We start from the raw sequence: 138,254 nt of genomic DNA, 5'->3' as shown, positions 1-138,254 counted from the left end.
TTTTTATTTTCCAACACCAGCAAAAGGAGCCACGCGGAAAGAGTAGAGAACGAACCAGCTTAATGAATGGATGAGAGATGAGAAGACAACATCTGTTCCTCCAAGCAATGGCGTCATATCAAACTTTGGATTTTTCTCAAAACATCTATTTACTGACTTTGTTAAAATGAGTATCATCTGCATCCATTTAGAGGAAAACATGAGAAAATATGAAGATCAGGAGAGTTTTTGATCTATTTAAGAAAATGTCAGAAAATAATAAAAAAGGTAATACTTAGAAAAGTGAAGTAGTGGAATTAATTGCTACCTGACCATAAATAAGTTCTAATTGCCCCTTCAACGATTCATATGGCTCTTCCGTGCAGCTGATGCAAACCAGGTAAATTGGTCCTTTCACGAGAAAAACCACCTGAACCCAAAAAGAAACATTTAGAGTTTGCAAGTCGGTTGATTCAGTAGATCTCTCTCATGCTCCTAATTAGAAATCCTATTACTCCAAAAGGAAGATAAAAGTAATAAAATAGGTTTGTTTGCATTAGATCCTCTTCATTTTTTCACTTCCACAAAACACCAGCATGATTGTAGAAACTGCTATGAAAACCTTGGAGTAACATCTTAACTAGGAGCTATTTGAAATCATCTCCTAAAATTAAGGGGCTATTCTTTTATTTTTCTTAATAATTGAAAAAATAAATTGAATGAGCTTACCCAAATTAAAATAACAGGAGAACAAAAATTGTGCTACTTTATAATCGAGGTCGCAAAGAACAAAGGATTGATTAGAACATGAAGAATAAGAATAATTTTTTAAGGCCATATGATAAAATATAAACAAACCTGGTGTTTTCCTGCCCTAACCAATTTGATACGATCCCCCCTGAAAGGCAAATAATGAATAAATCTATTAAAGTCCTCAATAGAATGAACTTCAGATTAATAGCAGTTCAAAGGATGTTCATGGCAAAAAATGAGAGTTCACAAGTTCATCCATGTACCCATTCTCCAAGAATGAAATTATGGCCTGCAGTGTAGCTGAAAATCCTGCTAGCTTGTGTTCATCTCCATATCTAGAAGTAAATAAGAGAATTTGATCAGGAAAGCAAACATTGAAACAAAAGGTGATAGATTACACTATTGTTGTTTGCATCACTATGAATAAGAATTGTGTACGTCCTGATGTGAACATTTGGAACAAACCTGGAATATATTGGTTTTCCAGAATGACTCAACATAAAAAAATGCTTCTTCCTTTTCCTCCATGATATGGAAGCATCATCCTGCACTTCATTTATTAATCAAACAGGATGTAATATTGCACAAGTCCTCATTTATCATGTACAATGGTAGGTAAAAACAGTAAGCATACATGGTTGAAAATTCCGAAATATGCTTAACCATTGAACGATTCCAATGTCGATGACTGGTGTCTGATAAACAAGATTCAAATAATGCACAATACATGCATGTGTCCCTAAGGCTCCCATTATCTACTTTCTATCTTCTACTTCTCTTATGATAAGTACTTTTGTTTCTTTCCTCTACAAATCATTTGTCTTTGTACCATGATACTACAAATAATCTCTCCTTGATTTAATAAATAATTGGCATATTGGCACAATGCACAAGACTGGCTTTTCAGAAGACTCATATAAGGCTAAAATAATATTGAAACTTCAATTTGAAGATGAAAACATAGGCAAATTGATGTAGGAAGAATAGACAATAGGTAGCATAATAATTCTAGATATTAGAATTAGTTCCTCCATGATAAGGGTGCATAAGAAACATCTACCGGTAGAGGAAAACAGCAGAAAACTGAAATTACAGCAGGATAATGGCTAAACAAGGATAGAATTGAAGTTTAAACAAGATAATTAGGGTTTAGGGTTCATAAGAAACCTCTATAATAAATAAAGAACATCTATAAAATGACCTTTAGCAGCCTATTTATATTAGTAAAACCCTAATAATGTCACATGCTAATCACAAGACAACTAAAACTCTTGCTAATTTAAAGACTCATGAATCAAATAAACAAAAAAAGACAAAACTAATAAGGAAATTATTAAAAAAAACTCCTCCATCATTCTCCTCGGGTTGGAGGAACTCATACTTGAGTTGAACTTGCTCTTGCCTCAATCTTGTGGATGTCCAGCCAAGGTTCCACAACCCCTTTTCTTTCTTCACTTCGAGCGAATAACAATTAGAATTAGTTCCTCTATAATCAAGGTTGCATAAGAAGCATCTAGTGGTAACTCAAAGTTCTTCCATTGATTTCTGGAGTAACGAATTGCAAGGCTTAAACTTGCATCAGCAACATTTGTTGCATCCATATATTCCTTGAACAATTCTACCTTTATGATGATATCAAACTTGTAATAAAAAAGATCAACTAAGCATAAATCACGAGTTTCTTTTGTTGAGCAACTCGTGTTCTCTTTGCACTTAGCATCTAGCTTTTGAATGAGGGTGTCATTGTTGAAATAATCTCTATTACTACCTTTATTGTCATCAGAATTATCATTATTAGGATATATGATTTGATTTGGTTACTAAATTCATTCCTTGTATTCTCTTTTAAATAGAAACTTTATACAAACTATTTTGATTCAAGTCAATATACTGATTTCTAGATAATACTCTATATCTTCAAAACCTTGTTGGATTAGGAGTACTAGCATGTTTATATAATGGTTATGCAATCAATTTCCTAATCACAGTTGATGAATAAAAGTACAGCACTTTGCTTTTGATTGTGACTCAGTCTTCCCTTAGGTGTGACTCCTAAGAACCCTAGGTGTGAAGCTTGCATTTTTCTATCCTCTAAGTGTGCCTAGAAACCCTATTATGGTATATTTGTGACGAATAAAATTTTTCCTCAAATTTCCAGAGCGAAACAAAAATTAAAAAATAAGTCAATGGATCAATAATTCCAGTATGAAGAAAAAAAATTAACCTCGTTAAGGAAGGAAAAATATTTTCTTGGTACTACAAACCTATAATACACATCACTTAACCACTTGCACCACCACCCCACCCCAACATCGCAGGCCACACCATCAACCATAACCACTAGTCATCGTCGTTGTCATTGTCATTGCCATTGCCACTGCCACTATCACCATCTCCATGTACACCGCCAGCATCACCACTACCACAACAACCACTATCGTACAACCACCACCAATACTATTACTACGACAACCACCACAACAAATGCTACCATAATAACTATCATCACTATTTCTATCATGAGCATCATAGCTTTTCCCATCTTACTACCATTAATGAAAATAATATTTTCCTTAATACATCCAAACAATAGAAAATAACTCATTTTTCAGGAAAAAATGTTCTTAATATAGGAAAATATTTTCCACAAAAAAAAAAAAATGAACCCTTTGCATGACTAATAGTTTCTAAAATTTTCAGCAACTTAAGTCCTATGTTCCAATCATCAAACAACCTCAATTGAATTCCTAAAAATACACATGATTAGGTCCATTCAATCCTATAGTTATTAACCATCAAAAGATCACTATTCACAGTCTCTAAAACAGCCCTAAATTTCAGATCCAGAATAGCCCCCTAGGCTGTCCTGCATCACAATGGTGAGTGAAATTCAGTGACCCATGGTTCCTGTTCTATTTCGTCTTCTATTAGAACATATTCCCGCTATTTTAAAACACAAGAGAGCCCTCAAATTTAGGTTACATGGTTTCAAATGGATGTGTTTTAAACAACATTGCTGAACAAACTCAGTCAAGTTTGGCAAACAACTTAAGCAAAAACTACTTTGCACATTTTCTTTTTTTCCTGAATAAAATCTTCTGTTATCTTAAGCAAAGTAAGCAAAAACATATATTTTGAAGGAGATTTTTTTTTACAATATTGACTTGTAAAAAGAAAGGCCGCAAAACTGATTTTTGGTCTACATGTCATCACCAAAATTTAAAAGTATCTATGATGCTTTTTCCCATAACTAGAAATGTAAAAACTAACAAAAAAAGCAAAGAAAAGTTCACCCAGCAGCCAGCACCATTGCCTGAGAAATCTACCTAAAAGTAAAAAATATCCATCCCTAACGGAGACTAAATTTTTTGCATCCACACAGGCCATGCAAAGAGGTCAAGAAACAAAGACCTGTAGTCTTAATTATGAGACTCTGTTAACCACAATGTCAGTGCATACTTATGCATAGAAAACAAAACTTACACATGATATCAAAAACTGGTAATTCCCATAACTAATTTTTCTTTTTTCAACAGATTCACAAATCAAGTTTTAGAAATTCTAGAAGTTGAAGGCGTGGAACTGAAGCAAAGTTCAATCTGTTAAAAATCAGCTATCATGAATTCAAATTCACATTATCATCAGATATTAATGCAAAGAATAAAAAACCAAAACAGTACCTCATTGACATGTCGTTTACCAGGCAACCAGGCAGCTTGTGAATCAAAAACCCCGTCGATACCACCATCATTTGCAACCTCGTGTATCTCATCATCATCACTAGCGCCACTGCTCCCTCTCTCGCCAGCGTATCCACTGCTGCTAGGGCTGGAAGGCCCGTCCACTTCCACCTCAGAGCTCGTCCGCCTCCACGCAACACTGGTGACGTCGCCACCGTCAATTCTGTCATCTTGAACATGGCTCGTTTCTTGGTGATTATTGCTGTTTTCACTCAGCGATTCGTGCTCTCCTTCTTCCTGTGCTATAGCGTCGTCCTTCTGGATGATGGTGCTATCGGATCCTTGTTCGAGTTTTAGGGATTTGAATTGGTTATCAAAAGGAATAGGGCCGGGATCGCCAGCGTAAGAGGAGCTGGAATCGGATGAGGACATATTTAGAATTTCAGTAATTGCGAGTTGGCTTTAGTTAAACTTGGGATGTGACAAGAAAATATATTTGCTTGCCCAAAGAGGAAGAGGAGACTGGAGAGGGATTTTTATTTTTTTTCTTTTTGGGTGTGTGGATTGTTTGGTAGCTGAGCTCCTCTAACAGTCTCTCTGTTTTTTTTTTGGTTTGATTCAATGTCTCTGCAATTCAGTGTCGTTGGTGCGCGAGAGAGGGACACGAGGTTCAGACCGGTAGATGGATTACTTGGATCCAACATTATTTGTCTCGGGTCTTCTCCACCCTGAACGGGTATGATCATTCTCTGATAAAAACCAAAAAAGGGCATTATTGTAATCTTAAAAACTATGAAACCACAGAAAAGCTCTGATAGTAATATCACGGGTTAACGTGGAATGCAAATAATGCTCTGTTTTTTTCAACTCTAAATTTTTATTTATTTATTTTACCCTTGTAGTACTAATTTGATAGCCAATTTAAGTGAGTTTGGTGAAATATGGCAGGAGATCAAAATAAAAAATATAGAGAAAATAATGGATGTTTCGAAAAGTGGCATGAAAAGTTTACTTTGATCATCCAACTTTTTAAATAATAAATTTTTAGTCCCTTCACATTTTTGAAATTTCCATTAATTTTACCTAAAACTTCATTTTTTTTTTTTTAATTTCTGATTTGAGAAATAAGAGAGTGAGTCACTAAATTCAAATGATATAAAAAAAGCCTTGATTAACATTGATTTAGGCCTTGAAACAAGTCAGATTTGGCATTTAAAAGTTTTGTTAGACGAGGTGAGTTCCATTAGAGTGTTCTTTGGCATTTCTATTACTTGAAATTGTAGATTTGAGCTCGAGAAAGTTTTTGGATTCAAATTTATTTTTGGTTTTTAAACTGATTTAAGGTTATTTTGAGATCATAAATGGATTTATCAAGGTTTTTATAATGTATTTAGGTGTTTTGAATAAAAAATAGATTAAAAATCAAAATTTCAGGCATGAAATAACCATGCCATAATCTATTAGTTTTTTTGTTGTTGTTGGAGTGAATGACTATAGTCTTTTTTAGAGGAGTTCAACGGAGTTGATGTTTTTCTAATAACTATGCTAGAAAAAGTAGATAGCCATTTATTTAGTTTTTTTTATGCATTTGATTTTTTGAATGATTGAAGGGTATTTTGGGGTTGAAATGGGTTTATTAAAGTTCTCATGAGATTTTTGAGATGTTTTCAGATTAAAACAAGTCAAAAAATGTTTTTTTTTTTTAGGTTAAGAAAATCATACCATGATTTTTTATGGTCGAAAATTTAGAGCCGAGTTTTGGAAAAAACAATCCCTAATTTTCAACATGTTTTTGTCTAAAATCATCCTAAAATATTTTAGAAACCTCAATAAACTCTTTTCAAACCAAAAAACAAAGCCTATAATGAGTTTACAAATCAAAATCTAACCAGATAAAAAAAAACTTCAGGTCCAGTCTACTTTTTATAACATGCTCAAAAGAGAACATTACTTACATTGAGCTTTTTTCTCTAAGACGAATTCATTAATACAAAAATTAATTTTTTTAATAGTTGAAATGTAACCAATAACTTTCTCTTTTATTTTTTATTTTCTAATGTCTCTCTCCTTCCTCTTAAATTTCATGAACTAAAATGCAAAATAAATAAAGTTTAGGATTGAAACTTGAAACCTTAAAAAATAGGGACCAAAAATGAAATGGTAGAAATATTAGGGACTAGATTGTAATTTTTTGCATTCCATGAAAAAAATTATGTTTTTGCTTTTGTGTTAAATTTGATTCTTATTGTTTGAGTTTTTTAGTGACTGAAAAGTTAGAGTTCAAGTTTTTGGGAACCTAAAAACTCAATTTTTAAGCTCTTAAAATATTTAAAAAAGTCTATAATCAATTTAAAAAACCAACCAAATAAAAAATCTTTATAAGTCGCCATTTGTATTTTATAGCATTCTAAAAGAGAAACATTACCTCCATTAAACACTTCTCTCCAAAACGAATTCATTAACATCAAAATTGATCTTTTTGGTGGTTGAATGTGGTCGATCAACTTTTTTCTCTCCCCTCTCCTATTTTCTAGCTACTCTTTTTTTCCTTTCAAATTCTGAGGACTAATATACGTAAAAATAAATAAATTATAAGATTGAAATGTGAAAGCTATAAAAAAAAGGATCAAAAATAAAAAAGTAAAAACCTTAATGACCAGCTGTTGTTTTCCATGTCCTATAAATAGTAAAAAAATGAATACAGAGAGCTATTTTATTTGTATTAAAATTGATTTACGTTATTTTAATTTTTTTAATCAATAAAAGTTAAATTTTTTAGTAAAATTAAATATTAATTTAATACTAAGATATCTTTTAATATTAAAAATACAATGTATTATATACAAATCAAAATAAATTATAAAAATTAATTTAAAACGATGAAATTGAAAAGTCTTGTTAACATTCTAAGCGAATAATTATCTGAGAACTAAAAAACCAAATTTTAAAAAATTCTAGAACTAAGAAAGAACCTTGTTAAAAAATAATTAAATAATTGAAATGGGTTTATTTTTTATGTTTCTAAAGTGTTTTTTAAAAAAAATAAAAAAATTTTATTTTAAATTAATATTTTTAGATTATTTTGATAAACTACAATAAAAAATAAATAAATATTATTTTAATATATTTCAAAATAAAACATTTAAAAAACAACCAAAACTAAATTTTCAATATAAATATTCAAAGAAAGGGCCAATATAATATTCAAAGAGAGGGGGCAGTTCTTGGTTTCCTCTGGTTTTCTCACCAACCCCAAATATTCCCAAAACGCCCCCATCTCCTGCAATTTCAACTTACGAAATACTGAAAATAAACATCCCGCCGGCCAAAGACAATATATCAAAATGCTCAAATAAAAATTAAACACAAAAAAATGGCCTTAAAAAAAAAACATCTCAATTCTTCATTCCAGTTTCGTGTACAATCTCGAAGAAGTTAGCACATGACAGGAAAAAAAAACTACCACACCGAAGACGACCAAAAAAAATACACTACAATTGACTATTCAAAAATGGAGCAATTCCATCTATCACATACGTATTCTAACGTAAGAAATTCCCCTCTCTCCCTCTCTCTGTAAAAACGAAAAATCGCCGTTGTTATTTTCTCAAAAAGACCTCAAATTTGTTTTTTCCCCTCTCTTCTCAGTCTTGGAAGCCAGTTTTTTCCCAAATTGCATTTCTGACCCTACTAAGATCCCTCCCTTTCAAAGTCCTCCCTATCCCTTCATGAACCGAGAAGGATGCGATCCTTGACCTAGCCATCTGCCTCACCAATAACTCGTGAGGTGGGACCCTCACTCCGCCATCAAAACAATCATCACCGTCCACATCATCATCATCATCAACATCACCACGATCATCAACAACGTCAGATCCCCTTCGGTACTCGTTCTTCAATATCCTCGACCAGTCCGGTATATTCACCGGCAGCGACGACGGTTTTCCGCCTGTTTTTTCCCTGGAATCTGTCGGTCTACAGGCAGCAGCGGCGGGAGTTGACTTCTTGACGAGTCGCGGACTGAGGACTGGCTTGCGGAAGTACTCGGGGGAGATAGAAAGAGTAGTGGTGTGGTGGTAGATGTCGGACTCGTCGAGTTCGAAGGGTGAGTCGTGAGATAGTTGCGCATGGTGGTTGAGGTCAGTTGAAAGGAATCGATACTTTTGTCTGGCAAAATAGCTGTTGCTGGTGGCCATTTCGAAACAATGGAGGAGTTGGGGTTAGAGGATATTGATCTGCTTTTATAAAGCTTGGGTTGAATAATGGACAAGGAGAAGAGAGAGAGATCTTATATAATAAGATATTTTTTATTTTTTAATATTAATATAAATAATAATTGAAATTTTAGTAAAAACTAGTTCCAGACGATATCTCTTTTATTTTCCATGCTTCTCTATATCTTTTTTTTTTCCTTCTAAAATTACAGGATATCCCTACTAGTTTTATATTATTTTCAATAATAAAAAAAATTCTAAAGGGCATAGCGTGATGACAAGGGGTTTAAGATTTGCACAGCAGGTCTCGAGTTCGAGTTAGGACGTGTACTTTTTATAAAAACCTGGAACAGCCGGGATTTTACTCATTCATGTATGCTCACAAAATTTGCTTTCGGAGGTGAAGGTTTCCTCGAATAAAAAAAAAATTCTTAAAAAATATAAATATAGTTTTTTTTGCACTCCAATAAAAAAATTATTTTAATAAATTATATTTATTTTAGTATATTTAATATTAATACTTTTAGTTTTTTTAAAAAAAAAACATTGAAAAAAGTTTAATTGATGAAAAAAATCTTTAAATAATATATTTTAATGTTTTTGATACTCTTGATAGATATATGAAAATACATTTTATTTTATAAAAAAATTATTTGAACTCTTTATTTCAATAAGATTTTTTTTTAATTCTTCTTTTACTCTTTTGTTAATGATGCTCTTAAGAAAACTACCATGTTAAATTATAGGAGAGGTTATTATTTAAAATACTTTTTATTATTTAATAAATAGTAATTAGTTATTTCACAACAACCTCTTTAAAGAATACCAAAATCTTCAATAATTAGACGAATTTAATTGAACATTTCTAATTTTAATTACATAGTTATAAAAATTAACTGGAATGAGTCCTTTATTTTTTTTTTTTTTAATAAACCTCTTTCGATTATATTAAAGTTTTGATAAAAATGGGATGCAAACTATGAGCCCCTTTCATTTGTTCTTCCAAGAGTGGTCTTTAGTATATAATTATAATTATAGTGCATTTATTATGGTTATTTGGAAACATTGTAGTTATAATACCAAATAATAAGATAAAATTTATTATATAATAAGTACAAGTACTCATTGATTCATAATTATTTAAAAAATATTTTTTTTTTCTTGACTTCAATAATTCTTTTCTTCTACACAGAACAAGTATTTTTTTTTCTTGTAGTTGTGGTAATTATCAGAAAAATGGAGTACTAAGTTAAATTATATATATAAAAATAAGATGATTTTTTTATGGTATATTAAATCAATCTATTTAGCAGTTTGTAATCACTTTTATTACGAAGTAAATAGTATTCCTTAGGTAATAAATAGTATTCCTTAGGTAATAAAATTAATGTAAACATGTTAAGCTTTAAATAAACATGATAATATTTTCTTTTTTTACATTCAAAAAATTATATTTTACATATCAAATCAAAAACTAATAATAAATTTTAATTAAAAGATAAAAATATTCAATGTATATTCATAAATCAAGTCTATTTTTTTCTCTCTTTAGTTCAAAACGTAGAGACAAATAGACTATAAAAACAACTATTCTTCAATTCAAAATATAGATAGAAAGCTTGGGATTAAGAGGTTTGTTTCCTCTGTGGTCTCATGTTTAAATTCTAGGTTGCTCATATGATGATTACTGGAGGCTTACATGGTCGTTAATTTCAGGGCCCATGGGATTAGTCGAGATACTCGCAAGCTGACCTTAATAAAAAAAATATATAGACAGAAAGCAACTTTTTTCACTCGTCGAAGGAAACATGTAGAAAGAAAGAAAATATCGAACTTTCATGGCGGGGGAGAGGAAGAAGTGATGGCGGGGGCCCGGGGGGCTGTGCTGTTGTCCTTATCATGGGCAATCACCAAGCCCCACGACAATCCACTACAACTACCACCTGTCGTCACCGCCATGGACTTCACTCAGGCCACAAACTTTTATTCTCGTATAATTACGATTTTGTGTGTTGAAAAAGAACGGTCGACATGCTCAAAAGGGGCTTCAAGAAGACGACATAGACATGGAAGCTTCTGGCATCAAAGTGGATCCTAAGTCCAAAACTTATTCTTGATTAACCAGAACTTTTCCTCATCCCATCGACACTCCTTACGAAGGTGGCACTTTTCAAACTGATGCCACTCTTTTAGGTAACATAATCTGATGACTTAAAACAAACACTCACAGATAAGAAATTTCAGTTTTTGTTTATGTCTTAGCGATGCTTGACAACTGAATTTTAATGGGCTGTATTTTTTTTTTTTTAAATTGAGCTGCACATGAGTGTTTGCTTATTGGATGAAAAAGAAAGATGGGAAAGACAAAGAAACATACTTGAAGACTGAAATTGATATTTTCATTTGAAAATTTATAGCTGGTTTCAAAATTGAATAAAGATAAATTAAAAAGTCTTGTTAAATTAAAAATAATTAGACTTAATTAAAAGCAAATAATTTTTTTTTTTCTTATGCGAATCAACGAGCATTACTAAAATATTTATTAGAGATGTTAATTGGGCTTATGAAAAGCTTTTTGAAAGATAGCTATGATGCTTAAAAAATGTTATCACATGGCTATGATACTAAGAGCGATTTTAAATGAGCATTAACAACATATGATTTTATAAACTCTTCTAGAGAAGTGAGGATAGTGGAACACTACTTCTCCTTGAAAATAAATGAGTAGGCAATGGTATAGAAATACCACAAATTATGATGTATTATCCAACCAAGAGGCTACATTATGACTAAGAAAGTTTGTCACTTTTGAAAAAATTGTTAATTGAGGAGAGATTCTTTTATTGCTTAAAGGTTCAGGCCGTGCAACAAATAAAATCAAGCACAATTGATTACATTGGCAAAACCCGAACGAGTTGATACGATGAAAAGGCTATAAAACATATAGGCAAAACTTGAGTGGGCTGAATATTTAAAATAAGCAACCAAGAGGCCAGATCGGTAGCAAAAAATCTTTCCACCAATCAAAAGATGATTTGCAAGAAATGAAGCCTGTATTTCAAAATCAACTAAAGATGCATGTATAACATTTAAAGGCATTGTTCAAATTTTTACAGGAATTGCACAAGAAAGAATCCTCAGTGAAGTCTAGCAAGACTTCAGCAAACAGGAACCCAACAAGGTTCTAAGCTTGGCAAGGCTCAATTTGATTTTCAAAACCTAACAAGGTTTCAACAAAGAAGGAATCCAACAAAGTTCTAAATCCCTACAAGGCTCAAGATAATCCTAAATCCAGTAAGGTATAGCAAGAAAGAGTTTTCAACAAAAAGGACCCAATAAGGTTTTGATAAAGAAAGAGTCCAGCAAGACTCTAGTAAAAAGGATCCATCAAGGTTTTGAGTCTAACAAGGCTCCCAATAATTAAAAAACCAGGAAGATTTTGACAAAGAAAAAGTCTAGCAATACTATAGCAAAAAGGATACAATAAGGTTCTGAGTCTAACGAAGCTCTCAACGATTAAAAACCCAATAAGGTTTTGACAAAGAAAGAGTCCAGCAAGACTCCAACAAATTAGAACCCAACAAGGTTCTAAGTCTAGCAAGACTCCCAACGATTAAAAACCTAGCAAGGTTTTGATAAATAAAAAGTCCAGCAAAACTCCATCAAATTAAGACTCAACAAGGTTCTGAACCCAACAATGCTCAATTTAATGAAAAACCCAGCAAGGTTTTGACACAGAAAATATCTAGCAAGACTCCATAAAAAAGGACCCAATAAGATTCTGAGCCTAGCAAGGCTCCTAATGATTAAAGACCCAACAAGGTTTTAGCAAAAGAAGAGTCCAGTTAGACTCCAACAAAAAGAACCTAGCAAGTTTCTAAGCCTAGAAAGGTTCCTAACAAAGAAAAAAAATCTGGCATAGATAATTCAAAGAAAAATCAGAAGAAGGTCCACTTCAGAAAAATAATTTTCAATTTCAACTCTGTTATCAAGAAGTCTTAATTTTTAACATTTTTAGATAGTGCATGATCTAACTTTATTTCTTTTCTTCTTAGGGTGTTTTGTAGCCCTCACCTACTAGATAATGTGTTTTTTAGCCATATCTCTTTCATTTTAAATGTGCTTTCTAGCCTTTACCTACTAGAAAATGTGCCTTTTAGCCTTATCTATTTCCTTTTAAGTGTATTTTCGAGCCTTCACATCCTAGATAATGCACTTTCTAACCCTATCTATTTTCTTTTGAGTGCCCTTTGAAGCTATCATTTTTGACACTTTTGGAAGGATTGACCATTTCTTAATTTGATAAATCCATAATTTCTCTTTTTTTTTTTTTTTCTATACAAGCTTATTATCTAAAGTCTTTTAAAAGACCTTGTACCATAAGCATTGTAAATAAAGAGACAACTCTTTCATGGATCATATGAATTAAATTATGATTGTTCCTTGGTGAAGTATGAAAGCTTGACTTGGCCTAAATATCTTGAATAAGTTCATTGAATACCTCTTTAAGCTTTTTAGCCCTTGACCTCATACATTTAGCTAATTCTTTTTAACTTATCTCTAAAAGGATCAAGGATCCTTTTCCAATTTTCAAATGTTGACAAGCATGAATAGATCTTATACATTAAACATAATAAAAGCCACATAACACTTTCATACAAGCATAACATATGAAGGTAATATTTATCCACTAAGGTTTTTTTCCCCTGATTTTTTCTAATCAAAATCTTTCAAACATGTCTATTTACAAGACTTAAAGGAAAAATGATAATACATACATATACATCTATATGCATAAAAAAACATGTTATTTGGCAGCAAGCCCATACGTGCCTCCGCGTAAATAGACTTAGTCTTCCTTTCTTCCCTTCTCTAACTCTCCTTTCTAGTTCTAGCCCAACCAAACCCTATACCTAGGCCACACTCTCATACCAACAAACAACCTTTCATAAACTTTCTTATGCCAACTTGTCCACCAATAACTCTGCACCAACTTTTATAGTCTGCCATTCTTTTAACTAACTCACTCTTAAGCACTAACTTATCGACCAATAGAAAATATGACATGCTAACTAAGTACTTTCTAAGAAAGTAGATACTCCTAATTATATTTCCCTCTCCATCAAGTGAACTTATATGATTTTTAGTATCTATAAATACCATAAGTCATAAATTAAGAAGGAAGGAAAAAACAAGCCCATTAAGCATATTAGATGCCATATTTTTTTTTTTTATTACTCCACATACACACATTTGTTAAGTTAAGCATAAGAGGATTCTCAATCTTGATAAGAGACTTGTTTTGCATGTCAGTCACCACCACATGATTCAGCTAATGAAAGCTCAATCATGTCTGAAATTTTTTGTTACTTTATCACTTACACAAAACATAAAATGGATACAATTAAGGTATAATGATAGGGAGAGGTGTTTGCCATCGATATAAAACCTGACCCGATCTGTCAGGTTCATCCGGGACCTAGGGCTTTGGCCGAGTTTCAAATGTTTATGACTTGGGCTTGCAATTGGCCTGGTGAAACCTAAGTGACCCGGATAAGACCCGACCTCCTTTTTATATATATTTTTAATAAGCTTAAAAAATATATAGTTAATTTGTGAATACTTGGCCTTACATATGTTTTTATAGCATACATTCCCATGAATGTTATATGAAATATACATCCATTCAAATGAAATGTTTTTTTTAATTTTTCTCAGGTTGACCTCGGACCTGACTCCTTGACCGGATCAACCACAAATCGGGTTTAATAACTATGGTATTTACACTTGAGAAAGTTATCATCATCATTATTATTATTGTTATTTAAACTTAAAAAAATATTAGCATGAGCTCAAAAATACAAATACTATTTTACAATGATGTATATCACCTCGGGGTGTTTAACATGCCATCAACATCCATCCATTGTACATGTGTGTATACTTATTATTATTATTATATAAAATGACCTAAACTCTCCTAGCATTTAAATATGATGGCATTTTTTATATTATAAAAATTATACTTTATATACTACTGTTTATAATAAATTACTTACTGAGTTGAATGAATGTAGACTCAATTAAAGAAGAAACTTAAAAAAATTACATAATTATCATTATATTTAATTAATAATTAAAAAACCTTTACAAATTAAATATTATAACTTTGTCATCATAGACTCCCCTCATGCATAAGTTGGCTAATGATTCACATGCTATTGTCTTTATAGTTCATTGATAAAATCTGATTTAACGGGATGATTATGCATCAAATCTTTCTAGATATTGAATTCCTTTTCAGCTGCAAAAGCTGCATATGGGGCCAGAAGATGTCCCGTCTATGAAAACCCTTGCAAGCCTATGTATATTTGCAGATATTTAAAGCGAGCATTGTTCCCTGAAAATTTAAATTGCAGTGCCTACCTCCATGAAGATGTGTCCTGGGCATGCAAGATCTTCCTCAACTGTTGAGCATATCTGGAGGTCATTTTCAAATTCAAGTGCTCTGCTTTTTCCAATTCGGCTATTCTCTTCGGCTTCGATCAATCTTATCGGTGTGTTCTCTGTCAAATCTGCTAGAGAGCTCGTTCATTTATACTGAAGATACTAACATGACAAAATCAGTGTCTGTGGCTTGCCATTGCGCCTCCAGAGGTGGAATCTTTTCTTCGGCTTGCAGCCCATGGCGGCTTGTGTACTCGCGATTTTCTTTGCAAGAGACATGTAATTCCTGCTTCAGAAAACTCGTGTCCCCTTTCCACTCCCATGAGGAAACAATAATTCATTTATTCCTTGAATTCTTTGTGCTATGGAGGCTTTGGAGTAGGATTTTGAACTGGTGGTGGGGGTGCCATTATGTGCTGCAGAACTCTGTTTCTCTTCTTTTTGTTCAATGGCGTACACATGGTAAAATGCAGAGGAAATTTCGGATTTTTAATGTTGAAGGAGCTTTTTGTCGGCGAATAATTACATATTGGATAAAAGTTGAACAAAGTTAATTATATATTAAAAAAATAGGATTGATGTGAATAGTACTGCTCACATAAAGAAAATTTTGAAAAAAGCAATAATGACTTCTTAACAAATCGCAAAAATGTTGGAGATTTTAAATATTAATGATTTAACAAAAGAAATATTTTCTTAGAGAAGATGATTTATGTTGGAGTTGAATCTCGGACCTGAATTTGTAGAGAAGAGAAGAGGAGTTGAGTACAAAGAGCAGATGTGAGAAATAGATTACAAATATAAGAATTTGATTTGATGTGTGTTCCATTTTTTATTCACGAAGAGAGAGGAAAATCTTGAAGATTTGTATATATTCTTGATGGATTCATCTGAAGTAGTTTTCAGGAATTAATTAAAGAAATCATGACTTCCGTCGCTTGTCCTGCTCTCCTGAGTTCTTGTATTAAAAGGCACTCAAAGTAACATGATTTTGAAAGCCACGTCGTCAAGAACAACAACAACTCATGCACAGAACAAGCTTGTGACAGATTACATGTAGACATTGACAAGGGCAAATTACTCCGGGAAAGGATTGGAATAATCACAAATCATTTTGTTCCCTCCTTTCTCCGGTTGATCTTCATCACCGAAAATTCAATACCAAGCAACAACCCCTTCACCTGACCTTATAAATGCATGTTCAAAGCACACTGCAATTTCCACTCAGCTAGAGGCTACAGCTGCTTCACTTTCGACTCAGAATTGGATGCTCAGAGCAAACAAAACAATACAGTATGGTCTCCATAGCTTCTTTCTTTCTCTTCTGCCTCTCCTCCTTAACCATTCTATTCATCGCAAGAGCCCAGGATAGAGCTCCTCACGGCCTTGTTTATGAGAAACCCGTGGCTTTCTCACCGTCAGCGGTTGAGTTCTTCCATCCCAAAACACAAGAACCGAATACCGGGAACCCATGCGCTGCATCGTCTAGCTGTTCGCCGTTTCCCCTAGCAGCGCAGTTAGAAGATACCGATCAAACACAAGGTAAAATATCAACATCCCAGAGAGGAGGAAAGCAGCTGGGGGCTGGTGGTATTGCCGGCGTTGTACTTGGTTTGGCATTTGCAGTGCTTCTCACTATGGGAGTATACTATGTAACGATCACACGCAAAGCCAACATAAATCGAGCCAGTTCTGATCAACCTAAAGCTTGATGTGGCCATCCCCTAATTAAGTCTAAATGACTCTTACCAACTCTCTCTCTCTCTGATTTTGGGCATCGAGTGTATCTATTGTGTCATTAGTGATTTTTGCGTGGTATTTTACAATTATAACTAGTCATCAAGTTGTTAATCATTTCAATCTTTTTAGTGTCTGTGTGTAAAGTTGTTCGTTTCCAACTTCCGATGATATGATATGAGTGCAGTTAGGAAGATAACATCCAATCTTGGGTTAGAGAGATGAAATTCAGAGTCAAGCATGAAGGAAACCATGAAAACACCTTGAAAAAGGGCATGCTGCCATCGCAACCATAAGGATAGCAAATCAAAACAAAAAACAAAAAAAACTCTATGAATCCACAGGAATGGCTGCCTATATCGTTCGACGAAGTCCAATCCGGAGAAAATATATAAATAAATCTTTAAAAGATCTACCTGTTGATCATAACTCCTATAGGTCAAGTAAGGTTTACCCACATGTACACTTAACAATTTCCTTCATTTTTTTTAATTACACGTTAACAGGACAGCACAGAAGAGGTTTGGCGGGAAACCCAGCTGGTGAAACTCCAAACACATCGCGTGCAGTTGAATGCAAGAGTGCAGAGTCCCATTAACAATTAACAAGCCAACTAAAACATATGGAGATGGTTTAACGATCACGTGAAAGTTAACCAAGTTAATATATTTCTTTAATTATTTTATAATAATTTTATGTTGCAGCTTCGTTGGTTGAAGCAATCGGAGATAAGCGATCACGAGTTTAATTTTTACTGGATAGATCATTTGCTTAGAAAAACTCGGATCCAAGTTTTTTTATTTTAAGAGGTTCCATTAGATTTTTTTTACTTTTTTTTTGTTATTTTTTTTCAATTATATTATTTAATATAGAATTTTCATTTAATTTTATCATTTAATAATAAGTTAATGATAAATAAAATTTTATATTTTTTTTATTATATAATAAAATAAAAAATTAGTTTAATCAAATAGAATCCATAACCGAGTTATAGATTTGACAAGTTGGTCAGGATAATTTAACCCCTTTTTTTTTTTTTTTTTTTTTGCATAGTCGATAAAATCATGTAGAGGCAATTTCCATTGAATTTAATTTAAAACCTTCACAAAATAAAGAGTTTGTTCATAAGTTTTCTAATCTAAATTATTTATTAACATAATTTTCTAGAGAAAGTCCTAGGAAGCATATATCAACTCAGCGGATAGCTTAAATTATAGCAACTAAAGTTTATGGGAAAAGAATATGTCAATTCACAGGCCAAAAGGTTATTAGTGTTGGTTTTCTTAAAACACGTATACGCAATATAAAAAAATAAATTTAAAAAAACTTTTTTAGGAATCCCAAGATTTCATTAGGTAAATTTAAAATTGTTTAGAGTTGATATAAAGATTAGTTGAATATCATTTTTTTTTTTTTTGCTTTGAATATTTTCTTCAAAATTAAGTTATCACAAACCACAAGTTTTTTAAATATTTGACCTTTAACAATAATCCACATGAATCATTAATGAGAAATCTTCCAAACCCTTAGAAGAGAGTAGTTGTTATATCATTAATTGCTAGCTTTTTTTCTTTTATATTTTAGGAATTTTTGGATTGTATTCTATTTACAAAAAAATAAGAGGTAGTTGTTATATCATTTTCAGCTTCCATGAAAAGAATAAAAAAAAGTCGAGTTGAAAGATTTCAAGTTAATCCTCTAGATTGAATTTCAAGTTGATTAGTTCACATTATAGTAATTTTTATATAGTTTAATTTGAAATTCAGAATAAAAAAAAAAAAAGTTAAGGTGAAAGATTTCAAGTTGATCTGGTAGATTGAATTTAATAACATTGTTAAAAAAATTTTGTGATCTGAACGCTTTGTTTTTACATTCTAAATTTTTTTATACAACCCATAGCGTAAATCAAATTTAGAGCCTGTTTAGTATTGTGATGACAATTACTTTTCAAAAATGCTTCTTAGAAATGAATTAAAATATATTTTTTATAATTTATTTTTAATATTATTGTATCAAAATAATCTAAAAAAAAATTTATTTGAAACGTTATAACCGTAGTTGTGGGAGACTAAAAGGTTGTTTGGCACTGCGGTCCAAACAGCTTTTTGCAAAAATTCAAATTTTTTTTTTCTAAAATTGAGTTCGGTTTGTACTTTCTGGATCGTTTTGATGTGCTAATATTAAAAATGATTTTTAAAAAATAAAAAAACATTATTGACATGCTTTTCAGTATGAAAAGCTATTTGAAAAGCAACCGCTACCACACTCCCAAACACCCTTTAAAGAAGGCTGGGCCAAGGATTCAAAGCAAAAGAAGGCCCTTAGTGTACAAGTCAATGGGATCGTAGGTGTAGCTTCTGTGTTATGTTTTTGTCGACCCGAACAAGCAGAACAGGGCAGACAACCCATTCTTTCTTTCTGCAAAATCAAAATCTAACAATTTATTACTACAATACAGCAGCGCCATGATCAGCATCCTAGCTCAAGTAATCATCCACTCTTTCTTTCTTCAAAATAAACAAATTATTATGCTCATATAGTAATATATTGTTGTTGTTGGGGATTGGCAGGAGCGTCTGCTGGGCGCCGCATTGGGAGCTGCGTTTGCGGGTTTCATTGTTTATGAGCAACGAAAGCGCATCTATCAATCCATTTCACCCGAACATCCTCAATCCCAGGTTGTTTTTGAAATTATTTTCTTGAAAATGGAAACCCTAGTAGATTCTTTCGTCATTTGCTTGAATTTTATTTTTATCAATAATCTTGTTTATGAGAACAATCAATCTCTGAGAAATTGGATAACCCATTTCCTTATTATTTCCATGCATGGGAGGGAGGGCCAGTGTCTTTAAATTAGTTGCAAAATGAGAGAGTTATCTGGATTAGGACATACAATTTCTTCTCTTCAATTTATTAATGAGATGGGCTTGTTGAATTGTCTGAAATACTTCCACGTCTGGTCTTCCCCAATCGTTCTCTTCAAGAGATAGGTTAGTAGCTTAAACACACAATAAGACCATCTAGAATTGTCTGCAGCAACACAAAGTTGCTTGGTAATACTAATGCCACAAGAGACTTTGTTTGTTTTCGTTTTATCAGTTGGATTACGGGGGGTTTGATACTTACATAAATAACATAATAATCTGTTATGAGTGCATTTTTATTATATGCATATCGTCATCAAAACTTGGATTTCAGTTCTATGATGCACGAGACTTTTGGTTGCTAGAATTGAAATATGGTCCTTATTGATACTTTAGAATTACTACGGTGCATTTTGGACCTTCAAACACACTAACTAAGAACCCAAGATTGAGCTGTGCCAAGGAAGGCGTTTCAATGCTTAAACAGAAATTATTAAGACCTACAGATCTTGTGTATCATCACACTTTTCAAATATAACCTGATTGGAATTTTAGCTTGGTTCGTCTAGAAGGGAAGGTTGCTCATTACTGGAGTGTTTTTTGTTGCTTCTCAGGTTTTTGAGATGTTCAATCAACTCATGGAACCAATCAGATGTCTCTCTAAAATTTCTTGCCCATATGACAAACTCAACATTTTCACTCATATCTCATTGTTGCCTTATATTAAGTAGACTAACTCATGGACAAATAAGCTTTTGTCCAAGGCCCAAAAATGTCAATTTTTCTGTCACCTGCTTCTGTGAACTAAAAGTGGGAAGAAATTTAATTAGATTTTAGAAATTGTGTTCCTTGGAACCATCATGGCAATTTCAGGGCCGAGCTGTCTATATGAACCCAAAGCTCTATCTGCAAGCTTAAATTTGTCAAAAGTTGACATCGTGTCCCTGAGTAAATTTCCTTTCTATCATAGTTTGGAAAAAATATTGGCAAAATAATATAGAGAGAAAAGTTTCGGCAAATAACACAATTTGGTAAATATCACGGTTGAGAATAACAATATTAGTTGCTGTTGGAAAAGAAATGGTTAAAATAGGTTGACATTAATTCCAAGTAAGAGAGAGAAAATAAAAAAGAAAGAATGGACTCCTGAGGCATTGAAGCTTTGATGACGACACCCCTGTTACCTGTGGAAAAATGTCGACAAACAAATTCAACGATACTAAAAAGGTCATCAATAGTGATTGAAGTGGGCTTCTCATGCTATTCAAAGGCAAGGGAGCCACCCATCGTCTTTGGACAATGCTTTTTCCAACCTTGACTTTTTAACCTGTATTATTTTGCTAATATTTTTTTTTTGTAACGGTAATAATTTTTTAAAAAAATCTCTGCCCCCCACCAACATGTTGAAGGAGATAATTATCTAGATGTGTGAGATGTTTTGCTGATGTAATTGAGCTCCTTGTCAAGTGAGATACAAGGATACTGGGGTCTCAAATGGCATTAGAGTCTAGTATTTCTGTTACATTTGGTGTTTAAAATGATTTACAGACCTCCTTCATCATCAATAGACAACAATTGTACCTATGCCATTGATTGAAGATGTTTTCTTCGACTCTTGTCTTTAGTCATATGGCACACTTGTCTCTTAACAGAGTTTTTCACTGAACTGTGATTGAAATTTTATCTACGAGAAGAGATCTGTGCTTTCATATGCTGGAACCTGCCATGCATACTTCTGTGTTTTCATAACTGGTGTGGGTCTTCCTTCCCATATGATAATGGAAACTTTTGACCATTATATATATTAGCTATCATAAAAGCTCAATTCAACTGTATTTCCTTTGAAAAGTCAAAACTTTGTGTTCATAAATTTCTAATAGTCCTAACTTTGATTTTCTGACAGTTGAGAGAGCCCATATTTGGAAAGCAATTTCGTTCAGAGTTCGAACTTGCTTGGAACAAAGCTGTGGACCAGACATTTGGACCTCTGGTTGCTTCTCTTAATTCACGTAGGCATTAAGACTTTGGATTAGTTTCATTGCTATTGATTTAACATTTATATCAAGTTTTGAGCCATGTACATGCAATAGTTCTACATCATTTTATGGGACGTGTTCTGAGGCTGACTATGATTGAAACTCAAATAATATATTACCTCACTTGTAATATTTTGGAATTTTAAACAACTTGTATGGCATGGCTTATTTTCTTGTAATATTTTGGAATTTTAAACAAGCTGCATGACATGGCTTATTTTCTCCTTATCCTCGATGCTATCTGAACCTTCTGATTTGCTCTAGGATCTCAACATAAGACTGTTATTATCCTTTTTGATATTAAGTGCATCCATTGCTTTAGTCTGTATAATTTTTAGTGGGCCGTTTGCTTAGACCTAGTCTGACAGAGAGTTTTTATATTGAAGTCCACAAGGTATTGTTTTTGGGACATACCGGACCGGTAAAAACCCTTCCCAATCGCGCCCTGTTCCACCTTCAAAACCTGGATGTCCCTTGATATGAGTGTCTGCATGGAGAATCTAGTGCTTCTCCATAAGATCTGGTTCATAGGAAATACTCTCTTCCCTTCGATCTGGTTTCATGGTAGTTAACATTTCTATTTTTCATCAATGGTATCATATTTTTGTCTGTTTTTCTCTTCATTATTATTGAAAGAGTTATGGATTGTTTCTTTAACCCTATCCATAGCTTCATAGATGTATCTTTTTCTCATTGTCTGCAAGCTGAAGAATTCTCACAAGATGACCCATCAAGGATATAAACCACATGATTCCAAAAGGACAGCATCAAAATGATTTCAGTTGCTCTTTTCCCTTTAGCTTCCTTTGCCCACTTTTCTGATGTATACATGTTTCTAAGATTATGCTTTTGCTTGTATACTTGTTGCAAAGTAAGAAAACTTGTTGCAAATCGAGTTACTCCATGCTTCGCCAACTCTCTTTTCTTTGTAAATTCCTTAATCATATTCAATGCACCATGGTGGTTATAAAGAAAGCCAATAATAATAATGGCTCTTTCTAAAGTTTTCTTGACTTGAGGAATGTTTCTAATGTCTTCCAACATAAGATCCACACATAGAGTTCAATACAAATGCTTTCTCTTTGGCTCTAACAACTTACTTATTTGTAATAACAAAAATCCAAACATAAAATTTTAGAAATATAACCTATTTAATCAAATAATTTAAATAAAAATCTAAATTACAGCATGCAAATTAATAAATTAATTAATAACTACATACCAGCTAACACATAATTGCTTTCAATATCGGTGATTACTTAGAAAACATTGCTCTCTTCTGGTTGCTCTATAAATGTATGAAACTCAAACGTTTTCTCACCACATTTTGCAAAAAAAAATCCATCAATAGACTTAATAAACATAGAATCTAAATAGCAGTTAACCATAAAATTAACTATGCTTTTATTCCTTCTATTTGTCCATCCATTTGACATAATGGAACAATCATATTTTACCTTTTCTTCTATATGTCCTTTCAACAAATTATTTGTGACCATATGATGCAACCTTTTGTGTCTTCTTTTCTTCCTTCCATGTAAGCTTTCAATTCCTCCATTTCATAAGGGAATTTTTTACATGCTGCAACATTTTATATATATATATCCCAATTTGATGTTGCTTTGCTCGAAAAAAAACTCCACCTTTTGTTGTTTTCTCACAAAACTTGCATTTGACACTATTTGAATCATTAGGGTTTTTTAAATAGTTGTACTTTCATACAAGGACTTGGAACATCAAAACTATACAAATAAAAATATTGCTCAAACACATCTGAAGGACATAGAGAAGATTCTTGTACATTACAATGCACATGAGCATACAAAATTTTGGGTGAAAACATATAATTTCTCTTTATAATTCCTCTTATGTAATTTAAATAGTAGGTGCTTAAAAAATTCTATGTCATTTATGCCGACCAAGTTTTGAAGCTAAATTAATAACAAATAAAATATTAAAGGGTGAAATAAAAAAAATCAATTTTAAAAAAAAAAGAAAAAACCTAACTTAATCAGCGCATACTAAATTCACGACCAACTTGTGAGGGTGAGATAACTATATTTTTTTAAATACTTTTTTAATTTTTTTTTATTTGAAAAGTTATTAAATTTATTTTTTCTAGAGAAAAAAATATTTTCTATTAATATTATCAAATATACAATAAAGCTACGTATGATGAACTAAACTAAGAGTCAGTTTTAAAATTACATTCTATTTTCATATATTTTATTAAATGCTTTTTTAAGTTTTTTTTGGTTTGAAAAGATATAAAATTTATTTTTTTCAAAGAAAAAATAATTTCTATCATATTATAAATATGCAATAAAGCTACACATGATAAAATAAGAGTCCTTTTAAAATTACATTCCAAATAGAATTTCATTAAATTATGCTATCTAAGAATCTACAAATCTTAATTATTCTAGGTGCAAGTCAAGGAGTATTGAGTATTGATCTTGACTTGGAATCAATTAGCATCTAAGTCAGTCTTAGTTTTATTTTTATTTTTTATTTTTTTTTAGAAACAAATTCATTGAAATCCTTCCAGAATTATTATTTTTAATGTAACGGTTATTTTTTGTTTTCAAGTTTTTTCCCGTCTTTTCTATACTTCTTCTCTTCCAAAGTAATTTTAATATTTGAGGAGCAGTTTCGTTTTCAAAAGTGACAAACAGTCTATTGAAGAGGATGTCAATTTATATAGATATAAAAACTTGATGTAATTAGAACTCAAGGATTTATTCCAATATATTTATAGCAACAAATTGATTGATTTATCCATCATTACTTGGAAAACACCATTAACATAGCTATGATTCCTGATTGACACGGACAAGACACTATCTAGATTCATGTCTAAATTGTTTGTCTGCACACCTGCTTGAAACATCCTCTTAGTTTTCCTGATTTGTCATGCTAACTACAAGCTGCCAGTACTCTCTCTCGAATTGATGCTCTGTACCTTTAGCAGAAGGATAACTAGTTTCTTTGCTTGTGTGATTGATACTATACACTGCACCTAACTTGATTCTCTCTCCACCAATATTAAAACCAACCCTCTCTGTCCTCCTCAAATCACAACATCAAACATTTTTGCTTGTAGCAATCCAATTAAGATTTGGAACATTTTCGCATTCTTCCCAAGGAGTGTAGGATGGGGCAACAATCTTTAAGCTTATTATTCTCTCTTATCCTTTTCTTTCTCCATTGTACAAAAACGTTAGGTCAGTCACCGGCGGCAGCCCCGGTAATGCCACCACCTACGACCCCAGTGAAGGCACCGCCTACGGCCCCTTCACAGGCACCATCTGCACAGGTAGCAACATCACCTGGCCCCGTTGACGTCATTAAAATCCTGCAAAAGGCTGGCCACTTCACTGTCTTCGTCCGCCTAATGCAAGCTACAACAGAAGACACTGAGTTAAACAAGGAGCTGAACAAGACAAACAATGGAATAACAATCTTTGCACCAAGTGACAACGCATTTTCGAGCCTCAAAGCAGGTTTTCTAAACGCTCTAAGCGATGAAGACAAGACTGAGTTGGTGAAGTTTCATGTACTACCTGCACTTGTATCATCTTCCCAATTCCAGACAGTCAGTAACCCTGTAAGGACACAGGCGGGAACAGGTCCCAGGGTAACACTGAATGTTACCACCACAGGGAATTTCGTGAACATAACTACAGGGCTGACAAATGCAAGCATATCCGGCACCGTATACACTGATAGCCAGCTTGCTATTTATCAAATTGATAAGGTGCTATTTCCTTTGGACATTTTTACTCCTAAGCCTCCTGCTCCTGCTCCTGCACCCGAACTGGGAAAGCCAAGGAAGGCAGCTCCCGGTGTAGAAAGTCCTACCGCTCCTAAGGATACTTCTGGTGCTCTAACACCACTTGTTCTGCATAATAATGCCTTGCTCCTTGCAGTCAGCTGTATGGTTGCTGCAATCTTTTCATGAGATATATACCCCCGAGTGGGGTAGCATGGGTGATGGGTCCCTTTTCTTGTTTTTATTACTATACTATGATTTTATGGAGTTTGCAATGGTGCTGGTGATAAAGATCCATGGTGATCAGTACTGCTTTTGAATAATTGACAATTTCCTGTCAGTAACATTAATTTGTACCATTCAAGTTTGCGATTAATGAACTAAGAATGGATTTAATTTTGCTCATATTCTCCCTTGATTTTAATTACTTTCAGGTTTTATATGAGTAAGTATATATTTTGAGAATTTCGTGTTACTCCATCGGAAAGAACTTTTATGTGTCAACCTGCTTGATCAATATTATTATATATTCTAGCTTCTACTTTTCATTCGGAATCTAATCTTACTACGGATGTATATGTAGAGTGGTGATTGCAAACAATATTAAGCTAAAAAAAACGAAATTCATGTGCTGTTGTGTTCTTCAAAGTCAAATAACATCAAGCAAAGATATAGATCCGTAGCAATGGCTAAGGTTATAATGCCATAAAATTTTAGCAGCTAAGGATACAACATAAATTGGATACTTAGTTCCTAAAAAAGGGTAACTAAGGACTTGGTATAAAGGACACTTATTCACCATGGAATTGGTGACTAAATAATGGGTTATAATTTGATTCTGATTGATGTCTTAATCAATAAAATCTATGGTGCTTAGGGAATAACTAGTGGTATTCTATTAATTATTTTTAGAACCCACTTTAAAGAAAGAAATAAACATGAAGAGAAAATAGAAAATAAAACTCATGAGTCAATGACTCACCAAAAGTTATAAGAATATCTTCACCTAAGATTTCTCTCTCTTAGTTGTATCGATTTTTTTCTTTAAAGTGAACACAAGAAGTAACTAATAGGATACCACTAGTTATTCCCTAAATATTATAAAATTTCTCGTTCTAATCAAGAGTAACAAATGAGCAAATATTTGGTATAAACATAAATTATATAAAAGTATTTGAGTAATTAAGAGATGGTTCATCACATTAGGTGAATTAAACAAATATTTCATCTGTTCTAAAAAAAATATTGTGAAATCCTTAACCAATATTATAATTATTTAAATAATCAATAATTATAATATTGAGAACTAACATGATCTAACAAAGCAAACATGATCTATGTTATAATGTCTGAATCGAAAAATTTATTGAAGTTTCATGTCAAACCACTTATGAATTTCTAATATTTTGGATTAGCATAGGTAGTCAGATATTATACTTAATCTTCAAATATAAATCAATCAATTATTAAATTGATAATAAATTAAATTGTTTAATTTATTTAATATTATTTTATTTAGGATTATGATTTATATTTGGATCAACTTATTAGGAAATATAATGGGTCACACACATAAGAATCATTAATTAAAAATTAAAATAGGATGATTAATCAAATGTAACTTGATTGTAAATAAGTTTTAGAAATTGAAGAACTATAATGTAATTGATATAAGGAATTACAATTCTAAACATAGAAAAATCAAGTAGGGACGTGATTAACTAATTTTTTAAAATCATCTCGAAATAATATATATAATATTATTCAAGAGGCAAATTGATACATTACTATTTATAGAGTTTTTAGGTTTTTCTATAAATAGAATGCTATGTATCTTATTTTCTATTAGAAGGTAAATATAATATAAAAATACCTAAAAAAAAAAACTTGTAATTCAAAGTATAAATTTTTTTTTTCTGAAAAAGGTTTAGGAGGTTTCTTACTAAAAACTCGTGAAGATTACCATTGGAAGCTAAACACTTGGACGACTTATAATTTGCGACACTTTAGCTTTGATTTAATTATTTAAAGCTGAAAAAAAACATTTAATCTTTAAGTAATCTTTATATAAATCCTAAACCCTAGTTACAAAATCCTTAAAACTCAAAAAAAAAAAAAATTATCATTTATGCTTTGCAACAGCTAATAAGCTATGTGAGACTATGAGCGAAGAAGTTAAGATCAGTTTCTTGTTGATGCGGACAGACCTCAGATCCACAATTAGGCAGCGCCTTTTGGTTTCCCACTAGAAATATCATCATGGTTTTGCTGCCTTCGCAAGCAAACCAGTTGCTTACAGAGATTAGGTAATGTATAACAATTGATCTTCATGATTCATATCTTTTCATGTTAGTATTCGTCACCTCTCTCAAAGTAATTAGATAATGTATAACTAGCAAAGGTTTTAGCAGCTGGATACCTCCCACCTTTTCTTGACAGAGATTAGCTACTGGCTTTAAACTAAATCGCATACACCACCTTTTCTATATATATATATATATATATATCTTCTTCTTGTACAGCACAGGCCACACCGCTGTCTAAAAATGCAACAATTTATTTTATTACTGTCACTCCTCTTCCTCCATGATTGCAGCAAAACGTTTTGCCAATCATCAGCCCAGTCACCGATAGTGACTCCGATGAAGGCACCAGTGTCACCGCCACCCCCAGCTGTCCCAACAGACACCATCAACATCCTCTTAAAAGCTGGCCGCTTCTTATCCTTTGTCCGCCTGATGAAAGCTACCCATGTGGATACCCAGCTGTTCTCGCAGCTTAACAGCTCGACCGATGGCATAACCATCTTCGCACCAAATGATAATGCATTTTCAAGCCAAGTTGCTGGAGCTGTAGGCTCCTTAAACGATAGAGAAAAGCTCGAGTTTGTGCAATTTCACATACTACCGAGATTTCTTTCAACTTCCGATTTCCAGACTCTAAGTAACCCTGTAAAAACACTGGCAGGATCAGATAGCAAGTTCCCACTCACGATAAGCACCGGTGATAATTCAGTGAAAATAAGTTCAGGGCTAACCAAAACAAGCATATCAAATACTATATACACGGACAAACAGGTTGCTATTTATGAGGTCGACAGAGTGCTGGTTCCTAAGGATCTTTTTCCACCGGCGCCGGCTCCTCCAGCTCCGGCACCAGCAAAGCCTGTTGCAGAGTCTCCTGTTGCTCCCAAGGATGCTTCTGACGGGGTAATTGTTGTTTCGCATCATAATCTTGTACTCTTTGGGGTTGGCACATATATAGCTGCTCTGGTGTTTACCTTGTGACGCATCAATCAATGGTATGTGAGAGTGAGACATTGCTGATCGGTCGAGCTTTCCAATAATTGTCATTTTTGTGATTCGAGTTTGTCATTAAAAATTTAAGATTGAATTCCCGAATCTTCACTCTTTCACACAGACACACAAACTCCATTCCTACTACTGCTATATCTTGACAATTGATCTGTAACATGTTTAAGACATAAACAGAAAGTGGAAAAACTGAAATCATTTGCCAATGCGCGCGCTTATAAAAAACTGAAATGTGTTTGGTTGCAAAATACGATCATAAGTTATTAAGTTTTTTATTAATAACTAGTTTGGTCTTTTTTGTGGCCAGAATATGGTCAATCAAAAATTTTCTCTTCACCATTTTTCGATGACATTTTCTCTCTTTTATTGGAATTCAAGGACTAAAAAGTGATAAATATAAAGTTTAAGGATCAAAACAAACAAATTTAAAATTTCAAGGACCAGGTTGCAAGGAAGCAAAAACATCAAGATCTCAAGTTAATTCTTTTTTACGTCGTTACAGTGACATAAATAATGGGTCTATATCAGAAGCAAGCATGAAACCTGTTTTAATCAGTTTATGGTATGCTATTAAGAAAATTTAAAAGTGAAGAATTGTTATTGGAGAATATGATGTGATAAAAATAAAGTACACACATATATCATCCATTTGCCTTCTTTTATTACTATTATTATTATTATTCAAAAAAGGTTTATATATATATATATATAAACACTAGCGGTTATATTTGTAGTTTGTTGGCGGGTCGTGCTCCCGTCACCCGGAATATGGTAAAACGATCTCAGAAAGATTCCTGGTTTGTCTGGTTTTTGCTGGCACACAAAATCCAATTTCTTAATCTGTTATCACCAGCAAGCAATTGATGAATTTCCTAAATATTCACATCTGCTCCAAAAAAACCTCAATAGAAATTCTGGATTTCTTTGTTTTTTTTTAGAAAAGGTGTATTCCTTTCCTTAAAAAAAAATTAAATGTTATTCAGTATTTTTTTTTTTAGTTGTTCATGTGTTATAGACGCGTGCTTAGCAGAACATATATGAATATGAATTCGTTAAAAACAAATAAATATTGGTCGTCTGGTTCTATAATTAATCTGTACTTCTTCTATCCGCTACTGCTGTTGTTTTCACTCGGAAAAAAGAAGAAGATTTCTCGAATCCTTAGACACAGACAGAGAGAGTGAAGTCCTTCTGAACTCCCTACCACCGCAGGTTCATTCTTCTTCTTCATCTCCAGATCCTTCTCAATCAAACCTTAATTTCTGTTTTTATTTTTTGGAGGTAATTGTCAGCTTAGTGATTTAATATCATTCAATTTCTCTTGCTTTTAAGATCACTACTCGCTATGGAAATATTCTTGACTTCTTTATTATTAAGATCTTGGTTATTGGAAGTTTTTTTGGTTATTATTCTTTCCTTTCTTTTGTCTTCTTGAGTCAGTGTTTTAAGTGATTAAAAAAAAGAAAGCAAAAAGAAACATGTGTTATATGAGCTGTTTTGTTTTGGTGTTCCTACGAAAACAAATAAATTATGGAGTCTTGTTTTGTTTTGGTTGGGTGATTGCCAGGTACCTGGTAGAAATGGCGACTGGGGCTGTACCATCATCATTTTCAGGGTTGAAGATGAGGGAATCAAGCTTAGGGTTTGGAAAAAGCGTGGATTTCGTGAGAATTTGTGATATAAAGATGATCAAATCCGGTAGAAAAAGAATTTCAATGATTCAAAACTCTAATACAGGTCCTGAGATTGTTGAGCTTCAACCTGCTTCAGAAGGGATCCCTCTATTAGGTACCACAACAAACCATACCCCATGATCAGAAGTGATGAGTTGAGGCATATATGCTTGTTTTTAATGTCATTGTTAATCAAATATGACCGGTGCTAAAGATACATGTGCACAGAAAACACAAAGAACAGATTTATTTGTATTTTATTGACAGTAAGGAAAAGTCCATGTTGGTTCTCCTGTTTTGTTAGCAACTTTAATCAAGTATAGATGCAAAAGCTAAACTTATTTGGGAAAAATTTAATGGTTTTCTTCACTTTCGAGAACAAAGCAAGTTACATATCTGATGCATATTGTTTCTTTGAATGCAGTCCCAATAAAAAAGTATTATGAATCTATAAACAAGACTGTCAGAAGGAAAACACGCACTGTAATGGCGGGAAATGTGCCTCTTGGTAGCGAGCATCCTGTAAGGGTTCAAACTATGACCACAACTGACACCAAGGATGTTGCTGCGACAGTTGAACAGGTTCTTTTGACTTTTCTTGCATTTCAGCTCTTTCTAATTGAACCATTGGTGTTTGATTGCTCTTCTAGCGTAGCAAGAGATGAGACCAACCATGTTAACTCTTCCTATTTCAACATCTGCTTAAAGGACTGACTTTGGATTCTATCCTTGACTGGATTTAAAAAGAAAAAAGAAAATATCTCTTGTAAACTCATGGTTTGATATACGAATAACTGGAGTCTCTTGTAAACCCATGGTTCTGTAAACAAAAAGGAGTAGGAGGAGGAGAAATCTCTTGTAAAATCATGGCTTAATATACAAATAACTGGAGTCTCTTGTGAACCCATGGTTTAGTAAACAAATAACTGTGATCATTTGTATAGAGACCCATCTTGATGATGATATGTTGACTGGATCTGGTATTGATCAGGTCTGGTTTCACTACTAGTCTGTTAAAAACAGTTTCTAATTGATTTCTCATCACAGTTCATTTTGATGAAAGTCCTCAGTCTTGTTGGTTGAGCCTGTCTGTCAGAACTACTTTCTTTTTTCTCGGCAGTTACATTAACTGTTGTTTATTTGGGTAGCAGACAAGGGAGCAGATATAGTTCGGATAACAGTTCAAGGGAAGAGAGAAGCCGATGCCTGTTTTGAAATCAAAAACTCTCTTGTGCAGAAAAAGTAGGCTTTTTTTTCTTTTCGAATAAATAAAAGTAGGTCTGATTGATTATAAGAAACCTTCGATCCATAAAAGTAGGTCTCTAACTGTTGTATTTATGCAGTTACAATATTCCTCTGGTTGCGGATATTCATTTCGCTCCATCTGTTGCATTGCGAGAAGCTGAATGCTTTGACAAGATTCATGTCAACCCAGGAAATTTTGGTAAGCCACAAGGGCCTTGTTCCATTCTTCTTTAGGTAATGAACGCTACTGATAGGCTAGAGTACACAGAAGATGACTATGAGAAAGAACTTGAGCATATTGAGAAGGTCAGAACACTCCTCTATCAAAATGGTCACCCATAAAAAGTTCTCAATAAGAAGCATGAATATGCAGAACACTCTTCTGCGTTAAGTGAATCATAAACATTAAGCTGTAAAGACGGGAATCGTCAGTTTTAAGTATTGAATATAAGCATGTACATAATTACCTTTATTTACATATATTGACCTGAGGTTTTGATTTCTATTTTTTACTATGCCAGGTTTTTACTCCATTGGTTGAGAAATGTAAGGAGTATGGAAGGGCAATGCGTATTGGAACAAACCATGGGAGTCTTTCAGATCGAATAATGAGCTAATATGGAGATTCTCCTAGGGGAATGGTGAAAAATTATTTTCTCCCATAATGTTAAGCAATTTTCTTCTTTCTGCTGTACTTCTAGACGCAGTAGCATCATATCAAATGGCTTTTATCAAACAGGTTGAATCTGCATTTGAGTTTGCTAGGATATGTCGGAAGTTGGACTTCCATAATTTTGTCTTTTCGATGAAAGCAAGCAACCTAGTTGTCATGGTCCAGGCATACCGTCTACTTGTAGCGGAAATGTATGTTCAAGGTTGGGATTATCCATTACACTTGGGCGTCACTGAAGCTGGAGAAGGTGAAGATGGGCGGATGAAATCTGCAATTGGCATTGGGACTCTTCTTCAGGTAACCTTAGAGCACAAATTGCAAGCTCTAAAAAAATGGAGGATACTTGAGAATCCTGATGATACGTTTTTCTGATGAATCCTACAGTTTTGAACTTTCACTTTCATATTGTTTAAAACACATCAGTCTGTAGCTTATTTTTAGAAGGAAATTTATGTGGTGAAATGTGCATTCCATTTGTGTGATCTTGCTCTTCCATCAAAATTGATTTCTTCATAGTTAAATATCATCACTGGGACAGCATTATATGTAGTGTGGTCACTGTAGAAGTCAGGAACTCTGTTGGACATGCAGGATGGTTTGGGTGATACAATTAGGGTTTCACTTACAGAACCACCAGAAGAGGAGTTCCAGCGCTGATCTGGTCAATTGCCAGTGCAAAAAGAGGTTGTCCTTCAACTTCTATGGATATTTGAGCATTTGTTAGCTCATTTCTTTGATCATGATTTTGCAAATTGAGAGTTGATTGTTCACGTAATTACAGGGTGAGGAGGTGGATTATAGAGGTGTCCTGCACCGTGATGGCTCCGTGCTCATGTCAGTCTCTTTAGATCAGTTGAAGGTAACCACTTAGTATTACTCTTACCTTATATTTCCTGTCACTATTGCCCCCTAATTTTACTTTTCTAACTTGGAAGGAAGCATAAGATGGATTTTATTGAAAATTTTCTCCTTCCAGGCACCCGAACTTCTCTATAAGTCACTTGCAGCAAAGATTGTTGTTGGGATGCCTTTTAAGGTCTCTTCTGACCTAATTCTGTTGCATTGAAAGAGTAATGGCTTGAAGATGATTTCTGAATCCATCACTGTTTTTATTGACTCAATATTTTTGAGAGAGCTCCCACCAGTGGATGATAGTGATGCTGTAAGAACCCTTACTGTCTCTTGCTTCATTTGATTGGGAAAAGCAACCCCCCCAACTAAATAAATATCAACGTTGATTTGTTATGCCTCGTTTTAGAATTAGACAAATTTTACTAAAGAATCAGAATAACTAGATGTTTATACTCTGTATCATGACTAGCGGCTAGCTCTCAAAAGGTTGATAGAAGTTAGTATGGGAGTAATAGCTCCTTTATCAGAGCAGCTAACGAAGCCATTACCCAATGCCATGGTTCTTGTCAACCTTAAGGAGTTGTCTACTGGTGCATACAAGCTTTTGCCAGAAGGTACCACTTTTCAAAAATTGTCATGTTTTGTTGGGTTCTTATGCTCAATGTCTTCATTTCTTCTATTTTCTGTGCTGAATTTTAGAGAACTTTGAGTCATTCAATTTTGACCTCTCAGGTACACGCTTGGTTGTGTCTTTACGTGGTGATGAGCCCTCTGAAGAATTTGAAATTCTCAAACATGTAGATGCCAAAATGATTCTTCATGTTCTACCCCTTTCAGAGGATAAGATTGGCAGGGTGCATGCAGCAAGGAGGTATTTCTGCTACTCACTTGAATTTTTATAATATGATCATTAATTGAAAAGGTAATACCAAACCATCAGTACATCCACATGTAGATAATGTATGCCTGAGAAAAGTCTTTCTTTTTCAAACAATTTTGTTGTTGATTGTTTCAAGCTTCAACTACTATGGCCTGTTAGGCATTTTTGTCAGGAGTGTTAACTATACTGCTGAGTAGACCCATACTACTGCCTATGGTGTACCTAGTGACTCAACATGATAAAAATGAGTCGTCTATTAATTGTTCATTTGTTTTTTGTGTTATTTCCTATCTGCAACAGGGTTTTTCGCTGTCTTGTGAACACTCCCTTAGTCTTGACTGTTCGAACTTTATCTTGGCTGCAGATTATTTGAGTATCTTGCAGGCAAGGCTTTGAGTGTCCCTGTGATTCACCATATTCAGTTTCCAAAAGGGGTTCGCAGGTGATCATGAAACTTGTAATATTCACTGAATGCGATGCATGTATCAGTTGTTTTAGCTTATACTATTTTCTCCTCTTTGCAGGGATGACCTGGTCATTGGTGCTGGTACAGATATGTGAGCTCTTTTAGTAGATGGTCTAGGAGATGGTGTCCTTATTGAAGCCCCAGACCAGGATTTTGATTTTCTTAGGAATACATCTTTCGACTTACTACAAGGTTGCAGAATGAGAAATACAAAGACGGTATGAAGTTTGCTTTCAAAATGAAAAAAAAAACCTCGAGTTGACGCACTTAGAGATTAAGGTCTTCATTAATTACTAGAAATGCTGAAATCTCATCAGGAATATGTCTCCTGCCCTTCATGCGGAAGAACTTTGTTTGATGTTCAAGAGATAAGTGCAGAAATACGAGAAAAGACATCACACTTGCCTGGTGTCTCGGTGATCCCCTTATACTTTTGCATTATCATTCGATTTAATGTTATTTAGCCTTGTCATTTTCCAGTAAAAAATGTAAATTTGTCTTCATACATTTCCTTTCATAGATCACAATCATGGGTTGCATTGTGAATGGCCCTGGGGAGATGGCTGATGCAGATTTCGGGTACGTTGGTGGTGATCCTGGAAAGATTGGCCTTGATGTTGGAAAGGTAATGAATATTGTTCGTACTAATAATGCTCTTTAGTTTATGTTTCAGTGACTGTTTAGGCTCTCCAATTAATCCTTAGCCGATTTATATTGGGATATGAGGATGAATTTAGAGTAGACATGCTCACAGAGAGATTTAGGAAGTATGTCCATGTTTATTGTTTATCATCTTCAACGAGTGATTGATGGCTGGGTGAAATTGATGGTAAGTTGGAATCTGTTGTGTCAGACGGTGGTGAAGCGTGGAATTGAAATGGAGCATGCCACTGACGCCTTGATCCAGCTGATTAAAGATAATGTCCGCTTCACTTGAGAGTCTAGCTCAGTGGTCTACTGCAAGGCTTGCCTTGCGACTGTCCCGAGCTTGATCTTCTTTGTGTATCAGCCTGTCATCCTCGTGGTGCCTTACTTGTTTACTGGACTTGCAGGATGTTCAGTAAATCTGGGGATTAGTCGTAGTGTACGTAAGCTGGTCCAGACATCACGGATTAAAAAAAAAAAAAAAAATGATAATGGCCGCTGGGTAGATCCTCCTGCTGAAGGGTAAACTGATAGATAGTTCCAGTTCCACAATCTTCAGAATAAACAAAGGCAGAAATCCATGATACAACACAACAGTCAATCTCTAATCTGTGCTGCATTCTCTCTCAACAATTACATGATTCCTCAGTACAGTAAGCACATCAGTTATAGAATTTCTGTTTCCTTTTTTTTTTTCAATTGCACTAATAACTTAAATTTTTAAATTTTTAGATAAAATTTAATGATATAATTTATATAATTCTTTAATTTATTTTTAAATTTGAAATTGGTATGGATTTATATTATTTTATATTTATTTTTTATTAAATAAAATACAAAGTTTTAATTCATGATTTTTAAACTAAAGTTCTTTTAACTTGAAATTGCATGAAATAACTTATATTATTTTATATTTAATTTTTATTAAATAATATTTCAATGATTTAAATTTTATAAATTAATAAAATATAATTAATAAAATTCTCATTTTTAATTACGGTAAACAAAAAAGTGTAAATCTAGACTGTATATTGAGATAATGAAATGGAGATGAGATCATGCTTAATTTTTTATGCTAAAATTATGACTACACAAGGAACGTGTAGGGAAAATAAATCTTTTTAACTTTTCATTTTGACACAGATTTTCCATTCAAATTAATAAGAAAAGGGAAGTGAATGAAATAAATAAATAAATATACATATATATATATATGTGTGTGTGTGTGTGGGATTTTGATCATTGTATATTTTAAAAAAATATATTAAATTCTTTTTTTTGCATTAATATATTAAAAAAAATTCTTTTTTCCCCTTCAGTTTAATTTTTCTTCTGCGCTTTTTAATTATCATTATCTCCCAGACTAAAATCAAGCAATCTATCCAAACCAATATATAGTAGGAGTATAGAGCAAAAACATTAATCTCCAAAATAATTTGTGGAACATTACATTTTTCACTGCTAATTTTTAATTTGATTTTTTTTTTTTTGGAAAAGAAAACATAGAACTATATCGCATAAACATAAACGTACAATTTGTTTTCGGTCACCTAAATAATGATTAAAATGGAATCGTCGTCGTATGCAGAAATCTTGAGTGAAAAATAAATAAAATTCAAAGAAGCTCTCTTCTAGCAGCATAACCATAAGCAGACCTTCGAATATTATCCTGTCTCTTCTTATAAACCAATCCTCCAAATCCAACCAAACAAGCTGCCCCTATAACTGCTGCTGCTATCCCCGCCTTCTCCCCTCCACTCATTCCCTCAGACTCTTCTTCTTCATCGTCTTGATTCCCACTTCCTGCTTTCACATTTATATCGCTCGCCACCGAAGGATCCGGATCTGGAACATTCTCAGCCGGTGCGGGCACAGGAACCGTCAGATCTGAAGGAGGTGGTGTTGGTGGGGATGCCAATGCCGTCGGTGAGGGAGATCCGGTTTCTGGTGAGAGAGAGGGGGGTGGAAGAAGAGGAGGAGAAGATAGTAATGGTGAATCGGATTGTTGAGGAGATGGAGATGGTGATTGTTCAGGAGGTGTATCCGTGGAGGATGAGGATCGTAATAACAAGAAGAAGGCTAAAAGAGCGTAAACAATTGGTGTTCTAATGGTGGTGGTAGTGGCCATAATTGAATCCAAACGGCGAGACTCAGAGAGAGAGAGAGAGAGAGTTACTTTTGGTACGTGTGTGTGTGTGTGAAGTGTAGCACTAAATGTGGATCTATCTGATAGGGTTAGGAGGTTTAAGGTGACGGTTTTTTGAGACAAGAGAGAGAGAGAGAGAGAGGTCCTCAACCTCAAGCCTCAAGGAAGTAGAGTCTAGTTCGTGTGTATGCAAACTGTACAGAGCTCAAATCCTATGTACCTCCCTCTACTTTTTAATTGTTTTTAATCTCGTCCTTGTACTGTAATTTCTTTCAAGTTCTTCCTTTTATCGGATAGTCCAGGTATTTTTCCTTTATTACTCACCCAGGCAAAAAAATTTGGTAAATTAGCATTGCGGAAAGAAGTATTACGAAACAGTAAAATTTAGTCAAAGACACGGACGCGTTTGCGTCATTTGCGGAGAAACTCGTTTGCGTCTTTGACTTAGGCACCGTTTGTTAGTGAGGTTGTACTTGTGTTTTGCCCAAATTTAAATATTTTTTTTATTATTAAAATTGAGTTTGGTTTGTACTTTTTAGATCGTTTTGATGTGCTGATATCAAAAATGATTTTTAAAAAATAAAAAAACATCATTGACATGTATTTTGGCACGAAAAGCTATTTGAAAAGCAACCGCTACCACACTACCAAACACGCTCTTAAACACACGAATGACATTCGAGATTCACGTCTTTAATTAAAACCTTAAATATGCTCTGAGCTAATATAACCTTAAATTAACTGTAATTTAATTTCAAATACAAACTCTAAACTGTCTTAACTTCAAATGCAAAACTTCAACTATTATAACTCTGAATTAACCTTAAATACAAATCTCAAACTTCTAATCCCTAACTATAAACACTAACTCTAATTTCAAACCTATTCTAAGCTTGTAATCGTCCCAAACTTTTAAATCCATACCCCAAACTCATAATTTGTGACCATAGACCCTCGAAACCAAGCTCAAAAATCAATAATATCTAATCTTATATTTATAAATTCTTAAACTCAAAACTTCAAAGTCACATAATTCCCAACAATAACTGTAAATTCTTAATTCCAGAATCTAAACATATAATCCCTAACCTCAAATCCTAAATACAAACTTGTAATCCCTAAATACTACTAATATTAAATTCAAACCCCAAAAACACAGAATGAAAATGGGCAGGATATTGTTAGGTTTAAAAAAATCATAAAAAGAAACATTAAAATTTATTTACATTGATGTAATATTTTAATGGTGATTTCATTCATTTATTATAATGTTAGTTAATTGATCTTTGTAATAACACAACATAACAATGTGACATATTCGTTCATTTGTAAATGTTGTCGTATTAATTAACCTATAAAGTTTTGTTTTTGCAATTATAAACAACTTGTTATCGATGATCGCATCTTCACATGTAAATTTATGATTTTATTTTTTACCTACTTGTCGAAAATAAATTTGAATGTTCATAATATAGAAGACAATGTTAAAAATCTCACCTTGACAAGTCCAAAAAAATTATAAAAGAATAATAAAACACAAATGCATAACTAAGAGCTCATTTGGTATTGTGTCAACAATTACTTTTCAAAGTATTTTTTATTTAGAAATGAATCAAAATAATTTTATTTTAAAAAAAATATATATTTTTAACATCAATGCATCAAAATGATATGAAAACGTAAAAAAAAAAACAATTTGAAACAAAGAAAAATAACACAAACATAATTCTACTGTACATATATCCTAGTCTATCTATATCTACAATGATGAGCCAATGGGTCGGCTTTATCAATAGCTTGACTTCCTAGTGTTTAAGCCGTCTCATACACCAACACAACATCGTCGCACCAAGCATCTGAAATGTAGTGTAACATGAGTCAAACTAATAAGGTGCAGAATAATAAGCAAGTGTGTTATCTTCAATCTCACGAAGACCACTGACAATTTCTTGACCATCTCGTAACAAATTGATAACCAGATTTTTAGCAAATATAGTTATTAATCCATAAATAAAACACATTTAGCATCACATATTAATTACAAAATGTATGAAGTACTTACAACATTTTGCATCCATGGTGCATATGACTCATACTCTATGTTCTCGCATAAAGAAACTTGCACCAAGTTTGGTGTAATGATATGTTGCATTATACACCTATAGCACTCCATATATTCATTATCTGAAATAATAGATTGCACCTTTATAATGATCTCATCTCTTCGTGCATCCCATTGTACTATGTAATGGAGATTATGGTTCATCCAATTATAATTATCATGTTTATTCCATCAACTAATAGCATGCGATGTGTCACTTGTATCCATACCAATAACATTATATAATTCGGGCAAGCAACTCAACATGCTAAAAAAAAGATGAGTGAGATTATTGTTCATATATCGACGTTCATAACATCAATTGCATGGAAACCATACTCAATTGCATCAATTAAAACCTAATTAGCTTAATTATCTCAATTCCAATAATTTATCATAAAACTTAATGCAAAACCTAATTGCTATTATTTCAATATTCATAACATTGCATTCATGAAAACATACCTAATTGCATAAATTAAAATCTAAATTATTTCAATTCAAACAAAATATCCAATCATTCCAATTTATCCCAAAACTCAATACAAACCCTAATTTCTTTATTTGACAAACCTTAATTTATCTAATTTGAACCTAATTGATTCCAAAAATGACATCAATTGCATAAAAACATACCTAATTGTTTGAATCAAACTCTAAATTATCTCAATTAAAACAAAATACTCAATTATCAAACACCACAAACATAATATTAAATCAAAATTAAGAATTTCATAATTTAACAATGACACCTATAAAATTATGAGAAATGTAGTGATTTTACCTTAATTTATCGATGACTTATGGTGGTTCGATCAATGATTATGGCAAGGAGACTGAATGAGGATATTAGACTGACAGATTTTATTGAATAAACACTATAAAGATGTGAGGAGACGAGGGAAAGAAGATTTCGGTGTTTTGGTAGATGATAGGTTGTTGTTTTTGATGATTTAGGGCGCGAGAGGCTGGATGTTTTAGGTTTTAATGGGTGATGAGTGCAACCATAAGAAAAAGAAGAAGAAAAAACTAGGTTTTTATAATAATTGCACATGCGATTCTAAATGTTGATTTTGTTATATAACAATGATTCAAAATCATGTCATTGAAGAAAGACTGATTAAAAATCACGTCTTTGTTCAAATTGTACTACTTTTCAAATATTTTTTCAACATGTATTATTTTGCTAAATTTTTAGTTAAACAATGTTGCCGTGCAAAAAAAAAAAAAACCATAGTTCATCCATTACAAATATGGCACTTCCATTACATCGTTTTTTTTGTTTTTTTTATTTGAGAAGTGTGACATGTCATATACACAAAATAACATTTTTAAAAAAATTCCCTCTCTTTTGTTTTAATTTTCGTAGAACTAGTTAAATAGTTCATACACTAAAAATTTATAAATGAAGCATACATAAGATTTTCACTTTTAAATTTTAATATTTATTTGCGTGTCTATGTTTTGGAGATGGATTTGTTATTTTCGAACTTATGATGATTTTTTTGTTTATTTATCTTTATTCTAAAGAGATCAAATTAAAAAAAAAAAAAAACTAAAAACCATCAGTCATTTATATTACACCAATACACATGTTATTATGTATTGAAATAATGAAATAATCATTATACCCTTCTTAAACAAAATCAGTTAATTAACTATTAGGGATAATACAATCTTTTTCATATGATCCATGTCATTATCATATTGATTGAGAACAAATTAGTCTTTTAACATTTTAGATGCACAATAAAATGATTTAAATACCCTTAAACAAAGTTTTTTAAAATAAGGTCCCAGGGGTTTTTAGTCTGTCAATATTTTGATAACATGGTAGAATGACTACATTGCTTTAAAGGCATAACTCCAAAATTGACGTCCAGTGGATTTTTTATATTTTCATCATGGTTATTTAGTCACAATCAATGTAAATAAAAGGGCAATTTAGTCTTTTAAAAAATATAAATATAATTAAGAAACTAAAAGTACTAGGAGGCATGCAACACATGCACTAGTAAATGAGAGGCGCTTGTTCTTTGAATGAAACATGCAGTGTCTTTTCTGGGTCAAACACCATCTTTCATGACAGTGTTGAAAGCGTCACGACATCCTTTTCTCAGTGGTCAAGAGTGTGTACATGACAACACAACGATTGAGCTTTGGTGGACTTTTTATCTTTTTCTCTCCACTTTATCTCTCCTTGTATGGGGCTTCGTGCTAACTCTTTTAAGAATTAGATGTGTCCTTTCTATTTGTATTTGTATTATTTAGTTTAAAACATGCAACACATGTTGGATTGTAATAAATTGCATGAATTAATCTTGGATTGTCCCTCGCATGTGTCTTTGGTTTTCCCTTTCAGATTTGCTGATGCATGGAAGAGAAGGCTTTTGTTTTCAACTCATCCTTTCAAAAAATAATATGAAAAGTTGTGGACTGTTTTAGATGTTGATGATTATGGTGGGTTGCGACTTAATACCAAGATAGTTTTTGGTATTATAGTAGTAATTATTTTTTAAAATATTTTTTATTTAAAAATATATTAAAATAATATTTAATAAAAATAGTTTTTGATATTATAATAACAACTTAATACAAAGATAGTTTTTGGTATTTTGACATTATTATCGCATCCGGCCCGGTTTGGCAAGTAAATTTAAAACTCGGGTGATGTGGAGTGTCTATTTTATTGAGAACCAAGGTTTATGATTTCAGAAAAAACCAGTCGATTAAGAGCGTGTTTGGCAGTATGGTAGCGGTTGATTTTCAAATAATTTTTCGTGCCGAAATGCATGTCAATGATGTATTTTTTATTTTTAAAAAATTATTTTTAATATCAACACATCAAAACGATCCAAAAAGTACAAATTGCACTCAATTTTAGTAAAAAAAAAAATTTCAAAATTGATGGGAACGCGATGCAAACCACGTTCCCAAACGTGCTCTAACTTAGTTGAGGGTCCTCCTATATTCTAGATGATTATTTTGTTTTTGTTTGATTGTATTAGTTAAGGATTTATCATGCGATTTGATAAAAAAAAACCTCAGCTGGGGTAAAAACAGAAGCCTTTGTATTTTGAATTCTTCCTTTCCGATACTCAATAATGTATGAGCAGGAAATATTGGGACCAACCTCCATGCTGAATTATGAACCTTTTTGAGAACTGATATTTATAGGGAATTCTAGTATATTTAGTATTATCTACAGTAAGCATACTATGCTGTGGGTATAATTTGAAGTTAATTTTTAATGTAAGAAAATAATGCACTCGCGTTGTGAATATATTTTCCAATATAATGAAAAATTTCAATTGACAATTGAAAAGTTGATATCTATCCTTAATAAAATAAATTGAAAAATAAACTAATTAATAAATTATAAAAAATTATTAGCGTTAATTTAAAAATAAAATATAAAGTTGGGGAAAAATATACATGCATATGCATATATTTTATCTCGTGTTGTTGAGTGCTTTTTGATTATTTTTTTTTCATTTAATTACATGACAATAACAATGGATTTCTATAATTAAGAAAAACAATGATTTCAATTCATAGAAAAAAATGTGATTTTCAGGCTAAATTCTCCTCTTTTTTGTTAATATCTTATTTTTTTAAAAAAAATATTTTCCAGATATGTTTTTTATTGAATAAAAACTGAAAGCAAATAAAAAAATTATTCAAAAAATAAATAATCTTAATTAAGAAGAAAAATGTATCTTTTTAACTAAAATCCTGTTCCTTTATTCACCTGTTTTTATTGAAAAAAAAACATATATATTTTTATTAGAAGTATTGTTATTTTAAAAAAAATATTATTATTATCATAAAAATAAATTTTAATAAAAAAAATCATGATTTGATAAATTTAATATGAATGCATAAAAAATATATAAAAAAAAAATTTGAGAAAAAATATAAAAAACTTGCAATAAAAAATCAATAAAATGAATATTTTAATCTCGTTGAATATTCATGGGTAAAGTTTGTAGAAAGTTTTATATATTAGGTTTATATATAATTATTCAAAAAGAAATTAGTAATATTACCATAACAAGCATTAATATTATTTGAAATAAAAAAAGAATAATTGGATAATTATTTAAATATTATTATCATAAATTTATTTAAAGAGAATCTTATTATAAAAAAAAAATATAAAGGCCATTATGTGTAATGACCCTTAATTTATATTTTCATTTTAGACAAGCATCGATTTAAAAAACATAGCATTAGCATGTAAAGATAACCATATTTATTTATTGAGGGAAAAGACTGCAATTGCTAAATTTATTTATTTTCAATAAGATTTTTGTAGTATTTCTTCTATTCAAAACACTGCCAAAATAATTTTTGTTCAAATATAAAATCCTATAAAAAAACAGTGTGTGTATTCCTTTCAAATCATTCAAGGTGGCCTCATGCTCATCTTTTATCAAAATACATTCTTAAATCCCAATATTTTCATAATACACATCCCTCATAATTCAGACAATACAATACACGAGAAAATGAAGATGTGATGATCCAAGGCAAGGTTGTTAAAATCACGATTCAACTCGTAAAATCGTATGTTTTTACGAGTTAATATAGGTTTTACGTGCTAAATCGTACATAAAAATCGAAAATGAGTAAAATCGAGTCAAAATCAGGTAAAATCGTTAAAATCGGGTGAAATCGCATAAAATCGCGATTTCACCACCGATTTTGCCCGCAGGAAATTTTAATTCAATGTTTCTGCCACGTGTCGCCCTCTATTGGCGGCTAACATATCGAAGGCTATCTTCACGAAATCAGACGTTCTCAAAATCAAAATTGAAAATTTTTCATTTTCTTCTCAGAGTCTCTAGTTTTTCTCATCCATCGACTTCTTTTCATCCCTGTTCTTGAAATTTAGTGTTGCTGTAGTTGATTTTTAATTTGAATGTAATTCCTTTTTTGATTGGAGTTTGATTTTTTCTGAAATTCCATTTTATGGGGAAAAAAAGGGGGGGAAATCAACTGTAAAAATAATTTGAAAATAATTGAATTAAAGATTCAACTGAAAAGTTTAGCAATAAGAGAAATTGACCTATGCAATTAAAATGGAAATAAGCAAGCATCAGTATTGATAGAACATGTGTCAACGATGAAATTAATTAAAACTAAATACAGATGATGAATCACTTGTGGTTCCTTGATTATGGTTGAGTTGAATGAGCTGTGCATAAAGAAACTGAAATTTGGGTAAGAAGGAAAAATGCCATTGAACTATTTCATAATGATTGCTGCTTGCTTTGCCTATTGATTGCATTAATGTAGCGCAACTGTTTTCGGAGTTTCCACTGATCTATGCAGTTGTCATAGTCCAGAAACAGTGTGCCAACAATTCTCTTGCTAATTTTTTTAATGTAGATCGATTTTACACCGACGATGTGTAAGGCTTTCAAAATCACGATTTTAACACCTTGATCCAAGCTTGTTATACCTTGTTAATTTCTTAGTTAATTATATCCCCATCAAATAGAAATTCGCACGTGTGAGAGAGAGACACCGTAAGGGCGTGCATCATCGCAAGACACGCAGGCAGAGCAAAACGCGAAAAGTAGAGAAACGAAACCCGGACGCGTTCCCGTTAAAAAAACCGGATTTGATAATCGCCGATAGGTCCGGGACCTTTTGTAATTAGAAGGTAGTTGTTGGTGTGTTGTTTTTTCCTTCTTGAAAAAAGCAAAACGCGTTTGAAACCCTAGTTCATCCCCAATCTCTATCTTTTTTTTTCCTGAATTTTATCATCAAAATACGTAAGTGTTTTTTATTTGATTTGATTTTATTTTCTACTCTGTTCGTTTTTGTAATTAAATGATTTTGCATTTAAGATTGATAATTCCGATTATTCAAGTTGTGTGGTAGGATTATTTTTCAATAGATCGATCGCTGTTCCGTGACTGTACAAGCTGGTGTGCTTGCTTTGCTTATCTACTAATCCGCGGTCTAATTTTGGTTTTTTGGACGTTGAAAGATGGATTTAGTTGCTAGTTGCAAGGTAATTTAGCAGCTCTTTAAATTCATTTGCTCTATTGGAGTTGACTTTACTGTGCTGTCGTTGGTTTTGATTTAGTTTCTTCTACCAGTACTAGTGTATATGGTCAATATCAATTAGCAGAAGAGGAATGATATTTGTCCATTAGTCATGGTTGAATTAACTTAATTTTTATTTATTAATTTCCATGTGCCTACCACTAAACATACCATACGGTGGTGCAACTCCTAGATTTGTTGTTAAATGCTGAAATGGCTCTAATTCTTCGCCCGTCTGATCATGGAAATCACATTTGAATTTATCAAGTGGGTGCTTTATTTATATATCACATCCTCGCATCATTGTTACAAAAGCAAAGCAACTTTGAAATGATTTCTACTGAATATTATTGATTGATTTGGGCTGCATCTTCAAATCACCTCACATGTGCTTTCTCATTTTGAATATCAGTGTCGTGGTATGTGCTTTCTTTTGAAGTTGTATGCACCAATTGTTCTCATACTGCTTTTTTTGGTTATGGCACTGAAAACTCTACTCATACATTCACTGTATGAGAGTTTTGAGATAAGTTATCAGGTTGCAGTCCTCACAACTTGAACCTTTGTTTTTGTGGTAGTAAGTTCAAGACTCCATGTGGCCTGTGTATGAAATGATATTTCCTATAGAACTTAGGGAAACCACTTCATTTGCAAGAGGCTTGCTCTATGCTAAAATTCTCTAATATTAATTCCAAAAATTGCTACTCTGTTTCAAAAAGTCTCCAATATTAATTCTATATAATTTTTTTTTGGCCTAAAAAACTTGCTACTCCATCATTGCACCTTGCAATGGTCCTTCCTATCACTGGAGTCATTGAGTAAATTAATAAGAGTTTGCCCCCTATACTATTGAACTCAGAATTGGAGTAATTGGTCTTTCTTTGTGGCTCTGCTCCCTTCTCATGCTGTTTAGGCATCAGAATATCCTGTAATCAAGCAGTTTCTATCTTTTGCCGTGTTGTTACAGCGAAGAGATTATGAAACACTTTTTCTTACTCTCTCTCTCTCTCTCTCTCTCTCTAGGATAAATTGGCATTTTTTCGAATTAAAGAGCTCAAGGATGTCCTGACTCAGTTAGGTCTTTCAAAGCAGGGGAAGAAGCAGGTAAATGGCGCATCTTGTCTCTGGCTTAATTTTCTTGTACAGGATGCATGAAATTGCCATTACGTAATGGTACTGGATAAACATTAAGCTTCTGTTGTATTGACAATCAGTATATTGAATTGGACCATGAAAAAATAGAATAATTGTGCCTATATGCTGTCTTAAGATTTACAAGTCCATCCCTTGCCTTTGGGTGCACGTGATGGTTTTGTGTTCTCATTGCCCGCGAAATAATGATTTCTTCATAAACCCTATATGCTTTTGACTGTATGTGGCATGTACTTCTTATGACTCATGTATATGATTGTGCTGTAATTTTAAATGTGTAGGACCTTGTTGACCGGATATTAGCTATTCTCTCTGACGAACAAGGTAAATTACGCCCACCTTGCAAAATTGTTGTTTGTAATAGAGACAGTTTTTATAATTTTGAACATGTGCTCTCTCTCATGGGTTACTAGAGACATGAAACCCTTTATTGAAGGCCATTTGAGAAATATTTTATCTTTGTATTCTATCATTATTGCTTTTTCCCCTGCTACCAAGTCAATGCTTTTGATTTTAGTGTTTGATGCTCTGTTTTTGTTTTTTGCAATGTTTATTATCTCTATCTGTGTGATATGCATAGAGTTATCTTTTTCATATGCTGCATAATTAATGGGGACTACCAACTAGGAAACTTGTAATACCACCACTTTGGGATTCTTGGATTCGATCTCTGCCAATAACTTCTTCATGCTAAATAAAATGGAATGCTCATAACTCTGGTGTCACATAATCTTAATTCAGCAGGCTTTGATGGATGTTTTGCGAACTCTAGAAATTTATTGATATATGTTAAATGGAAAAAATGTGCAATTAACTCTTAATTTGAATTTTTGGGATTGAGCAATGAGATTTCTCCGATTATTATTCCCCAATTTTAGGTATATGTTTTTATTGATGGTGCGGATCTAATATCCATAGCTATGATTTTCTTTCATTTTCATTAACTTTTTTATGTGAGAGGTGTGATCCCAAATCCCCATCAATGGTCCGTCTCAGATTTCAATTTCATGGGATCTTCTCCCCCTCCCTCCCTCTTTTTTTTTTGTTCTTGATGATTGGGCGTGGATATGAATGGTTCATAATCATGGAGTTTCTAATGGGTTGTTGAGCATCCAGTTTATGATCAACTTGTTCAAACTCTTTCTCGTGCATGGCTTTGACTTTGTGAAAGTTTTGGAATAATAAACTTGAGTTTTTATTTTATCTGTAGTTTCCAAGTTATGGGCAAAGAAGAGTGCCATTGGAAAGGAAGAGGTGGCAAAGCTAGTGGATGACACTTACAGGTTCATCATTGCTTGCAACTCCATGATTAGAGTCTGCAGTTAGATTTTGTCTTCTCTTTTCTGTTTAATGTGTTAAATTTTTTTATAGTATTTGCATGCTTCATGAGGCCCTCTAGCTAACCTTTTTCTTTCTGGACAACCATTAATGCTCTTGGAGGTTTTGCTTTTATGCTGTTTGTTGACTTACACCTTCTGATCTCATCTCCAGGAAAATGCAAGTGTCCGGGGCCACTGATTTAGCATCACGGGGGCAGGTTGCTTCTGATTGCAGTAATTCAAAGTTTAATGGTGAAATGGATGATCCATCTCATTCAGATACAAAAGTTCGCTGTCTATGTGGAAGCTCATTGGAGACAGAGTCAATGATCAAGGTTAAAAGATCCTTCTCTCTAGTAAATTTCCATTCTTTATAAGCTGTAGTGTATGCCCGATGGATGATTTGCTGGAAGTTCTTTTACTTGTTAAGCATCTGAGGCATGGTCTAAGTTTGATTAAAACCAAGGCTCTGCATTTTAAGCATATGGATTGCTGGTTCCATGTTATGAATCGCTTTCTTGCTTAATTGGATGTGCTACTGTGGGATCTAAATTGATGTCCTCCTTTATGTAGCCTAATCTCTATTCTTCATTCTTATACCTATACCATCCCCATGGATTTTTATGCTTGCATTTCTAGTTACTGGAAATTAATAATCGCAGTATAGCAAGCTCCTTTGACAATTTTGTTCCCCAAAATTCTAACATAATTTATTGCTTCTCAAGAATGTTTAATGCTCCGTGTGTGATTTTTCTGTTGAGTTATTACATTATGTTGAGCTCCAAAGCATATTTACACCATTCTTTTCCAATAACCTTTTACAATCAGTGCTGACTGCTGAGGCACAATGGTGCTATTATATATGTTTTCAGTGCATCACATTAATTATCAGCAAATATTTGTTTAAAGGAAGTGCTAAGGGATCATTTGCAGAAACCTTAATAGTTCTCATCTATGCATGTGTAGACAATGGCAGGATTTGCTACTCTTTTGTGCTATTCCTAGTCATTGTTGAAGAAGAAGCATGCATTAATAATGGATACATAAGCTGTTTTCTTTTCCCCTTTTTCTTCACTACTATTGAACTTAATTCTATCCTAAAAGCTTTTCCAATCTGCCTTGCCCCTATTAATTTTTATTTTCTTGTAATTGACAGTGTGAAGATTTTAAATGTCAATTCTGGCAACACATTGGTTGCGTTATAATTCCAGAAAAACCCATGGAGGGCATCCCACAAGTTCCTGATGTGTTCTATTGTGAGATTTGTCGATTAAGCAGGGCTGACCCGTATGTATCATATATGTTCTATCCTCTTTTGCTTACTGTTTTATGTGTGGAATGAAATGGTTCCCCTTCTTCTCCAAGATTACCTTTTTTGACTCCATGCTTCTTTCTTGTTGGCAGTGTAACATCACATTTCAGCTACAATTTAACTTTTGAGATTTACGCATCAAACCATTAAATGCTTTCATGATTTTTCTGAACTTGTTTTACTATCACAATGCTTCTTGTTGGCAATGTAATTCTTTAATTTGGTTTAAAGCAAAGTGTGCTTCCCTACCTTGGTGCATAAAAATGTTAGCCAAGTGCTAGCAGGGAAATGAATTTGTCTAGATAGATGAGTGGTGAGGCCTTTCAAGGTAAGAAAGAATTATGGTGATATTCTAAGCAAGTTGGAGATGCCATCAACCTGGGATAAGAGAACAAGCTACTTTGTATATTGTTTGGTCTTATGAGCTATTAGAGAGAATAAATTGATCATAGTTAAGGGATGGTGAGGGCTAAAGTGGTGTGGGAAAAGTAGGGAAATAGCTTATAGTCAGAAATGAGAGGCTAGAATTAAGAAAGATTGAAGTAGGAAGAAATAAGATTGTGTCAGTGGAGAACCTTGGATGTAGATTTTGACAAAGAAAAGGCTTTGGTAAAACATAGGATATGTTTGCCTTATCATGAAAAGTGTGATAGTTCTATGCAGAACACAAGTATCCTAATGGGTGTGCTATTTGTCTAGTGTAATCGGGATAGTTTTACGGGTGTCCTCTATAAATCTTTTAAAGAATGACAGTTTAATGCCTTGTTGGGCCAAAGAGACAAATTAATGCTGTGTGCATGCGCACCTCGTGTGTGCACTTGTCTCCCCTTCCAGCATGCGGGTTGACATTCAGGAACTGGAGCATAATGAGGTTTCTTGCTGTCATGTATCTTGTTATTGTTTGAAATATATCTTTGTTTTTGTTAATCTTTGATCTTTGTTTGTTTGGTGTCCTGATTAATCCATCCCTTTACAATTCTGCTATTTTGCATTTTTATGTAATGTTTTTGGAGGGTTTTTTTTTTTTTTTTTTAATGTCTGTCTCCATCTACAGCTTCTGGGTTACAGTTGCACATCCTCTATGTCCTGTGAAGCTGGTTACTACAAATGTTCCAGCTGATGGGTAAGTCGATACATGCCATCCTATATCTTACTAATGATTTGACGTGCTAACACTTGTGTTTGGGTTGGAGGTAATTACTACCTGATGTTCACATAATTCCTTGAAAAGATATTCAATAGAATGATTTGAACTGCATTTACTGTTTGTCTTGGTAAATTCAACATGTGGAGATTACGTTCAAATGCTTTTATTTTGTGAGCCTGATTTCATCACTAAACTGTTTGGTTGCTGAATCCCTAGCAATGAATACTATTGAAACACAATTTATGTTCCGTATCATGGTGTTATATATATTTCAGTGCCTGTTTGGGGCAGTGGTGCAACTAGAGTTTCATGAAATTTTGAAATTTTTTTCTTCAAAATAATTGGATCGTTTTGATGTGTTGATGTCAAAAATGAATTTTAAAAAATGAAAATAAAAAAATTACTTTGATACATTTTCAAGCAAAAAACACTTTGAAAAGCAACCTCTACCATTCTTCCAAACAAGTCCTCAATTTTATGTAAATTGCAAGAAAGTCATGGTCTGCCTTGTGGCACCAGCTTGTGAGACAAACAGATGATAGCATTAGTTCTTTCCATGACCCAGGTTGTAGGGAAAGACCAGGTTCATGTTCTTCTAACTTCTAAGAGCTTGAGCACCTCTTCGCATGTGAATGCGACTTACCAGGAACATCTTGTGATCAGGTTACACAGGAAAAAAAGATTTTAGATGACTTGAAGTGGTTTTTACCCCTTCTAATTTTGGGATTGGGAAGGATATAAATATCTGGAGGATATAGTTTTTGCTTCTGTTTAAGTTTGGTGTATTATGCTGGTAATATTAAGTGTTTGGTTGATAAAGTTTGTATCTACAAAAGATTGTTGATGTGGTAAGTTCTGTGCTTATGGTTGTTACCTGGGCCAGACCTTTTTTCATTAGAGCAGTGCTGCTACCTTTTGATGTGATGATACACTACGCGCATGCTACATGCACCATAATAATAGTACTTTACTTGGTGGAGTTAGTTTTACAGTTGGCTGTTCTTTTATCACCCAATCCCAACTTTCTTAAATTAAGGAGGTCAACCTGTTATGAAGACCTCATTCTTGTATGATTGTGCCTTATTTGATATTTTAATATTCAACATTTTCCAGTTCAAGGCCAGTGCAGGGTGTGGAGAAGACATTTCATCTCACTAGGGCAGACAAGGATCTGTTGGCAAAACAAGAATATGATGTTCAGGTCGGTGGCTGCATAAAATTTCATATTTTAGCAAGTTATTGATGTGCTAATGGTCTGTTGGTAATGTTGTTACTATCTAGGCCTGGTGTATGCTTTTGAATGACAAAGTTCCCTTTAGGATGCAATGGCCGCAGGATACAGATCTCCAGGTCAATGGTATGAAGTTGAAATCAGTAGCTGTTTAGAAGCATTTATGCCATCGCCACCCCCCCCCCTCTCTCAAAAAAAGAAAAAAGAAAAAAAACTTCCTTTTTCCCCCAACAAACATTGTCAGAAAAGCCATTTTTACATTTGCTCTTGATGCTACATCTTTATGCTGTTGTGAAATATGTATTATGATGTTTCTTTTGGTCCACAGTTTCTGGCAATGGTGTTTGCATATTAAGTCTTAAAATTATGTATGATGTGCAGGCTTGGCTGTTCGTGCTATTAATAGACCTGGCTCGCAATTGCTAGGTGCCAATGGTCGTGATGATGGTCCAATTGTGAGTCTCTGACTCTACAACACAAATTTTCTTTGTAGTTATAAATACCCTTTATCACATGCAATTTATCTCCTAGATAGATATTGTTCTTTGTGATGGCGCATCCTCTTTTTTCAATCATTTTATTGCTTATTTGCAGACTCAGTTGGATTTGTACTTTGAGACTGCTTTCTGATTTTATAATTATGGGTTCTTTAACTAGGTCACACCATTTGTAAAAGATGGAATCAATAAGATTTCGTTAAGCGGATGTGATGCTCGAATCTTCTGCTTAGGAGTTAGAATTGTAAAGCGTCGAACAGTTCAACAGGTGAATTTAATCAATTTTAATCATATTTTGAATTTGGTATCATTACTTTTTATTTCTTTATTTATGTTTATTGGGAAAATAATTAGGTGGCTCAAGCATTTTGAAATACTGTATTTATAATTGTTAGATAGATGGACTTTTGTAATTTGATATCCTGATAGGCATTTTTTTTTTCCTGAAATGACACAAATAAAGGCTGCCGGCAGCTCTCTCTCTCGAAAAAAAAAAAAAAAAAACTGATTTGAAGCTTGGTAAATTGGTTTGCATCTGAGAGCCTTCAACATCATATACATATTAAATTTCAGATATTTTTTGCTGTATCAGAAAGCTTGATCACAAATAGTCATTTTTTATCTTGTTGGGAATGCATCAAAAAATCACTAAGGTAGTTGTACTGATTAGACATCGTTTGTGTATATGCTATTTTTACTGTCATTCCTTGTGCTGCATATATGTATACATACATGCATTCAGATATAAATGTACCCCACACACATATAATACACTCATATGTATGTGTCTGTACATGTGTATGCGTATTTCAATTTTGGTACTTGTGAGTTTAATACAACTAAATTTTGTGGCTGTGATTCACATATTTTTGCTTTTGTATATAATGAGCTACAATAAAAGCATGTGTCATCTCTTGCTCAACCTGAGGAATCATCTTTCCATGCTTCATATTCTGTTTTTTGTTTTAGATACTCAACTTGATCCCTAAGGACTCAGAAGGTGAGCGTTTTGAAGATGCACTTGCTCGTGTTTGTCGTTGTGTTGGTGGGGGAACTGCAACAGACAATGCTGATAGCGACAGTGACCTGGAAGTTGTTGCAGATTCTTTTGGTGTCAATCTTCGTTGTCCTGTATGTTACATCAACATAATACAAGTTGCGAGTCCATAATTCCATGCATGCATGTTGCACTGCACAATGTTCTATGCAGGGTGAATATCAGATAATCATCATCTTGAATATTGGTCCCTTCTGCTGTAGTTGGGAATTGATGTATCCTAAATTTGATCACCTGATGTCTGTATCTTGATAATAGGGGATGCAGCCACCTTTTGTTGCAATGCTTGGTGGGGTTGGGTGTGTGGAATAGGTCGTTGTCTTTTTTTTTCATGGAGAGTATTTGGTTACTACAAGTAGGCAGGGTATTATTTACCATAAAGGCATTTAGTGGGGTTTGGGAGGGCTGTACAGGAGTGACAAAAACTACAGTGGAAAGGATCATGCAGTTCTTTTCCTTAAGCATGCTGTTTATGATCATTGCTACTGGGATGACAGGAAAATAATGTTCCCAGAGTTTGGTTTTGGAGTCTTGAATATTTCTTGTATGTTCAACAATATTTTTCATGGAAGTAAAATACCTCTAATGTGGAGTTTCGCTGTTATGCTTGTGACATCCATTCCGGAACTTATCTTGTATATGGGTTATGTTCAACCTATTATCGAATGCAATTCACTTTCTCTAGTGATATTATGTTCTTAGGGATGTCCCACTTTTGAAGATGTTCAATGGCACCAAGGACGCACATACTCAATGCTTTCTTTTTAAACAAAGTTTATTGTTTCCTCATTGTTCAAATTGCTTTATTAAATTGTAGCATTCTTCTTCTTCTTTTTTTTTTTTTGTAGCGAGCTTCAAGAAACTAGGATTGAGTTAGTCCTGTCATGAATTCAGTAGCTTAGTCGCTGAAATTGATTTCCATGTGTAGATGAGTGGTTCAAGAATGAAGGTCGCAGGAAGATTCAAACCTTGTGCACACTTGGGCTGTTTTGACCTGGAAGTCTTTGTGGAGCTGAACCAGCGTTCTCGGAAGGCAAGCAAGCAGCTAATCTTTTTTTTCTAAATATATGTACCTTTTTTTTATGGGGTTGGAGGTTCCTGTTATATCTGTTTTATATATCTGAGCTACTATTGCTCTCTTTGCAGTGGCAGTGCCCCATCTGTCTCAAGAACTACTCCCTGGAGAATATAATCATTGACCCATATTTCAATCGCATCACATCTAAGGTATCACTTATCCTTTTCTGTTCTTCCAAATCCTTAGCTTTAGGGTGTTCATGTATTAAAAATTATGTTCTTGTGGTATAGATGACACATTGCTCAGAAGATATAACAGAGATTGAGGTGAAGCCTGATGGTTCCTGGCGTGTGAAAACAAAAACTGAAGCTGAGCGTAGGGATGTTGGAGAACTTGCACAATGGCACAATCCTGATAGTACTCCCTGCTTCCCTGATGGTGGAGAAATCAAACCAAAAGTGGAAATAGTGAAGCAGACCAGACAGGAAGGTATTTCAGAAGGTAATGCTGGTACTGGTTTGAAACTTGGAATCAGAAAGAACCGCAATGGCATTTGGGAAGTTAGCAAACCTGAAGATATGAACACCTTTTCTTCAGGTAGATTGCAAGAAAACTTTGAACACCATGAACAGAAAGTTATTCCTATGAGCAGCAGTGCCACTGGTAGTGGTCGTGACGGGGAAGATCAAAGTGTGAATCAAGATGCTGGTGGAAATTATGATTTCACAAACAATGGAATGGAGCTTGATTCTTTATCTTTGAATCCATATACGACATATGGATTCACTGACCAAAATTTACCTGTACCACTAGGGAATGCAGAAGTCATTGTTCTTAGTGATTCAGATGACGATAATGATATACTAATTTCCTCTGGATCTGTCTACAAGAGTAATCAAAATGATGGCAATGCTACTTTTTCTGTGCCCTCTCCTGGAATTGCAGATCCTTTTCCAGAAGATCCTACACTTGTGACTGGTGGAAACTCATGCTTGGGTCTTTTCAATGCTAATGACGAATATGGGATGCCCCTCTGGCCACTGCCTTCAGGAAACCAAGCAGGCCCAGGATTTCAATTATTTAATTCAGATGTCTCTGATGCCTTGGTTGATTTGCCACATGGTTCTGTTAACTGCCCCTTGTCAATGAATGGTTACATGGTAGCTCCGGAAACTGTCATGGGATCTACATGTTTAATCCCGGACGCTTCTATTGGTCGATCAGACATGGATGTGAATGATGGCTTGCTTGATAATCCCTTGGCTTTTGGTGGAGAAGATCCCAGTCTTCAAATCTTCCTTCCAACCGGGCCTTCAGATGCATCAATGCACTCTGATATGAGGGATCAAGTTGATGTGTCAAATGGTGTCCGTTCTGAAGATTGGATCTCTCTTAGGCTTGGTGGTAGTGCTTCTAGCAATTATGCCGATTTGGTTCCTCCGACTAATGGACTGAATTCAAGACAGCAGATGCCATCTTCTCTGGATTCTTTGGCTGGCACTGGTTTGTTTCCTTCTTCTTAAAGCTTTATCATTATTGGTTTATTCTTGTGGAGGAAAGTGTGCAAGTCTTACACCCATGTTCATTTTCTAAGCTTTAACGTTCCTCTTACAGTTTTTCAACTCTGTTTTTACCCACTTCTGCAGCTTCTTCGTTTGGTATAAATGATGGCAGATCAGAAAAGGCAAGTCGACAAAGATCAGACAGCCCCTTCTCATTTCCTCGCCAAAAACGTTCTGTAAGACCACGACCGTATCTTTCTATTGACTTGGACTCTGAATGAAGGGAGGTGAATCCTTTTCTGCCGAGATAATTGCTGCTTTTGTTTGAAAATTTTTTAGGACAGGAGACCTTTTCTGGGGTGAAATGGTGATTTTCAAGTTGAAGACCTGTATGTAGAATCTGAAGAGAATTGACTGCCGGCATACAAATGAAGTCATACGGTGGGGGCTGGCGTGGGGGTGAAGATGTTCTCTGATGTTTGATTAATTTTGCAGAAGCTCCTTGCCGATTTTCAACAAGGCTTTATGCAAGGTGCTGGTAAATTGTACAGTAATCAATTGAATCTTAAAGGTCCAATTAAATCTGTTGGTTCAAACCCTTGGATAGTTCGGGGTTTCCCATTTAGTAAAATCGTTTTTGGTCCTTGTTTAATGATGAGAGCCAAATAACCTGTAAATATCGCACAGATTCAGTTATTTATAGAAATAATAAAAAATTTCAAATTGTTGAATTCCTGATTTCTTTCCTCTTTCACCTTCCGAAATCCGCTGTCTTGCCTGCAGCTGGAGACGGGTAGATGCTGTGGTAGCTTCTAATTTTTATTTAATATTACATGTATTATGTACTGTGCTAGTTTTTTGTGTTTTCATCTAACCATAGAAAAAACTTGCTTATTATTTATCTTGTATGTAAAAATCTATTTTTCAACCTGTTTAACCAAGCATAATTTATTTAAATTTATGTTTTAAAAAAATATAATTAAAAGTTTTTTTTTTAATTTATATATTTTTTAAATCTTATATGTAAAAGCTACAGATGCAAAACGCACGCAGTGTGCCTGAATTTTGATGGGACCTAGGTTGTTACAAAGCAAAATGTCGAATGGTTTGGTCTGGTTGGTTCTTATGAATGGTGGAGATAAGCGGATAACAATATAAATTATAATAAATATCTATGGGTTGAGCTTTGAGCTATTTATATCCAAGTCCAAATTCAAAATAACTATCCAATCCACGCTGAACTTGACATGATTAATGTTTTGATACTAGTTGGGTATCTATAACCTTAACTCAAATATTATAATTTATAATTATTTAGTATATAATTAGCTTGATATACATGTAATTTTTTTTAATTTTTAAGATTATTTATTTATTTATTTTGGGTCTGGTAGACTAATATTTATATTTAGCAAAAACTTAACTCTTCACCTCCATATTTTACCCGAATTGATAGTTTAAAATTATTTTACCTTTTAAATTTAGTATATTGGTTGTTAATATTTTCATGTTGTATTAAGTTGATAAATATGGTTGGAAAGAGAAAAATAGAGTTATGTATACATACAATATGATCAAAACAAAAAAAAATGCAGAATTAAATGCTAAAATAAACTTAAATGAATTAAACATGAAAAAAAAATATATATATAGACAATCCTCTAGTTGCCACCCTAAATGAGAACTATAAACTAAGTCGGGGATGACTTCTAAGAGATTATTGATTATATAGTTAGTCATTGTGACGAAGACTGTGGACTTATTTAACCGGGAATGACAACTAAAAAATTGTTTATTACACAGTTAACCATAATAAGATATTTTTGATTACATAGTAAACACTTGTATTGAGAACTATAAACTTAATTGGCTGAGGATGTCAACAAAGGAATTTGTTGATTTTATAGTAACATAGTTGTTCAGTTGATTGGAAAGTAATGTAAATACTTATTTTAAAGCATAAACCGATTGTATTGCCGACAAAATCTACATTGTTGGTAATTATTACCAACAACAAAGATCTGTTGGTATAGACTAATAAAATTAAAAACAAAATTATATCTGTTAGTAAAAATTACCGATAAAAAAATTATATCGATAATTTCATTGATTTTCATTGATTTTTCTGTTAAAGTGAAAGAAGCTTGGATTTTCTTCTTTATAGTTGATATGCAAGTATGCAATGCAACATTGGATGCTAGGACGCCAAATCTACCATTGCTTATATATAATTATGGCTTTGCATTCGAGGAACTAATTAAAGAAATTGTTTTTCTTCTCTTTGAATATATGGTAGATTTGAATTAGAATTTGCAGTTTTATTTTATCAATTTACATTTTTCTTGTATCTCATTAAATAAATTAAAAGGGGGGGGGGATGGTGCTTCATTTTAATGTCAAGAAATTAAGTTTTTGTTTGTTTTGAGGTTGCATAAATGGTGTGCACTTAAAAATATTATTTACTTGGAAATACTTAAGAAAAATATTTTTTATTTTTAAAAAATTATTTTTAATACCAATATAACAAAAAACTTTGAAAACATAAATAAATTATTGTCGTGCTGGATAAATTATTTTTTTATTAAAAAAATATTAAATTATTATTTAATATACTGCTTTAAAAAATCTTAAAAAATTATTTTAAGATTTTTTAATTAAAAAGCATCACGCTACCGGATAAGCTATTCATCTTAAGCATGATAGAAATCAAACGGCCCAATCACAAACACCGTTGGGCCGATAAATAAGCTGTTCATATTCGCTGATCTTAACGAGGATTGAGATGGCCCACTTACATTAAGCGTGTTTGTTTGTATTCAGTTCAATCGAATCCCTTCCTTCATTTGCTTTCCTTTCCTCTCCTCCTGTGGTGGCAGATACCTGACTTGAAACCATCAATTCACACACCCAGCCTTGCTTGCCTGCCTCCGCCTGGTAATCTTCTTAGTCCTACCTTCTTCTACTTATTTATTATGTATAAAAATCAATTAGCAAGTAATTACTCGATTCGATTTCTTCTCCTGTCGATCGTCTTCAGATAATAATCTCTCCTCCTTTCTTCGATTACATAATTTTCTTTAAGCTTAGCTTGTTGTCTGTCATGGCGGCCACGAACAAGGATGTTACCATTCCATCTGGTAAGCTTTCTCCCGTCCTTTCAATTTTTTTGGATGGATCCGTTGCTGTTTTTTTTTTTTTTTTTTAATTGTGCCTACGAAATAAACTCGACTGACTACCTCACTCGAATCGCATCTCATCCAATGCCATCTCATCTCATATTGCTGTGTTATTAGAGGAGAAAACAGGTTCGGCTTCGGCAGCAGAAAATAACAGCAAAGACTCCTCTTCTAAATCATCAGTAACCTCCTCAACCTCCGGGGAACAAGGAAGAGCTCCTCCTCCTCAATCTACTGGACTGGGAGGTGCCTCTGCTGCTGCTGGAATTCCTCCTAATCCTTTTGATTTTTCTGCTATGACCGGCCTGCTTAATGTATGTCAATTTCAGTTGCATTTACTAATTTTTACTCTTCAGCTCTTCGCTTTGTTTTCAATTTAATTTTCCGAGTATAAACATTCCATAAGGTATCTTTCTGGCAGTGAAGATCTTGCCTTGTTATTCTCCCACATGTCCTAAGCTAACCACTTTTCACATTGAAGCTCATTTGTGAACTTGTGTTTACTTCACTCTAAAATATTGGACACTTTCGCCATATCTCTCTAAGGGTTTATAGATGTCTATGCTTTGATATATGTAGGACCCGAGCATCAAGGAGTTAGCCGAGCAGATATCCAAAGATCCTTCATTCAATCAGATGGCAGAGCAGCTCCAGAAGACTTTTCAAGGTGCAGCAGCCGAAGATGCTATCCCTAACTTTGATACTCAGCAATACTATTCAACCATGCAACAGGTCATGCAGAATCCTCAATTTATGACTATGGCTGAGCGCCTTGGCAATGCCTTAATGCAGGTATATCTGTTTTTTTTTTTTTTTGCTTGTCTCGTGTTCCTATTCATTGTTTAATTGTAAGTCCTGATGAAAGGCTAATTTTTCCCCCATCAATCCTCAGGATCCATCAATGTCTCAAATGCTTGAGAGTTTCACAAACCCATCGCAAAAGGATCAGATTGAGGAGCGAATGACACGAATAAGAGAAGATCCTTCTTTAAAGCCTATTTTAGAAGAGATAGAGTCCGGTGGTCCAGCTGCCATGATGAGGTTGGTAATCATAATATCTAGTATTGTACTTTTACTTGCTTATAAAAATAGGGAAAAACTAGAAGATTGTTGCTATGTTTCTCCTGCCTTGATATTAGCAAAGATGGATCGTTAAAGTTGGTTTTATTTTCTCAACTTACTGACAGCCAAATTATGCTTGCCTAGGTACTGGAATGATAAAGACGTTCTCCAGAAGTTGGGTGAAGCAATGGGTCTTGCGGTTTCCGAAGAAGCAGGCACTTCTGTGGAAACTTCTGGACACGAGGAAGCAGAAGAAGCAGGAAATGAGGATGAATCAGTTGTCCATCACTGTGCCAGTGTCGGTGATGCTGAGGTAGGGTGCAATTCACTTTTCATTGCCTGCTGCCTTGTTTGCGGGTTTGACACGCTTAACATTTATCTATTTTTCCCCTGATGGATGCCACTTTTATTTTTAATTACATCATTTAAATTGTTTTTTCTTTTCTTTCCCATTAAATGCATTGCATCTTATCTATCTGTTAAAGCAATCGCAGCCCAGACTGGCTGAAAGTATTGAAAATTGTCTAATTACTGTCAATGGAAATGTTTTGCTAATGCTTTGCGGACATAATTTTTAACTTAGGAGTGCCCAATTTGATATGATGAGAGAGGATATAGGCACAGATTTCTATTTCAACACCCCACAAGACTTACCATCATGTCAGCATTATTAGACAATGATGACCCCTGTAACTTTCTTAGACTTTGATGGTTTCTTGTCATCACTCTCTTTTAAGCCCATGCACAGCTTTTGACATTTTGAGCTTTGTTGGTAGCTGTAGATACGTGACTTGTTCATGTTCATTTAGCAATTAGTTGAAGCTCCTTAACACTTTTAGCTTGATCTTTGATTAGTTTAAATGTGGAGACCACATGGTGAATGCTGAATGGAAAACTGAATATATATACCTTTATTTTCATTTTTATGTTGGTGTTTTGTTCTTTCATCTCTATAGATTTTAGTGACATTGCTTTACTTGGTAAGATGTAGAGCATTTATGTGGCCCTTGACTTTAGTGTATTATATATAATTTTTATCACACTTTCATGTACACTGGTTCTTCATGTTCCCATTAATCTTGTGAATAGTTTGTTGGATATTATGGTCCCCATTGTTCTTCCATTTCTATTGTAAATATCTGAACATGGCACAATGCTAGTTAGTTCATTTTAGAGAAGTCCACTGACCGCTAACCTGGTCATTTTGACTAAATTGGGAGAATTCAATATTTCTCTAGAGTCTGCGGGAGGTGGATCAATTTTTTTTCTCGGTTGATGTTCAATAAAATTTTCTTTTGCTTCCATGTAAATATCCAATGCTTTCCTGTTCTATCTATTTAAGTCAGATCAATTGGAGATACATTTTTCAAATTTAGCTCAAAGTTTTATCTGCACTCTCCAATCAGGGTTTGAAAAATGCTCTAGCCTCTGGTGCTGACAAGGATGAAGAAGATTCAGAGGGAAGAACTGCACTGCATTTTTCCTGCGGATATGGGGAGGTATCATTATTTCTAAACTACTGCTCTGTTGTTTATGTGTGGTGTAGACTCTTGCTTTTTGCCCCTCCCCTCTTCAGCGGTTAATCTTGGTTTTTTTGTTATTATCAAAAGACAAGTAATCGTTAGAGGTGACTTCAGGAACCTATTCCGGTATGCTGCTAGAAAGAGTTCATGAATACCTGCGCTGGTACTTGGTTGTTGACCATGGCACATTGCAAAAAATGAACTCCCTAGTTGGCTTACAATGATAAAAGGCTAGATGTTAGATTAGTCAGTGAGCTATAGCTGACCTCTTGGTTTGGGCCCCAGAATCATTGGGCCGTCAGACATTATTGGAAATTTATGCAAATTGGTCAAATTGCTATTGTAAGCAACAAGCAGCTGGTTTCAATTTGTTTCAGGTGAAGTGTGCCCAAATTCTTCTGGAGGCTGGGGCAACTGTTGATGCACTGGATAAGAACAAGAACACGGCCCTGCATTATGCAGCTGGTTATGGAAGGAAGGAGTGTGTGGCCCTCTTACTGGAAAATGGCGCAGCAGTGTAAGTCAATAGCTCTCAGTTAGGAATGGCCTCCCTTTATGGCTTCATGTGATTTTTCGTGTCATGATGGAATCTCTCTTTGGGTTAAACTACAGTACACTTCAGAACATGGATGGCAAGACGCCCATTGACGTTGCTAAACTCAACAACCAGCAAGATGTGCTAAAGTTGCTCGAGAAGGATGCCTTCCTGTAACCTGGCATGTGCACGCATGTCTTAGGACTTGAGCTTGCTAAACAATTTGATCTCTTTATTATCATCTTATTGTTGCTTCTTGAGTTTTGTGAATGGTGGCATAATTATTCTGTCTTCTGTATCTGGGATTAGATAGGCATGCGATGAAATGTTCTATTCCATGCTCCATACATTATCTACAGCTGAGAACATGTCGAAAATGGTTTTGATTGGATACCGTATTTTATTTATTTATTTTCTTGTTTTAGCTTCCGATGCCTGGGTTTTAACATCAACAAATCCCAACATTCATTTTGAACCCCTTTTTTTTATTTTTAATGTGATTTTATTTTATTTATTTATTTATTTTTATGTTTTAAGATCATTTTAATATATTAATATTAAAAATAAATTTTAAAAAATAAAAAAATTATTTTGATATTTTTTTAAAAAAAAACATTATTTTAAAAAATATTGGTTTATTAAAAGTAAAATTATTTTAAAATTTGGACAGAAGATTTAAAAAATCTTGTTTTTTATTGGATTAAAATTTTTATGATGATTGTAGATTAGGGATTGGAAAGGGTTGGAAGTTACGGGATTTTGTTTTTATTTTTCATGTTATATTTGAATTTTTTTTCTATTTAGATTAGGAATTTTAATTTAATTAGTACTTTGCTATTAAAATATTCTAATCTTTGATGGGTTTTATTAATTCGGTAAGTTTTAATTAGAAATTATTTTCTTCAAAGTATTTTAGTTTTAATTGAGATTTATTTCCTATAAAGAATTTTAGAATTAATATAAATGGGGATGCTTAGTTTATTTTAAGATTGAAGATTATTATTCAGACTTTTAATAAAACATTAGAGAATTTTTTTTTTCTAAACAATCTAGATTTATAACCTTAGAGCTTGATAACCCTAAAATTCTATCCACGTTATATGTCGTGTTTATTGGTATTAAAATAGGTTAGTCTTTTTGATGGATGAAAATAGTAGTAACCCACTCCACGATGCAGGAGTGGAGGTTCTTCAGGGCATTATGTGGACTCGAGAGCAAAAATTAGATCATTTGAAATAGAGGTTTGATCATTTGGATGCAAACCATATCAGATCTAGCTTAGATAATAGGTTAACGCAATAGAAGATTGTGAAGAGGGTATGAACTTACCTGGAGACTTATCTTAAGGCAGGCCAACCCTAAACCTATTTCGGAATTTGATGAGATCCCATTCTGTAATGGGAGATTTTTTAATAAAAGATTTATCAAGTAGTTAACAGACTTTAGACTTGGAAACTTACTTTTATTTCAACAAGGTTCCTTATCATCAAAAGGAATGACTTGTCATACACACTTTTTTATGGTGTTAGAGAATGGTGGTTTGAATTTTTAGACTTTAAAACTCTTATTAGTATCCCTTTAATTTGATCTTGGTAAGATTTGAAACAATTAATAATTTTAGAATTTATACAAGATGATTATAAAGATATTTTATATTGGATAGATAAGCAATTGGATTGTTATTATTTGTCTTTTGTTTAACTTTCTAAACGAGAATGGAAGAAAATTATAGAGAAGGTGTCAACTATTCATAGTGGAAAGTTTTAATATCACAACATTGCTACAAATACTACGTCACTTGATGTTTCATCTATTAATGGTGAAGAAGAAATCAAAGAAGCTTATGAAGTTGTGATTCTTAAGGTCTCGAAGCACTAAAAGAAAAGCCAGAACAAGTTGTTGGAATTGCACAGGAGGCTAAAGTTGACATCAAATATGACTTAAATATAGGTGTATTGTCCAAATCAAGTGTATTCTTGTTCGACCAATCATCTAAGATTACCAATCCAATCGATTGTCAAGACGTTGTTGTGAGGGATGATCAAACACGTCAATTAATGTTGCCATTAACTCAAAAGAAAATTTTCATGTGAGGTTTATTTTTTGGGTTTTGAGAAATTTTGTTTAGATTCAGAAATTTTACGTGTATATATCTTTGCTAAAATTGGATTTAAGATATTTGGAACAATCTATCTTATACATATATTGGGACAATGTTATATTCAAAGTATTTATTTATTTGGAGTGGTTGAGTCTAATGGATAACTCGAGTGAGTGAGTTTTTTAGAAGTAGAGGGGATTGACACAAGCAAATATCTTCAATATTATTGATATAAAAATATTTATTTCATTATTTCATTAACGATTAAGGTTTTTAGATTTTGATGAGTTGAAGAAGAGTTCATGACACAATTCGGTAAATCAAGCATAACTTTTAATTTGACCATTACATCGAGCTGAAATTTTGACAAAAGATTCTGAAGGCTCTATTTCTATTAAGTTAAAATTTCATGATGATTGGATATTGGAAAGCATTCAAATAGGGCTCGGAAGTTATTGTACATGATTGTATTTATTTTCCTTGTTGTATTTTGATTCTTGTTCCTAATTAGATTAGGACTTTTAATTTAATCAATACTTTATTATTTAGAAATTCTAATGTTAGATGAATTTATTAGTTAGGTAAGTTTTAATTAGAAATCTTTTCTTATAAAGGATTTAGTTTTAATTTGGAATCATTTTCTATAAATGATTTTAGCACTAATAAAAATAAGGATGCCTAATTTATTTTCAGAGTGTAGATTATTGTTCAAACTTTTAATAAAATATTAGAGAGTTTTCTCTAAATTTATCTATAGCTTAGGTTTGTAACCTTTTAACTTGAGAGCTCTAGCTTTTATCTATATTGTATGCCATGTTACAAAATCCTTCTTGAAATCAATTAGAGGCATATAAAGGTTTCTTTTATTTCTGTTTCTCTCCATTTAACTCTAAAAAATAAACATAACTTTATAGTTGATCTCTCAAGCACAAAACAAAATTGATTTTTTGATAAGAAAATATATGTTTCATCCCTCTCTTCATATCTACATTAAGTGATAAATAACCTTAATGCCATGATAGAACATGAAACTCAAGTATTACCCTTCATCTCGTATAGTGAAACACTTTTTCTAGTCATGTAGTGCCTTCTTCAATATTTCATTCAACAACTTTGTCAACCATATGACTTTAACTTTTATACATGTTGAAACTTCAATAGTTATTTTGATAAGCCTGCAAAGGTTTTTAAATCTTATTTCCTTCAGAACCTCAATACTTTCAAAACCCATATCCCATATATATGCTTAAGGTTTCTTGCTTCTTCTAGGATGAGATCTCCAAGGTTTCTAAACTAAATCTCATTAAACAACTAGTCAAAATAATTTCTCCATCTTTTTGATACCAAGAATTTTACATCCTCATCCATGATACACTGTAATTTGTTTTGTATCTTAGAACTCTTTGTATTCCTCATACAAAAATAACTTGTACACATCCTTCTCCCAAACTGCCTTCTCTACTTCTCTTTTAGCTAAAATATACTCTTCATGAACATTTCTATCTTGGCTTTAATTGGCTTTTCAAATCTTCATTTCCCTGCCTGCATTTCTTTATGACTAGCTTGATACCTTAACTTGTGAATAGAAAAGTTGAAATCAAGTAGCATATAAGTCACTAGAAAGGCTGACATCAAGCATACAACTATTTGTACCTATTAAAATCTAGGTTGTAAATGCTAGATATAAATAGAAAATTTACCTTACCATATATAGCTCCCTATATTTGCTTTTTGTAATTACTATGGACAAGACAATTTTGCCTATATAATGAAAAACTAGTCTAAAGATGAAGACAATTCAAACCATTATGTTATTCCCTGTCAGCATGTTTTAAAAAATAAGGTCATCACGCGCAGACCCTTTTTTAATAGGCCATGCATACACCGGCTTGATTAGGCCTCACAACATCTAGGCTTCTTTCTTCCTTTTGTTTTCCATTTTTTCCTTTCCCTTAAAAAGATTAATACTATATATATATATATATATATATATATATATAAAGTATTAAAATAATTTCGTAATTTACATTTCAATTAATACTCATTCTCTTTTTTTTTTTTTTTTTCTTAAATAACAATTAATTTTTTAATTATTTTTTATATATTTAATTTTTAAAGAGATTATTATGATTCATCAATAACTATTTTTTTTTTAATTTTTATATTGATGAACTTTATTTTTAAAAATAAAAAATATTTATTTTTGAATAATATTTATAATATACGTACAGCCTTGTGTGTATTATATATTATATATATATATATATATCATTCTATCATTTTATATGTTTGATTGTTTCTATTATCATTTGATTTAATAAAAAAATTTATTTTAATAAATAAATTCATCAGAAACAACCTAATAAATGTCACATTTTACTAAATCAAATATCTTGTTCTTACATCTATCTTCTATTTTCCAGCTTTATTTTTAGTTATTGTTAAATAATCTTTTTTTTTTTGTAAAAAAAATGTCAAAACAGTCTGTGTATTCAATTGTTTTTATTGAAAAAAATATCTGATCTGCGAACGGAGCACTGGTCAAATAGCTAGTTAAACTTTAACCTAAACTTGAACTCAAATCTTAAAAACCCTAAACCCCCTCAATCCTGAATTCTTGACCCTTGACCTCAACCCTCAACTTAAAATCTCAAAAATTAAAACCAAAAATTCAAAGTTTGAAACTGCTAATCATCAAATATGTTTTGGTATCGTGGTACCTGTGTTGTGGTGATTTGAAAAAAGTTGTTTTACAAAAAAGTACTTTTGGTTGAGGTTAGTTTTGTATTTATATATGTTTGGTTAACACTGTGGTTGAAATTGAAGTTTTATATATATATATATATATATATATTGATGATTTTTAATTTAAATATTGTAGATTTAACTACTACCATTACATCATGAAATAAATAATACTAATATCAAATATATTTTATTGTTCCATTAAACGATCTATAATTTCATCACGTACAAAATCCATCCGACAAGGATTACATTTTTTTTGGTTTCTTAAGCGCAACAACATCAAGTAAAATATCATTAAGAACAAAATTAGGATTGCGATTAAATTTTGCAAATGCTACGTCATTAAGCGATCTCCTTCTAATTTTTCAAATAAAACACAATTAAAAATAAAAATTGAATTTTTTTTAACTGGGTCGGACCTGGTTCAATGCATTTAGCTTTGGATCGATCAATTCGCCGAAACAGTGGAGACTGACTCCACTGTTCACGTGAACAGTGGAGTTTCACTCTCCACTGGACACCGCATGTTTGCGAAAAACAACTATTTAAATAAAATTTACATGGGTCTCACGTACACAGTAAACTGTGTTTTGGCAATACTAAACATGTTGTTCCTGTGTTTTGCTTCAAACACAGACGTAACCTCCTAAACAAAAGATTTTTTAATAATTAAATCTTGAACCCTGATATTTTATAATTATGATTTTGCCATTATATATAATTTCTCACAAATTCTAATATCTTCTTAGTGCCATGTTGGAAAATTTATTTGTTTATGTTATGATGATATGTTTGAAGAATAGTTATATTATTATTTAACTCATGTGGTTATTGTTAATGGTGCATTTATATTTTAATACATTTTTTGTTTGCATGTGATTAACCAAAATCATTTATTCTAAAAAAATTTATAAATTATATTTTAATTGTCCTTTTTGAAAAAAAAAACTGGATGGATAATGGATATTTAAAATATAATGGTTTGGGTATGGATATTAAAAATATAAATTCAATGATGAATAATAAATAGGTTATGGTTCTTATTTTTTTTATACGAAATGTTATCTTGGTTGTACTACAAAATGATCATCGAACAAGAATTAGGTGTCATTGTTAATAGAAGTGTAATTTATGAAAATTTGGGTAAAAATATGATTTAATTAAAATTTAATTTTTAATCTTTAACTTATGAATTTTAAATCAAATCATATTTTGTTTTTACAAAAACTGCTTTTTAGTCATTTTTATTAGATATATTTTTAACTTGAAGTCATTTTAATATAGTAAGTTAATTTGGGTATTGTGTGGTGTTTTTTATAAATATTTTTCACTTAAAAATATATTAAACTTATTTTTTAATTTTTTATTTTTAATATTAACACATTAAACTTATTAAAAAAACTAAAAATATATTAATTCGATATTTTTTAAAAGTAAATTGTACTTTTAAAACCATTCAAAAATAGAAGCTAACATACTTCCAAACACTTATTTAATAATAATAATAAAAAATCTTAAATTATTTGAAAAGGTCAAATCTCTAGAAAAAATAAAATAAAAAGTATAGTGCGATGTAAAATAAAAAGATATATGCAGACTCAAATTGTTTCACCTCACACTCAAATTGAGGCAAAATAAGGCAACTGTGAAGGGTAAGCAGAAAATGTACACAGGCCCAATCTCAAATATTGTCGGCCCATCGATTCATGAATCCGGTCATCGGGTTCGGGCCTGCTAGTAAGGAAAAGAAACAAAAAAGGAAGACAGCGGTGGCAGTAACCGATACATAAGCCACTGGTTCGATGACAAGATGAGGATTGAGATGGCCTACTAACAATAAGCTTGGTTTGTATTCAATTCATCAAATCCTTTCCTTGTCGTCGTGCACGCTTCTTCTTCTTCTTCTTCTTCTTCTTACTTGAGCTGTGTGGTGGCAGATACCTTTCTTGAAACCATCAATTCATACACTCTGCCTTGCCTGCCTGCCTGCTTCTGCCTGGTAATCCTCTTAGTCCTACCTACTTTAGTTTTATAATTAGCAAAGTAATATTGTTTATGTATAAAAAAGTAATTATTCGATTCGATTCGATTCGATTCGATTTCTTCTTCTGTCTATCGTCTTCAGATAAAAATCTATCTTCTCCTTTCTTCGATTGCATAATTTTCATTAAGCTTAGCTTGTTGTTCGTCATGGCGACCACGAACAAGGATGCTACTATTCCATCTGGTATGCTTTCTACCGTCCTTTCAATTTCCTGGATGGATCCGTTGCTGCTGTTGTTATTGTGCTTGCGAGATAACCTCGACTGACTCGCTCACTCGAATCGCAATTTGTTATTAGATGAGAAAACAGGTTCGGCTTCGGATGCAGAAAATAACAGCAAAGACTCCTCATCTAAATCAGCAGAAACCTCCTCAACCTCTGGGGAGCAAAGAAGAGCTCCTTCTCAATCTCCTGGACTGGGAGGTGCTGCTGCTGCTGGATTTCCTCCTAATCCTTTTGATTTCTCTGCTATGACTGGCCTGCTTAATGTATGTTTGTCAATTTCCATTGCTTTTACTAATTTTCACTCTTCGGTTCTTTGCTTTGTTTTCAATTTCATTTGCGGAGTACAAACATTAGATAAGCTGTCTTTCTGGCAGTGAAGGTCTTGCCTTCTAATATGCCCACATGTCCTAAGCTAAATCCACTTTTCACATTGAAGCTCATTTTGTGAACTTGTTCTTACTTCACTCTAATATTGAACAATTTTTCCATATTTATCTAAGGGTTTATAGATGTCTATGCTTTGATATATGTAGGACCCGAGCATCAAGGAGTTGGCCGAGCAGATAGCCAAAGATCCTTCATTCAATCAGATGGCAGAGCAGCTCCAGAAGACTTTTCAAGGTGCGACAGCCGAAGATGCTATCCCTAACTTTGATACTCAACAATACTATTCAACCATGCAACAGGTTATGCAGAATCCTCAATTTATGACTATGGCTGAGCACCTTGGCACTGCATTAATGCAGGTATATCTGTTTTTTTTTGGCTTGTCTCATGTTCCTATTCATTGTTTAATTGCAAGTCCTGATGAAAGGCTAATTTTTTCCCTATCAATCCTCAGGATCCATCAATGTCTCAAATGCTTGAGAATTTCACAAACCCATCACAAAAGGATCAGATTGAGGAGCGAATGACACGAATAAGAGAAGATCCTTCTTTAAAGCCTATTTTAGAAGAGATAGAGTCCGGTGGTCCAGCTGCCATGATGAGGTTAGTAATCATAATATCTAGTATATTTACTATTACTTGCTTATAAAAATGGGGAAAAACTAGAAGATTATTGCTATGCTTCTCCTGCCTTGATATTAGCAAAGATGGATCATTTAAGTTAGTTTTATTTTCTCAACTTACTGACAGCCAAATTATGCTTGCTTAGGTACTGGAATGATAAAGATGTTCTCCAGAAGTTGGGTGAAGCAATGGGTCTTGCAGTTTCCGAAGAAGCAGGCACTTCTGTGGAAACTTCTGGACACGAGGAAGCAGAAGAAGCAGGAAATGAGGATGAATCAGTTGTCCATCACTGTGCCAGTGTCGGTGATGCTGAGGTAGGGTACAATTCGCTTTTGATTGCCTGCTGCCTTGTTTGCAGATTTGACGCACTTAACCATTATCAATTTTTCCCCTGATGGATGCCACCTTTATTTATAATTACATCATTTAAATTGTTTTTGCTTTTCTTTCCCATTAAATGTATGGCGTCTTATCTATCAGTTAAAGCGTTTGCAGCCTAGACTGGCTGAAAGTATTGAAATTTGTCTAATTACTGTCAATGGAAGTGTTTTGCTAATGTTTTGTGGACGAGTGCCCAATTTGATATGATGAGAGAGGATATAGGCACAGATTTCTATTTCAACACACCACAAGACTTACTGTCATGTCAGCATTATTAGACAATGATGACACCCTGGAACTTTCTTAGACTTTGATGGTTTCTTCTCATCACTCTCTTTTAAGCCCATGCACAGCTTTTGACATTTTGAGCTTTGTTGTAGCTGTAGATACGTGACTTGTTCATGTTCATTGAGCAATTAGTTGAAGCTCCTGAACACTTTTAGCTTGATCTTTGGATTAGTTTAAATGTGGAGACCACATGGTGAATGCTGAATGGAAAACTGAATATATATACCTTTATTTTCATTTTTATGTTGGTGTTTTGTTCTTTCATCTCTATAGATTTTAGTGACATTGCTTTACTTGGTAAGATGTAGAGCATTTATGTGGGCCCTTGACTTTAGTGTATTATATATAATTTTTATCAGACTTTCATATACACTCGTTATTCATGTTCCATTAATCTTGTGAATAGTTTGTTGGATATGATGGTCCCCATTGTTCTTCCATTTCTATTGTACATATCTGAACATGGCCCAATGCTAGTTAGTTCATTTTAGAGAAGTCCACTGACCGCTAACGTGGTCATTTTGACTAAATTGGGAGAATTCAATATTTCTCTAGAGTCTGCTGGAGGTGAATCATTTTTTTTTTCTCCGTTGATGTTCAATAAAATTTTCCTTTGCCTCCATGTAAATATCCAATGCTTCCCTGTTCTATCTATTTAAGTCAGATCAATTGGAGATACCTTTTGCAAATTTAGCTCAAAGTTTTATCTGCGCTCTCCAATCAGGGTTTGAAAAATGCTCTAGCCTCTGGTGCTGACAAGGATGAAGAAGATTCAGAGGGAAGAACTGCACTGCATTTTTCCTGCGGATATGGGGAGGTATCATTATTTCTAAACTACTGCTCTGTTGTTTGTGTGTGGTGTAGACTCTTGCTTTTTGCCCCTCCCCTCTTCAGCGGTTAATCTTGGCTTTTTTGTTATTGTCAAAAGACAAGTAATCGTTAGAGGTGACTTCGGGTACCTATTATGGTATGCTGCTAGAAAGAGTTCATGAATACCTGCGCTGGTACTTGGTTGTTGTCCATGGCACATTGCAAAATTTGAACTCCCTAGTCGGCTTACAATGATAAAACGCTAGATGTTAGATTGGTCAGTGAGCTATAGCTGACCTCTTGGTCTGGGCCCCAGAATCATTGGGCCGTCAGACATTATTGGAAATTTATGCAAATTGGTCAAATTGCTATTGTAAGCAACAAGCAGCTGGTTTCAATTTGTTTCAGGTGAAGTGTGCCCAAATTCTTCTGGAGGCTGGGGCAACTGTTGATGCACTGGATAAGAACAAGAACACGGCCCTGCATTATGCAGCTGGTTATGGAAGGAAGGAGTGTGTGGCCCTCTTACTGGAAAATGGCGCAGCAGTGTAAGTCAATAGCTCTCAGTTAGGAATGGCCTCCCTTTATGGCTTCATGTGATTTTTCGTGTCATGATGGAATCTCTCTTTGGGTTAAACTACAGTACACTTCAGAACATGGATGGCAAGACGCCCATTGACGTTGCTAAACTCAACAACCAGCAAGATGTGCTAAAGTTGCTCGAGAAGGATGCCTTCCTGTAACTTGGCATGTGCTTGTCTTAGGACTTGATCTGCTCAACAATTTGATGTCTTTATTATCATCTGATTGCTGCTTCTTGAGTTTTGTGATTGGTGGCATAATTATTCTGTCTTCTGTATCTGGGATTAGATAGGCATGCGATGAAATGTTCTATTCCATGCCTCCATACATTATCTACAACTGATAACATGTCGAAAATGGTTTTGATTGGATACCGTATTTTATTTATTTATTTTCTTGTTTTAACTTCCGATGCCTGGGTTTTAACATCAACAAATCCCAACATTCATTTTGTGTTCCTGAGGTAGTACTGCTGATATGAAAACAGAGTATCCAGCATTTTGGTCAAGGTTCAACCAGTTGGGTCATCCACACTCTTTGAGGACCAAAATAAATATTTGAAAAATAAACAGGGCCATCACGATGTCTTATAAGGTGATGAACAGTGCTGATTGCACAATGTTTACCCGCAGTTACCTGCCGGAGAAATATCTATTTTGTTATTTTTTTTATTGTAAACTTTTTTATATAATTCCTTACATGATTATTATTCTTATATTTTCAATATATTTGTGTCAAAATTATTGATTCATAATTATGTGTTTTTTTTTTTTAATTAAATATTTTAAAAAAATTTAATAAACTGTTAGTTTTATAATAATGAAACATATATGAAAAAAAAAAGCATGAGGAAGGATGTTTTTATTAAAAAAGATTTTACATTTCTCTCTTATTTTCAATTCATTAATAAGTTTTAGGATATTTATTTTAATTATTTTTAGTTTTTATTATATAAATAATTTTTTTTTAAAAAATATTGCATTAATAAGAAAAAGAAAACTTAAAATTAAAAAAAATTACAGAATTTAATTATACATCGTAACTTAATAAATACTTATTTTCTTTTTATTTTCGAATAACTTTATAAAATCTATCAAAACTCGAAAGAAAATTACGATAAATAATTGAATGATATATATAGGAGGCTTTTTTTTTTTATATATATATAAAAAAAAGAACACTAATTATCTAAAGTATGAATGGATTAGAGAAGATCCGTTGGTAAAACTCAAGAAAGATAATGACGATGGATAGGATATATGAATTGGATAGGTGGAGGATGTAGAAGAAGGTAATATCAAATTGGATAACAATGGGAAGTGCATTACCTCCTCGACTGCTCATCTCTGCTTCCCTCTCCCTCTCCCTCTCCCTCTCTAGAAGAAACCAATTGTTCTCCTCCTCTTCAAATTATCGCTATTACCAGTACAAAAAGATTGGGATCCCCGCTGCCCTCCCAGCCTCGTTAACCCCAGCTGAGAGAAGAAGAGATTGCACTAGTACTGTTAATGCTACTGCTACTGCAACTGCAAGCAATGAAGACGACGAAGAAGAAGAAAATCAAAAGCCAAAACTGATCAGAAAGATAAATGATGGTGGTGGTGGTGGTGATGGTAATTCCGGTATAATAATATCATCTTGCTTGGTGGGTCTTTTGACTGGGATAGCTGTAGTGCTGTTCAACAACGCAGTGCATGAAATACGGGACTTGTTCTGGGATGGAATTCCTTATAGGGGTGCTACCTGGTTGAGAGAGGAGCCTCTCGACTCTAACTGGTTAAGAGTTGTCTCCGTCCCTGCTTGTGGCGGCTTGATCGTTGGCATCTTGAACCACCTTCAAACAACCATTATTACCAGTAGTAGTACTGCTACTAATAAAAACGATAAAAAAGGATGGCTACAACTACCAGTGGCTGCTGTCGCCGCCGCTCCTAGTTTCTTGAAAACGTTGGCTGCTTGTTTCACTCTTGGTACTGGTAATTCCCTTGGCCCCGAAGGTCCTAGCGTCGAGATTGGTGCTTCCGTAGCCAAAGGAATTGCTTCTCTCTCTGTCTTTAATAATCGCAATTCTAATCAAACAAAACTTTCCCTCCTGGCTGCTGGCTCTGCAGCTGGAATCTCGTCTGGTTTGTTTCTCTCTCCATCTCTCGCTTTGTTTTACAAAAAAGAAGTCAATTATTATCTATTTCCTAAAGAATTTAAAAAAGAAAAACAGGATTCAATGCTGCTGTTGCTGGTTGTTTTTTTGCTGTGGAGTCGGTGTTGTGGCCATCTCCAAGTGATTCAACAACGTCACTCACAAACACCACTTCTATGGTTATACTTAGCGCTGTCGTAGCTTCTGTTGTATCAGAAATTGGTCTTGGTTCTGAACCTGCTTTTAAGGTCCCCGACTATGACTTCCGCTCCCCGAGTGGTAAGTAAAAAAATTCAAATACTAGTAGCACATGCTGTCAACCTAATTTCTTCTACGTTGATTGGTTGGTTTTGCTTGTATTTTAATTAATCATTCAAGCTTTTATCATTTACTATTAAAGCCTAAAAAAGCTAGCTATTATTCATCTCATTTTCAGAACTTCCACTGTATCTTTTGCTGGGTATCCTCTGCGGCTTGGTTTCATTGACGTTATCTAGATGCACATCCTTCATGCTCTCAACTGTCAATCATCTTCACCGCACTGTTGGGATTCCAAGTGCTGCGTTTCCTGTACTAGGTAGTTTAGCTACTGGCACCATAGCTTTGGCATATCCTGAAATCCTATACTGGGGTTTTGAGAATGTTGACATTTTGTTGGAATCTCGGCCATTTGTCCAGGGCCTCTCAGCTGACCTATTGCTTCAGCTTGTAGGAGTCAAGATAGTTGCAACCTCCTTATGCCGGGCCTCTGGATTAGTAGGAGGCTACTATGCCCCATCCCTCTTTATCGGTGCTGCAACTGGAATGGCATATGGGAAGTTCATTAATATTGCAGTTGCTCAGTCTAATCCCACACTTCAACTATCCTTCTTGGAAGTGGCATCACCACAAGCTTATGGGCTGGTACTATTATAATGCATGATTATACAGCATCATAATTTCTTATATTCAAGCTCTTATCCACTGGTTTTTATGGTCCTTGCACAATGATAACTCTCTATGGTATGCATCACAAAACTCAATAATCCCCTGTCAGCATATATATAGCCACTGCTTAGGACAAAGAAGTGTACATTGATGTGGCTTTATTAGTTCACTTTCTGAAAAGGAGAATGTAAAGCTTTCATTTTTCCTGCCAATTGTTGTATTAGTAAATGGTAGGGAGTAGATCACCACAGAAATTCTTTGTTCCCTATGTTGGCTGTTCGATGAACAATAACTAGTCTCAACAGGAGCAGACCCACCCTGAAGTTAATCTCTACTGAAATCAAGTACACCATAACCTTGCTGCTAAGTTCTTTGTGTAATTATAGTTAAGTAAATATATAAAAAGATTCATCTCTGGAAGATAACAAGATTCCAGATGGAACAGAAGAAAAAAAATTGCAGTGAGTGTTGGGAAGTTCTCACTATATTCAAATAAAAATATATGTAATCAGGATACAAAATTCTTATCTATTGGCTGTAAACTAATGGAAGCTAAAACAAATCTACTCCTTTTGAACTAACTGCTTGAGTATTAATTGATTGATGACGGTTCTGTTAAGTTACACGATACCTTCAACATAAATGAAAGCTATCATGATTGAATCTCTCACAAGGCATCTTAATTTCTCATAAGGCTACTGATATGGTTGGCAACTAAGTCACAAAGGCATCTTTGGACAGAGATGCCTACCACAAGGTAGCTTGGAATCATCATGCATTGTTGAAATGATTTTTTGTTGAGGACATTTAGTCATCCATACATGTAAACCTTTTTTGATTGAATACTCTAAACTATCAAAAAGCGTAATGCCATTGATCATTGGGAGATGCCCGTTTCAGGTTGGAATGGCTGCGACACTTGCAGGGGTGTGTCAGGTACCTCTTACTGCAGTTTTGCTGCTCTTTGAATTGACACAAGACTATCGAATAGTTCTACCACTACTCGGAGCTGTAGGGTTGTCCTCATGGGTCACATCTGGACAGAAAAGAAGAAGGGATGGCAAAGGTACCACAAAACTCAATGAGGGAAACAGGCGTCCAGCTCAAGAACCTGAAATGTCTTCCTCCAAGACAAGTGGACTCTCCTCTGGTTATGTACTTACCGAAAAGGCACCTTATGAAAATAACCTTTGTGAAGTTGAAAGTTCTCTCTGCATAGATGATTCTAGTATTGAAACTGAAGTTTTCGAAAAGAATGTTTTAGTTTCAGAAGCCATGAGAACAAGATATGTAACTGTTCTCATGAGCACTTTACTCGCTGAAGCAGTGAGTCTTATGCTTGCAGAAAAGCAGTCTTGTGCAATGGTTGTTGATGACAATAATTTTTTAATTGGTTTGCTGACTCTTGCCGACATTGATGATTATAGCAAAATTATAAAGTCTGAAAACAGGATAACCAAGGTATGGGACCCTTCCTTGAACAAATTTTCATCATCCCATATAACTTGCAGTTGTTTGTTTTGCTGTGTTGAAAAGGTTTAGATGTCATAAATGTGAAAAAAAGGCCAAAAAAATAAAAAAATTCACTTGGTTAAGGATTCTAAAATCAAATTAAGACAGAAGACAAAATGTAAATGGTTCCATTATGTTCATCAAGTAGGCATGCTTTGGTAGAAATCTTTTTTAACAAGCACATGCTTAATTATGGTGCAAATGGAAATTTTAAACTTATCTGTACATTGATATGGGTACTACTGAAATATTGGTATTCTGCCTGCATACTACAGGAACAGACAGGTTCGATTTAAAGGTGTTGGTGACTTGGTCTTTACTTTAGAGTTCCTAAAGTAGCTGCCATGTTATTAGCTTGTTGCAATTACCACATCCGAGTTATGACCGTCTACTAATGTTGATTGATTGGCTGTTTCTGTATCAGGAGCTTTTAGTATCTGAATTGTGTTCCTTGGATGGAAAAAGATGTCAAGCACCCTGGATTGCAAAGCCTAGTATGGATCTTCTCTCAGTGCAGATCATCATGGATAGGCATGGTGTGAATCAGGTTCCAGTTGTTTCAGAACATATTGAAGATCACAAGAGGCAACCAGTAGGCCTTTTGGACAGAGAATGTATCAGCGTGACTTTCAGGTTTCTACACAACATTTAGCAAAGACAGCACTTCCACTAAGCTAGTAACTATACTAAACATCACTTGCTATACGCAACTAACTGGCTGGTCGCGTCAATGCAATTCGTTTATGGTCTTGTCATGCTTTTTCTTCGCTCTCATTACTTCTAATTGACTCTATCAATGCCACTGCAGTTTCAACAATATTAATCATGTTTTGTGCAGTAATATTGGGAAATCAAAACAAGGATAAAATCTGGTTTAAAAAAAGTAGAACACCTGCTTCTCTTTCCTTGTGCATGAGAAGAAAAGGAGAAAGAAATTAAATGTCAATTAAGTTGTTAGTGTATTACCACTGTCCTTCCTACCATGTTTTCTGACCGATTTATTTTATGTTTTTGGTGGATGTTTACAGAGCCCTAGCAACCAGAGAATCCCTCAGATAGCATCCCATGTTAGAAAGACCGGGCCTCTATACAAGGATGAGAGTCAGTCTGCCTTGCTATGATATTTGGCTGATGCTAAAAGTTTACTAGTTTTTAATACCAGTTTGAGGCTAGCAGAGGCTGTGTTATCGTTTTAGTGACAGTGGAGCTGGACAGCAGCACAGGGAGAGGAAGGACCATCCCCTGCAATCCATGTGCCATTAATTGAGTTGAGAGCAGCAGCAGGAAGGATGAAAACTTAAACCTAAGCAAGGATACAGTAAGGGTCCTGAAATGACGGTGCCTGCTGTTGGATTGTCGGTTTCTCAAACAATGGTGCCCTAAGCTACTGTTTGGCCTTGGGGGTGCTTCATCTTTCACTGGCTTTTTATCTTTTGTGTGATTTTTTCTCGTGGTCCTTGTCTATTTTTGTCATTGAAATTTTCTCTGCTCTGGATATACCACTCAAATCAGCAAAGCCCGTCAGCTATTATTACATTTGTGTCATATTTAACCTTGTAGAGTTTGGAGCCGAAGTCTCATAGGCTGTTTTTTTGAAATTTTTTGGGACTGACTTTTAAACTGTTTTACTAAAATTTAATTTTTTAATTTTTTTTTTTAATATTTCCGAATCATTTTAATAATATATTAATATGAAAAATAATTTTACAAAAATAAAAATAAATATTTTAATATATTTTCAAATAAAAAATACTTTAGAAAATAAACACTACACTTTTACTTTCCATCAAAAACTGTTAAAATTTGAATAATAGCTTCTAGTACACACGTCAGAAAATCTTGAAGAAAATGAAAGGAGTAAGAAGATGGCCTGACCGTAGCCTACCAGTGGCTGACCATTTGGATTCCATAGACTCAGGCGTCTAAGAATTCTTATATATGCTGGGAAATCCAAGTACGGGTGGCTTCACAGTGGCAGGGGTCACCGATGAATCTGGTGTGAATTTCACTTTCAAAGCCTTCAATCTTTTGTAGGGGTGTTCTGCCCAAATATACTCTTCATACACGCTGGGAAATCCAACATTATGCTGCTTCTAGGTATAACAATCACAATTTTCATCACTAATTATTCAAGGAAATAAATCATTGAATTCAATTATATATTTTTTCTCAATTTTGAATTTCAAATCGAAGTTTCCATAATATCCAGTACACATTGCATTAATTGAATAACCCCGTATTTAGAGATGAAACCATTCAGTTTTTCAAGGCTTTTACAAGTTTGCATTCGTATATGCAGAGCTCGAGAAACCATACACAAACTTAGATCAGTTTGTGGAATGGTACTTTTTACTCATGACTTGGAGAACATCTGATCAGATGCCTTGTTCACGTTCTCCTGCTCAACTCTCACACCTGCCTCATCAATTTGCTTAGGACCAGCATCCTGAGCCTGCATGTGTTTATGCCAATCAGTAAAACTTGTGATCAATAGAAGCAAGTCCCCTTGAGAATTTTGTGTGCTGAGTAATCTATAAACAGTAACGCATTGTGTGTTTCACATTCGATTTTTCTTGCAGGAGTGCGCATTAAGCTCACCTTTCCACTTGCATTCTCGGCTATTGTTGTATCAAAGCCTCTAGCATGCCCAGAACTTCCTTTCTGGCCCTCCTGTGAAAAGGAATGTGAAAAATATTCAAAACTGGAATATGTACCGATGATGAATATTTTGTAATCTTGCTTTTGGGAAAAAACACAAGGAGATCTTGTGTTGAAGGAAGATAATAATAATTCACCTAGGATAAATTCTCAAAAGTTAACTATCAAAATTCTTTCTCCCCTTTCAGAACAAGAAAAAAGGATATCTTGTTAAGGTTATGGGTTAAGACAGTTGATGAGTAATCAGGAAAAGTCCATTCATAGGCCAACATCATGAAATTAAAATTCTGAAAAGATAAAGAGGTAATTGTAATTCCTCATACCGACTCTTTTGGCTCAGCTTCAACTATTTCTCTCTTGACTCTGCCTGGTAATGGCTTGCTGTATATAAAGGTAAATTAGTAAACAGAAGACATAAACTAATCTATAAAAACTTATTCTCCCTTTTTTTTGGTAGAGCAAAAGATACCGTTCTTCATCAACATCCATGTCGGAATCTGGATCCCATCTCTCATCTGCTTCATTCTGTTCTTCTTCTGCCTGATCATTCTCAATAAATCATGACATAATGTTCAGTATCAATTAGCAGACATGATTCTATTCGTGAACTATAAAACAAGTTAATCCTAGACTATTAAAAAGAGTTTTAACGTGAAGCCCAAGTAGATAAACTGTAAAATCTTAGTTGTGAATTGTGAGAACAATTAGAATCAATGCCACCTATTTTGTCTTTATAAAAATAAGCAAAGGATACCTCTGGAAGCTCAGTATCAGGTACTCTTTCCTGAAATTGGACACTGGGTGCATGCTGAAGCTTTGAAAGATTATCAAGGAGCTTGCACCGGATTTCCTCAAGTACCTGGTGGGAATTCTTATTTTCCATGTTGCTAGGGGCAACATGAAGAGTATAATCTGGACCGAAGTACTCATAATACTCATGCTGAGGCATCTTATCATCAACTTCTATTCCAAGTGCAACTCCAGTCTGTCATGTATTATTCGCATCAAAAACTTAGTAGGTTAAAAGAAGATATTAAAAGAATTACTTCAAATCAAATTCATAAATAATTGAGAAAGATACGTTTCAAATGCAAAACAACAAAGGATCATTTACCAAGAAAATCATACCTCATAGCACCAGCAGCGAGCGACATTTCGAATGGTGTAGCCACCACCACCCAATAGCAATAATGGCACATTAAAAGATCTCATAAATTTAACACACTCTGCATGGCCCTTGATTGAAAGATTGAAGCATCCTAATCTATCCCCGGATAATGAGTCAGCACCACATTGGAGAACCACAGCACCCGGCTTAAAAACTTCCATTACTTTTCCAATTAGTGGTTTGAACAAGAAATGATAGCTCTCATCATCAATCCCATCATCCAACGGAACATTAAGAGAGTAGTATTTTCCTTTTGAATATCCAATATCACGTACATCCCCAGTGCCGGGAAAATAATCTCCAAATTTATGGAATGAAACAGTCATGACTCTATCAGTGGTGTAAAATGCTTCCTCCACACCGTCACCGTGATGAATGTCGATATCCACATACAGAACACGCTGCCAAGGGAAAAAAAAAAAAATCTGATTATAAGATTAGACCTGACAACCTAAGAGAAAAAATAATGATACAATAGGTGCCGTTCAATTTTGGAGTAGCGATTAGAAGAGATTGAATTAAATCAAGGCTTTCCTAGAAAAAAAAAAAAACCGGGCATTTTTAAAGGTGCTATTGAGAAACTATGTTAGCGTCTATAGCTGAGAGAGGGAAGGTAAAAAACCTCATGCACTTTAAGAAGCTCCAGGATTGCAAGCACGATGTCATTGACATAACAAAAACCAGAAGCCTCACACTTCTTAGCATGATGGAGGCCACCAGCCCAATTGACAGCAATGTCACAGAGGTTGTGATTTAACTTAACGGCACCACCAACAGATCCACCTGCATAAGTCTGGCAGAAGGAGTAGAGGCCATCAAAAACAGGGCAATCTTCACCGACATTAAAGCGCTTGAGCTGCCTGAGCTGGTCCTGCTGCGTCTCAGGGGTAATGCTGCGGAGGAAAGAGACATAATCATCGGCATGGAAGCGACAAAGATCCCGGTCGCGAGCAGGAAAGGGCTTGAGGACCTGCATGTGCTGAAGCAAACCATAGTGGGCAAGCAGAGCATGGGTCATTCGAATGCGGTGGGGCTTCATGGGGTGACCTTGGCCATAATAGTAATTGCCGACTTCTGGATCGTAGAAATAGCAAACCTTTCTCTTAACCCCGTCAGGAGCAGCGGACGGGAGAGAGTTGCCACCAGTGTCCATTGTTAGTTATTAATTATTACGGATAGACGGATCTCATGCCCACTTGCAGCTCCACAACCCTAAGCTGAAATTAGATTTATCGATTAATTATTTAATTTTCTATCAGTTTATTACATAATAAATAGAGCAGAGGTGTTTGAAATTGAAAGCCGAAGCAAAAACCTAAACCCTAAACCCTAAAAGAACAAAAATGGAAGAAAGGAATAACGATGCTCATGGCCAAGTATTACTAGCAACCAGTACAAGCATAGTGGTGAAACCAACAAGCTACCTGACGGAGTGAATCGAAGAAGAGAAACTAAAGCAAATCAAATACTAATAGAAATATTAAAAAACGACAGAAAGAAAGAAAAAACTAAATGAGCAGTCGCAGAGATTAATCAACAAACAAAACCGAAGAACAAATGATGATGATGAAGAAGAAGAAGAATTAAAATATACTTACACTGCGCTGCACTGCATTCTTTTTGAAGTCTTGTTTGGAATCGAGACGGTCATGACGGCTTCACCGGGCATAAATGGGCCTGACCATTTCTCTCTGCCATCAATATTGGGCCGTATAGAGCCCATTGTATAAATATTTGAATATGATGACACGTTTTGTTTCGTTAGAGGGTTCTTGTTCCTTTCAAATTATTTTTTATTTAGAAATATATTATAATAATATATATTTTTTATTTTTTAAAAATTATTTTTTATATTAATACATTAAAATAATAAAAAAATTAAAAAATATTTATTTAAAATAAAAAAAGTATTTTAAAAATTTAAAACAAAAAAAACAAACAGTTTTAGAGTTTCAGGAGAATACAATACAGGTGAATTTTTTTTAATGAGAATTTTATTAGCTTAAATTATATTAATATAATAACGGAAAGTTTCTGATTGTATTTGTTTATATTGTTATGGCTGAATTAACTTGGTCCGGTTGTGGGAACATTGATTATCAACACAGTTTCAAAATTTTGGGTAACAGTAACCACCTCAATTATTTATTCATCCTAATCTTTTTTTTTTATTGAGATTTTTTGTAATTACACGTAAAACAATATAACTTTTTTTTATATATATAAAAAAAAAAACAATGTAAACGCAACATAGGTCAAACTTGGATTTTTTTTACTTTCTATTTAATAATTATAGTTTACTTTCGATAAATTATAAAATAGTATTTAAAATTATAAACATAGAAGACCATATGAAATAAAAAAAATACTAAAATAATAAAAATACAATACAAAAGAAAGGTAACAGTCACTGTCAGTTGCGATAATTACTTATAATGTTTTTTTTTGTTTCCTTTATATTTTTTATATCCAATTTCAAACTAAAATAAATCTTCAACTTTTTTTCCCTAATATATAAAATATTTATCATATTTTCATGGCTCATTTTTTTTACTATAATCAATAAATTTATTATCACTTATTTGTATGTATATTTTTTTAATTTATTTTATTAAAAATTAGTATAAAGTTTTTTAATTTACAGTTAATTTTTATTTTTATTTTTGAAAACAACATCAACATTACTCGTATCCTCGCGAAAAAATCAATCTAGTGTAAAGTAGATATATCTGAAAAAAAAAAAACCAGAATCATAGAAATTATCGATCAGACATGTAATGGGATATCGATACACCAATCAAGTATACATTTTGAAGAAATGAGGGGCAGGACTACTAGAAGCACGACACGTTCCTGCGCGTGTATACATTTTTCTTCAGAGCTTCTTGACATACAGGGAGAGGGAGGGGGAGGACAGTGACTGCTTGTCAGATTATCAAACATCATCTGTGGAAGGAGACACGGTCACCACTCAGCTTTGGGTAAGGCCGAGGCCCACATATCGGCACGTAGCCACGTGAGTACCAAGGACTTTCGTGGCTGCAACTGCTGCCACGACTACTGGACCACCATGCATTTTTTTCCTGCTATCTACAATCGTACCTCACCTGATATGGACATTCCTATATATTTGATTTATTTCTTTTTCCCGTAAGAAATTTTTGCAAAGAAATAATACAGAGAAATCAGAAATGAATCCATCGTTCCTTTATTAATACTGTGCCATGTGTGTGTGTGTGTGTATATATATATATATATATTTTATTTTAATGTGTTAATGTTAAAAATAATTTTTTAAAAATAAAAAATATTATTTTAATATATCTATAAATAAAAATATTTTAAAAAAGAATTATTATTTTACCTTCAAATATTGTCTAATATCAAACTAATTTGGATATCCATAATAATAATAATAATAATAATAATAATAATAATAATAATAATAATAATAACTACTACAATGTGTGTGTATATTTTATTTTAATGTATTACTATTAAAAATAATTTTTTAAAAATAAAAAAAATATTATTTTAATATATTTCTAAATAAAAAAAATAATTTTTTTTTTATTATATTTTCAAAAATCATCTAAAAAACCAAAACAAAATAACTTGATGCTCTCCTAACATAGTTATAAGTGTCAAAAAAATAAAGGATGAAAATAAAATCTAGAATGTTTAGAATAATAATAATGATTTATTTTAAAGTATTTTTTTTAAAATATATTAAAATAATAATTTTTGTTTTTTTAAATTTTTTTTTAATAACATCACATTTTAAAAAAAAATTAAAAAAATTAATTAAAAAAAAAAAAAAATTTAAAAACTCCGATTACAAAGCGCACCAAGCACCGCCATGGCGAAACTTATCTCGAAACAACGCCACATCGAGAATTTGTGGCCTCATATGAAAACATATCCAGTTTAAACATGCTAATAAATCTTAGCGTTCATCCATTACACGCTCCAAACCTGCAGTGGTAGGTCGTGTTTAATTGGACTGTGTCTACACGGTATCTAACTCACTGCGTGTAGAAGGGGACAAGACTGTTGGGGACATTCCCATTTATGGTGAAAACGGAACGTTATCTGATTTCCACCACACCCGCCTGATATTGCTTCCATTTAGAACCCAAAACAAGGAAGAAACTATCACTTCATTTACTGCGCACACGCCGTAGTACAGTACTGCAGAGCTGACAGAGATAAAAGGGCCGGCGATTAGCTAGCTAACAGCTTAATTACTAAAATCAAAAGCCCTTATCCTAGCTCCCTGTGGCGTTCTGACGTCCAGTTTCTGTGAATTATTAATTAACGAGCGAGCTGCAAATATGGCCGATTCACCGCCGACGAGAAGAGCTAGCTAGCCACCCTTGAAGTCCAATTCTGTACTGTTGCTGTTGATCTGAATTACGTGAGAACCTTCTCAATGAATTTTCCCCGCGCTCTATGCTATTCCATGCCTTTCTTTCTTGTTTTCTTAAGGTCCATTTGGCACTATGATCCCCCCTCGTTCTCCTTAATTTCCCGCTCAGCTCTTCTGTTCTATCAGTATTAAATGTACTCATAGAGCTATATAAAATACTGTTATACGAATACATATGGCTGGATTTTAAGGGATGCTTGTAATGCATACACTGTTTCTTATTATTTAAGTAGTCAATCAAATCTTTGTAGAATATCCAACTGAACTGTACCTTTACAGCATATTTCACTGTTTCCAGTTTCGTGAATCTCTGCTGTACCTTTCACTGCCATTTTTAATTAGCAGCATTTTTTCCAGAATTTTGTGATTACTTGATCCATGGACAGCACACCGTGAATTCCACAGCACTGTTTGCTTGATGCTTCCTCAAATTAACTGCTTTTGAATTCAGAATTTTCAGCCCGATGTTTTCTGTTGGAATTTGGAAACTCAATTCCTAGTTCATAGCACTAGCTAGCTAGATAGCTTTCAATTTATTTTGATAGAGTTTGTGCCAGGTTACTAACGTGTATAACATTCTTCTCTGACTTGTCTTTTTCCATAATTTTGGCACAGAGGTGATTTCTAAAGATCAGAAATTTAAATATGGACAAACCAAAGGTGAATCCTTCCACGCACGATCAAGCGCAGAGATCAATGGAGGTTTTTGGTCCTCATAATGATAATAATGTTACTGGCACTAGATCAACAGATGTCCAAGTAGTGGAGGAGGGATCCGGATCATCTCCAGCTACTAATGCAAGACACTTCTGATCATGATGATTCCATAACAGATCAATCGAACGGGACTGGGACCAGCGCTACGGTTAAAGCTGGAAAAGATGAAGATCAAGGCACCTCATCCGATCATAACTACTCATCTTCTATAGGACAAGCCCCCACCTCCTCTTCAAAAAAGATACTAACCGGAGCTAGCATTGCAGAAAGGACTGCAGAATGGGGAATAGCTGTGAGGTCAGATGTAGGAGAACGTAGTTTCAAAGCTAGAGCAACTAGATCAGAACAGGAGGAGGATGGAGGAAATAGAAGCAAAAAAAACTCATTTATGGTGGAGTCGACGAGGACATCAGAGGAAAGTGAAGCAGGAGGAATCATTCCGAGGGTATCCCAGGAGCTGAAGAATGCTCTGGCAACATTGCAGCAAACGTTTGTGGTCTCTGATGCCACCAAACCAGACTACCCTATCATGTATGCAAGCAGTGGTTTTTTTACTATGACCGGCTATTCTTCGAAAGAAGTTATCGGACGGAACTGGTGAGCTAGCCATCCACTACTAAACATTTCAGTTAAAAAACTGTTAACCTTTCCTCTTAAAATTCCGATTCCGGTTAAAGCATAGTTGTGGTAGGAGGAGGAGGAGTTGTAGTAGGAGGAGGAGGGAACTGGTATATAAAACATCGTTTTTTTTTTTTTTTTTTTTTTTTTATTTTTAAAAAAGAACAAATTAGGAAGAAGTATATAAAATAAAATAACACAAAGCATAGAAACGGTGAGCAGTAGAGGGAAACGGAGGGGAAGGAGTAGGAGACCCGCCTCTAGGACTAGGGCTGTAGCTAGGTATCGTCGATTAAATCGAAGAATTAGTTACTGTGATTTGATTTTTAAAACAAATTAATTGAATAGTCGTCTCGTCTCGTCGTGTGTGTATGTTGCAAATGCAGCCGGTTTCTGCAAGGCCCTGAGACGGACTATAATGAAGTGGCGAAGATACGAGATTCCGTCAAGAATGGGACAAGTTACTGCGGGAGGCTTCTCAACTACAAGAAGAATGGCACTCCTTTCTGGAATCTTCTCACCGTCACCCCTATCAAGGATGATCGTGGCAACACTATCAAATTCATTGGGTACGCTCATATTTAATCTCTCTCTCTTAACTATCAATAATCTAATTGGATGAATTTGTATAAAATTGTATAGATTAGCAGTAAAACATTATCGTCACTTTGGTTTTGGTGAGCGCAGAATGCAGGTGGAGGTCAGCAAATATACGGAAGGTGTTAACGACAAGGCTTTGCGCCCAAATGGATTGCCCAAGTCTTTAATCCGCTACGATGGTATCTACAGTTGATTGATTTCCCCATTTTTCTGGTTTTTTTTTTCTTGATTAAACTGCAGACGTATATCCATGAAGATTGATTCGTGATTCTTCTGCTTCTTGGACTTGTCAGCTCGTCAGAAGGCTAAGGCTTTAGATTCCATGACTGAAGTTGTCCAAACTCTCAAGCATCCCAAATCTCACTCTCGCACCGTGAGCCATGAAACTTCTGACAACCTCAATTATGTTCTCCCTAAATCCATCGATCTCGACAATGTCACCGCACCTGGTAGACTCACTCCAGTTAGTGTCTCTCAATCCCCCACTACCTTTCCTGATGCTGCCAAAAACTTGAGAAAATCATCTCGCATTTCCTTGATGGGGTTAGTCTGGCTGCTCCACCTTCCCGCTGTGTTTGCCTCACAAAGTTTACATCTACATCATTCTCTAAAATTTTAAATAGATATATCACTTGTGCGATATCATCCTTCCTTCTTCTCAGGTTCAAATCTAAGTCTGCACATTCTGCAGAAAAGCATGAAGAACCACCAATTATTGAACCTGAGGTTTTGATGACTAAAGACATTGAACGCACTGACAGCTGGGACCGTGCTGAATGGGAAAGGGATACACGCCAAGGATTTGATTTAGCTACCACATTGGAACGCATTGAAAAGAATTTTGTGATCACAGATCCTAGGCTTCCTGATAACCCCATTGTAAGGCATCTAGTCAGTTTTAAGACTTTCTTCTTGCTATTTGTCTCATCATCGTCCAATACATCTTGAATTTCAGAGTCTGTTTTGAGTGCACGAGTAAATGAATAGGCCACCTAGTCTGCTATCTAAAGCCTTCTTGCATTCACGCCAGAGCACTGGATTCAAAAGCTTTTTTCACATCAACTCATAAACTTTTAAATGAGGGGAAGAGGAGGAGCTTGTAATGTAGAAATGGATAACTCTGTCTCGTATATGTTTTCTTACATGTTTGATTGCTCCACTAAATTTCATGTGTGAGGATAGAGCGCAAAAGGTTTTGTAGAACAGTTATGAATGACAAGAACTCAAAGATTTACATTAGTTAGTTGACTCAAGGTCAATGAAGGCATGGGATTTTGACTATAATTCATCAAAAAAAAAAAAAAAAAGGAAATTTGACTAAAGAACTGAATAGTACAATGTAGTGCTTCCTCCACACCCTGTCCCAAATACAAGTCCCTCTGAAACAGCTAGTTAGACTATCTCTGTACATCACAGTCCACAGTGTGTCTGCATATAGACTTGTGTCTCCCATGTTGGAAACATTGAATGCACATAGGATTTCTCATCCAAGTCAGTTAGTTGCACTGCTCCAGCTTTGCTCCACAACCTTGATGCACTAATCCAACAAGTAAACTGAACAAGTACAACAGATCATGGGCTTTTTGTGATCCATTGCCCTCATGCTCATCCCTCTTTGGAAAACTGACCTACAAACTAGCGGGATTGTGAAATCAATACATGTTTAACATATTTTTTTTTTGCATTTGAATTGTTATCAACCCTAGTGTCCATTCTTATCAATCCATGAAATAAAATATATGCGCTGTTCTTTCTCCATGTTAGCATTATACTCCTTGCAAGAAAACTTAATCTGCATATTTGCAGCCTTACACCAGCATGTTATATTAATTCAGCTTTATTGTGCAGATATTTGCTTCTGATAGCTTTCTTGAACTAACAGAATACACTCGAGAAGAAATTTTGGGAAGAAACTGTAGGTATGAAATGCAGTACATTTTCTGTCTTCATTGAGTGTATCTTCTCTTTTTTGCACGTGCCTCCCACTTAATTTGCCTTCAAGTCGTACTCTATTTTTTACATATAGTACTCATGCCCAACCAGTTCTTCTCATGTCTTTCCCAAATAAACATGATGTTACTTTGTGTTCCTCATTAATCTACCATTTCTTCAGTTTATCTTTCAATTATATGCCTTAAAGAGTACCCTCGTGTGTTAATATTTTTTGAATTCTTAGGAAATAATATACCATTATAAAACTATAAATTTGCAACTTCTGCTTAAAATTTTGGATATCGATGGTTCAAAGTATTAAAGAGGCAGGGAGAAAGTTAAGAGAACATGTTATTACTTGCAATGTTTTCAAAACACCAGAGTTGGCAGGACTTCATTTACAGTTGACTGGTTTACCAGTCAAGAAGAATATCAAGAACAGATCTATGCTGATTCTCATGATTATGTCATGCCTATATTTCATAATTTTTTGTGGAAACACTTGCTCCTACAAATTGAGCACTGGTGTTTAAAATTTCCTTTCCTATACAAATTACATAAACATAACAGCACCAATTTAACTCCCTTCTATTCTTTGCACCATGTACTTTGTCAACAATTGACATGCTATTTTACTTTGCTTTGTCAATTATACAGGTTTCTTCAAGGACCTGAGACAGATCAAGCAACTGTCTCAAAGGTAAGAGATGCTATAAGAGAACAAAGAGAAATCACTGTTCAGTTGATCAACTATACCAAGAGTGGTAAGTATGTGAATTCAATTTCATGATGTTGCAAATGCGCACCTTTTTTAGCTGGATGTCACAATTTTCTCATTAATCCTTGGATATTAGAGAGATAATTCATCATCTGTTTTCAAATTTTCTATGATACAATCTTTGGGAGGACACGTTATTGCCCCTTATTAAAGACATAATATGTAGTCAATTTTTTTTTTTAATCACCATGACGAATTTTTATGTTTCATTTCATGCAGGAAAGAAATTCTGGAACTTATTTCACTTGCAGCCTATGCGTGACCAAAAGGTATATGATTGTTATTGTAGACAATTCTTTGAGTTTCTTGGTTGATCTTGGGCTGTAATTCTTGTTGATCTGTAGTTATTGTGCAGTTGGCTCTCTAAACTAAACTGGTTAATCATGTTGGTGTCTTGGCCCTTGGCCTAATCTTGTCCTTTTTCCTTCTTTCGTCCAGTTCTGAGACTTGCCCCAACACTCCTCACTTGCAACCATTTATCCTTTCCTGAGGTTGTCATGTGAACAGACAATCCTCTTACTGCAGACTGTGCTCGTGTTCTCACCATACCCAGCCTTTTTTTTATTCATGCACAATCCCTGTAACATACCATGTACCTCAATCATTTTATTTTTTTGAGGTAATGATAATTTTACCGAGGAAAATCCATCTGAATGGATTCTCTTAATCAATCTAGAACATTTGATCAGTGGAAGTCCACACTTACCAGATAGATGCCCTTGGTGAATCAAGATCTCTCTTTCCTTTTTCTTCACCAATAGTCTTAGGCTATAACGTTGTAGGGTTTTTATTTAGAATTTTGCTTGTCTCTCTCTCTCTCTCTCTCTCTCTCTCTATTGTTGGATTGATTCCACACTACAATGGTTAACCACTTTTTCATTATACAGTTGTCTCTTATCTCGTTCTTTCTCCTGCCTTCTTCATGTGGGACTTAATCCAACAATAATTACCCTCATTTTCAAGCAGTTATGTGGGAATCTCGTGGTCTGATTTGTAGCTATGAGTCCCCTGTTTTTATGTAGGGTGAACTTCAATACTTCATTGGTGTTCAACTGGATGGAAGTGATCATGTGGAACCACTGGATAACCGCCTGTCAGAGGCAACAGAACTACAAAGTGCTAAGTTGGTATGTGGTTCCTTCTGTCGCTTTTCCTTTGTCGGTAGACATCATGGTTCATACTTCATAGTGTCCACTTATTTTAGATAAGCTAAAAAATTGAACTAGCTTGCTGAAATCAGGATTTGTAATTAGTGATTTGAATAAATTGACTGGACACAGAAATAAAGAGTCCCCATATTATACTATTTGTTGACATGTAATTAGGACACCCAGAATAGCGTTAAATTGTGCCTTTGGATTACTTCTAGGTATTCTCTAGTTTCCTCTATGTTCTCTTCACAGTTAAGACTATGCTGTTTCACTTGTCTCCTCTTGTATTCTCTAATGACAATTGAAACCACCCTCCTCACACCCTTTATCATTTTATAAACAACTAATGTTTTGGTTTGCCATTTTATACTTTATCTAGCCTCAGCAACAAGAAAATCATAAGGAGTTAGAAACTAACCAAATTATTGTATATTTATTGCATAAAACTATGAATTTGAAGAACTGTTGCGTGAAAATGTGAAATTGGGTTAGCTTTCAAACATGTTAGAAAAAACATTTTATAGTGGATCTAATGCTCATAGAAATCTGCCATGTCCATTAACACCCACAAGCTTTTAATTCTTTTACATGTGCTTCTTTATCAGGTTAAAGCTACTGCAGAAAATGTGGATGAAGCTGTTCGAGAACTTCCTGATGCCAACTTGGTAAGGTACTCTTTCCTCTTCAGGTTAGGACTGATAACTAGCTGATGTCATTTACCTTCGTCCAAATGATTATCTGCCTCTTTCTTTGAGCTTTCTGTGTTTTAAATTGTCAATAGCACATGGATGAATTGCGAGGATGATGATATGCAGTGTAACAAATTGCTTGGTTACTGAAATTGATGACTGATAATCTCTAAATTTTTGAAACAAATAAAACGAAATGGACTTTGTTCACTGCTTCAGAATATTATGAAATCCATAATTTAATGTGTTGGGAATCACTTGAATAAAAAACTACAGAAATCTTAATTTATGCTCAAATTACAGAAATTCCTTAAGTTCTTGGGTTTATTAATGAACATCTTAATATGTATAATTTTAGAGTCTTAGTACACAAATTGGGCTGATTTAGATACTACATTTTGCAATGCTATTAGAAAGTCAGCTCATTTAAATGGTGTGTGATGTATAGGCTGGCATAGTTTTTCAACAGTTAATTTATTCTCTGACTTCCATTTTCATGCTACCTAAACCTTTTTTGTCTTCTCTGAAAAGTCATTTACTTTTTGAGAAATTGTAGTTATGACATTGTTCATGCCATTATGTCCTATAATATTTTCCAGAGACCTGAAGATTTGTGGGCAATTCATTCTCAACCTGTCTTTCCACGACCTCACAAAAAGAATAGTCCTTCTTGGACTGCAATTCAGAAGGTGCTGATCAATCAAGTTAACCTACCATTTTCATACTGTAATGATATTCAATTCTACATATTGCACAGTGTGCATCAATTTGTGTTAATGCCTGATATTACAAATACTGCTTTTTTTTTTTTCATGTTATTTAATGTCTGCTTTCTTTTTGGAAAAATGAAATGGGGAAGTGATAAGTTGCAGGATTCAGGTGCAATATATGCTAAAGAAAGATTGTGTGCTGGTAGCGTGGTACTATCTGATGTCTAGGACCAAGCAGTAGAGATATCACGTGCTTTAGTTCATTTAATTATGAACTTGATTTCATTTACTTAAGTGGAGGGATGAATTAATAAATTACTCTAAGTGGACTTTACTACAAAGCAGCAGAAGTAGTAATAATGATAAGGATTCCAGCTTCTAGATGTAAAATAATCCATGCTAGCCAACTTGCTTAGGCTCTATTTTCTTTTTGGAGTCAGATAGAGAATAGTTATGCTCATAAATCATGAAAGACATCTATAAGTCTTCCTTTTGATTCTCTATTATTTAGATGGATTATATTGATTGCTTTGTTGGCATTCATTATTCATTGTGTGATGAATGCATGTTGAATTGAACTGATTTTGCACTTCATATTTGGTTTGTAAGAGATTCATATATTTCTTTACTGCTCTGAAATCAGAAGCAGTTTATTTATTGCTTGTCTCTTTATTGACTTTTCTTGTTTTTCATATTAAAACCCATCCATTTGGTATCAGATCACTTCCCGTGGAGAAAAGATTGGTCTACATCATTTCAAGCCCATAAAACCCTTGGGCTGTGGTGATACTGGCAGGTATTGACTTCTCTTTTTTATGTTTTTGGTTGAAATAGGTGCATTGTGCATGGATCTGTGTCGTGATTTATGACTTTCATTCTATTTCCAACTTCAATTGTTTTTAGTTTTCCCTTTTTCTGTTATTATTCACATAGGTAATGTTGGTTTTGCTTGGAATCATGATGGTACCTTGGAAAGCTGTATTTGTTTTGATTAATGTTGGTATTGCTTGGAATCGTGATTGTACCTTGGAAAGCTGTATTTGGTTTGATTTATTTTCTAGTCTCTGCTGTAAAAATTCAAGCGAGGAAGGATTGTCAAAACTAATGAATGAGGCAACTCGTAGTTAGTAAACTTGATAACTGCTATTAATTTAGGTCGATAGGTTGTCATGAGAGGTTCTTTTTTCATTTATAATTTTAGTTATTTTTTATTTCCATCAAATTTTAGTGTGTATATGTAGACTGGCAATAAGTAGTGGAAGAAAGTATCATGACAGTTTTTTTCTTTATTTTTTACCACACCAATGACAGTTCTGTGCCTTTTCTTGTGCTGACTTTCTGTTGATTGTTTTGGTTTGAACTGTGACTGGCTCATTGCTGTTCAAATGTCCATAGAGATTTCCTATGTTTACATTAAACCATTTTTATGTATTTCAGTGTGCATTTAGTGGAACTGCAAGGTGCAGGGCAGCTGTATGCTATGAAGGCAATGGAAAAATCTATAATGCTGAACCGTAACAAGGTGTGAAGAACCAGAAGTTATTTCTGAGATACCTACAACTTTTATCATTTTATTTAATATCTTATGTGATAGCAAATGACTTGTGTTGTTGATATATGATTCCTGAAACTGGCTTAAGCTTTTCTTTTATATCTTTTTGCTGTTGTTTCTGAAATGTTCCATATTTAAACAGTTTCACTGTATGAAAAGTACTTTGAGAACATACAATTTTCTTGTCCAATCATCTTTGTGTCCTAAGTGCAAGGGTCTCTATATCATTTGTGGTACAATATTGATGCCCCTTCAGTTGTGGTTTTATTCCATGTTCAAGTGATAGAAAATTTTTCGTTGTTTATAAGATATACAAAAGGGAATTCTTTATGCGGGGAACATATAAATTTATTAATGTGAAAATATATGCATACAATTGGAGAGTGGTCAAAGCTGAACAATCACATATACTTTTGGCTAAGAATGAAAACTACATGATGCTCTTGACACTTATTTTCTTATCCTTTGAAGGTTGAAAATTTAGAACCACGAAGATGGCACTATCTAATAAAAATTCTAAATATTAACTTGGATACACAGAATGCAAGCAAGCCTACGTCCATGCTTCAAAACCTACCATGATTTAATTACCACAATATCCCAGAATGTTATGGAAATCGCAACATCATAGATCTTCTCTGCCAAAAATAACTCATGTTTGATAACATAAAGGTATATTCTCATCACTTATTATCATTACTTTACAGGTTCATCGAGCATGCATTGAGAGGGAAATCATTTCGCACTTGGATCATCCTTTTCTTCCAACACTGTATTCTTCTTTTCAGGTATTCTCATTTGAGATACTCTTTACTTTTTTTCCCTGCATTCAGAAATTTTAACATGCAAGTTTCCAAATTCCTATTTTCGTATTTATGAATTGTTTTGTAATTGATGAATAGATGCTTAAGTTGTCTACTACTGCAAATTGTGCTACTAGTTAACTATTTCTGTTGCCTATATGGTGGAAGATTATTGTTTGGCTGAAATGCCAGAAGTTTCAAGGGCACTTTAATTTTGGTTTCTTTCCCCCCATCATTTCATTCAACATGTTTGCTCACTTCCTAGTAAAAGAAAAACATCTTACCACTGGGAAATACTTGGGACCATCATCCATTGAGCTGTCATATTTGATGAAATTTTATACTTGCTTCCTGCTTCTGGTTCTGCAGTTACTCATAGAGCCAACAAAGGGTTGGGAGAAAACAACAATAGGTTGACTTAGTGGTCCTTAATTTAGTTAAATTATAGTCCACGTTGTTGGTGGTTGTAAAGTTTGGTAAGTTTTACATAGAAAATGGCCATACTTTCACAACACCTGCTCCCCCAGGCAGTGTTTTAACAACCCTTAATGTTTAAGGTTCCATTACATTGCAACTAGTGTAGATTTTCCCACCCGCAATGGCCAAAACAGAGGTTATGTCATGGTAATGGATGTTGAATAAAATCCTTTGTGGTCTTTTTTTCTTAAGGGTAAATTGGATAACACCTTTAAGTTATTGTAAAATTACACAAACCACCCAAAAGTATAAAAATATGATTGAAACCCCTTCTATATTTAAGCAAATATTACAAAACCCCTTACTAATTTTAAAATCACCCATTAGTATGGGTAATCCGGGTACAAAAAGGGTTTCCATTATATCTTTAAACTTTTGGGTTATTTATCTAGTTTGAGCACAAAAGGGGTCATTGTAATTTACCCTTCTTTTAATTAATGTTGAACACACAGGTCTACAATCTTTCACCCTTGCAAGTATTGTGTTTGTGTAAATTAATTTTTACTGCACCATCACCATGCCCACACTTTAGAACCATGGAATGACTCCAACAAATAGCTTAAAATTTTTGGTTGGACGCTCCACATGTAAATACCTAAATGTGCAGTGTGCACATGTCAATTAGTGCATTTTTGGAGAAGTTTGTATGAAAGAAATTGCTTGAATGCATACTCTAAATTCGTATTAAAATGAATTTGTGTGGTTTCTTTTGTGTTTCTTCTTCATTTATATGGATCATCACCTAATCCTAGTTAAACCGCTACCGCCCTTGCTGAAAATTTCTATATTTGTTGCTTAAATTTACTGAGTTATTGTGTACTGTGAAATACACTGACATGTCTTTATTTTGTCAGACTTCTACACACGTTTGTCTGATAACAGACTTTTTTCCTGGTGGAGAGTTGTTTGCATTGCTTGACAAGCAACCCATGAAATTATTCAATGAGGAATCTGCAAGGTACTCCTGGTTCTCCATTTAATGTCTTAAAATGCCAATGCCATTTCTACTTTTACCATTTCCAATTGTAGGATTCACAATTTTGAAACCAAAACTGTTTCTTGTGGTACAATTTCTTTGCACTAAATGTAAGTTATAATAAGAATTTGGATGTGGTTAATGAACCTAAAGGTGCAGGATTTTCTTTTGCTTTACCCACAAGCTGATTTTTAGCCTTAGATTTTCCTTATTATTGAGCTCTCTTACCAAACAATACTCATGTCATAGAATTTTGAAACAACCGTCCCCCAAACCATATTGACCCGGTCAATAGTAGCTGCTGCCTTCTGCATCACAACCTCTTACATGAACAAGCTTCTAGTTAATAGTCAACTGTTATTACTCTCCAGGTTCTATGCTGCAGAGGTTGTGATTGGCTTGGAATATCTTCATTGTTTAGGTACTGTGTGAACAGAAAGTGTATGCCTTACTCTCTGTGCTGTGGTTTAAGTTTATTATCTTTTAGTTGTTTCTTCAAGTCATAAATCGAAAGAAGGCCATGAAGATGAATGCATGCAAGTGCTGTTCAGAATTCCAAGAATATTGTTAGACGTCTTGGGAGCATGCTATCATCCTAAGTCCTGTTTGATTGGAGCTCAGTAATTTGTGTTACCATCAATGCCAGAAAAAAATGATAAGAACTCATTTTAAAATTTTGATTCTTCAAGTTGTCATGATTTAAGTATGCCAAACTACAAGGGAATGAATGCAAGTGTATTCATACCTGATGCTTCTGAACATTTTGTATAAATGCTATGATGTGATACAAATCTTTGTTGTCTTTACCTTTCCCATTTCTCCCAAAATAAACTTGAAATGATGTTTGATGTTGTATTATGTGCTAATGGGTGCAAGTGCCTTGGATGGGATTTCACAATCAAATATGCCATTGAGTTCATAAGGATGGTTAAACTAAGAAATACATTATCTGCATTTACAGACAATATATGTGGTTTCTATCTAAGTTTATTTAAATAGATAATTTGAATGGCATTATGTCATGCTTCTATGCCAATATAGTATTTATTTTGGGAAACCATCTTAGTAGATACCCTAAATTTCAAGGTTGGTCTATCAACCAGAAAAGCTTAATCATCTCTTAGATACAACAGAATAAGGTTCTCTAATGATAATTATATATTTTTTGCATTGATTGTATGGAATTTTTTATTTCTGGTTCTTATTTTAACGCTGTTTTTTTTTTTTTTTATGACATTGTACAGGAATAGTTTATCGTGATCTGAAGCCTGAAAATATTCTACTTCAGAAGGATGGACATATTGTCTTGAGTGACTTTGATTTGTCATTCTTGACATCCTGCAAACCACAAGTATAACACTGTCTTCCTGTTAAAAAAATCATATGTTTCGTTTCTTACATCTTTGTTTTCATTTTTGCTTCCTACGTATGGACCACTGTTATTCATTACACCAACTACATCCTATCTTCTTTATAAATGTTTGAATAGTGGGAGGGCCATCTTCCCCTTCATACTTTTTCCAATTTTTCTAATCTATGTTTTTGGAATTATTTAAGTCTTCATTTATTGTTACGTTAATCGAATATGTCTTCTCTGCTATGTATTTGACACTCTTCTTCTTACACTTTTACTATTTCACAATACAATTCTGTAACTCAATATGAATCAATTCTTGCACCAAAAAAAATCATGAAAACGTTTATATCGTTTACTTTTTCAGATTTTTTTCTCTTTAACCATGCATGCCATGATAATACTGGAAACGGAAGTTTACAGATTTTCTAAAACTGTATTTTGGGAATCAAGACTCATTTTACATGTTCAATTCAAATGTGCTATGCAGATTATAAAGCATGCACCACCTAATAAAAGAAGAAGATCAAGGAGTCAAGCACCACCAACATTTGTCGCAGAACCAATAACTCAATCAAATTCTTTTGTTGGAACTGAAGAATATATCGCTCCTGTATGGTGAATTTAACATTTTCTGAACTTTTATATGATTGTTTACTTGAAATAATCTAATGTGTGTACTACCAAGGAAGTTATGTTCCACAAGGTTCTAGAAAGACTGGAAGTTTTTCAGAGCAATTTTCCTGGATTGAGTCTGCTGTTGAGTTGTTTAATGTCCATTTATGGTGGGTTTAAAACAACCATTTGGAGGGTTCAAGTGTTTCTAATTGGCTGCCAAGCTTTTAGATTTCCCTAAAGAATTTTATGTTCATGTCTCTTTCCTAAAGAATTACAGTGTTAATAACAACATTCTTCAAAAGATACAGTATTTTTTGAAGAATGTTGTTATTAACACTGTAATTGCTATTTTTCTTTCTTCGTGAATTCAGATCTGCACTCAAATTTTTACCATATTCTAAGATTGAATGTTTTGCTTTAGCAAAGAAATATGCATGCATGTATTCATTTTTTTCTCAACACAACTTGAAACAAGCTTGCATGTGCTCGTTCATCTAGCATCAATCAATCAAACATGTTTATTACATAACTAGGAATTATGTCTACCATTTCGTTGCATTTTTATTCATGTAAGAGTTCTTATGAGTTTCTTGACTTCAGGAAATAATCACTGGCATGGGCCACAGCAGTGCGATTGACTGGTGGGCTCTTGGTAAGCATATCGTGCACACATGACATACAAATGTTATAAGTATCCCATTTTCTTCACTACTGGTTTAATTGGGTTCATTGGGCCACTTTTTCTTTCCTTATATATTATTTGCCATTTTCTTGCAAATATAAGCCTCTGAAGCTGCCAATTTTATGTTACATAACTTGTCCTTGATTGATGGCATCATAATGTTTTTTTCTTCATAGATTTCACATGTTCATATTATTCAAAGTTCTTTAAGTATACCTGACAGTTTGATGATGATGTCCTCTTTACTGTGATTGTAACTGTTTGCAATCATGCATACCTGATAGGCTAAATGGCATGCTACTAATTGCATTCCCTTTTAGATATAATACTTGTTATGAAGAAGCAAAGTTGTGATTTGTGAGTGCTGTCATCTTCTTGATGGGACCGCTCAATGACTGCTCAAGAGCTTTGGCCCCTACAGTCATTGTCATGCTGCATTGCAATTTCTATAACTAAGTCACGTGTGATGTTCCATTTTTGGTGGTTGAAACAAATAGCTAGCAAGCTGCATGTTCTGTCACTGGATGATTTATGCAGCGTGAGAAAATTTGCCTTGGTTTTTTGGCCTGCAGAAAAAAAAAATTGCATTCTGTAGATGAGTGCTGATTGTGCTTAATTTGCTTCTTGAATATCATGCATTATTTGACTTGTCTCTTTTCTCATGATTTTTTTTTTGTTTATTTAATTTGGAATTCAGGTATTTTGTTGTATGAGATGCTATATGGTCGTACACCTTTCAGGGGAAAGAACAGGCAAAAGACATTTGCCAACATTTTGCACAAAGATCTAACCTTTCCAAGTAGCATCCCTGTAAGATCTTTAACTTGCAATATGTTATCATAATTGTGTAAGATAGCATTTATTTTGCTATTTAGTTCTTGAGATTTTGTCAACTTTTTAATAGTGCTCTTCTTAAATATTGCCAACGTTGGTGCCACCAGGAACTTCTGTTTCCTAGGAAGCAGTAAGCATCGGGAATTTTTACACTTGGATCTGAAATGTCTTTCTAAGAATGGAAAGAATTAGCCTTTTGCTCCTGAGATTTTGGTTATCCCACAATTTGAAAAGGAAACAAGCACTCCTGTTCTAACACCCTATGATGGTGGTCTCTTTTTGGGTGACATCTAATAACTTAATTTGTTGCATGTACTAGTTTACTTTCTTAAAACACAATAAGGGGAGGTCTTGGAACATTGAATCATTACTCTAAAAAGGAACGCTAGGTCAGGGATGATTGCAGTAAAACTTGAAATTAGATCTCTCTTTCCTTTATGACTAATATTGAAGCATAAATGCAGGTGGGTTTGTCCATGTCATTATTAATCTTAAAGCTTCTGGACTAATACTGACCTCTCTTGATTTTCCAGGTTAGTCTTTCTGGCAGACAATTGATTAATGCGTTGTTGAACAGAGACCCTTCCATCCGATTAGGATCAAAAGCTGGTGCTAATGAAATCAAACAACATCCATTTTTCCGTGGAATTAATTGGCCTCTCATACGCTGCATGGTAGTGCTCCCATCTATGTTTGAGGAATAATTCTTTCCTGGTGTTCTCATGCCCAAACAGTGTTCGCTTTTGGTTCTTGGAAAATGCGATATTGATTAATCATGGCTAAATTTCTTGAATGCTGTATGTGTGCAGAACCCACCGCGCCTGGATGTGCCGCTGCAATTAATTGGAAAAGATCCGAAGGCCAAGGATGTTACGTGGGAAGATGATGGCGTGCTTGTACAGTCTATGGACATGGATATTTTTTGAAGGTGAAAACACACTATTGTTTTATCAATTCAGAGAAGCAGTAATTCTCTCTGCTGCTAATTCATGGCCATCAAATGCATATATCTGTCCACACATTGAAATGCCTTTGTCCAGTTCATTCAGTTTCCAAAATTGCGTTCTTATGTATGTATGAATGCATGCATGTGGACACACACAGTGACGTTTGTGCCTGCGTGCAGGTTCCGTTGCCGGCTCCCGTTGGATTGCTTCTGCTCCGCTGCGCATTAATCTAAAACTCTCACAAAAATTGACTATTTAGTAGCAATTGATATATAGTTTTTTTATTTTATTATTATTTTCTTTGAATTTCTATGTCCCTACAGCTCACTTGAACTGGGCTGCTTCCCTTACAACCCCCACCATCGAAATCAAACCCAGATGATCAAATTAATGCAAATGAGAGTACAACGAAGTACGGCTAAAAGTTAATAATCTATGGAGGTCCGGCAAAGTGGGCAGGTGAAATGATCACGCTGTATCCATTTGTCAATGCAATCCGTATGGAAGACGTGCATACACCTTGAGAGCTGGCTCACCATATCTTCTTTCTCCAATTCCACAAGGCAGATGGAACAGGACACATCCTTCTTCTGCACCTTCTCAAACCTGCAGGCCACCAGAAGCCGCCGCTGCTGAGACCTCCGACGGCTGCAACAGTACTCAATATTCTCTACTGGCTCAAGCCTGCTATTGCTACTAGTGAGTAGTACTATGATACTATATAGAGTCTGTTTAATTTGACGGAGTGGGATAAGAATGCACGTGTAAAATATAATCGTCGCCATGCATATACCTGAAGACCGGTGAGAACACATCAGTACTGAAATCATATCGCTGTCCCTGGCTAGATAACTCGACGGCCGCTCTTGTTTCTCCTCCTCTTGATTGATTGACTTTGTGTATGTGTTGCTGATTATCAGAGTCGATATCTGCAGGGAAGAGATCCATCCAGTATATATAGGCAGGACAACCGGCTTCGAGAGAGAGAGAGAGAGAGAGAGAGTCAATGGTGATTCTTCTATTTGTTTATTAATTAATATTGATAATTGGCAAGGAGAATGAAAAATAAATTAAAAGTCCACACGTCATCACATGCATACAGTGTACAATGTACATTAGATTGCATAAGTGAGTGTGTCGCAACTTATGTCCTGAATACGGCGGGGTTGATGGGCCGGCGCCGACCCCACATTCTGCCTGGTCTTCAATTATTTAACGCCACTACACTTCTCGTGATTTTAATTAATTAATTATTGTTATAATAATAATCTTCTCTCTAGGCTGCATGTTAACAATTAACCCTTTCATGAATATAAAATTGATATTTTTCAAATTATTCCATTTTACATGGTGTTTAAGATTTTAATAATTGTTGTTTTTTGAAAATAATATTTTATTTTTATTTTTTAAATTTTATATTAATATATTAAAACTATTTAAAAATATAACACAAACTAATTTGAAATAAATTAAATTAAAAATTTTAAAAATTATTTTTTTAACAGCAAAAACAACTCATTGTGACTCTTCTAACATTTGAGTTCTTATCTTAGAAATGATATTTTATAGCTGATAAAAAGCTGTGCCAAACCCAAACTGCTCCGTAATAGGCTCCTCGACTCTTACTATTTATTTTGTTTCTATTTATATAAAAGTCGGACTCACAAGATTAAGGAACATGCATCAATGTAATTTTATTTTTTTAAAGAAAAAAAACAAAGAAGTCAATGTAAAAGAACATGCAAAATGGCATCCTTCTTTCTTTTTATTTATTTATTAGAATGAATATTCAAATTAACTTATGCTTATTTTAACTAATTTTATGGTTCTAAGTTAAACTAGCATGCAAAATGACATCCTTAATTCTTAGAAACGTTTCTATTTGAAATCAAATTCAATTTTTTAAATAATGTTTGTTAAGTTTTTATTTTTTTTATCTTGAATAAGAGTTTCGTGAGTCAATAGTTGGACTCAACCCAATCAGCATTATAATATGAATTTTTTATTTTTTTATTTTTTTGGGAGTCTATAACATGGAAAGGGGAGATGGCCGAAGCCAAGGACCTGTTTGACGTGAAGCGGATAGAAAAAGATAAATAAGGCCGACCAAATCTCTCCTACAAGATTTTATAAGAATTAAGAATTTGGCCGATGAAATAAGGTGGCAGATGCATCAGACTGCTCATTATTACAATTAAAAACAAGCATTTTCCTCCTCCAATTCCCTAATCTCTTTTATTATAATCCATAAGTCCAAAGTTAAAAGATTATAACTTCTGATTAAATCAAGATTTTAACTCAGTTTTATAACAAACTTACGATTTTGAAGTCCAAATCTCATCCTCACCTGCAGGCTCTGCAACTCTATGCTTCTGCACATCCAAGCATGAATCATCTTGGCGCTCAATGCTTCTTCTGTGATGCATAAATCACTCTCGTTGCAATCGACCTTGTATCCAACACATTCCCATTTTAGAGTCTCGCAACTCCAGCCTTTTGGTGCATGTACACAGCCCTCGGGACCCATCTTCTCTGAAACTCCATGCTTTCGTCTATTCAAACTCTTTTTTTTTTTTTCTCACCATAGCACTTGCAAGTTCTGTTGGGATTGCTGCAATCCACCCCCAAAGGAACACACTAACAATAAGAAGTCTTGCAAGATGATCTTTTGCATGGACAGCCTTCAGGATCCGCTCCAGTATACTCCTGTCTTTTCACCTTACCTCTGCAGAGTAACGAGTTAGGAGGTATCGGAATAGGTATCGTCTTTTGCATGTACACTCATTTGGTTTCTCGACTTTGTCGTTCAACAAATTTATATCATGAATCCATACCACATGGTCAAAATTTATGGCTTACTGCAAGTTCATGAACTAATATTACCCGCCCCAAAGTACAAGCCAGTATTAATCACAAATTCATAATGCCTTAAATATCTTTCACGTTACAAATGCAATATATTGCAAGTGCATATTGTTTGAAGATGGTAATTCTACATGTAGCATTCCACAAAGCAGAGATTTGAAGCTATTTGTTAGAGATTTGAAATTCAGTAGCGGAGGTGGTGATAAAATTAAACCTTTAATTGATGTGATTCCACTATACGAGTGAGTCATTCCCCGAGTGATTTGAGCGAGGATACTCGTTACTTATCCATGTAATTCTGAAATTGCAATAAAATTCTTAGATTTCTTTTCTTTCTGTCTTGTTAATCTTTTTCTGTACAAATTTTGAGATTGCTTTGTTTGCAAGTGATTATCACAAGTACAGAACGCATTAGATATGCTATAAATTAAAAATATATATATATATATATATATTATCTTACTAGTTGAGATTAGATCAAGAAAATATAAAATATTATAATATAATCATATAAAGTTGTATTTTTCACTCTTATAATAAAAAATAATAATTTAAAGTAGTAAGCCATATCGATTAAAAAACAAAATTAAATATCAAGTAAAAAAATAGATTGACAGATCAAAACATAAATAAGTTATAAAAAAAAATCCTTCCGAAAAAGAAAAACTTCGAGCAGATACTAGCCTTAATGCCTTGGGCGCTCGCCTAGGCTTCACTTCATTGAAATCCAACGCTTGAGGCTAATAAAGGTGTTGTGCCTCGCCTGAAACGCCTAGGCGAGAGCCAAAAATACAGAGTAGAGGAAGACAATTAAAAAAGAAAACTTACAAAGCATTATCCTAGCACAAGAAAAGTCAAAAAGGTTTGTGTGAAGGTTTCTTCCCAAAAATAGCATCCCAAACAGAGGAAGAAAGTGGTTTGTTTTTGTCCAAAAAGTCTCTAACGGCTTTGTCATGAACATGGAATCCCTTTTGGCGCAATGTTCCAATAACAGTCCTGGCTTCTTCGACTCCCTTTTCCCTACACAAGCCATCAATCAATCCAACAAAGGTGGTAACATTGGGAGAGTGACCAAGCTCCAGCATTTCAAAACAGAAGTCGATAGCATCGTCAAAGAGGTTACATTTAGAGAGTCCCTGGATCAATACAGCGTAGCTGAAAGCATTAGGAGTGATGCCATTGGACTGCATTTTCCTGAAAATCCTCTTGGCATCATCCAACTTGTGGGCTTTGCAAAAGCCATCAACAACAGCAGTGTAAATAACAACTTCAGGGATGGTGCCTTTCTCGCGCATTGTGCCAAAGAGTTTCAAGGCTTCCTGAACAAGGCCATCTTTGCAAAGGCCATCAAGCATGGCGACAGCATTGGGGATGAGCCCAGTTTCCTTCATCTTGTTGAAGATTTGTTCAGCATCCTGTGAGGGCTCGGAAGTGGAGGCGCTGCTTCCTTGTTCATTTTTGGGAGGAGGAGGAGCAGCAGCCTTAGTATCAGCAGCGGCAGCATCCTTGTTGACGTTGTTGTTATGTTCAGGATGAAGCTTGAATTTATCGAGAAAAGCATCATCAGAGATACGATTAAAATCATGAGTTTGGGTCTGGGGCTGAAGATTAAAAGGAGAGGTTGTTGAGGGAGGGTGAGATGGTTGAGGGCGGGCGGGTCTGTTAGTGTTCTTGTTAAAGTTAGGTCCTCTTCCTCCTCTATTGCTAGAGCTATGATCACTGTTAAGGTTAGGTCCTCCCCCTCCTCTATTGCTAGAGCTATGATTACTGCTAAGGTTAGGTCTCTCACCTCTTAAAGGCCTATTCGGTATGGGATCCGGAGGGGTCTGGTTCTGCAATCTCCTCTCTTTTTCATCATCGAAATCGAAACCAGCACCAGCAGTTGATCCTTTAATGGAGCTGCTGAAACGACGCAGTATTTGTGACAGAGAGATGTGTGAGTGAGAATGTAGCTTCAAGACTCGAAATTGAGATGATGATGATGATGATGCCATTTCCTGGATGGATTGATTGATTCGATTTGATTCGAGAAAGACAGAGAGAGAAGGGGGTTTTAATTTTAGTTTTAGGGTTTTTGACAACGAACATTACAAAACGAACCAGATAAGAGGCGAGGAGGTGAAATTGCTATTTCCATAGGAATTGCAAGGGCTATTGCTTTCCTAATCCTAATCCTTGGGCTGGGCCTGGATGGGCTGGTATGGGCCGGTCTGGGCCGGTTCTGCTACTAGCAGAGTAGTAGTAGCGGACTACAGGTTGGCTGGAATAGAAATACGAGCTAGTACTGTTCCAGAAACAGTCGCAGAAGAAGAAGATAAGGCAAGTGCAAGCTCCGGAATTAATATTTTTTAAGGGAAATCAAAAGCTGCGCAGCGCTTCTCCCCTCCCCTCACACACTCACAGTTTGAGTGATAAACTTGCTCATGTCATGCTTTCAAGGTCAGGCCACTCTCTCGTCTTCATCTTCATATTATTTTCTTTTCTTTTTATTTGATTTATTATTCAGATGTAGTGCTGCTTAATGGAATTGGAATGGGAATTCGTTATATTACTTATTTCATCATCCTTGGCTTAAATTCTCTTAAGTTATTGCGGTGTTCGTCGACAGTCAGAGAGCTGTCTGACACCATCCATTTCTTATAAATTACTTGGGTTCTTTCCTCTTAAAACATCGCTTATTTGCCTTCTCTTTGTTTCAATTCAACTGCAATCTACCGGTTATAAACTAAATAACGTAAAGTAATCGTAAAACCACACACCCAAAAGGATAATCGATACATACACCATTCTCATATCAGATGCTTTAAACTTTTAGTAATTGCTATTACTTACCATGTTTGTTGCATTGCAATGCTAAAACTACCAGCCTCGGCGAGGCCAGCACAATCCAGGCTCTTCAGTTAATCTTCAACCCCCGCACGGCCTTCCACACTGCACCATTCGAGTCCTTTGCTCATCTCTCGTAACGTTCTCTTCATCCCTTGATATTCTAATTCATTTCCCCTTCTCTCTGTTTTCTCGCCCCTATACTATACTTTTATAATAATTACAGTCGCCTCTTTTCTTCTCAGCCGATATGGAAATGGTCACAGCTCAAAATGGTAATAGCAGCCTCCTCTGGTTCTTCAGGGATAGAGGTTTTGATGACAGCACCATCCATGAAATGTTCCGAAAGTGCAAGCGCCTGCAAGACACCCAGAGGGATAGGGCATCTGAAAACTGGGCTTACCTGAAAACCATTGGCATCCAAGAGAGAAAGCTCCCTTCAATTATTTCAAAGTGTCCCAAAATACTTACTCTTGGTCTCAATGAGAAGCTCATCCCCATGGTTGAGTGTCTGGCTACCCTCGGTTCTAAACCTGGTGAAGTTGCTTCCGCCATCACCAAGTTCCCTCACATACTGTCTCATAGTGTTGAAGAGAAGCTCTGCCCCCTTTTGGCATTCTTTCAGGCAATAGGAGTCCCTGAAAAGCAACTCGGCAGGATTTTATTGCTCAACCCTAGGCTCGTCAGCTACAGCATTGATTCCAAGCTCAAAGAAATTGTTGATTTTCTCGCTTCTCTTGGCCTTACCAAAGATGGGATGATTGGTAAAGTCTTGGTGAAACACCCCTTTATAACAGGTTATAGCGTTGAAAAGAGGCTACGCCCCACTTCAGAGTTTCTCAAGTCAGTTGGACTGACAGAGCTGGATCTTCGAACAGTGGTCATGAACTTCCCTGAAGTTCTTTGTAGAGATGTCAACAAGATTCTGAAACCCAATTTTGCATATCTAAGGAGATGTGGATTTAATGATAGACAAGTAGCAGCTTTGGTGACTGGTTATCCCCCTATTTTGATCAAGAGTGTCAAGAATTCACTGGAACCTCGTATCAAGTTCTTGGTGGAAGTAATGGGAAGGCAAATAGATGAAGTTGTTGATTACCCCAACTTCTTTCAGCATGGTTTGAAGAAGACCTTGGAGTCAAGGCACAAACTTTTGAAACAGAGGAAACTAGATTGTAGCTTGAGCGATATGCTAGGTTGTAATCAAAAGAAGTTCCTGATGAAGTATGCCTTGCTTCAAGGATCTGCCTGAGATGTTTGTTTGTTATTGCACTCTAGGTGAACTTCATCTTTAGACCGAATTCAACTCTTACGAGGATGCAGATCAATGGGAACTCGATTTATTTTTCCATTCGTTTGAAATTTTCTAAAACGGGACGTATATTTGTTAATGATCTGATCCTGCATTATCAATGCTAATCAATTCTGGCCCATCGATAAAAAGATGCTTGCTAACTGATATGGACGTGATGTACTGCAATCTTATTGTTTTCTTTACAATAATGTTTGAAATGGCGGCTATTTAACTACGACAAACAACAGTTCCTGGAAATCAGGCACGTGATTACAGTGTTTTGATCGAGTGCAGTAATGTAAGACGCAAAAATTACAAAAACTAGATCTCAGAAGTATGATCTCTGGAAATGCAGAAAAAATAGCTAGACACAAAAACAATGCCACTGGAAAAACTAGGACGGCGTGCTACCTTAAGCAGAAACTTTGTAGCTTTCCCAAGAATACGGAAGCTCAGAGATTAGGATCTAAACTTGGAGACTTGACGAGGTCCTCCGCAATTTGATTACACTTTGTGTTCTGGCGTAACTTCGAGAAGATGATGTCGTGCTGGAGAGTGAACCAGTTGTGCTGTCAGTGGTGCTCATGCTAGGCCAAGTGAAGGCAGGCTTGAACGGAGGTACGTGAGGCGGTGGCAAAGTTCCTGATACGATCTGGATTATGGTCTCTGTTTTAGGCCTTTCACTGTCGATAGGATGAGAACAAGCCAATCCCAGAAGTAAAAGTCTATTAGCCTCGTCGTGCACAAAATTGTTACCGAGGTTTTCATCTACAGCTTCTAGTATGCGTCCATCACGATGTAAGGTCCAGACCCAATCAACCATAGAATAAAGATGCTGGTTGTGACGGATCTTTGTCCCTGGACCTTTACCACACACAACCTCAAGAACCACCACTCCAAAACCAAACACGTCAGATTCAGGGGTAGCCCTGCCCGTGTGGAAACATTCTGGAGCAACATAACCCATGGTACCTGGAACTCCACCTAGCCCAAGTTCATTATATGAATTCTTCTCATTTTCCAAGGCTCGAGCAAGGCCAAAGTCACCTAGGCGGGAATTAAAGTCTGCATCAAGTAGGATATTGCTGGTTTTGAGGTCTCTGTGGACAACTTTCTTGTCATACTCATTGTGCAGGTAATGTAATGCCGATGCAACCCCTACAAGTATCCTGTAGCGACGGTTCCAATTTAGAGTGTCCTGCTCTGGACCCTTCTGTAGGTGTTTCTCCAGGCTTCCATTTGGCATAAAATCATATACTAATAGAAGCTTCCCTTTCTCATAGCACCACCCTGAACAAAGACACAGGTTATAAAGTCGTTCTTGCTGTAGCTTGTTTTCTAAAGAATGACAGATGTGCTGCTAATTGCATGCTAATGCTAAACAAGATGAGATACAACATTAATTTAAAATCAGAGGACAAGTTCATTGCCTTGCCTTGCCTGTGAAATATTAATGGCAGCGATATATCTTTCCTTTCATGCTCTACTATGTCAGGATAACACTTAACCAATTCTTATTTTTCTAAACCTAGTATATGTGTAGTACTGTGTGACCTATGAACAGAAGAAAGTTAAGAAAAAAAAGGAAATTTGAAGCAAGGAATTGCAAGAGGGAAGCATGTGGGTTGACTATGCGATCGAAATATCTGGTGGTCTATTCAAATTAAATGATTCATATAGCCAAGTGCTTATCCAATGAACGAGATCATGGACTTAAATTTTATGCAAAATGATTAGACAAAAGAAGGAATAAGAACCAAAATATTCGATAATTACCCACTAAGCGGACGAGGTTTTTGTGGCGAAGATGATGAATGATGGTTAGCTCGGCCAAGAAATCATCTTTGCTTTTTATGCTGTCTCTGGAGAATTTCTTGACAGCAATTTCAGTAGTTGTAGTTGTAGTAGTACCACCATCATCAGCCTTATCATTGAGGAGTAGGACGCCTTTATAAACGATCCCAAATCCTCCTTCCCCGAGCTTCATACTTTCATGGAAATTGCTGGTAGCCTTCTTCAACTCCTTGTACTTGAACTCTCTTGGCATCCCAGGCAACCATTTCAAGATGTAAGAACCAAACTCTGTGGCCTCCTCTAGACTTGCTTTTGATCTCTTTCTCCTCACAAAAACAACTCCACATACCACAAATATAAAGATTATCATCACTACTGAGACACAAACCCCAGCACCAATCTTCCACCATTTCTCATCATTTTCGTCATCGGGTTGATTATTTATCTGTAAGCTCCATTTCAGCACACAGTTTAATTCAATCTGTGGATCACCAGTGGAAGCGGCAAAACCAAAGTAGGACTCTTGTTTCAGGTACTCTTTGAGGTCTATGGTCTCGTTCAAAAGAGGCTCTCCAGGCTTTTGATTTCCTTCTTTCACCATGTACACCTGCATCAATTTGGAGGTGCCGTTATAATCAACCCAAACAGTGTAGTTAACTCCTGGTGGATCAGGAGAGAGTATGATGTTATATTTGTCTAGAGGGATGGCATTTTTTGACCGAATGGAGTTGATATTGAACCCGATATGGTTATGATCTGGATCTTCGATGTCATCTTGCTTTTCCGTGTCGAACTCTATAGCCACAAAGTGGTTTGCAGTGCTACCATCAGTGGAGGCATTGGTCAGGCCTAGATATTGCCCGTAACTTGCTTCGGGTATGCTAGCATTTGGAGCAATAAGAAAAGCCAGGCCATTACCAGCCTCCCAATCACTTGCTCTGTAAATGTTAATGACAAAGGTGGTGTTGAAGGAGGCTAATCTGTACCCGTCCCCACCATCACCGATCCAGAACCTGAAAGGTTTATGATACATGATGCGGCCAGATGCATTTTTTTGTTTCCAACTATGAGCATCATTGGGGGTCTCAGGAGTAAGTTGTAGAGCTTCAAGATAGATGGATGAATTGCCTCTGAAACTCAGGAGCTTCTCATGATCATCATCAACAAATCTCTCAAAAGTGAATGATGACATGTTGTCTGTGAAAGCTAGATGTGCAAGGTTGAATAACATAATAATGAGGAGAGCGATGATCGAATATGGATTTTGGGCAGCCATTTGTTGTAGCAAGCTGTACGTACGATTGATTAGAAAGAAAGACGGGGATGATATATAGAAACCAGTTTGGAAATGAATATGGAGAAATCAGAGGGAGATTACAACAGGGGACGCGTGATTGCTTCTTGTCGTTAAGGTCTGCCCGTGTTGACGGTCATCACTTTGAAATGGGGAGATCCTCGATTGCCCAAATAAAGCATTAGCTCTCCAAGAAAGATTTTATCGGTCCCCATGTATACATTTCCTTCTTTTGTTTGTTGTCCAATTAAGGAATATTGGGATGATCCCGTTTGACCGTCGAGCAGCAGTTGAAGTTTCAGAGGTGAAGCACCTTGGCATGTAGTTAAGAGTCAACAATTTCATGCCTGCAGAGAGGAGGAGAAACATCGCATCCTGTCATCCTGTTCATTTCATTGAAGTTTCTCTGCAGGGCATGCCACTAGGCACTAGCTACGCGGAAGGTCCTCGCTAAGATCTTGAAGAAGGAATCCCGTTTGACTTTTGCTCTCCATGATAATGCATACAAGGCATGCAAAAACCACGATCACCCTCGCAATAACCTTCCAGACAAGAGGAAAGGATATTTTATTTTAATTATTTGGACCGTAGCGCATCCATTTGCGTGTGTGTTTACATTATGTAGGTATACATTATCTGCGTGAAATTTCCATTCCTCAATGGCGTCTTGAAAAGCATGTGCTACGAGGCTGCAGAAAGATTGGGTGCGTTTTTCATTTGCGGATAACGGTAAGAAAAACACTTTAAAATTTAAGTAAATATAGTATTTATTTAGATGAGGGGTGAGAATAAATATTCTATAAACTTATATATTTTTTAAATTATATATATATATATATATATAGAGAGAGAGAGAGAGAGAGAGAGATGTATACATAAGGGCAAAGGAGTGAAAGAGGCTGTGCAGGTATTGTGCTGTAGCTTGAGTAAAAGAAAAATAGACTATAAGAAATTCAATAACCCACCACCTTGATTTTTAGTAATCGGTCAGAGACAATCACATAAACTTTTCAATAACCCAAAACTCAATAAAAAAAAACCACATAAATTCTAAACACAAATAACTGGTTAGTCATGAGACAATCAGATTCGCATACCTTTGTAAATTAAAGTTTTAGCTATAGCATAATGTGAGACTAATAGAGGGCTAATCAAATCAGTAATTAACATCGAGGTTGAACTACTGAAGTTTTCATTTTGATTCTATTTGCAGTTCAATAGATATATATGATGCAACTTATTTTTTAAAGTATGGTTCAAGAAGAATCTTCTAACTCTATACGTGAAAAGTTGATGATTGTTTGACTATAATGAAATCTTTTAAATTTATATTCATTTATATTTGATGCATAAAATAATAAGAATTGTTGATTTATTTTGTTGAGTTTTACAACAAAAATCTCTTAGATATTTTATATACAATGAATCTTATATCAACTACTAAAGCATTGCTTTGAACTTTGAGAGATATCAAATTTGATCTTGTCTTTGCACATGTGTAATATGTTTGCACACAATATGAGATTGACATACCACATATAAATACTTCATATGAAAAGGCTATAGTTTGTTCATGTTAGCAACAAAAATCAATGATAGTTTACCAATATTATTATTATAATATATTTAACTCAATAATAGAATTTTCAGTTGGAAGAATTAAATTTTAGATTTAGTGATAGGATAGTACAACTCTTGCATTTAGTTCTACTTTAAAACCTAAAAACAACTTTAAATCATTTAAAGTTGAAATTATTTACAAGTTTGCTAAGAAATTTTATCCTGAATATTTTAATAAATAAGAGATGTATATATGATTTGAGATCTCAACTAGAATATTATTAGATCGATGTGATTCATCATAAAAATTTTCATAATATATTTATCATGTTTTTTTTAATTTTATGTATTTTAAATTTTATTTTATCTATTTGGATTGAAACTTTATTGTTAACTTGGTATATATATATATATACACACACACTAATTAATAATTGATCTTGAAAAACAATTTATATGTATTTACTTTATAGCCCAGAGTAGAAAAAATTTCTGGCCTTGTGCATACATTATATAGATTTAGATTTATAATGGATATACTTTTCAAGGAGAAGGGGGGAAGGAAATTTCAAATTTCACACAGAAAGTGTATATATATCACACAGTACAGACAGGTAATTAAGGGTAACAAACCAAACACACGAGAACTAATTATGAGTATTAGCAAAGAACAGTGTTTAACATATTGGAGTACTGTAAACTAGACAGTATTCATGAGCATAGTTTCGTGTATATATAAATATTGGTCTCCTTTTTTTGCTCAGCCATATATGCTTGAATTACTTGGATATGAAACCCCCAACGACGGCAGCGATTATAGCTGTAGGATCTCCCAGGATAGCTGAGACAATAAGGCGAATGGCACCACCAGCCATCTGACAGCACTTCTTAACCTTTCCACCTGTAGCTCCGCCATGATGGTTTGCCAGTATCACCTTGAGGCTTGGGATCCTAGTCTGTATCTCTCTGACCTTGTTCTGATCCACCTTGAGATACATGGCTTCCCAGCTCTCCACCAGCAACTCCTTGACACATGACAGATGAAGATTATACGTTTTGCAGCGAGACCTGTAAGACCACCCTGGTCCCTTGCCCCCGCATCGATGACATGCCCCGGAGAGCTTGAGACACAGGTAAAGATTGTGCTCGCCATCGTCTAGAACTTGAGGGAGGTTTGCACAACAAGGATGGAGGTCAAATCCACATCGCTTGCAGTGGTAGACAAAGCCTTGAACTTCATTTCTACATGCATCGCAAACCCTCTTCTCCTCACCTGGAGGGTGAAGTAGAAATTCGAAAACGCATTCTCTGTAAAAGGAATTGTTGATGATAGGAGGCGCCACAGCACATACCTTGTGCAGGTCAAATTGATCATTACAACATCTCTGGCGGCAACTGTATTTGAGACCAATGCCAGCTTCCTTGCAACCATCACAAGTGAATGGGATTTCTGTGTATTCAAGTTTTAGCTTGTGTTGTGGGTGGATGGGATGGCTGATTTCTCTGTCACTAATCTTCATTGTTTCCTTTAACTAATTTCATCCCCTCTTCTTGACCTTTTCTGTAAAGAAGGAAGTGGTGATTGTCTATATATATGTGTGTGCGTGTGTGTGTGTGTGTGTGTGTGTGTGTGTTAGAAGGCTATATACAGGCTGCTTCTTTAAACTTTTTTAAAAGATGAAATAAGGGAATAATATTTCAACAGTCTAATTGAAATCTAGATAGATCACAGGTTGATACTTTGCTTAAGTTCCACAAGTAGAGAATAACTTGGGTGTGGTAGTTTATACAACAAAATATATAAGCTCACGGCGAGGAGCTGGCCGGAATTATATATATATATGAAATATTAGACCGATATTAATAAATAAATGCATACATGTTTAGTTAATTATGTTTTAATATTATTATATCAATCACACTTTCTTTTCTTGATGCATGGTTTTATATATAATGATTTAAAGACTACTTTCAAATTAATTAAATGAAATCCTATAGCTAGAAAGATTTTAGGATGTTGCTAATTAATTAAACAGCAGAACATTTATTAAAACTAAAAAAACTAAATCTACCAAGAAAATTATAGTTCATCAAAACTCAAAACACAGATGAAATCGCCCCCTGATCATTTTTTTCCCTTCTTCTTCTTCTCTCCCTCAGAACATTTATTTTTTATGTCAAGAAAAGAATCTGGCCGGCCCGCCGCGGAGAGTACGCCAGAAATCTAGTGGGTGTAGATTTTCCGTGCAGTACCAAATGAGGAGGTTGTCCGAAAGATTCAGGCGACACCCAAGTACGTACACCTGCAGATTATATTCTAAAGAAAATCTATGCTGTCCTCATTGATAAGATAAAGCGATGCAGGCAGGCTGATAAATACAGGAAAAGCGTGAGTTCTCTGTAGCTTCTCCTCTTTTCGAGGGTCCCCTGGCCTTTACCTTAGCCTTCACACCTTGCTAATTCAAATATTGCATTTCATGACGTCAAAGATTAGCAGTTGAGTTACGTAGGCCACAGTGCCATGGCGCCAGTAATTTCCTCCCCAGTTCTGAATTCCATCGAGACTCTGCAGGTACTTCATGGGAAAGAATATTAATTTATATATATATATATATATATATATATATATGCACAAATTAAGGTACGTAGGCAGGATTTCGGCTTCAGCTTTTCGTTTTGATTTCTTCTTTTGACCCTTGAATGTTGCTGCTTTCTGAAGACGAGACAGGAAAAGCAAATAATTAAATTAAACAATCGTGAGGAGGAAGACAGATCAAGCATCGTGATGACTACTGATCATCGATCCAGGCCTGGCTATGTAGATTGCTTTCCCTCACACACTGTGGAGCATCAGCAAGCATGCATGTAAATTTTAAGTGTTGATTTTGGTGGCAAGTCGCTCGATCGCTGCCTGTTTAAAGGGGAGGACTGCGCTGTGTAACAAAGCAGACAAGGCAAAGGAAATTGTGAAAAATTAACAAAACATGTTGTTCTTTGTTTATGGGCTAATGATATTTCGACTCTTTTTTATTTATTTAAATGTAACAAAGTGTTTTTTATTTGTATTTATTAACAGATTAATTGTAAAAGGAAAAAAATTAATTATTTTCACAAAATTAACAATATTAAACACAAATTCGTTATGCAACAAGTTTGATTTTCTTTTCTATGATTTGCACATATTGTAATTTATTAATAAATTATTTGATCTCATTTATCAAAATGTGTATCCATACCAAACATCATCAAAAATCCTGAATCTTCTTTAGTTATTTTATTCTTTTTAATTTTCTTTCCTAGTTAATTAATTACGTCTTTTATTGATTATTTAATTTAAATAATATTAAACTATTTTATTATTTTAATTGTAGTTATTTTGGTCAAATATAGTAGATCTTGAAATTAATACATTAATAAATTCTTAAAATCACAAATACTCAAATAAAGAAATAAAAATATAAGTTCATGGATGGAAGCAAAATAAAACTCAACACAAAAAAGATTAAATGTTTTAATTAATTAAATTAGGATAAGTGGAAGAGCCATTTCTAGGATTCCAGCACAAACCCAGGCCTAAAGTTAGAGTTAACTTACCAGGCTTCCATTAGAGGTACCTCTGAGCTAGCCTAGCTATAATATTTTGCAAGCCCAAGCTTGACATGGGCAAAAGTAACCAAGCAAGCATCTATAGTGTGGACAGACAGCGAGAAACGTTGCCAAGCCCATCCTCCTATTAGCAACGACTGCGAGTCTGCGCTGCAAGAAACAGGAAGAGAAGTGAGGTGTGGTGTGATGAGAGCTCCTCCTGCGTTTGCCTTTGAATTTGCAGTCCAACACTAAGCAAGAAAGTGAAGTGAAGAAGGAAAAAACGAAAAAGGACGCTTCGATTTCAGTTTCTGTTTCCAATTCTCAAACCCTCCCCTGGCCAGGTTAGCTAGCTCTCTCTGCCTATGCCCACCCTATGAATTCTTTGTTTTTATAACTTATTATTTGTTCGTTTATTAAAGAATGGAAAGGAATGGTCTTGTTGTTAATTTTGTAGTCCCAATTCTTTTGTCTGAAACTGGCCTGTAAGAAATGCTATGTTAGGTTTTCAATTCATTCTCTCTCTTTTTTTGTTATTATTATTGCTGCTGCTGCTGCTGCTGCTGCTGCTGTGTTGTTGTTATTCTTTACCGCCTACAACCACAACAACAGCCACATCCACTGTGATTTATCGATTTTTTCTTCTACTTGGTTAGAAGATGAGTGGTGGCAGACCCAGGTCCCTCGGGGGTGGGGGTCAGCATCATGTCTTGGATTATTTAAAAAGAATGCAATCTGAGAATCCTGCTTTCTTTTATGCAACTCAACCCGACACCGATCACTCACCTGGAGGAGCAACCATATTCTGGGCTGATGCCACTGCCAGGATGAATTACAATTACTTTGGAGATACTCTTGTTTTCGATACTTCATACAGGACACACCGTTACAGGGTCCCGTTTGCCTCTTTCACGGGAATCAATCACCATGGCCAGCCTGTCTTGTTCGGCTGTGCTCTTATTCTCAATGACTCTGAGTCGTCTTTCATTTGGCTTTTCCAAACTTGGCTTCGCGCTATGTCCGGTAAACAGCCTCTCTCTATCACAACTGATCCAGATCGCTTCATTCAGACTGCTGTATCACAAATTCTTCCTGAGACTCGCCATCGGTATTCTAAGCAGGGCATACTAAGAGAAACCCAAGAAAAACTGGCTCATATTTATCGCTCTCATCCCATGTTTGAAACTGAATTTAAGAAGTGCATTAATGAGACTGAGACAATTGATGAGTTTGAATCATCTTGGCAATCCCTTCTGCAAAGATACTATGTCATGGACAATGAATGGCTTCAGTCGATGTACAATGCTCGACAGCAATGGGTCACGGTTTATTTGCGAGACACTTTTTTTGGAGAGCTGTCAGTAACTGATGGAAGTGGAGGTTTAAACTCGTTCTTTGATGGATATGTGAGTGCATCAACCACCATACAAATGCTGATCAAACAATACGAAAAGGCTTTAGCAAGTTGGCATGAAAAGGAACTAAAAGCAGACTATGACACTACTAACACTACACCAGTTCTAAAGACACCTTCTCCTATGGAAAAACAAGCTGCTGGCCTCTACACTAGAAGAATATTCATGAAATTCCAAGATGAATTAGTTGAGACCCTTGCTAATCCTGCAACGAAAATTGACGATTCAGGAACCATCACCACCTATCATGTGGCTAAGTTTGGGGAAGAGCACAAAGCACACACTGTTTGTTTCAATTCTGTTGAGATGAAAGCTACTTGCAGCTGCCAGATGTTTGAATATTCTGGGATCATTTGTCGGCACATATTAGCAGTTTTTAGAGCAAAAAATGTCCTCACACTTCCATCTCAATATGTATTGAAACGATGGACAACTAATGCCAAAAGCAGAGCTGTATTAGATGAAGGCGCTTCTGAATTGCCGAACGATTCTCGCGAGTCTTTAACTGTTCGCTATAACAACTTGCGCCAGGAAGCCATCAAATATGTTGAAGAAGGGGCAAAATCTATTCACATTTATAATGTGGCGATGGATGCTTTACAAGAAGCTGCTAAGAAAGTTTCTGATGTGAAGAATCAAGGCTCTGGAGGCACACAAGGTGGAACTCTGACAAATGGAAGTAGTCAAGAGCTTCATGTTGCTGAAGATAATACATCGGCAACATGTCAGTCTGTGGTTAGTTTCTTCCTGCTTGTAACTTGATATGGTTAAGCTTTCTTTCAGCCTATACGACCAGTTAATTGCATCCCTTAGTAACATTTGGGCTACATTTAATTTTAGCTAAACCCTAAAATATTTCACCTGTTGACTTTAGGAAGAAACAAAGTACAAAATAAATAGTTTAGAAGTCAAAGTACTGCCTTTATTGAAGGGTGGCTAATGTTATATTGCCTTTCCTTCTTTAATAACTGAAAAGTTAGAAGCTTCTGCTTAGTTAAAAGACAGTTTATGCATATTGTTTCTGAATCCACTGACAATTTATTGCAATCAGTGTATGCCTGGAAATGAGGAATGAGGAAAATTGAAAAATATTGCATCCTTGATCTTTCTTTTCTTTTTCCTTATTTGCCTTCCCACGATATGGTAATTTTGTTATTTTGTCGGTAAATGATCTGCTTGGTAACTGCAGTATGTCATACTCTACTTATTATCATTATCTATGTGTCAAACTCATCTTAAGGAGTGTTGCTTTTAAGGCAGCATCAGCCGTGTATCGAACAACATTATGGTTGTGATCGATGCTCAAGATTGATCTGTTATTTTATTTTTTCTGTAATTGTGTATGCATTAAGCAGTATTTCCATTTAGTATTTGTTCTAATTTATTGTTCTCCTTGCCCAGGATGAGAAGCAAAAGAAAATCCGTGAATTGACTGCTGAGTTGGAGGGTACCAACCAACGCTGTGAAGTGTACCGAGCAAACTTGCTAGCTGTTTTAAAAGATATGGAAGAACAGAAGTTAAAGCTTTCGGTGAAGGTGCAGAACGCAAGGCTGAGTTTGAAAGAATGAACATAGCGTGCAAGGTTAAATTTTATGTGTCTGTTTTTTTCGACCTCTGTATCAAACTACCAAATCCCAGGTCTTTACACATCCCAGGTCTTTACACCGATACCGCGACGGCGGACCACAGGGCATTGTGTTATAGGTGGTAGTCAGTAGGAGGGTTTTCTCCGCCGTTACATTTTGTAGTTTAGAATGTACGAGCTCTTTAGGTTGTGCTATGATCTCGTTGACGAGGTGTATTATTTGAGTTCACTGTCAAAGACTTTCCTGCATGATCCTCAAAACACATGCTGCAAACCAAATAACTTTTATGGATACAGAGCATTACTAATCCAACGGAAATATATTACAGAACTTGTGGCCATGCATCTGCCTAAAATTCAAGAAATCATTGCTTCCTCGTATAGATCTAAAGATAATAAGTGCACTGTACAAGAGAACATAAATTCAAAGTTATTCACAATCTCTAAATTCTCTATAGCACTGAAAAGGTCAAAAAAAAAAAAAAACAACCTCATCCACAACACAGTTTAAATACTAGGACTTTCATATGATTGGGTAGGAAAAGGAAAAGGAAATGGGGAAGAAAGTACGAAAGAAACCACATGGTAAAACTCTACTGCACCTTCAGATACTGCCCTTCAGACTAATCTTCATGCTCTGTACTTTAATTGACAATTGTAGCTTATGATCCTCAATGTCTTTTAAAACTGAAAGCAGGTTAGCTCGGTAGACTTCGCACTTTCGATTTGCGTACTCCAGTTCATCTCTAAGTTCTTGGATTTTCTTGTCCATATCCTCCTGCAAAGTGGTAAACGAAAAGGAAAGTTAAAAACAGGCCAAAGAGCACCATAATACAGATACCTCTGTTGCACCGTCATATAAGAAATTAGGGCACTAACCGCCATGCAAAGGATATCGTGAGAGAACCTTCAATACATCTGAAAAACAGTATGCGTTGGTCTTGTGCTGGTCAAGAAGCCTTCTCAGTGAAAGCCAGATATACAAGGTTGTTTTTCACTCTTATCTTAAGTATTTACAAGCTCAATGTACAGTATTTCTTTTTTCAATTTTCCTCCATACTTCACGACTTCAAGTCAAACATTTTTGTAGAGTTACAAATTCTTTAACTGCGTTTTTTTCCCTTGTATTTTCCCAAACATCTACGAACAATTCCATAAAATGAAGTGATTTTATTTAGGATATCATGCGATTTAGAATTCCCTGATGCATGGATTTTATTTCATTCAGCACATCTATTCAGAATAATAACTCAATACAGGCCTTCAGGAGTACAGGATAACTTCTAGAAATTCCTTAAATTAGGATGCAATCAATTAATGGTTCTACTGAAATTCTCATATTGAATTAAATGACCATGATAAATTTCATATTGAATTAAATGACCATGATCATGTGTATGTTTTATTATTATTAACATAAAAGGCTAAAAAAGAATACCAAGGGCTCTTCAACAAACACCCCTGCCAAAAACCTCAAATAGGTGATGAATACTAGTCATGTTAACAGAGGTTTCCAAGTTTTGAGCTTGTGTGTACATGGATGGACAAAGGCCCGAGATAGACAATTCTCTAGTGATCACCATAATGAGGGTATCCTTCAATCACTAAATATATGCTGCTCACGGGAATTTTAAAATAAAAATTTTGGATTCATGGAGAAGGTGAGAAAGTTCAACATTTAGCAGAAAACCAACTTATTAAGAGAGCTAAAAGAACAGAAAATGAACGTAGAAAAATGGTGTATACAAGTAGGTCTGTGGAGAAATGAAGCAGTAGACAGTAATAAATGAAATTAATTGACATCACGTGATTGCAAGAAAATAGATGAAGCACGAAGCATGGTAAATGAAAAATGATTCTAACCTCAGACAAAGGTTGGCCAGAGATCCCCAGATGATTCCCGCTGGTATAATTAGCCCTAATTCCACTGCTTGCGGAGTCCCCTTTATTACGGCCATTGACATCACCAGCTCTCCCATCATTCTTTGTTGCTAGTGCAACTCTAGTTGTGGCCTCTTGCAGAACACCCATTGCCACATTGTAAGTTTCTAGGGACTTGGATCCTTCCTCTACAAATTTGAAGGCCTCATGGCGTAGGGTATTATACCGAACAGTATGAGATTCAAGATAGCCGGTATATACATCAGTAGGGCGTTCTTCCAATATGACATTGCTCTTAGCATTTCTTGTCCATCGTTTCAAAATGTAACGAGATGGGAGAGTAAGGACATTGGTCACTCTAAAGACCGTCAACACATGTCGGCATAGAAGACCAGAAAACTCAAACATCTGGCAGCTACAAGTCGCCTTCATCTCCAAAACATTGAATTTAACATGGTAAGCTTTATGATCTTCCCCAAACTTAGCAACTTGGTATGTAATGCTCTCCCCATCATCTTCTGATTTAGATGCCATGAAAGTTAGCGTCCCAACTAGCTCCTCTTGAAATCTCACGAACAATTTTCTAGTGTAAAGCCCGGATGCTTGTTTCTCCATTGGAGATGGGGTCTTCAAAACTGGGTTTGTGTTCATTGTATCATAATCTGCTTTAACTTCTTTCTCATTCCGACTCTCTATAGCTCTCTCATACAGCTTAAAGAAATGGTTCAGATTGGTTGAAGCATTCACGTAACCGTCAAAGTATGAGTTCATGCTATCACTTCGCTGGGTTATAGACATCTCAGCAAAAAAAGCATCCCGCAGATACACAGGGACCCACTGCCTGCGATCAGAATATATTGTTTGAAGCCACTCATGATCCCGAAGTTCATATCTATCGACAAGTGACAACCAACAGGATTCAAATTCTTCGATCAACTCGGTCAAGTTAACACATTTATGAAACTCTGACTCAAAAGTTGGATGTTTGAGTAACACATGGGACAACTTCTCCTGACATTTCTTGAATATATGCCATTTGCAAAACCGATGGCGGGTCTCAGGGAAGACCTGCATGATGGCCAATCTTATCACTGCATCATGATCAGTGGTGATCGACAGGGGATGACGGCCAGACATTGCTGTAAGCCACGTCTGAAACAGCCAAACAAATGATGCTTCAGTCTCATTCAATATGAAAGCACAGCCGAACAAAACAGGTTGTCCATGATGGTTCACTCCAGTGAAGGGCGCAAAGGGCAAGCGGTACCTGTTGGACCTGTAGGTGGTGTCAAAAGTAACAGTGTCACCAAAATAACTGTAGTTTGCCCTGGCTCTTGGATCAGCCCACAGCACGTTGCCCGTAAACTGACCGTCATCCCCCTGGAGTGCATAAAAGAAATCGGGGTTCTCACTTTGCATTTGCCTCAAATAATCCAAAAGGAGCTGGATGTCTCCTTCCATGCTTCTCTGACGATTGTTCCTCATGTAATTCCTGCAGTCGACCTCTGTAAATCCAACTTTGCTAATCCCACCATACTCCTTAATTAAGGCAGACATAATCCTACGAGGGCCCATTCCAGCAGCCTGCAACGTATCGATCAAGGTCTTAGCAGGGCCAGATATTTGCCTGTGTGAACGGAGGCAATGCACCTGATCGGGAGGGACCAACTCATGATTATGTCCCCTAACAAAACTGGAGACAACCCATTTGCCAGAATCCTGCATTTTGACAGACAAGGAAGCTTTGCAACCAACTCTAGTGATAACACGGGGGCGCTTGATCTCTCTATCCTTGGTACGCTTCTCATTCAAATTCCTAAAGCCCTCTTTGGCACACACAAATTGTCTCTGAATAATAGCTCCATCACGCCTGGAACGGCGGGAAGAGCTGACACGGGTGCTAAAGCCAACACGCCTAGCGTAGGAATTGTAGAAGGCCTTGGCAGCCTCTTCAGACTCGAATTCCATGCCCTCATAAGGTTCAAGATCCGAAAGGTCACCCTCAGGAAGGTAAATTCGAGTAGCAGAAGTGGAAGCAGAATTGTGAGAAGTGGTAAGATGATGGGGAGGAGTGGAAGGCAAATCGTCGTCAATATCGATGTCAACAGCATCATCGTCATCATCATCATCAGCTCCACTTCCTAAACCTATATCGAATTCAAGTACCTCGTTTTCCATCTCAAATTCAACTTATGTGATGAAATTAAACTCACATACACGTAAACCTAAAATAGTGTCTGTCTGCTCCACTTAAAATGAAAAGATGTGGTAAGATTAGTACATGTAAGGAAATGAGGAATAAGTGGTATAAAGGATACAACTCAACTGACCCACACTCAGAAACTGCTACAGCTACTGATAATGAGCTCCCACTTTCTTTCTCGGCGTCTTTTCTGTTCTGCTTTCGATAGGAGATTTAAGCAGTGAGGGGAGGGGGGGGGGGGTGTCCTAGGGTTTCAAGAAGAAGAAGCCCTTGGGGCTAGAACAACAGGAAAAAAGGTGGGAAGCTGTTGTATTAGCAAATTGATATGTGATAGGCAGGAAATTCTTAAGGATGTGCGTTTGGGTCAGCGTGATGATAAACTAAAATAGGAACCAAAAAGAAAACAAAGGAGAGAGGCCAAGGCAATAATTCTGGTGGTTCATCGAGGAATTAGGAAGGAGGGAGGGAGATCAGATGAAAATAACACGCTAGGGAGAGAGAGAGAGCGCTCTCCATTTCTACAGCTTGAAGGATCTTTGAGTTGATCAGATTCAGGTGATGATGGGCCTTTTAATTAATTACAAAGAGCGGATCGAATAGGCCTTAGGCCCAATAAAACTGGGTAGTGGTACTATCATCCATGAGGGAAGGGGAGGAGAGGGACTGCCTGAGCTGAGCCAACCCAGCCGATGAATTAAAACCAGTTCACGCGTGCCGTGATATGATCATGAATTCAACACATCATTGCGCCGCTGCCCTGCCCCGCGCCGCGCTGCCCCCTATAGTTTCTACCTTTAGCTTTACTTGAACAAACAAACTCACTAAGTGCTACGAGTCAGTTGAGCAATCACTCTTCTCTTCTACCCACCACAGCTAGAGCTCTCTCTCTCTCTCTCTCTAACTCTGGAAAGTGGAAGCAAAAGAAGAACGAAGAAGAGCTAGAGGAAGAAGAAGAAGTCTAGGACTGACCGAGTGGAGGTGAGTGAATTGATGAATAATGCCACCTCGCATCCCATATGGATAGTCGTCGTGTTGTTTTCTTATTTTCTTCCTCTCTCTTTATTTTATTCCCCCTTTTCGTAACTGCTGTCTATCCTAACCTCTTTTAAGTCTTAATGCTCCTTCCTGCTCAAGAATAAATCTTAAAAGGAAAAAAAAAAAAAAAAAAAAAAAAAAAAAAAAGGTGTTCTTCCTGGGTAGGGTTGGAGTGTTTGCGAGTTTAATAATAATAATAATAATTCAATGTAGCATTAAATAATAAATAAATATAAATACACTACGTGTCGTGTGGACCTCTGTTTCTGCCCTGGTCGTTTTAAATAACCCATAATCAAGTTAGGGTTTCACAGCCCTTTCTCTCTCTAGCATCTCTCCCTCTTCCTCAGTTTCTCTCTTTTATTTATTTTGTTAATCATAACGAAAAGCCTGCAACTTTTGGTTTAGGGGGTTTTCACATTCACCATCCAAACAATAATAATAAATGGCAAGTGATGGTAATAATAACACTGAAGAAAAAATGGTGGATACCAAAGAAGAAGAAGAAGAAGAAGTCGCCAATGAGAAGGAGCCCGCTCTCGACAATCTCAAACCGGAAGGTGAAGCGGAAGCGGAACAGGAAGGAGGAGCCGAACCCAAAGCCTCCAGCGAAGACCCCAAAGGTAACGATGTTGATGCTACTGCTGCTCCGATTCTCACTCCTCCTTCACTCGCCCTTAATGATTCAGCTCTAGAGGACAAGGATAATACCCAATCTTCAGTTGACCTAACCGATACGAATCCTGCCACTCCTCATCCTCATGATCATGATTCTTGTAATGCTGCCGCCGCTCAAGATTTCATCAAGTCTGAGGGAAAGGGGGACGAAGCAGTTGACAACAACAACAATAAGGATCCTCATGATGAGCCCAACACTGATGTAGCCACCACCGCTACCAATGTTGCTGATGCCAAACAGCTTTCTTCTCCGCCTCCCAAAAATGATGACGAGGGCACGCACGCACCTCCTCCTCCCTCGAGTCACTCGGACCCCAAAGCTGAAGATGAAGAAGAAGATGATGATGAGAAAGGTGCTGTAGTTCCTACAGAAATTGACAAGAAGGAAGCTCCTACAGAAATTTCTGCTCTCAACACTCCACCACCACCAACCAAGTCTTTCCTTTTGGATTCTTCTGCTGATGGTTACGAGTCCGGAACTGAGGAAGAGCAAGCTGCTTTTATGAAGGATGTTGAATCTTTTCATAAACAGAACCACTTGGAATTCAAACCCCCCAAATTTTATAAAGAAGAGCTCAATTTGCTCAAGTAAGTCCCTTTCTTTCTTTCGCTTGCTTTTCCTTATAGCACGTCATAATTGTTTTCTTTTTTGTCTTTAATGCTCATTCCATATAGGTTATGGAGATTGGTGATCAAGTTGGGAGGCTATGAACAGGTTTTTCTTAATTTATCTTCCTTATAGCAGGCCGCCTTTCATTTACCTAACTATCGGTTCTATTTGCAATTCCCTTTACTTCTGGATGCCTTGTTGGCGTAATTAATCATGTGTTACAAGTGATTTCAAGTGGTCGTCATAAATCAGTTCTCATGTTGTCTTGCTTTGATCCAGCGTAACCTGTGAACTTCTTGCATGATGTGCCGGGTTTTAGCATTCTTCTCCTTACTTTTCTTTTGCGTTGTTTCCAAGTACTTGGTGACATGATTTCAGACACTGTGAACTCCAATGTGTGCTTGACAATATTTCAGACACTGCTTGATCTTATATAGTTTTGACTTCTTATTATGGGTCCATTTTGCTCAATCTCTTGATTGTGTTCCATGTGGCATTAAGAAAGGAACAAAAAAAAAAAGGTTTAGAAAATTATGTATCTGAATATTGCTGCTAGAGAATGTATCATAGATTTACCTTTCGGTCGTGATCATGTGTAGGTGACATCATGCAAATTATGGCGGCAAGTGGGAGAATCTTTCAAACCACCAAAGTAATTTCTTCTTTTCTACAGATGCTTTTTTCTTTAGTTGATATCTAATATCTGTGTCAATTGTTAGTTCTATGGTAAGGTTGTAGGAAATGATTCATATTACTCTAGCAAATTTGTGTGAAGTATAAATTACTTTGCATGTTTTCTTATTTAATACTTGCAAGAGATCCCAAAGCGTTTTGTTTTATGTAGCGCATCTATTGGTAGTGATTTTCTTGAGTTTGTAAATATATATGTAGGGAAAGAAACAGAGTTGTCCCTATGATTGGACACCACAAGTTAGGTTAATTAACATGAAACTTGACTCCTGTGCTCTTGTTTGACGATCATGATCACTTTTCTATTGCACATCTGGAGAATTTACATTTCTTATTGAATACTAATTTTGAGTTTTTCATCATGCTTTGAATTGCACAGAACCTGCACTACTGTCTCTTGGACATTTCGAATCTTTTATGAGAAGGTTATGCTTAAATTGCACACTTTTTCTTTTTTTGAAAATGTTGTATCTCGCATTTCCAGTTTGTCCTTTACCTGGTTCTTGGAATTCACGAGTATCGTTTTTTTCAGGCACTCCTTGAATATGAAAAGAATAAATTAAAGAATGGCGAGCTACCTTTTTCAGATGGCCCCTTGACAGAATCTATGAGGGCTGAAAATCAGGTAACTTTTAATAGCTAACTGTGATTGATGTTTGCATGTCTCGCCTCTATCTTCAAGATTCTTAATGCAATTGGGTAAGTGGTCTTCAAGACATTTTATAGGCAGAGAGTACCATTTGAAGGTTTAAGAATGAAAGTGTTGCATTAGAATTAGGTGTTCATACTGTACATTGGTTTGCGAATAGTGAAGTGAAAGCTGTAACAGTTACATACATTTTTTTATTTGGGAATAATTATAATCAGGTATGGTTAATAAAATCATGAATTTTAAGCTTTCCCAGATATTCTGTGAACTTGGACTGTCTTCTAGTGATTCAATGAGGGATGCAATGGAGATTTGATTCTGGAGATAAAATTGCTATGCATAGAAAGTAGACAATTTTACAGGATTGCGATTATGATGTGTTGGAAAACAGGAAGGTAGTCTTTTCTAAGAAATTTAGATAAGTTTTGGTGTGGGGTTTTACTGTACTGGCTATAGTTGCATTCACTATGGATCAGTTGCTGTAAGTCAGGATTTGGATGTTATATCAATGGGTGCTGTGTGTTAGAAAACTGAGTTGATTCTTGTGTACTCATGAACTGATTTCAAAGGACTTAAGGCCTTTGATGATATGGAGATGTGCAGTGGCTTAAAATTCTAGTTGACAGGCAAAAGTAAATTCTGAAACTTCATTGAAGTTATTTATTGTGTTGCACTCTTTATTTTTATTTTTACCAACTTCTTTTTAAATTTGATGGAGTATATGCTTTTCAAATTATTTCTATTGTGGATTTCAATTGGCTTGTTTTATTCTGTCTTTATGATTGAGCTGAAACTTTCATGCTTTCAGTTCTATTTGGCAACGTTTGTTTGTTTGATTACAATCCTGCATCTGCCTGGAGTGCTATTTTATTTAATTTTCAATTTAATTACAGGCTGGTGGAAGTCAAGCTCTTGCATCAGGTAGGGCAAGAAGGGATGCTGCAGCTCGTGCGATGCAGGGTTGGCATTCCCAGCGGCTTCTTGGCAATGGTGAGGTTTGTCATCCAATCATTAAGGTTTGTCACCTTCCAATCTCTGCAAATGTGAAATTTTGGCTTTCTGTTGATTGTTGTACCTTTTTCCCTTCCCGTCATGTGATTGGTTTCATCATAGGAGGAATTTGCATTTTTTTCTGTAATTCATCTTTTAGTTGTTTTTTTATTTTATTTTTTAGGATAAGAACTTGAGTTCTACACCAAAGGGTGACAAGCAGCTTAAAACAAACGGTATGACTAATTAACTGATTCAGCATCTTCTGCACTTTAATTGCAAACATGGCCTTTCTTTCTAAACTTGACCTGTTGACTTAGGTTTACTGAAGCGTAAACGGCTATCACCTGTTGAGGGTGCTGTCCACTTTGGTCACAAGAAGGCAATAAAATCACAGTTAAGATCAGTGGTTCTTTCATCACATTATACACCTCGATATTTGATTTGATGATTGTACCCATACATTTGAAGTGCTGAATTGGGTTTTGTTTTGGCAGAGGGGATGCAATGGTCATTGATGTTGGACCCCCAGCTGACTGGGTAAAAATCAATGTGCAAAAAACTGTAAGTTTTCTCATCTTTCTTATGGTACTTGGATAAATTTCTCCCCAAGCTTCTCCTAGTTAAGAGCTAATATGATTTAATTTTTCACTTCATGCAGAATGACTGCTTTGAGATATATGCTTTAGTTCCAGGGCTTCTGCGTGAGGAGGTAAGCTCTCTTTCTCTCTCATGTACACTCACAATCACACTCACGTGTCCATCCAATTTCTCAATTTCGATGACTATGACACAAAAACTATTGAGCTTTTTAAGTGAAGTTCAAGTTTTTAGAGTTAAAGTTTGATTATGGAGGCTGCAGTGCAGCAAAATGAATGTCAGATGCAAATGATGACTGGTTCCAAATGCTTTGGCTTTTGCTTAGAAGTACACCAGCAAAGCAAGGAAACTTAATTTTTAAGTTCTAGTGCTCTCTTTCTTGCCATTTGGGGTTGCATCCAGTTAGGCTACTCTCTAATTTGAGCATGGAAATTGAGCCTGACAATGTCTCTTCATTTGAGCATGAAAATTACAGAACCTTCAATTAGGAAGCAATATTAGAAGTGTACCTAGAATGACATATCAGCCTGATCCAACTTGGATGTCTAGCCCAAGGGGTGTTTAGCCTGTTCTGTAACTTTATGGCACTTGCCCGGTTGTCTGTGATATTGCCTTCAATTGAGTTTGCTTTTGTTTCTTCTCCTTATATATATATGGATGATTGCCTTTCTAACTGAATCTATACATTCCATAAATCCTCATGTGCTAAGTCTATTCTGTCCTTTGCTGTCAGGTGCATGTTCAGTCTGATCCAGCAGGGCGTTTGATCATATCTGGCCAACCAGAGCACCTGGATAATCCTTGGGGCGTGACACCTTTTAAAAAGGTTTGCATGGTTTGTTTGACTTTTTCTGCATGTTCAGAGCACTCAGAGGATGTTGTAGACTGAGTTTTTTGGCTGTGTATTATTTATGGAAATATTTTCCAACATCAGAATTTCAATCTTTTACAGTTGAAGAATAAAATAGTAACTTTCTGTTTTGTTGCATCCATTTCCTCGATTCTTCAATATGAAACTGCTATTCCTCGACTGATTCTAAAGCCTTGATGACCTAACATCTGCCTTAAGTTGTGGATGGGTGTTTTGCAGCCTCAGGTTTTAAAATCAGCAAGGACCATTCCAAGTAAATAGTAATAAGACTAACAGAAGGTTTTGCTTTCAGGTCGTGAGTTTACCTACCAGAATTGATCCGCATCAGACATCTGCTGTGGTCACCCTGCATGGCCAGTTGTTCGTGCGAGTACCATTTGAGATGTCAGATCTTTAGGATTCGCATTTTGGCAGTCACTTGAGTTGAGCACACAGGGAGGAGATTTCACGGTCATCTTGCTCCGAAGAGTTGAAATATGTAGGATCAAGTCAGAACTCTGATTTTGTAGTGTAATTTGCTAGTCACACTCACAGTTGATTATCTAATTGGATATATTTATTTACACACTTGTTTTGTTCTGTTTAATTCTGTAATTAATTAGCATAAATCATCAGAATTGAATCATTAAGGAACTATTTACATATTTCAGTTTTTTCTTTCCCTTCATATAATGCCTTTTTGGTTTTCTAAAGGGAAAGAAGGGGGAATGTGGTGGATCATAGAATCCATGTATGATGGGTGTTGATTCTTTTATTTCTGTCGGCGGTCACTTTTAAGGCCAAGGAATTAATTTATGCTCCTTTTTACTGCTTGATTACTTTTCTGAATTGAATGTTTGATCATATGCAATATGATTAAGTGCATGCTTATATAACAATCTGGGCAGGGTGAAGCAATTGCATGAATGCATTTGAATGGGGACAGAATTACAGGGGATAAAAAAAAAAAAAAAATTCTCGTTCGATATTTGACCTTCAGCTTACAGGTTTTTCAACATGCAACCATTCCTTCAAGGTTACCTCTTGCTGACTGCAAGTCTATTAGAAAGTTACAGAAAGAAAATACTGAAGTGCAAAACCTCGTTCCATCTCAAGCCTTGTTCTCTTGAACTGTCTTGGATCCTGAAAATCTTACAAGTCAGTAATCCAAGATTCATCCATGCATCTGTTCGCTCAGCCGGCTGCAGTCAAGGGAACTGAAACCCTCCCCCGGCTCCATCAGCTGTTCCGGTTGCCTTTGGTGGGCTAATGGCAATCCATAGCAAAGATATAGTAATGGCAATGAGACCGGACCAAACAAACACGATGGTTGGGGTCTTTCTCCTCCTTCCCATCAAGCCCTTGGCAAAGGGATATAAATGAGCCAGCACCCAGAAGCTAAAGAAAGCTCCGCCAACAAACTTACTCCACTGCGGAACTGTGCTATAAATCGTCCTTATGAAAGCAAAGGCCATGGCAATTATGTTCGTCATGGCAATCACAATGGGTGGAATCATCAAAGATGTCCACTTTACGAGATACAGGTCTGCATAAATGTCGTCAACGTCATCTCCTGCAGACTTGGAAGTCAACGTGAAAGATATCTCAATTCCTGCAATCACCTTGAGAAGACCTTGCATGACAGCAGCAAAGTGGGCGCTGGTTCCAGAGATAAGCCAGAACTGTTCGTTCCTCCACCACTCTTCCAGCTCTATACCAGACCACTTCACCTCCAGAATAGCGAGAAGGACGAGGCAAATAGTTATAAGTAGGAGGTAGATTAAAAAAGTGATGTCCAGGGTTTGGACAATGAAGAATCCGGAAAAGAGAGAGAGTGCAGGGAGAAAGCAATAGACGATCAAGAAAATCGAGGTGAATGGGTAGATGCCAACGTTGAGGTAAGCGAGGCGTTGGAGCATCTTGAGACGCCTAGTGGCCAAAAAGGCATTGTTTCTGGAAAAGAAAATCTCAACAGAGCCAGTGGCCCAACGAAGCACCTGGTGGAGACGGTCAGTAAGGTTAATAGGAGCTGAGCCACGAAAAGCATCACGCTTGGTTATGCAATAGACAGAGCGCCAGCCACGGTTGTGCATCCGATAGCCAGTCACAACATCCTCCGTGACTGAACCGTAAATCCAACCCACTCGGTCCCCCCATTCAGTCTTGTCCTCGTACCTATACATAAAGCAGCATGTAATAACATGGATGGTGAATGTCTTGTGCTCTCTCTCTCTCTCTCTCTTTTTAAAAAAAAGTCACAGATGATGTAATTTCTGGCTATAGTTGATCAATAATGAAATGGAAAGGTTGGCGTTACCAGCAAGAAATGACAGAAACGGCTTCAGCAACTGTAGCGGCATCAAGTGGTTCACGGGAGACCCTCAAAGCACCAGGAGGACGTCCATACTTGACAGCAGGATGATCAGCTAAAGGGCGGCCTTGGAACTCGGCAATAGGAATAGATTCAGCCAGCATTGTAGAATTCCCAAACCGCTTGGGTAGCAGATTGTAATCAAGATCAGGATCGAAGTCGGTAGCTCTTAAGGGAAGTGTCTCTGCTTCTGTCTTTTGCTCGGTCTTACTTGTATTCGGTGGATCAAACCCATATAATGCAAATCTTCTAAACATGCAACCCGTTCCAACATAAACCGGGCCCTGTAACGCGTGTATGTAAGATTAATCCATCACTGTTAATGTGTGTATGTTCTTGTAATTGACGTTGGCAATAATTATATCTACAAGTATTGTTATTATTATTAATTTTGAGTACCTGAACACCATCAAGGGCACGCATGTTTCCATCAAAAAACACAGTATTGCGATTAGCGTATCTATCAGAAGGATCGATGCCTTCAAATCTCTGGGGGAACTGTATATAGCAGATATTTTCGCCACCCCTGTCCATCATGAAGCACATTCCTTCCCTGATAGCTTTGCAGTTGTAGAAGTAGTGATCGCAATCCAAGTTGAGGATGAATGGACCATTGGATAGAATGGCAGAAGCTCTTACAAGAGCATTCATGGCACCAGCTTTCTTATTATGGTCATAGCCTGGCCTCTTCTCTCGTGAGACGTACACAAACATTGGTAGACGTATGTCCACATCTGTAAAGTCTATCATCTTATCATCCGCACCTCCCATCAGTGGGTCAGGGCTTGGAGGCTTCAACATCACCTGCACCCACATGATCATGAATTAATATAATCCTGGTCAAATTATTTACAAGACAGGCTTATGATCAAGAAAATAAAAAACGAATGAAAGTTTTCCGGTACCTGAAGAATTCCAGCGTGGTCACCTTTGGAATGTTCGGCAGCTGGGAAGGCCCAAGTTCCAGGCCAATGGGTGCCATCAGCCATCCATGTAGCTTTCGGGACCTTTATTACCTCCAAAGGATCACCTCCAGCGCTCTCCCTCATGTGCTTCAACATCTTCATTTCCTCTCTTGCATTGAAAGCATCTGATCTCCTCCTAATGGAGTCTGGAAGCCCATTGATCCTCACCTTGAATTCATCATACTCCCTTTTCATCTTCCTTCTATCCTTGACAAAATCAATCCTGCTCTTGTTCTTTGTTGGATCAACTTTTAAGCTGAAGTAGGTTTCAGGGTTCCTCGGCTCAATATTATGTTTTCGACAGAACGGAACCCACAAATCAGCAAAGCTTGCTGCCTCGGCCATTGCCTCAAAAGTGAGGAGCGCACCTCCATCATCAGAGAGATAGCATGCCACCTTCTCTACAGGATAATCCACCGAGAGTATGGAAAGGATAGTGTTGGCAGTGACAAGTGGTGGCTCCTTATCAGGATCAGCAGTGGACACAAAGAGGTCAATACCAGGGAGATCAGATCTGCCTGTGGGATTGGAAGGCGATGGCATGTCAAACTTGTCACGGAGGACCTCAAGATCAGTGAACCGGTTGATAGGAGAAAGTTTGGGAATTACATCCAGGATCCATGAGAAAGCAAACCATACTTCACAAACCACTGACATGCCCCACAACCATCTTGCGTCATCATTTGGATGCATTATTCTCCAATGCAAGAAGAAACCCAGCACAACCAGTCGAACCACAATCAGCAACCTGCAAATATGCGTGCAAAAGAAATGTTATGCTCGCTTAATTACCAATTTATCATTAATTTTTGTTTGGAGTCATGTATATGTAAGTCAGCACCGATATGTGCAAATATATATACATGAGAAAGGTTGCGGAAAATTCGAAAATTTGTGAGTTTTTTTTCTTGTTTCTAAGTCGACCAAGTACTCCATGTTCTGCTGGTGCCACCGTGACTGCGAGATTTATTTAGGCTTCATAAAGCTGGACGGTACCCGCTTGCAGAAATTTAGTATGAGATCATAACTATGGAGTTGCAGTTCCGTTAGAAACCTGTAGTCATTCACAGCACAGCACTAATTTCTTTTCAATTACCCTCTCTTTTATTTTTATACCAGTTCATATTAATTTCCTCTAAATTAGCTAGACATTTTTAATTCTGGCAAGGTTAGTCTGTAATAAATGTTGCACTCTTAATTATAAAAGCAGATTCTAATAATAAATTATCCCAGATATGTAAGTATGTATGTATGTATGTATGTATCACCTGTAAGGGCTGATAATGGCATTGGAGATTGGCTGCTCACGACTGAGGGGCTTCCATGGCTTATCCATATTTTCTAACATGCCACCCGGAAACCCTTCATCGCCATCATCGCCATACATGTCATCTTGGGGCCAAAAGGCATTCCCATAGCCGTAAGTACCTTGTGTCTCAAACAACCACCTGTTGTGATCGAAATCTCCATTTTGGTTTCTCTTCGTCATTGTCATGTTATTGTGATCACCTCCTTTACTTGGAGGTGGCAATGGCAGTGCTCCGCTGGAAAAATTTGGTATTTCATCCTCGTAATCACCCACCTTGTATGGCTCCTTGCACCCTGGACATAAACCAGTATCTTTTTGGGCGTCCATATAGCAATCCCTGCAAATCTTGAACCTGCACGCGAGCAGAAAATTAAAATAAATTAAATTATGTTCCTGTACGTAATTAAGAGAAGTCAGAGCGTGATATCATACCTGCATTCACAAGGTATGACATCATGTCCTCTCTCATCCTTCATGACCTTGCCATCGCAAGCATGTATTGCACACGAAGAGCCCTTGGCACCAGCCATCTGAGGATGAGACACCTCCGAATCTATCACCTTGTCCATGAGATGCGCACGCGTAACGCTATTGAACCCGCCTGTAAAAAGAGAATTGGAAACATATTGCTCTTCGGCCTTGACCGCCACGGACGTGTCCATTGGCTGATTGTCAGGTGTGGAGGGAATCTGCACTGTATAGTTCGTGTAATCTCCCGATAGTTCTCCAGAAATATCAAGGTCTTCTCTTGATAGACTAACATAGCGGCCGCTTGAAGTTCGTCTAGCAAATTTGACAGTTTGGCCGGTGGAACCACGATTTCCCTGCTGGGAGCTGTTGTTATTGGCGGTGTTCCCAGCCGGGCTACGCATGCCCTTCTTGGATGGTTGGGAAGACAGAGATGCCATTATCAATTAATTAATTAATTTTGTAGTTAGGCTGCTGCTCGATCGTTTAATAATGTCTCTCGACCAATGGCCTTTTGATTGACGATACAACGAACACACCATAACATTTGCACCTCATCATGATCACGAGCATATATGATGCATATAAATAGATACCAATCGTACGAATTACGATTAATGACGTTCGATTTGATCTTGCCTGTATATGCGTAATCTGATCCAAGAAAACTCACCAGAAAAGAAGGAAAAGGGGAAGAAAACCTTGGGCTGGATGGGATTGGAGTGAATAAAGAGCGATGGAGCTGCCTTGTTGAATTCGAAAAGAAGACATACATATACCTGCAATCAGTGCTAATTAACGACAATGGACGTGCCTGCGTAGCGTAGGATAAAGGCAGAAAAGGAGAAGGAAAAATAGAGCTGGGATCAAGATTGAAGGAAGGTGCAAGGTCGAGGAAGAAGGCGGGAGGATTAATGGATGGTGAAGGAGCTAGGGAGGCGCTTCGGATTGATGCATGAGAAAATGATTGGGAGAAGAGGAGGAGATGGGATCTATCATCTATGGTGAGAGACCAAGTCTAATATTGTTTACAGGCCTGCCTCTTTTCTTGCATGTTAACGTACGGGTTTTAAGGAGATTGTTTGTGGAGGGAGGGAGGGCTTCAACATGCTGATTTTTGCATGACTTTCCGTACTAGTAGTCTATTTTTATTAATTACTTAGCGCTTGGCTTTCCTTGTAGTTTATTTTATGCAAATTAGTTTTTTTTTATAGTTTTTTTTAATATGTAAAAAATTATTTAAATATTATTCATGTTTTTTTAATAGAAAGTAATTTTAAATTATATAATAATTAATTTAATGTGAGTCAGTCGACTTGTCGTATTAAAGGCATAATGTAAAATTAGTAAATATATAGTTTAATTTAAAATAAATATTTAAAATGATTTTTTTATATAAATATTAAGGTGAAAATATTAGTTTACTAAAAAAAACAAACAGAATGATGATTTAATTTATGTGTTGACTTACTGACTTTGGACACACTTAGGATCTCAATTTAGCTTTTCAAAGGACTACACATCTCCTGATCTGATACAAGATCTGATCTGATACAATTCCCCTCTACAAAATCACAATTTGCAATGTTGACGCAGCAACAACAACATTGTTTAAATTTCTTTCTAACAAAATGAAAAGGACACAGAATTTCCTCACTCTTCTTTTTCTTCTTCTTCTTCTTCTTGATCTTGAAGAAATACTAATTTAGCACGAATATCCTATCTAATTCTTGAAATTAATACGGGAAGACAACAATTAATCAGATCTTTAAATTGGGATATTCACTATCAACCCTAGTAGCTAGCTAGAGTTATATGCTCATTTAAAATGTAGACCTGCTAAACTAGTGAACATATGATCTCCTTCGCCATGACCGGCAAAAGGGTAGCTTCCCATACCGTTCACTCCCAGATTATAAAAGGGTAAACCTCCACCACCACTACTGCCGTCGTTTCCACCATCACCAACTTATCCTCCACCCGATCCAGCCACTCCCGACGATTGTGACGCTGCTATTAAGCCCCACATCACCACACCCATATATATATTTATAGTATTTATGCAATTACAAATATTATACTTCGACAGTGAAAAGGAATACCCAGATGTACAAATTTTTATATTTTAGGAAACTTCATTTCTCGAAAAACGTATTTTATAGGTCAGATAAGTAAATAAAACTCCGGCTATTCCAGGCTCTTATAAAAAATACATGTCCTGAATTAAACTCAAGACCTGCTATATAGATTTCAAATCCTTTACCACTGCACGGAGACCCTTGGGGACTCCAAGCAGATATACAAAGCTAACAGGTCCAAGCAGTAAGAGCATATAGTGGTCGTTCACGCCAGCAAATCATCAAACCTGTTCTCTCAAGAACAGCCTTGTACCCATTCTTTCCAAAGGCATCCATAACTTGCTTAGCATCCTCGCCTGAATCATGCCGGAACCGAACTGGCTTAAACCCTGCTTGTGCAAGCCTAACTACCCACCTTGCATACCTCTCTCATGTCTCTCAATCATCTCCGGTCCTTCACAGGCTACAATATTCTCGATCTCTCTTCCAAACATTTCCTCTAAAACAAGCCTTTCATCACCAGCCAGATTACTCGCCGAAGTGGCATCTATGGAGTCAAACACTGCGCTGTAATAATTCAATCCCTCTACAAATCGGTCCACCAATCGATTCAAATTGTGGTCCGCTTCTTGCTCTACTACAAATAATAACGTAGGTGACATTGACCGAATCATCGCTAGAAAATCACCAATTTGCTTGCAATCTTTAATGCCGTCGACGCTCTTGTTAACCCCAAAATGTGCAGCCACTTGGTCATCTTCAGATAATAAAACGTGAAGATTTAATATTGATACGAAAGCTAGCGCTTCTCCTGATCCAGCCCTAAACATGTCTTTTGTTAACTCTCTCAAGCTCGCATTTATAGAATTAAATTGAAAGGGTACGCCCACGCTTTCTGCTTCTTTGACAAGCCTTTGACCTAATTACTTCTCAAGAATAGCTTTGCTGCCATTAACACAGGTGATCTTCAAATGTGGAGGCCCATGTGGTGAGTTGGCGAAACCACGGAGAAGTTCGACCCACAATTTCGAGTCACCGGAGCCCAAATCTACGATGTGAATCACACGCTCGTTTGCCATGGCATGGAGTAAGGTTTTGGCTATGATGGCATAAGCGAAACTAAGGTAAGGGAAGGTTCTGGTAAAGAGGAGCTTGGCCCTATCACGGTCGACTTTGGGTTGTTGGGCTTGGTTTAGCGCCTTGTGTAAGCCGGGCCAACGCTTGACAAGGCGGAAGGCAAGGGCGGAGGCAAAACGAGCAGCCAGCCTCTGCATGCAATCACCCAAAATCGACGAAAGCACCGATATCTCCAAAAGACACGCATCAGCTCGATGAAGATTGCCCGAGGATGCATGTTTTGCACATTTCAGAAGGAGTTGGATAAGACGTATACCTCTTTCTTCAGGCTTTAGAGTTTGGTCATGAGGGGAAGGGGAGCTGGGTGACAACGTAAGAGATAAGGTCACATCTGGTTTTAACAATGGTGTCATGGAACTCATCTCGGCTTGAGCTAATTTTGGAGAGATCTTCTTGCTTTTCCTTTTAAGTTAGGAAGATTAGCTTTGATGCTTGACACTTATAGGAGAATCAATCTTGAAGGGGGCGCAGGTACAAGGAAGAAGGAGGAAGCTTGCTCTTGGAAGTATGTTGGTGTTCCAAATGTAAGAGGACAAAAGCTGGAAGTGTTTGCCAAGAAGCATGCTGCCTTCATTAACTTCTTGTGGACTGGACTATACCAAGAGGATTATTCTCAAAAAAAAACACAAGGATAAAGTCCATATAGATGTGTGGAGATGGAAAATGAAGATTGTGAGAAGGTTATTCTTATAGATCCAAAAGGAAGTGGACACAACAGCTATCCCAAATAATCACCAAAAGCTGACAGGAGAGAGGAAAAAATTGTACATTACAAGAGGATTTATTGGTCATTTGAACATTGTAGTTAGTATTTTAATCTTAAAATAAAAACCAATGAACTAGTTATTATATTTATTAAAGGTAATCTGATCTTTTCACAAGCAAGTTTTTTTATATTTTAAAAACACGGTAAAATATCAAAATTATCCTTGAAAGCATATTTTTGTGTAACTGGCATCTAAGAATTTTTTTGTATTTTCTGCAAGGTCCATTG

At 35.4% G+C, this 138,254-nt stretch overlaps 20 protein-coding genes and 2 pseudogenes across 42 annotated transcripts in view; 12 read left to right on the top strand and 10 right to left on the bottom strand.

Moving 5' to 3' along the window:
• Positions 1–5,171, bottom strand: part of LOC118038851 (vacuolar fusion protein MON1 homolog) — a 10,079-nt gene extending 4,908 nt beyond the window's left edge. The window contains exons 1-6 of one of the 3 annotated variants that reach the window (XR_004685844.2): positions 4,413–5,171; positions 1,198–1,277; positions 996–1,067; positions 838–877; positions 308–409; positions 56–177 (exon numbers count right to left, since the gene is read on the bottom strand). Coding sequence is in view for 2 of the 3 variants with exons in the window: in XM_035045313.2 (XP_034901204.1) it covers positions 56–177; positions 308–409; positions 838–877; positions 996–1,067; positions 1,198–1,277; positions 4,413–4,844 (848 nt within the window). In the remaining variant the exon portion in view is untranslated. Of the gene's footprint in view, positions 1–55; positions 178–307; positions 410–837; positions 878–995; positions 1,068–1,197; positions 1,283–1,366; positions 4,360–4,412 lie in introns of those variants that run through there. The other 2 variants (XM_035045313.2, XM_035045315.2) reach the window with 2 other exon arrangements.
• Positions 5,172–7,788: 2,617 nt separating this feature from the next.
• On the bottom strand, positions 7,789–8,684 carry LOC118038852 (protein S40-4). The gene has a single exon (XM_035045316.2). It carries the CDS (start codon positions 8,606–8,608, stop codon positions 8,057–8,059), a length of 552 nt encoding a protein of 183 aa, XP_034901207.1. The 5' UTR covers positions 8,609–8,684; the 3' UTR covers positions 7,789–8,056.
• A 10,453-nt stretch (positions 8,685–19,137) lies between these two features.
• Positions 19,138–21,938, top strand: LOC118038853 (uncharacterized). The gene is made up of 3 exons (XM_035045318.2): positions 19,138–19,296; positions 19,381–19,488; positions 21,578–21,938. The coding sequence occupies exons 1-3, from the start codon at positions 19,276–19,278 to the stop codon at positions 21,692–21,694; spliced, it is 246 nt and encodes an 81-aa protein (XP_034901209.1). The 5' UTR covers positions 19,138–19,275; the 3' UTR covers positions 21,695–21,938.
• Positions 21,939–24,777: 2,839 nt separating this feature from the next.
• On the top strand, positions 24,778–25,887 carry LOC118038854 (fasciclin-like arabinogalactan protein 12). The gene has a single exon (XM_035045319.2). The coding sequence runs from the start codon at positions 24,865–24,867 to the stop codon at positions 25,669–25,671; it is 807 nt and encodes a 268-aa protein (XP_034901210.1). The 5' UTR covers positions 24,778–24,864; the 3' UTR covers positions 25,672–25,887.
• A 2,110-nt stretch (positions 25,888–27,997) lies between these two features.
• LOC118038735 (fasciclin-like arabinogalactan protein 12) lies at positions 27,998–28,883 on the top strand. Its single transcript, XM_035045149.2, has one exon. It carries the CDS (start codon positions 28,029–28,031, stop codon positions 28,767–28,769), a length of 741 nt encoding a protein of 246 aa, XP_034901040.2. The 5' UTR covers positions 27,998–28,028; the 3' UTR covers positions 28,770–28,883.
• Positions 28,884–29,512: 629 nt separating this feature from the next.
• On the top strand, positions 29,513–35,617 carry LOC118038855 (4-hydroxy-3-methylbut-2-en-1-yl diphosphate synthase (ferredoxin), chloroplastic-like; annotated as a pseudogene).
• A 1,011-nt stretch (positions 35,618–36,628) lies between these two features.
• On the bottom strand, positions 36,629–37,603 carry LOC118038856 (uncharacterized). Its single transcript, XM_035045320.2, has one exon. It carries the CDS (start codon positions 37,356–37,358, stop codon positions 36,846–36,848), a length of 513 nt encoding a protein of 170 aa, XP_034901211.1. The 5' UTR covers positions 37,359–37,603; the 3' UTR covers positions 36,629–36,845.
• A 7,400-nt stretch (positions 37,604–45,003) lies between these two features.
• LOC118038857 (E3 SUMO-protein ligase SIZ1) lies at positions 45,004–56,503 on the top strand. Of its 9 annotated transcripts, none has more exons than XR_004685845.2 (18): positions 45,004–45,260; positions 45,359–45,502; positions 46,561–46,641; positions 46,971–47,013; positions 47,900–47,972; positions 48,181–48,343; positions 49,165–49,295; positions 50,375–50,443; positions 51,581–51,668; positions 51,749–51,824; positions 52,080–52,153; positions 52,356–52,463; positions 53,165–53,326; positions 54,181–54,285; positions 54,399–54,479; positions 54,561–55,773; positions 55,885–56,008; positions 56,112–56,503. XR_004685845.2 is itself a non-coding variant. In XM_035045327.2 (18 exons), the coding sequence occupies exons 2-18, from the start codon at positions 45,479–45,481 to the stop codon at positions 56,051–56,053; spliced, it is 2,532 nt and encodes an 843-aa protein (XP_034901218.1). In that variant the 5' UTR covers positions 45,006–45,260; positions 45,359–45,478; the 3' UTR covers positions 56,054–56,503. The 9 variants fall into 9 exon arrangements, 8 of the variants coding, with proteins under 8 accessions (XP_034901217.1, XP_034901218.1, XP_034901216.1 ...); XM_035045327.2 differs by having other exon boundaries at positions 45,006–45,260; positions 54,561–54,771; positions 54,868–55,773; positions 55,917–56,503; XM_035045325.2 differs by having other exon boundaries at positions 45,007–45,260; positions 55,917–56,008.
• Positions 56,504–58,567: 2,064 nt separating this feature from the next.
• LOC118038859 (ankyrin repeat domain-containing protein 2B-like) lies at positions 58,568–62,498 on the top strand. 3 transcript variants are annotated; one of them, XM_035045330.2, is made up of 9 exons: positions 58,568–58,706; positions 58,860–58,909; positions 59,066–59,262; positions 59,528–59,740; positions 59,841–59,989; positions 60,155–60,323; positions 61,417–61,509; positions 61,911–62,050; positions 62,146–62,498. In XM_035045330.2, the coding sequence occupies exons 2-9, from the start codon at positions 58,873–58,875 to the stop codon at positions 62,243–62,245; spliced, it is 1,098 nt and encodes a 365-aa protein (XP_034901221.1). In that variant the 5' UTR covers positions 58,568–58,706; positions 58,860–58,872; the 3' UTR covers positions 62,246–62,498. The 3 variants fall into 3 exon arrangements, with proteins under 3 accessions (XP_034901221.1, XP_034901223.1, XP_034901224.1); XM_035045332.2 differs by having other exon boundaries at positions 58,588–58,706; positions 58,810–58,909; XM_035045333.2 differs by having other exon boundaries at positions 58,591–58,706; positions 58,855–58,909.
• LOC118038860 (ankyrin repeat domain-containing protein 2B) lies at positions 58,644–72,663 on the top strand. 3 transcript variants are annotated; one of them, XM_035045335.2, is made up of 10 exons: positions 68,717–68,762; positions 68,855–68,916; positions 69,043–69,144; positions 69,259–69,449; positions 69,720–69,932; positions 70,028–70,176; positions 70,343–70,511; positions 71,591–71,683; positions 72,085–72,224; positions 72,320–72,663. In XM_035045335.2, the coding sequence occupies exons 3-10, from the start codon at positions 69,108–69,110 to the stop codon at positions 72,417–72,419; spliced, it is 1,092 nt and encodes a 363-aa protein (XP_034901226.1). In that variant the 5' UTR covers positions 68,717–68,762; positions 68,855–68,916; positions 69,043–69,107; the 3' UTR covers positions 72,420–72,663. The 3 variants fall into 3 exon arrangements, with proteins under 3 accessions (XP_034901227.1, XP_034901226.1, XP_034901225.1); XM_035045336.2 differs by lacking the exons at positions 68,717–68,762; positions 68,855–68,916 and adding an exon at positions 58,644–58,706; XM_035045334.2 differs by having other exon boundaries at positions 68,720–68,916.
• An 805-nt stretch (positions 72,664–73,468) lies between these two features.
• Positions 73,469–78,275, top strand: LOC118038861 (chloride channel protein CLC-e). Of its 2 annotated transcripts, XM_035045338.2 has the most exons (7): positions 73,469–74,384; positions 74,474–74,674; positions 74,832–74,972; positions 75,108–75,298; positions 76,223–76,783; positions 77,259–77,467; positions 77,863–78,275. In XM_035045338.2, exons 1-7 carry the CDS (start codon positions 73,571–73,573, stop codon positions 77,891–77,893), a joined length of 2,148 nt encoding a protein of 715 aa, XP_034901229.1. In that variant the 5' UTR covers positions 73,469–73,570; the 3' UTR covers positions 77,894–78,275. The 2 variants fall into 2 exon arrangements, with proteins under 2 accessions (XP_034901229.1, XP_034901228.1); XM_035045337.2 differs by having other exon boundaries at positions 74,832–75,298.
• Positions 78,276–78,979: 704 nt separating this feature from the next.
• LOC118038863 (histone deacetylase 19) lies at positions 78,980–82,378 on the bottom strand. Of its 3 annotated transcripts, none has more exons than XM_035045339.2 (8): positions 82,259–82,378; positions 81,283–81,877; positions 80,621–81,061; positions 80,247–80,477; positions 79,962–80,032; positions 79,816–79,873; positions 79,433–79,504; positions 78,980–79,286 (listed from the first exon to the last, which is right to left on the bottom strand). In XM_035045339.2, exons 2-8 carry the CDS (start codon positions 81,811–81,813, stop codon positions 79,188–79,190), a joined length of 1,503 nt encoding a protein of 500 aa, XP_034901230.1. In that variant the 5' UTR covers positions 81,814–81,877; positions 82,259–82,378; the 3' UTR covers positions 78,980–79,187. The 3 variants fall into 3 exon arrangements, with proteins under 3 accessions (XP_034901230.1, XP_034901232.1, XP_034901231.1); XM_035045341.2 differs by lacking the exon at positions 82,259–82,378 and adding an exon at positions 82,085–82,228; XM_035045340.2 differs by lacking the exon at positions 82,259–82,378 and having other exon boundaries at positions 81,283–82,221.
• A 2,143-nt stretch (positions 82,379–84,521) lies between these two features.
• On the top strand, positions 84,522–101,679 carry LOC118038864 (phototropin-2-like). Its single transcript, XM_035045343.2, is given in 25 exon segments — positions 84,522–85,077; positions 85,705–85,889; positions 85,891–86,403; positions 86,811–86,993; positions 87,112–87,203; positions 87,318–87,567; positions 87,687–87,903; positions 88,873–88,943; positions 89,614–89,720; positions 89,954–90,003; positions 90,757–90,861; positions 91,491–91,550; positions 92,174–92,263; positions 93,004–93,080; positions 93,722–93,806; positions 94,544–94,624; positions 95,971–96,074; positions 96,464–96,513; positions 97,337–97,443; positions 97,937–98,059; positions 98,665–98,716; positions 99,444–99,556; positions 100,114–100,254; positions 100,390–100,508; positions 100,707–101,679. Coding segments are annotated over 23 exon segments (2,943 nt in total). The 5' UTR covers positions 84,522–85,077; positions 85,705–85,734; the 3' UTR covers positions 100,507–100,508; positions 100,707–101,679.
• A 2,393-nt stretch (positions 101,680–104,072) lies between these two features.
• Positions 104,073–105,519, bottom strand: LOC118038866 (uncharacterized). Its single transcript, XM_035045345.2, has one exon. It carries the CDS (start codon positions 105,384–105,386, stop codon positions 104,247–104,249), a length of 1,140 nt encoding a protein of 379 aa, XP_034901236.1. The 5' UTR covers positions 105,387–105,519; the 3' UTR covers positions 104,073–104,246.
• Positions 105,520–105,665: 146 nt separating this feature from the next.
• On the top strand, positions 105,666–107,569 carry LOC118038867 (transcription termination factor MTERF6, chloroplastic/mitochondrial). Of its 3 annotated transcripts, none has more exons than XM_035045348.2 (3): positions 105,668–105,831; positions 106,259–106,359; positions 106,464–107,569. In XM_035045348.2, the coding sequence occupies exon 3, from the start codon at positions 106,469–106,471 to the stop codon at positions 107,468–107,470; it is 1,002 nt and encodes a 333-aa protein (XP_034901239.1). In that variant the 5' UTR covers positions 105,668–105,831; positions 106,259–106,359; positions 106,464–106,468; the 3' UTR covers positions 107,471–107,569. The 3 variants fall into 3 exon arrangements, with proteins under 3 accessions (XP_034901237.1, XP_034901239.1, XP_034901238.1); XM_035045347.2 differs by having other exon boundaries at positions 105,669–105,831; positions 106,259–106,354; XM_035045346.2 differs by lacking the exon at positions 106,259–106,359 and having other exon boundaries at positions 105,666–105,831.
• Positions 107,570–107,690: 121 nt separating this feature from the next.
• On the bottom strand, positions 107,691–110,934 carry LOC118038865 (probable L-type lectin-domain containing receptor kinase S.5). The gene is made up of 2 exons (XM_035045344.2): positions 109,289–110,934; positions 107,691–108,802 (listed from the first exon to the last, which is right to left on the bottom strand). The coding sequence occupies exons 1-2, from the start codon at positions 110,580–110,582 to the stop codon at positions 107,979–107,981; spliced, it is 2,118 nt and encodes a 705-aa protein (XP_034901235.1). The 5' UTR covers positions 110,583–110,934; the 3' UTR covers positions 107,691–107,978.
• Positions 110,935–112,939: 2,005 nt separating this feature from the next.
• Positions 112,940–113,680, bottom strand: LOC118038736 (protein VACUOLELESS GAMETOPHYTES). The gene has a single exon (XM_035045150.1). The coding sequence runs from the start codon at positions 113,678–113,680 to the stop codon at positions 112,940–112,942; it is 741 nt and encodes a 246-aa protein (XP_034901041.1).
• Positions 113,681–115,860: 2,180 nt separating this feature from the next.
• LOC118038871 (protein FAR1-RELATED SEQUENCE 9) lies at positions 115,861–119,054 on the top strand. Of its 3 annotated transcripts, none has more exons than XM_035045354.2 (3): positions 115,861–116,089; positions 116,405–117,895; positions 118,562–119,054. In XM_035045354.2, the coding sequence occupies exons 2-3, from the start codon at positions 116,405–116,407 to the stop codon at positions 118,727–118,729; spliced, it is 1,659 nt and encodes a 552-aa protein (XP_034901245.1). In that variant the 5' UTR covers positions 115,861–116,089; the 3' UTR covers positions 118,730–119,054. The 3 variants fall into 3 exon arrangements, with proteins under 3 accessions (XP_034901245.1, XP_034901243.1, XP_034901244.1); XM_035045352.2 differs by having other exon boundaries at positions 116,402–117,895; XM_035045353.2 differs by having other exon boundaries at positions 116,358–117,895.
• A 48-nt stretch (positions 119,055–119,102) lies between these two features.
• On the bottom strand, positions 119,103–123,068 carry LOC118038870 (protein FAR1-RELATED SEQUENCE 5). Its single transcript, XM_035045351.2, has 2 exons — positions 120,610–123,068; positions 119,103–119,524 (listed from the first exon to the last, which is right to left on the bottom strand). The coding sequence occupies exons 1-2, from the start codon at positions 122,803–122,805 to the stop codon at positions 119,351–119,353; spliced, it is 2,370 nt and encodes a 789-aa protein (XP_034901242.1). The 5' UTR covers positions 122,806–123,068; the 3' UTR covers positions 119,103–119,350.
• A 596-nt stretch (positions 123,069–123,664) lies between these two features.
• On the top strand, positions 123,665–129,612 carry LOC118038872 (AT-rich interactive domain-containing protein 6). The gene is made up of 13 exons (XM_035045355.2): positions 123,665–123,808; positions 124,274–125,131; positions 125,219–125,258; positions 125,753–125,805; positions 126,223–126,268; positions 126,376–126,468; positions 127,386–127,508; positions 127,667–127,718; positions 127,803–127,878; positions 127,980–128,046; positions 128,144–128,194; positions 128,816–128,908; positions 129,246–129,612. Exons 2-13 carry the CDS (start codon positions 124,311–124,313, stop codon positions 129,348–129,350), a joined length of 1,620 nt encoding a protein of 539 aa, XP_034901246.1. The 5' UTR covers positions 123,665–123,808; positions 124,274–124,310; the 3' UTR covers positions 129,351–129,612.
• A 65-nt stretch (positions 129,613–129,677) lies between these two features.
• On the bottom strand, positions 129,678–134,485 carry LOC118038868 (cellulose synthase-like protein D4). 2 transcript variants are annotated; one of them, XM_035045350.2, is made up of 7 exons: positions 134,438–134,485; positions 134,010–134,401; positions 133,537–133,929; positions 132,209–133,016; positions 131,703–132,107; positions 131,250–131,587; positions 129,678–131,107 (listed from the first exon to the last, which is right to left on the bottom strand). In XM_035045350.2, exons 1-7 carry the CDS (start codon positions 134,483–134,485, stop codon positions 130,141–130,143), a joined length of 3,351 nt encoding a protein of 1,116 aa, XP_034901241.1. In that variant the 3' UTR covers positions 129,678–130,140. The 2 variants fall into 2 exon arrangements, with proteins under 2 accessions (XP_034901241.1, XP_034901240.1); XM_035045349.2 differs by having other exon boundaries at positions 134,010–134,485.
• Positions 134,486–135,636: 1,151 nt separating this feature from the next.
• Positions 135,637–137,858, bottom strand: LOC118038873 (scarecrow-like protein 3; annotated as a pseudogene).
• Positions 137,859–138,254: the final 396 nt, after the last annotated feature.

Source organism: Populus alba, chromosome 4 (assembly GCF_005239225.2).
Source record: "Populus alba chromosome 4, ASM523922v2, whole genome shotgun sequence".
NCBI lineage: Eukaryota > Viridiplantae > Streptophyta > Magnoliopsida > Malpighiales > Salicaceae > Populus > Populus alba.
The sequence above is the reverse complement of the archived record's forward strand: the minus strand, read 5'-3'. Positions and strand labels throughout refer to the sequence as shown.

Coding starts and splice junctions, on each gene's coding strand:
- LOC118038852 (XM_035045316.2), bottom strand. CDS start 8,608: ATGGCCACCAGCAACAGCTATTTTGCCAGACAAAAGTATCGATTCCTT.
- LOC118038853 (XM_035045318.2), top strand. CDS start 19,276: ATGATCAGCATCCTAGCTCAA. Junction 19,297..19,380: donor TGATCAGCATCCTAGCTCAA/GTAATCATCCAC, acceptor GGGGATTGGCAG/GAGCGTCTGCTGGGCGCCGC. Junction 19,489..21,577: donor CCGAACATCCTCAATCCCAG/GTTGTTTTTGAA, acceptor ATTTTCTGACAG/TTGAGAGAGCCCATATTTGG.
- LOC118038854 (XM_035045319.2), top strand. CDS start 24,865: ATGGGGCAACAATCTTTAAGCTTATTATTCTCTCTTATCCTTTTCTTT.
- LOC118038735 (XM_035045149.2), top strand. CDS start 28,029: ATGCAACAATTTATTTTATTACTGTCACTCCTCTTCCTCCATGATTGC.
- LOC118038856 (XM_035045320.2), bottom strand. CDS start 37,358: ATGGCCACTACCACCACCATTAGAACACCAATTGTTTACGCTCTTTTA.
- LOC118038857 (XM_035045321.2), top strand. CDS start 45,479: ATGGATTTAGTTGCTAGTTGCAAG. Junction 51,669..51,748: donor AACAAGAATATGATGTTCAG/GTCGGTGGCTGC, acceptor GTTACTATCTAG/GCCTGGTGTATGCTTTTGAA. Junction 55,774..55,916: donor GGATTCTTTGGCTGGCACTG/GTTTGTTTCCTT, acceptor CCACTTCTGCAG/CTTCTTCGTTTGGTATAAAT.
- LOC118038859 (XM_035045330.2), top strand. CDS start 58,873: ATGGCGGCCACGAACAAGGATGTTACCATTCCATCTG. Junction 59,741..59,840: donor TTGGCAATGCCTTAATGCAG/GTATATCTGTTT, acceptor ATCAATCCTCAG/GATCCATCAATGTCTCAAAT. Junction 61,510..61,910: donor TTTCCTGCGGATATGGGGAG/GTATCATTATTT, acceptor AATTTGTTTCAG/GTGAAGTGTGCCCAAATTCT.
- LOC118038860 (XM_035045336.2), top strand. CDS start 69,108: ATGGCGACCACGAACAAGGATGCTACTATTCCATCTG. Junction 69,145..69,258: donor GGATGCTACTATTCCATCTG/GTATGCTTTCTA, acceptor ATTTGTTATTAG/ATGAGAAAACAGGTTCGGCT. Junction 72,225..72,319: donor CTGGAAAATGGCGCAGCAGT/GTAAGTCAATAG, acceptor GTTAAACTACAG/TACACTTCAGAACATGGATG.
- LOC118038861 (XM_035045337.2), top strand. CDS start 73,571: ATGGGAAGTGCATTACCTCCTCGACTGCTCATCTCTGCTTCCCTCTCC. Junction 74,675..74,831: donor TGACTTCCGCTCCCCGAGTG/GTAAGTAAAAAA, acceptor TCTCATTTTCAG/AACTTCCACTGTATCTTTTG. Junction 76,784..77,258: donor CTGAAAACAGGATAACCAAG/GTATGGGACCCT, acceptor TTTCTGTATCAG/GAGCTTTTAGTATCTGAATT.
- LOC118038863 (XM_035045339.2), bottom strand. CDS start 81,813: ATGGACACTGGTGGCAACTCTCTCCCGTCCGCTGCTCCTGACGGGGTT. Junction 80,478..80,620: donor CTCGCTGCTGGTGCTATGAG/GTATGATTTTCT, acceptor AATACATGACAG/ACTGGAGTTGCACTTGGAAT. Junction 79,287..79,432: donor CCGAGAATGCAAGTGGAAAG/GTGAGCTTAATG, acceptor AAACACATGCAG/GCTCAGGATGCTGGTCCTAA.
- LOC118038866 (XM_035045345.2), bottom strand. CDS start 105,386: ATGGCATCATCATCATCATCATCTCAATTTCGAGTCTTGAAGCTACAT.
- LOC118038865 (XM_035045344.2), bottom strand. CDS start 110,582: ATGGCTGCCCAAAATCCATATTCGATCATCGCTCTCCTCATTATTATG. Junction 108,803..109,288: donor AAACCTCGTCCGCTTAGTGG/GTAATTATCGAA, acceptor GTCTTTGTTCAG/GGTGGTGCTATGAGAAAGGG.
- LOC118038736 (XM_035045150.1), bottom strand. CDS start 113,680: ATGAAGATTAGTGACAGAGAAATCAGCCATCCCATCCACCCACAACAC.
- LOC118038871 (XM_035045354.2), top strand. CDS start 116,405: ATGAGTGGTGGCAGACCCAGGTCCCTCGGGGGTGGGGGTCAGCATCAT. Junction 117,896..118,561: donor CGGCAACATGTCAGTCTGTG/GTTAGTTTCTTC, acceptor CTCCTTGCCCAG/GATGAGAAGCAAAAGAAAAT.
- LOC118038870 (XM_035045351.2), bottom strand. CDS start 122,805: ATGGAAAACGAGGTACTTGAATTCGATATAGGTTTAGGAAGTGGAGCT. Junction 119,525..120,609: donor CTGGCCAACCTTTGTCTGAG/GTTAGAATCATT, acceptor ACCACTTTGCAG/GAGGATATGGACAAGAAAAT.
- LOC118038872 (XM_035045355.2), top strand. CDS start 124,311: ATGGCAAGTGATGGTAATAATAACACTGAAGAAAAAATGGTGGATACC. Junction 125,132..125,218: donor GAAGAGCTCAATTTGCTCAA/GTAAGTCCCTTT, acceptor CATTCCATATAG/GTTATGGAGATTGGTGATCA. Junction 128,909..129,245: donor GCGTGACACCTTTTAAAAAG/GTTTGCATGGTT, acceptor TTTTGCTTTCAG/GTCGTGAGTTTACCTACCAG.
- LOC118038868 (XM_035045349.2), bottom strand. CDS start 134,485: ATGGCATCTCTGTCTTCCCAACCATCCAAGAAGGGCATGCGTAGCCCG. Junction 132,108..132,208: donor ACCACGCTGGAATTCTTCAG/GTACCGGAAAAC, acceptor ATGTGGGTGCAG/GTGATGTTGAAGCCTCCAAG. Junction 131,588..131,702: donor GTGCCCTTGATGGTGTTCAG/GTACTCAAAATT, acceptor CACGCGTTACAG/GGCCCGGTTTATGTTGGAAC.